Source organism: Anarhichas minor, unplaced genomic scaffold (assembly GCF_050575085.1).
Source record: "Anarhichas minor isolate MPS153535 unplaced genomic scaffold, ASM5057508v1 ptg000136l, whole genome shotgun sequence".
Taxonomy (NCBI): domain Eukaryota; kingdom Metazoa; phylum Chordata; class Actinopteri; order Perciformes; family Anarhichadidae; genus Anarhichas; species Anarhichas minor.
In genome coordinates this window covers 4,277,442-4,415,067 of record NW_027466582.1, presented here as the reverse complement: position 1 = coordinate 4,415,067, position 137,626 = coordinate 4,277,442, and the positions used below count along the sequence as shown (strand labels likewise).

At 42.3% G+C, this 137,626-nt stretch overlaps 3 protein-coding genes across 8 annotated transcripts; 1 reads left to right on the top strand and 2 right to left on the bottom strand.

Moving 5' to 3' along the window:
* Positions 1-5,157: 5,157 nt before the first annotated feature.
* LOC142942332 (atypical kinase COQ8A, mitochondrial-like) lies at positions 5,158-22,342 on the bottom strand. 2 transcript variants are annotated; one of them, XM_076084609.1, is made up of 17 exons: positions 21,948-22,342; positions 17,756-17,855; positions 16,705-16,787; positions 16,350-16,600; positions 16,093-16,255; positions 15,944-16,010; positions 12,579-12,653; positions 11,622-11,750; positions 10,201-10,286; positions 9,590-9,730; positions 9,051-9,132; positions 8,827-8,920; positions 8,099-8,240; positions 7,705-7,812; positions 7,551-7,616; positions 7,132-7,218; positions 5,158-6,964 (listed from the first exon to the last, which is right to left on the bottom strand). In XM_076084609.1, the coding sequence occupies exons 2-17, from the start codon at positions 17,847-17,849 to the stop codon at positions 6,668-6,670; spliced, it is 1,965 nt and encodes a 654-aa protein (XP_075940724.1). In that variant the 5' UTR covers positions 17,850-17,855; positions 21,948-22,342; the 3' UTR covers positions 5,158-6,667. The 2 variants fall into 2 exon arrangements, with proteins under 2 accessions (XP_075940724.1, XP_075940725.1); XM_076084610.1 differs by having other exon boundaries at positions 12,588-12,653.
* A 2,877-nt stretch (positions 22,343-25,219) lies between these two features.
* LOC142942000 (inositol-trisphosphate 3-kinase B-like) lies at positions 25,220-51,057 on the bottom strand. Of its 3 annotated transcripts, none has more exons than XM_076084143.1 (12): positions 50,563-51,057; positions 46,206-46,380; positions 45,649-45,814; positions 44,490-44,774; positions 42,611-43,537; positions 32,739-32,838; positions 32,282-32,319; positions 31,911-32,086; positions 31,191-31,395; positions 29,015-29,116; positions 28,476-28,547; positions 25,220-27,989 (listed from the first exon to the last, which is right to left on the bottom strand). In XM_076084143.1, exons 2-12 carry the CDS (start codon positions 46,250-46,252, stop codon positions 27,780-27,782), a joined length of 2,328 nt encoding a protein of 775 aa, XP_075940258.1. In that variant the 5' UTR covers positions 46,253-46,380; positions 50,563-51,057; the 3' UTR covers positions 25,220-27,779. The 3 variants fall into 3 exon arrangements, with proteins under 3 accessions (XP_075940258.1, XP_075940259.1, XP_075940260.1); XM_076084144.1 differs by having other exon boundaries at positions 46,206-46,377; XM_076084145.1 differs by having other exon boundaries at positions 45,649-45,811; positions 50,563-51,056.
* Positions 51,058-66,073: 15,016 nt separating this feature from the next.
* epb41l2 (erythrocyte membrane protein band 4.1 like 2) lies at positions 66,074-107,962 on the top strand. Of its 3 annotated transcripts, XM_076083900.1 has the most exons (23): positions 66,074-66,208; positions 78,374-78,597; positions 78,698-78,883; positions 80,019-80,276; positions 83,454-83,558; positions 83,712-83,754; positions 85,657-85,732; positions 86,814-86,910; positions 87,037-87,161; positions 87,377-87,464; positions 88,848-89,000; positions 89,161-89,258; positions 89,762-89,934; positions 90,921-90,997; positions 95,576-95,635; positions 97,633-97,800; positions 99,417-99,485; positions 99,839-100,453; positions 101,804-101,932; positions 102,242-102,340; positions 102,618-102,698; positions 103,998-104,112; positions 104,460-107,962. In XM_076083900.1, the coding sequence occupies exons 2-22, from the start codon at positions 78,388-78,390 to the stop codon at positions 104,100-104,102; spliced, it is 3,015 nt and encodes a 1,004-aa protein (XP_075940015.1). In that variant the 5' UTR covers positions 66,074-66,208; positions 78,374-78,387; the 3' UTR covers positions 104,103-104,112; positions 104,460-107,962. The 3 variants fall into 3 exon arrangements, with proteins under 3 accessions (XP_075940015.1, XP_075940017.1, XP_075940018.1); XM_076083902.1 differs by lacking the exon at positions 99,417-99,485; XM_076083903.1 differs by lacking the exon at positions 99,839-100,453.
* Positions 107,963-137,626: the final 29,664 nt, after the last annotated feature.

Here is a 137,626-nt window from a genome sequence, read left to right as displayed (position 1 = left end):
CTAATTCACAATGTGCCACTCTGTGCACATGTTGGAAAACAGACATTATGTTTTGCCCCAACCATCCAGGCCATTTAGAAAGCTTTAAACAGTGAACTAAAACTGTGAAACGCCTCAAAAAGTCAGGTTGTTGCATGTTCGGGTGTCAGAATCGTTATATCAAAAGCGGACTCATGTTCAACAGAATTTCGACAGGATCACAACCGTTTCAGCAGGTGTTTCAGCTTAACGAGTGACCGTGTTAACTGGTGACTCTTAGCCGAATGCCTCCATGTTTGCTCATTCCATGAATGGTTGGCGTAGATTATAGAAACAGATGAGTTAGTGTTTAGAATTGATTTTACGAGGACGCCGACATATTTTGTTTTCAACAGCCGTCGTCACCAGTTAACAAGAAACACTGGCAGTGTCTATGGCCGCAAGCTATTAAACGTGTTGACTACCAACGGACTGATAAAAAAAAATCTTTCTTGTTTTTAGTGCCCATTTTAAAACTCACTAAGCTCCAACCTCTGAGAGTCTGTCATGGTATTTGACGTTCTGTACTTGGCCACAGATAATGTAGATGGAAGAATGTAACTAGTGACTTGTGTGCTCGTAATTTCTCGCTGGTGTAACATAAATACTGGGACACTTGCTAATGTATTCTACCTGCTCACTAACTTTAAAATCGTTAAGGGTGCATAAGGATCATGAATCCATATGTTGAAAATTCACATTAAGAGATTTGATTAATTATAAAACCAGGAAAAATAGGTTGTTCAATCACTGTTCTGTGTGTAAATGATGTATATATTAATTGTATTATTATAATTATATTAATGTGTGGGTGTCTGTGTGCGTGAGTGATAGTGTGCTATATTGGAGATGGAGATTGGAGAATAAATGGTATGGCCTCAGTTTAACCATGTAGGAAGGTGCGTAGGTCACATAAGTAAAGATGGACAATTCCTTCATGTACAAGACTCAATCAAAAAGTTGTAATATTTAACAAAACCTGCCTTGGAACTATTGATCCAAACAAAGCCTTTCCCATGATGCCACATCGTCTTTCTCATGCACTGTTTCGCTGGCTCGCTTCCCTGAAAGCTTATCCAAGAGTTTCAAAAGTCAAAGAGCCTCAAACAAAAATAATTAAACCAGCTTAGCCTCAGCCGCAACAATAATGGAAAGTGGATCGAAATCACTGCGAGTGTGTTTACAGGAAGCTCAGTTACTGCTGAATATACTGAATGGACTCCAACTGGATGAACTGACAAAAATACTAACAGTCCACCTTAAAAAAACAGAAATGCAGATTATTACGTCTCTTGTAATATTGGACAGATTCAGCAAATGTCATAAAGCATTTCTGGGAGAAAGTGGAGATACATTTAGTCTATGATGACTTCCCATTTCGGTTGTGCCTCTACAGACACCAAACGTCATGTGCTTATTTTTTTTGATATTATTCCTGTTGGTTTTAATTATCTTCATTATCTTCGCCAAATGCCTTTTTAAGAGTACTTCTGTAGTTTTTCTGTGTATATGTTGTACAGTGTTTGTATGTGACACAGATGATGATGACAATGTCTGTGATGGTGATGATAGTCTAGGCCTTACACATGACCAATGTTTTCCCAGAGGTGTTTCTGTAGCAGTGATGCTGGAGTTTATTTGCTTTGCGTGGGTTTGGGTGCAATTTAAAGATCTGAAATAATTGTTATTTGGACACTTGATTATAACGATGGTGGTGTTGTGTTATAGTAGACGAACATACTGCCATGTACAGTTATCTGCATGCATATCTTTGTTGTCAAGTCTTTGTTGTCAAGTAACACACACACACACACACAGTAACTATTTTAAGATTGTAGCTTAATTCTGTGACTTTGCTAAATTGGCTGACTCATGAATAAACATATCTTTCTGAATATGGCTAATGCATTTGATACAGACCATGAAGACAACTGTTGATACTGTATGATTGACATTTATTATGTTTCATTTTGCTCCAATTTGCTCTAAATTCACTTTTTTCAACAGCAGCATAAAACTTCACAAAAGGAACAAACTTCGACATGTAAAAACAATATAAACTCCACAGATGCTGCAGCCACAAACGGCAGGTTTTTTTCCCCACACCGCCGGGTTAAACTTTACTGCTCGTTCATTCTCAATGAATAATACAACCTGTCCACTCGGTCCCTGTATCCCACTACAACCACTCCTCTCGGTCCCTCTATCCCACTACAACCAGTCCACTTGGTCCCTCTATCCCACTACAACCACTCCTCTCGGCCCCTCTATCCCACTACTACCAGTCCACTCGGTCCCTCTATCCCACTACAGCCACTCCTCTCGGTCCCTCTATCCCACTACAACCACTCCTCTCGGTCCCTCTATCCCACTACTACCAGTCCACTCGGTCCCTCTATCCCACTACAACCAGTCCACTCGGTCCGTGTCCCACTACAACTAGTCCACTCGGTCCCTCTATCCCACTACAACCAGTCCTCTCGGTCCCTCTATCCCACTACAACCACTCCTCTCGGTCCCTCTATCCCACTACTACCAGTCCACTCGGTCCCTCTATCCCACTACAACCAGTCCACTCGGTCCGTGTCCCACTACAACCAGTCCACTCGGTCCCTCTATCCCACTACAACCAGTCCTCTCGGTCCCTCTATCCCACTACAACCACTCCTCTCGGTCCCTCTATCCCACTACAACCAGTCCGCTCGGTCCCTCTTTCCCACTACAACCACTCCTCTCAGTCCCTCTATCCCACTACAACCAGTCCTCTCGGTCCCTCTATCCCACTACAACCAGTCCACTCGGTCCGTGTCCCACTACAACCAGCCCACTCGGTCCCTCTATCCCACTACAACCAGTCCTCTCGGTCCCTCTATCCCACTACAACCACTCCTCTCGGTCCCTCTATCCCACTACAACCAGTCCGCTCGGTCCCTCTTTCCCACTACAACCACTCCTCTCAGTCCCTCTATCCCACTACAACCAGTCCTCTCGGTCCCTCTATCCCACTACAACCAGTCCACTCGGTCCGTGTCCCACTACAACCAGTCCACTCGGTCCCTCTGTCCCAGTACACTCGGCCTCACGTAAAAATGATTCCGTGAACACAGAAATCACCGCAGGATGCTCCTCCAGGGCATGTTAGCATTTTAGCATGTTAGCTAGGAGTAGCCTGCTCCTACTGTTCAGGTCACGAACATGGCGGGTGTGTCACTTAGCTCCTTTAGTGGAATTTTAAAACCATTAATTAAGAAAGATGCACAAAAAAAATTAACAATGCCGAGGTACAATAGATCTCATTATAACCACAACCTCTATGTGGTCCTTAATTTGATTGCACTTGAAGTGGCTCCGGCCCCGTGAACGCAAACATTAATAACATATAATTGATTCAGTATTTATCTTTGTTACACAGCAGGTCGTAGTAATCTCTAGTTACTAGTTATTAGTTGGTTAATTCCACAGTTCAGCTGAGTGCCGCCCTTGTTCGGCTGTCTTACAGTTGGGAAGGGAGTTGATCAGAATTAGCTCTGAAGCGCATTTCTTGGTTACTCCACATCAAAACTGTATAAAATCAGTTTCCATGGCAATTGTGGAAATAGTCTCAATAACCATCTGCCTAGGGATGCTGGTGATGAGGATTAAAAACACGCAAATCACACAGAAGAAAACTGCTAAAGTTAGAGTTGTGAGAGTGTTTGCCTTTAAAGATTGTGCCCAGACTTGCTGAGTGGCCTCCTCTCACCAAATAAGGATTTCTCTCTGCTTGCTCTTTGTGACCAGACAACTAGGTGCACAACATTCCCCCCCTCACACTCCTCTCTTATAGTGTAAACACACCCAGTGGTGAGTCGTTTCCATCTCAGCTCAGCAAGCTGCAACGTCAAAACACATTCAGGTCATCGAGATGTAACGCAGCGACAACACTGCTTTTGAAAAGCGTTTCCACCCAAACTGCAGTCGACATCCCCGCCTCGTTACAACCCGTTCTAATCACAATATATTTACAACACAGTGGCTTTTAAACTATCTCGGGTCCTGACCTCGTGGTTCAGATTCTCTGGCTGCAGAGACCTGCACTGGAGTCAAATGTGGCCTCTAGAAAACAGTTTTAGAACTATGTATTCTGGGAAAACAGTAGATGGTATTTGACTGGAGCTAATGAAATTGCATGAATCTCTTGGCAAGCTCATGCTTCCATAAGAATATGAAATCCTTGCAGAGAAAAATATACTTAATTAACGCTGTAGATTATCAGGTTGGCGACCACAAAATGAGAGCATTCTGTGATTAGCATATTCTGCCTCAAGTATGTAGTTCTATCATCCTCTCATGAGGCTCCGATTATTTAGACGCAGTGCTATCAATATTATATAGTAGTCTACGAGCATCTAATGACCGCTGCTGCTTTGTGCAATCATTTCCCACTCCCACCTCTGCTTACAGGATATTGTTTAATAAAGCAGAGATTACACTCTTACACCCAGCTTCATATAATTGTCTGGCTGGCCTCAGGCTGGTTATGTTTTGCTCTTTTATTGGGCTGATGTCAGTATTTCAGGAACTGAAGGAGCTTTTATTCGGTTAGTCGCTACGTGGAAACGCATCAGCGCCGCGTGCTTGACACTGAGGTGAACTACAACAGACTGGGGCACTGAAAGACAACAGTTCAGAGTCTTTGGGAAAAAGTGTGAACATGCAAGAAGTATCGTAGCTGAGGGTGATTCAGAGAGGGAAAGGGTTTGGCGGGACATGCACTCACTCTCGTGTGATACTGGCATGATTAATGTGCCTGGATATTTACGTGCATGTGTATATTTTGTGAATATTTATGTGTGTGTGTGTGTGTGTTCTCATTTCCCAGGCTCTCTGCCAGTTCCCCCGTTGCTGGCCCAGACATTGCTAAATAAGGAAGACAATCTCTCTCTACTGTATTTTCTCTGTTTTTATCTCTTGACACATTACAACCTCTTAACCTCCAGTAGAGGATACATGAACACAATCTGGGCTGTATTTACACTGAGATCTGTTTTATCAACTCAACTGACGCACTATTTAATGTTTCTTTGAAGGGCGGCAGTTCTTTTAAATAGTTTGAAAGTATTAATATCATACAGACAAAAGAGCACACAGAGCCACATGACAAGTAGATCAAACATTTATTATTTTCATTCAATGTCTTTATCACAACTTTTAGTTTGATTAGAACATTTTAAACCGTCTTCTCTTGATATGGAATATAAAGACTACAGGCACCTTGTCTTATCCCCCCCCCCCCCTCCCATTTTTTCATCTTCACACAAGAGACTGTGATAACTGTGTTCACACTGCAGAGTAGAGAGAAGTTTCACAGCCGCACATCAGCCAGGTGACGGAGGATTTCACACCCGATGTGTGGAGAGATTACCGACTTGTGGAAGCCAGGTGAGCCCACGAGCTGAGCTCGTGGGATGTCACGATGAGCTTCTTCCATCTCGACAGTTCATTAACATTCATGAATAAGCACAGGTTGATGTGCTCGTCTTTCTTACAGTGAGCAACATGGATTCTTATGGTTTCACCTCCATATTTTTAGAGATAAATGCTTTGGAACTAAACAAAAGAAAACGGAATCTGAAATAAAACTCTGAGCCTTTATGCCAACACGTTGGTAATCAACTGGAATTCACAAGTTAAATCTGCCCCATATGGACAAAACATCAGATGTGACATAAAGAATAAAAATCTACAGCAGATTCTCTATATCGATTTTTTATCCGCAGACACAAACTTAGTAAAATCACTCTTTAACCCGAGGTTCATGGTCACTTGAAACAGACTGATAGTTTGAATCAACTTGCTGCCCACAGAATGTCTCCCTAAAAACCTAAAAGTCATAAAACAGAAATCTGAATGGATACACTGATAGTTTTTCACATTTCATACAAATGAATAAATCAACCTAAACTGAGAAACATCTTGACAAATAATTTTGCTCTCATCAAAACTGTCCCATTTATTGAGCTGTCTACATTTAGACTAAGCAACATGATTGGTATCCAATCTAATCAAACTTCCCACTTATGTTGGTCCTGGCCAATGCTGTGCCTCACACTGACCATATGACTGCGGCTTTACATTTAGAGTTCAGTCCTCTTCCTTAATACAATCAATATTTCATGTTTTCACCCATGAATTTCCTAGAAAACTGGACAGACGTCAAAAAAGTTCAACTAAACACAGCAAAGCAAAAACGCATAAATCATCAGAGAAGAGATCAAATTCCAACCTGTTTACATTCATTTTACACCTCGACTACTAAACGCAAGGCTGTTCGTCGCTCTCCTTCCATCCACCTCAAGCAGTCTCTGTGCTCCCAGGGCCATATATATAGAGTTTGGTCTTAAAGCTCCCCAGACGTCGTGTTCCCTTCTCAAACAAAGAAATGATGGCTGTAATTACGGATAAGTGCCTGTCAAAAGCTCATGGTAGTGGGTTGCCCAAAGTGGGAAGGATAAGCTGCTGCTGGCTGACCAGTTCAGTGCGGGTAACATGGCCTCTGCTCTGCAGTTGTGCGTCATCACACCACGACCTTGCCGCTGACTTGCCCCTTTTCCGTTGGCCCCAGGATCTGTCCGTCAAATCGCCAGATCGCCTGACACTCGGGATGGGCTCAGGCTGAGTGAGAGGGAGGCGTGCGGCCCTCCCAGTACTTCTGATACGCCGTGTGGAACATGTCCTTGCACTGCAGCTGTGCGTCCAGCCGGGCGCAGATGAGGAACGAGCCGCCCATCTTGCGGTGGAGCGAGTACGTCTCCTCGGGAGGCGGGGTGAGCCGGTGTTTGAGCATCACAGGGATGAGGTTGTGGATCCTCTCCGTGGTGGACTGGGAGCCAAATTCGAAGTTGCCTGTGGAGGCAAAGGCCTCGCCGAGGATCATCACTGCGTCCACGTGGGCGCTCATCATCGCCTGGATACAGGGAGGAAAAAAAACACACCACAGATTTAGTCTCAGCCAATGACCATCCTGCACAGTTAATGGGGCACTTTTACAAACAAAAAAAGGAATATTTGCTGCATGAACAAATTTGCACTTTATACTTTACATGTCGAGTACACAGATCAAGAGATATTTACCTTGGTCTCGTATCCGGTCAGGAACTTCATATCGATGGATTTCTTCAGAACTCCCTCTCTGTCGCCCTCAGAGGCTGAACGGATTATCTACAAACAGGATTAAGTCTGTTACCACCATCACTTCTTTCTCTGCATCTCTGAGACAATGTTTTAACAGCTCACGCATGGCAACAAAATCTGTATAATTGAGGTATTATCAGTACCGACTTGGCACTGGACGTTAAACCACAGTAGCCTACAAATGTCAGCTTTGTTTCCACTTGACGTTTCAAAAAAAATCAAAACCTAAACAAAAGCAGTAGGGGTGCGACAAGTGTGTAAACAGCGGGTGAGTTAAAGTAACTGAAGCTTTGAGTTGATCAAGAAATATGATCCTGTGTATAAATTACTGTTAGAAATAAAATAAATGACTGACTTACCTCGATGTATTCATCTGTGAAACTCTGATCGAATCCTCTCGTGGCTCCAAAGTCCAACAGCGCCACCTAGAGGGACAATCCAATGATCAACTTTCATTGCTCCTAAATCTCTACTGCCAAGTAACAGCTGCTTTCAGCCTGCAGACAGACTCACCCTGTGCGTCTGCGGATCGTAGAAGAAGTTGGACCAGTTTGGGTCAGTCTGCATGAACCTGAACTCAAACAGCTCTCTGAGGCACAGGAGCAAGATGTTGTGACAGATCTGAGACGGGGAAAAAAAACATGTGGAAGAAGTTCACTGCACTGAGGTCAACTATGAAAGAGGCTGAATGTAATGGGGTTTGGACAGCGGGGACTTGTGGGAAGGAAAGGAGAAGGGGAGAAAGCATGGTAAAAGGACAGAGACCCATTCAATCTATGCATTTATTGATCAGAAAGAAACTAGTCCCGTCTCCCACAAACACACACATCCACCCCTCTGAACACTTTAGCTAAATGCGTTAAAATGCAGTCAGCTGAGCATCTATCGGCTGGTTTGTCGGCTGTACCTCGTTCTTCAGGTCCTGTGCGAGGCCCGCGGCCTGGTCGAGGGGAAACCCGGGGACAAGCTCTGTGGTCAGGACATGGCTTCCGGACAGCTCCTCTATCACCTCTGGTACATAGAAGAACGGATGGTCCTTCAACAGCTCCCTGAGTCAGAACGAGGATTAGATACAAAGACATAAATCCAGGTTAAGTCGGCCTGTAGTCCATATATATTATATATATATATATAGCTGGCTGGCAGTTTCAGTGGTTCTGATAACCTTGAACCAGAGAGGTGTGTATGTGTAACATGAGTCTTTTTACTGCTGTGCGCTCCATGAGAGAGAGACGGCACATTGCAGTCATTGCTAGAGTCTAAACAAGCCAGGGTTCTAACAGAGATACAGTTGACCATGCGTTTAAGGGGTTTGTAATACATTTATTCCTGGCACAACAACAAAAACAAGCTACAAACTGGCCTTCATCAATTTTTAATAAGCTTGAATTTGGATATTACATTTTTCTAATCCTTATACTAGTATTTTAATTAGCACAACCAGTATCACATTGTAATCGCATCTCCCTACACATTTTACATTTTAATTCTAGGTATTTTTCTCTGATTATTAACATAATAAAGTGTAAGTAATCAACTTTCCACCGGTTACAACTGAATGATTATAAACATGTATGTTATGGTTTTGTGGGGGCTTTGTCAATTACACTGAAACACATCCGACATAAGACTCACTTGAATTTCGTTGCACACTGGGCCTCTCGGATATAGTCGCACTCCAGCGCGAGCTCTTTTCTCATCACGTCTATCAGGTGCTCCGGAAACAGACCTACAGAGAGACACAGACAACACACACAGTGGGATACAGTGCACACGATTACAGATGGAGAAACGAAGAGTGAAGTTGTGCATGACTGAGAAGGGGAGCATGCTCGTGTTCGCATGACGGAGAGCTTCACCTTCAGGCAGGGCATTGCTAATTCTCAGCACCGTCATCAAGTTGTTGACGTCACTGTTGATACTCTGAGCCACACCGGGGTACTGGGAACAAAGAGAAAATGTAACTTGATCATTAAATGAGGGAACGCCATCTTTTATGTGGTCTTTATATTCAAAATCCCACTTTGAAATACTGTTAATGCATCTTTATAGTATAATGTAACTACAGTTTTCACAGCGATTGAAATTATTCTCTATCATGAGATTAAAATAATTATTTGTAATTTTACTGTTGAATCCTTCATGAATTCTAAAAGCATTTATTTGAAACGTTGAAGACGGCAATTAGACGGATAATCTGTAAATACTGTAAATGCATAAAATAACAATCTGAGATGTTTCCAGTTTTGACTCTTTCTCACTGACTCAGGTCTGATCTGAAAACAAAGTCTGTAAACAGACCGGAGATCAGATTCTGTGTGAGATAAACTCTCCAGTTCCACTTTTAACAACATGAGAATGTTCTGTGTTCACACACACACACATGTTCACAGTGTACCTGTATTTTCATGGCCACCTCCCTGCCGTCCTTCATCTTCGCCAGGTGAACTTGGCCGATGGACGCTGCTGCAAACGGACGCTCCTCGAACGATTCCAGCTTGTTTCTCCAGTTAGGACCCAAGTCGCTGTTCAGCGCGTTCTGCAGACGGACACAATATTTAGAATTTGTCACTAATAATTTCATCCCTGGTGGGGTTAAAGGTGAGTTCACAGCGGGCTTGATGATATTTATAATAATAACAATGTTATACTATAAGAAGCAACTTTCACATAGAGATTCTGCAATACTGCTGTGAAGAAGATCCGCAATTTCTTTATTTTTAAATCTCCCATCAGTTAGGCAATAAATAAACACGTCATTTAAACATCACACCGGTTCCGCTGTGCCGGCTGTCAACACACAGACGTTGTAGCTTTCATACCAAACAGCGAGGCTGAATAACAACAGTCCCGCCTTCAAGAGGCTGTGGGAAAGGTGCTCAAGGTAGAATTTATATTGCTATACTTATTACATCATCAGTTACAATGTGTTACAGCCGATTCCAATCCATCCAATTATAATTACCAGTTAATACAAAATAAAAAGAACAAGAAGAAGAAGACACTTACTGTCATTTGCTTGATTGGCATGAAGTCAGCACTCTGTCTTACGCGCTCAAAGATCTTGGCGAGTTGAGGGTTGATGAATGCATCATCTGAAATACACAAACACAACTGAGTTCATCTGAACTGGACCGACATGCAGGTCCCGAGGCGAAGGCCGGCTGAACTGACAACAAATTGATGTTTCCCTAAAGCCTGCAACGCTGCCGTCAACTACGGCTACACTACGGCAGCATTTGTACTCCAGGTGTGGTTCGTTGCTTTCAGATGCCCGGAAAGCTGCCATACAAGACATAACCGTGAATATGGGTTCATAGCTTTAATAAAACAATACCGACGGTCTGTGCATTTTCCCACCTACGACTTCATTGTTCAACTGACTTGTGTTAAACCGGACTCGACAGCGTAAGCTGAAGAGTCGTACTGAGCCAAGGGGAACCACTGAGATCCCAGGTTTACTTTCAATCAAGAAAACTTAATCACAATAAAGGAAAAGAAAACACTGCTTGGTAACTAGAACAAATAATTTGGCTGACATTGCTGATGATATGAGTAATCAGTATTACAAACTTTATTATTGGTTTTAAAATAGCTTCTGACCTCTCAAGGTGAACGGTATTTTGGATCGGTGGTAAAGGGTACAATGGCTGGAAGCACAATCATCTGCATTCCTGCTCTGGCCGATAAATACCAGTCAGTGTCAGCGTTTTTCCTCCAGATATACTGACTCCAGTCATGTTTTACTGGTCAAAGTTGACTGTAAAGACTTTGAAGTCTTTTTTCATCCTCTCTGTAGGAGAAGACTTTGACCTTTCTGTCCATTTTCCAATCAATCATTTTAGTTTGAAGACTGAACTTGTAACCGCCTTAGAGATGGAGTAAAGCTATGGCAAATAACCACACACAATAACCACACAATAACAGCAAATAACCACACACAAGGTCAACCCACTGTGCTGAAAACTGTTTAGCAAACACTGGGCAGCCAGCGTCCTTTTCTCTCCTCCTACTGTTTTTGTTGCTTTTTCATTTTTCTACACTGAACCGTGTGTGTGAAGTATACGCTAACATGTTCTGACCTCCACTGGCAAAAGACAAAAGGTCGCCAGCCAAAATCAGGCAGTGAGGAAAACCGCGATAAACAAATTTAATGATGTGTCGTTTAGTCCCGTTACCTGATCCGGCCGCGTGTTTACCGACGCTGGCTTTCTGCCCTTGAACTTTGGCTTACATGTGCGAATAACAAACCAGCTTCAAATTACATTACAACTTATTCTCAGCCGCTGCTACCTGCATGTTTGTTGTCTGTGTGCAGCAACGGGTCAATGTCACAACTCTGACAGAGCGTATAGAAAAACCGTCAGCTCCCCCGAAACTCCACGACATCTGTGCGTCAAAGCCGCCAGTCGTAAATAACTCTCGCTCACCTTGAATGCTGAGCATCTGTCCCAGCTTTAACGCCGCTCCTCTGACTTTACACAGGGTTCTGACGATGCGTTCGGCGTTGGCCTCGGACAGGAAGGGGCTGGAGTCCAGGACGCCTTTCTTATTGTCACCTGCAGTGGCACAGAACAGAGAGGGCGTTGGTTCTATGCCTCCTTTTACACCAGTGTGTCAAGACTAAAGTCAAAGTGTGGAGCCACATTTTTATACAATTACTGTAACTATGTAACACTTTTAGTTTGTGCTCAGGTGAAGTCATTTAGATTGATCAATATCAATAGTTTAAAGGTTTATATACAATATGCGCATGTGTTTGTAGATGTGTCTGAGTATGTGTGTCAGTAGGTCACCGGTTAGTAAGTTTTAGTGCGTCTGAAGCTCCCTTGAGAGGCTTTTGCAGAGATTTACCACACACACACACACACACACACACACACACACACACACACACACACACACACACTTACAGGAGTTCATAGCCTCCCTGCTAGGATTAACTCTCACACACACACACACACACATAGATAAACAAACAGGCGCACAAATGCCACATATTTACTCTCGTACGCTGTTTCAGTTTAGCTCTGTTTTGACATTAGCAGGTTCACTGTGCGGAGCAGGAGTGTTTGTTTAGGTGGGAGGTTGCTGTGAGAGGCGGCTGAATTGCTAATTGTGCTCTGCTGTTATGTAAAACGTGTGTAGCATGTAGCAGCATGCGTAAAAGATGGGTATTGAAAAAATGATGCAAGCTTTTACGGGAACGCAGATGTAAAATCGCACAATAAACAGAAATACCTGTCCTTACAGGCACAGAACTCTCAGACGTGTACTCTATTAGATCATTTAAATCCTGCACAGATAACTTAGCTGTTTGGTACAGAGGCTCCCTATTGATGCTGTGTGAGCAAGTGTGGGTGTGTTAGTGGGTTTGTTAGTGTTACCTGCTGTACCATTTTGTCTCATGGTCTTCTTGGCAACTTCTGCCAGTGCTCCAATCCCCAAACCTACAGCTAGACCTGGTGGAGACACAGACAGACAGACAGACAGACAACAACACAATGTCATAATGTAACAGATAAATGTAAAACTTAGTCACCAGTGTTGACTCTGAGGAATGTTATTCTCATCATAATAAAATGTGAAACAGAACATATGAGACAAACAATATGTCGGCAGATAAGCCCTAAATTAACTCGGCAGAGTGCAATGACAGAACTGTAACAGCTGCACTTCTGCCAACCCAACAGAGCACATGGAAATCTAAATATATGAACAATTAAACTCTTAAAATACTTAATCCTCTGAAGAAGTTACAGGGTTATTTTAGCAGATGATGGAAAGGAAAAGCAAGCGAGTCATGGTTGGACTGTTTGTGAGCCAGTTCCTCCAAAGCCTGGTCTCTACCTTACATAACTCAGCATTACATAATCGTTTAGTCAGCGTTCTCTGAGGCGACAAATCAGCGATCCGAAGAACGGTGGATGGACGAATCAGGACAGAGCCTGCTTCAGTGCCTTGTTTACAAGTGGACCGAGCATTTCTTCTCCAGTCAAACGTGTGAAATCTCTTCTATTGTTGCGGACAAGTCGGACCAGAGAGAATTAGATTGTGCATCACAATTTCTGACAAATCTACCTCGTGTAACCTGACAGTGTCATCTTACTCTCTGTGTGTGTTTACAGACGGACTGCTGTGCACTACTTACAAGCTTAAAAGGAAAATAATAACCTTTATTTACATCGCAGTTTTCTAAAAACGATGTTTATAGAGTGCTTTACATACATGCTCTCTACGTTTAAACAGTTAAAATTCCAGCTGCAGAATTTTAAACAAGCTGCAGATGATTTCTGTTCCCTCATTTGACATTCGGAACCAGAAGAAAACATAAAAATATATATTCCCGTTTCAAAAACCTCAGCAAAACCTTTCAAACATGGCGTTATACAACAGATGGAGACGTCTAAGCAGGTGTTACGTATAATTCTATGTCCTGCTGTGAATGTTTGTGCTTGTGTGCGTGTGTGTATTCTATGTGTGTATTCTATGTCTTTAAGTTCTAGGTGCAGCTCCCTGATGAGTGATTGAGGGCACCTGGATGAAGGTGTGGGTTTTACTTATATAAGCCCCTCCTTGCTCCGCCCTCGCTCTCTCTCTCATCTGCCTGGCACCAGACCCTGGTCTTCAGTTAGATTGGCACATTACAGTGTATTTGTGTCCTGTAACAAACTGGCAGCTGTGGTTTTTGAATCTAACTTGATGTGGTGTCCGTCCTTATGTTGCGACTTCCAAGCCGGTCGTAACATAATGGGGGGCTCGTCCGAAGCTCAGTCAGCCTTAGGTAATTTTTTTGTTGTTGTAATAATCGCTGTTGCCAAGAAACATGCAAACAGGCTTATGATTCTATAACTCACTGTGCTGCTTGTCCTCACGCCTAAACTGCCTAAAACCTGCATTCACTATCTCCACTCGCTCGTAAGCTGTGAGTCAAACAACTTGTATAACTTGGTCAACAAATACTGCAGGAGAGTGAAGGACAGACAGAGGCCAAAATCCCCCCCACGACACCTTCTAAATGTTACCACTGTCAACATGCCGAATCAACTCGACTCGTCTCACTGTAGATCGTGTAAGTCACGTAGGTTTGGAATGAGCCGCGGCTAAATTCTGCCGCCTGTTATTTGTGCTGGCAGTCCGGTCCGACTCACCGAGAGACTCCGTTCTGGGTTGACATGGTTTGTTTACCCTCGCCCCTTTGCTTTTAGCTCCTCTGTACAACAATCTGAGCCACCTGTTAACCTTTCCATCACCTGCCTGAAGTGAAGCAACGAGCTGCTGATTTACAAGCTCTGATCCGTCACGCCAAACTATGTCCGCGGCTGCTTGTGAGATTTTCAACGTGCTTGTGTGAATGAGTGTTTTAGCCTTTGAACAAGCTTATCACTGAAATCACATCCTGTCTAGATATGACTTTGAGACAAGGAGACCCAGATCTCTGTACTCGCCTTCATCTGCAAGCATTTCAATATTAGATTCAATATTTTTCAGCAGTGGTAGACACATAAATAAGACCATAAATAATAATAAAACGCATGCCCTGAACAGTAAGTACAACCTTTCAGCTTGTCAGCAATGTTTACAACTGCTTCAATTCTTAATTACTATTTGGAATTTGTTTATTTTAAAGTATTTAAATCTCTGGTTTTTAGATATGCTTTTATTTTGAGTTGGCAGTCATGTTTGTGTTTTGTTGTGTCACAGCTAATAGGCTTAGAGAACAGGCAACATGGTCAAACAGAAGCATAACTAACACACAACAATATGCAGCGCAAACTCACACAGATTTTACTGCAGCTGCTGCTGCACTCTCTTTCTGTTGACTATCAAGGCGTTTATTTCGGCAATAACAATGTCCATTAATGAGGGCTCCATATGCTTGACCTAATTACTAAAGTGTTTGTTCAACTGAGTCCAGTTTCATGTTAACTTTCTGTGGGAGGCATGAATTTACTCAGCAAATTATGTTTACAGTATTATAGGTATTATGTGTCAGAGCTGGTAGTTGGTGCTAGAGGGGAGGTCATCAGGTCATTAAAATCCAAAGGTGCATGTATGCTTTGAGGTGCTGTAGTGACATTCCTGCATGTTATGTTTTGTCTCATTTCCTGTGAGCTCCATGTTGTTGCCATTTAAATATGCCTGTACATTCAGTGGTGTTGTCTTGACATTATTGACTGTACAGACTTTGAGAAGTTCGTGTGCTGCTGACACAACACCGACTGCCCTGATCCCAGCTCGTTGAGGAGGTGTCAGGTTACAGCTAGACTAGATTACAAGGATACGTTTCCAGAACTTCACCAACAAATTCATGTCACGTTACGAGCACAAACTATCTCTTTTATTGTAGCTAACTAACCAGAGAGAAGCCACATCATTTAACAAATATTCAGTGTGTAAAATACGGGAGGACCGCCTGAAAGCGTCAATAGCAACATTTCGGGGGTCTCTAAAATCATAAGATATTTTTTTGTCACTTGCAAAAAAAAAAGTCACGAAAATCTCTTTTTAAATCTTGGACGGGACCCCCCAATTGCCACCGAGTATTTCGCACCCTGCAAATATTAATTTAGCGATTAGTCCCATTAGTCTTCTCTATATACTAATATCATGATTTTACTGACTGCACAGACTCAACTGTATGTATCCACGGATGCAGACGTGCAGACGTGCACCTAGACACACAGTCAGACCAGCCAATGAATCAGCCATTATTCAGACAGAGTAACAAAGAGTGGTGTAACTTCCAAACCTCCAAAGTTGGCCAGTCTGCTGAGCCGAGTCACTGGCACTTTCCTCTCTCTGGCTCTCTCGCTCAACTGAAGAAGAAAGACCAGTAAAGACACGTTTCCATTCACATCAATGTGTGTTTGTGATTAAGAATATAGGAACAAGACTTACCATCTGTTTGTGTGATTTGATCTCAACCTTCTTGCCCTGTCGTGCTTTCTCAATGTCTTCGGCGGTGAGTCCTCCCACTGTGGTCGGGTCCTGATGGTAGCTCCTGAGCTGACTGACGTGATGTCCCCACAAATGCCTGTTCAGACTGTGGTTGTAGAAGTGTCTGCCACACCCAAAGCAAAAAGTGATTTACATTTATTCTCCAAACAGCAGCACAAACGTGTAAACCCCTTGAGTGCAACTGAGACTATTCCTACCTGGCATCTTGGTGGTAAGATCTGGTGTGTCCACTGAACTGTTTGCTGGAATCTTTATATCCCTCAAACAGCGACTGTTTGCCGCCAACGCGGCTCGCTCCTGCTGCTGCAAAATCATCACCACTTCCTGTTTGATCCACTGCGAAGTCCACATCTTCCTCCTTGAACTCTGAAGCTGCGAACGCACCGTCGTCCTCGGGGAAGTCATATTCGGACTCTGATAAGGACGTCTGCTGCTGGCCAGTCAGCGCCTGGACAGACACATAAACATGAAGACTCTTACAAAAAGAAAACGTACTCGGAGTCGTCTTTTGCTAAACTTTGCAGCCGATTTGCACAGTAGTAATGCACACACCTGCATTGTCATCATGGCGGCAGAGAGGCTTTGCTCAGCAGCCGATTGGACACTTTGGACTGCAGCGCCAACTCCTGTGAGCCCTGGGTTACAGTTAACAAAAAAATACTATTATTAGTTCTTCGGTACACTACAAACTAACCATACAGCAGAATTGGATTTGGATTTGGATTACATACATATTACATACATATAGGAGGGTATTGTATTGGAGTTAGCAAGCTAGCTAACCTAAATGTTTTAATGCAGTTACCACTCCTTTTCAAAAACTAAACACTTTTTTATTTAAACTTTATGTGTAAAGCTAATCACAAGCTAGCCTGTCATTATGTGAGCTAATGAGCAAGTCAGTTAAATATCTTAATGCAGTACACTGAGAATTGTTTTGTGCATGTCAGAGTGAAATTTAGGAACTAAACATGCGGGAAACCTATAAAAAAAATTAAAAAAAAGTCAAGTAAATCATATGCACAGTAGGCGTGAGAATTATAATTGTTTTTGTCCTATTTGAATTGTGCCATGAATTAAGATGTTTGTCAATTTCAAAAGATAATTTCCCGGCTGATAAAAAAAGCTTCTGGATGAAAAACACCAGGTAAGATAACTTTACATGTGTGCGTGGAACATTGCTAAGTTACCTAGCTAGCCAGGAAGCCACGGTGACGTCCATGCTGGTGTCGTACATTGCGAGACGTACATGAAAGGTGCAGGGCGGTTTCACGCTAAATCAAATGGTCCCGTTATAAACTGCGACTTTCTTGTGTTGCCAAATTATCATTTAAATTGACAAATATCATATGTAACTCAAGGCACAATTAAAACGGGATCAAATAATATTTGTCTCTTGCCAACTACGATTCATATTCTTCCAAAATAAGGTCCCATGAGGGACACGGGACGAGATGGGACTTTGCCTCTCTATGGAGGCATATAAAAGTTAGTTATTGATAACAAAGAATAATATTAGCGTGGCACCAGTGTGAGTTCAGTGACATAATGATCCTTCCCTCTTTTATGGGTTCCTTACAAACAACAGGTGTGTTGAACTCACCTGCTCCACTGCGCAGGGTGCTGCTCTGAGTCTCCACGACCGCCTGGCTCAACTTAGCCAAGCCTCGCATCAGTAGCATCATATCGCCAGCCATGATGGACTACAGACAGAGACAAAAAACAAATATCACCGTTAGTTAAGCCACATCTCTTTTCATAGTAGGCCTGGTAGCGTGGAGAAGTACATAGCGTTCTCCCAGAATGAAGACAACAATCAGGTCAGATATCTAAATGTGTGACACCTTGTCAGCAAAGATGAGAGGAGCACAGACAAAGACATTCAGATGGACAAGAAGGCATAAAACCTGTCGTCAACACACGTTCTGCTGCCAAACATTAACACGCACATTCACAAGCACACGCAGCTGTCACATCTTGAGGTGACCGGGACTGTGACACTTTGTCTATAAATACTCACGACCTCCAATCCCTGTGTGAGCGCCACACACACACACACACACAAGAAAGGAAAGGAGTATGCCGTGCACGCATGTGTGCTGTGCAGATATGTGCATGAGGGTCCAGGCCTGGATGTGTTACTGGAAACTAGGAGGGAGGAGTTGGAGGGTTGCTGGGTGCTGCCTGTACCAGCTATTTTCTATGCATGAGTGAATGTGGGTGCACGCTTTTGTTCATGTACAAGGTTTGCCGTCGCACTTTACTTGTTTTCTGTTGAAAGGTTTATCTCAAAGTATTCAATTTCTTTCCAAATCATCAATCTGGATTATCTTTTGTTAAATTGCTTTGTCAAGATCAAACAGTCGGCACACCACACAAAGCTGAAACTGTGATAATGAACTCGTGAACATATCTTAAGGTCCATTTGGGACAAAAAGTTCAGTTCCCCTCTCTTTCCTCTCCGTCTCTTATCGAAGCAGAGCTGCATTCCTCTCTTGCAATCTGCGGTACTTCCCCGAGTGTGTTTGTGACAGTCTTACAGGTGCCGTTTTTGTGGGTGTGACGACATGCTTCAACACGGCTCAGCTGGGATTCGGGCCAATGGAAAAAGCCGTTGCTGAAAGCTTCAAAAGTAGTACGTGAGTGTGTCTGTGTGCGCCGCTACACACAGACACACACAGACACACTGAGTCAGAAAGTGGGTCATCCATCCTGCTTCTGGGCCGCACTGCGTTTTCAGACGCCAGACTGAAGACGAGGGGTTGAAGAAAACACTGATTTGAATCTTATTCTTATTATTGTCTGATAGTGTTTTTTTTTGTTATTATCATTAATTAACCACATGACAGATAATTAACAGAAACACATCTCAGACTTCCTTCCTCTGCAGGTTTGAATTGAGACTTTAGCTGGTTCTCTGGAACAAGATGGAGGATCAAAAGCAACCCCAACTTGAGAAAGTATGAGCCTCAAATTAAAAAGAAACACAAAACAACACTCTAATAGAAGTCATTTAAGAGAGAGTTAAAGCTGATAGATTTTTTTTGATGAACTGCTGTCTGTAGTTATTTTTGGGGACTTTTACGTTCATGTTGGCAACTCCGAGGACAGCAGCACAAAAGAACTGTGTTGTATTCTGGGACTGACTCAGCATGTGACGGAGCTCGAGCACAATAAGGGCTGAACTCTGGAAAAGAAAACGACTCCAAAGGACTTAACATTTAAGGCTTTCTCAGGCCTCCTCTGTTTAATGTCTACGTGCTCTCACCGGCGCAGTTCATGCAAAACAACATATCTTACAGATGACACACAGATTCATACAACGACATCATCGGGTGACTATGGTCCCACACAAGCACTAGCTCAACGATCCTGCATGATCTTCTCGTCGGCTGGGAGTTAAGGTAGGAAGTTTGTACTGAGGCAAAGGAGCCTATTAAAACTAGGATTGGTAATCTTGAGAATCTAGCAAGAAAGTCGCCAAGTCGGCAACACTGACAGCCCGTCCCCTTCAGGCCTCTCTTCAAAGCCACTCCCCGAAAATGATCATTATGAACGTAAACATATAATTATGAATGTAAACAACCAACATGGCTATTGTTAGCACTCTTACTGGCTTATTACAGTCCTGCAACAGACACCAGATTTTTCTCTCTTTTTTTTTTTTTTTTGTTGAGCATGAATCACTGATTGCTTCAGGATGTAATGAGAATTTTAACAAAAATATCGAAAATGTTTTTGAAGGAGATTACCTATAACCCAAAGCAGCAACACGGAGCTGCAGAATGCAAATGCTCACGGCAAAAATATTAAATATTGTGGCGCAGGCACGGCTACAACATACTTAAAGCGTAAGACATACTCGTGCGTTTCTGCAGGATTCAGAGCTGTGAACACTGTCGAATAAATTCAACTTGCAAAATCTGATACTATGAAGAAGAAGTTACTGTTTATTGCTAAATGAAAATCGATTGAGCAACTTCCCATTTGTCAATGTGGGTGTGTTGCCTCAGTATGTGTTTACAGGCTGCTTTCTTCCTCTGCATTAGTGTAGAAAAAGTCAACTAAAAGAGAGAGGATGCTTATAGGTTTTATAACCTGAATAGAAATGTAACTAGAGGCAGTTCTGATGCTCAGTGGGCGAGAGGTCACTACAAGGTGTTTGTGAGGCCCAGCCTGTGATTATACATGGTATTGTGTGACTAAAACACACACACACACACACACACACACACACAGCTAAGCCTCAGTTGTTGCCTGGGCTCCTCTGCCCTCCACAAGCTGTTGACTCACTGCTGTGAAAATAGCCAGGCACCGCAGCAGCATGAGTCTATATCTGAGCGCTGTACATCTAACGGCTAACAGACAGCCTCCAGTCCCTGCCCCTCGCCGCTGGTCCTGAGCCAAACATGAGGGAAACCACGTTTCCTGCAAGGCCACAATACAGAGGAGAGCCTAGAGCGATTGATGAAACTATTTTGCTTATCGATAAATCAGTTTGAGTTATTTCTTTATTTAGTTAAGTAAATTACTTATTCATTGTTGACAGTTACTGTACCGGTATTGGCCACAACACAGCGGTAATTATCAGGTAATTGCCTGATCAACACTGGATTTGGATACTGTCAATATTTCAGATTTAAAAACAAAATCCAATGACAAGTCGACTAACACTCACACATTTTGTCGATTCATTCATTATTTGATTTAATCGACAGATCACTAACACAGAGTTTCTCCACAGAGAATCACACAATAGCACCACTTTAAATCTCCTGTTTCAGCATGAAAAACAACTTATCGACGAAAGAAATCTGAGTCGACGAAGACCAAAACAACCGATTGGTCAACTTATCGACTAAGAGGGAGCAGCCCTGCGTAATATAAACACACCTTTTTGATAAGGATCCCATCACTTTGGTTATGAAAGCATTGCGACCAAGTGTAGCCTGTTCTGAGCCGTGACAAAAATAAACTTGTCGGTGCTGTTTAATGGAAAAAACTATCTCGAGGAAATTACCTCAGACAGTTTGTGCCTTTGGCATTGCTATGCTGCAACCTCTTGGCTGTCATACACAACCTCTACTAATGCATCTGTGCTGTCAGTGTCTAGTGTCATAAGTGTTATAACACACTCCTTCAAATGTGAAGCTATTCAAATACACTATACACACATGCAGTGTAAATGTATTAGGTTTAAATATTGTATGTAAGAGGTAGCTCACATTAATACAATATATTGTGTCAGAGTCACCCTACATGTGCCGATACATACACACTATGTAAAAGTACACTACTAGTACAGGTTTCATTAGTACTTGAAACAAATCAAAGTGCAAATATACTTCACGAATGGTATTAAAACGGATATATATATTCCGGACGTAAACCTCTTAACTCCCCGTGCAGATACAGGTAGATCAATAAATCCTTCAGGCCAACGAACGTGGCCCAAAATCTGTGATTATAAACTTCCTCGCGGGCGTGTAGCCACGAGACTCACTGCCACAACAAAACGCGTGCCACGCTGTCAACTGCCCGTTATTAAAGCTGGTTAAGCACGTTTAATAAATCATTTAAAAGTAACGTTGCTTGAATGAGTCACGTCGGTAAAGTTTGCAGAAGTGACAGAGCAGCAACAGACGACGCGGACACCTCGGCACGCGGAGGCGGATTTGATGAAGGAAGCTGTGAACGTGGACGTGAACGTGAACAGGACTAACCGGAAAAAAATAGTATTTTAAAGAGCATATTTAATATTTAGTACGTGCTTATTGTTGATAGCAGATACTCACCAGTACTTGTCGCCTCTGCTTGTTTCTCCAACTCTGTCAGCGGTGTGCGCGAGTCCAACTAAACGAACAACTGTCTAATTAGCATAAAGGCATACAACAGCACGTTCACGCGGTGGGTCTCTTTTCCACGCAGGAGTTGCAGGTTGCCCTCTGAGTCCTCCTACTGTTGTTGTTGCTGCTGCTGCGTGTAATCCAGAATGTCTCCACCACGAGGTCAAACCTTATTTACCAACCAGAGCCGTGCATTTGAATGATACAGCTGTGATGTTTTTTTGCAGATGTGCATGCAATCCTCAGCCCTGTCTGTGTCACTTTCGTCCCTTCAGTCTGCCCTCAAATCTAACCTCAAAGCCAGTACAGTTACAGTTTTATCTCCCCTCGTAGACCTGCTAAACTTTATCTATGCACGGCTCTGGTCATGCTCTGCTCCTATTGGTCCTCGTCGTGTGTTGACAGGAGGTGTGGACTGAAACGCGGCTTCTCATTGGTTCATCACGCGAGAAAAACAAGAAGCAAGTTTGTGCTGCGTCCCAAAGCCCGACTCTGTATTATTGAGTGCAAATTCAGGTTTTTACAAGGTTTTACATGAGCAGACACATTTACACCACACGTGCCAACCATAAAAACATAATTGTACCTCGGCTTTGAAATGGGCCTCTGCTGCCATCTACGGTATGCGGACATAACCCCAACTCTGCCCTGTTTGATTGTTATTGCTGATCAATTATCAGGACAAATCATGAAAAAAATGTATGATTTCACAATTACCTTGAAATATCAACCAGTACCGTACTTTAAAATGAGGCTGTTATAAAAATAACTGTAGTAAAATGAACACGTAAAGACACAACTGCAATAGATATTTATAATTTCACTTCAAAAGCCATTTCCTCAGAAAAGAATTGAACATTTTGGTAACACTTTCTATGCATGATTATAATGCATTATAATCTCTTATGGTTATAACAACTTATACATATTCATAATGCTTTATAATATATAATAACACATTATAAATCATTTTATAATGACCTATGAGCTCCATAGCATAATAGGTCATAATTACTGGTCAGTCTTTTTTGCAAGGATCATAGTGTATTATAATTCCCATAGTAATACATTTTATACTATTTATAATACATTATACTGTGATTATGAGTTACTCTAAGTGGTCATTGTTTGCGTTAAGTTAAGTGAAAAAAATATAAAATCTATGCAAGAACAAAACACAAAATTATTCGTTACTATACTTAAAGCAAACAATGACCACTTAGAGTAACTTATAATTACAATATAATGCATCATAACAGTGATTATAATGTATTGTAAATAAGATTATAATGTAATGCAACTATGAGAATATAATACACTATGATCCTTGCAAAAAAGTCTGTGAGAGACCAGCAATTCTATGACACTTGACCTTATAAGTAATTATAAAGTGCTTCATAATGGGTTATAATTATTGTTATAAAGCATTATTCATATTTATCAGTGCTCATAACTATAATTACACAATGCTATGAGCAGACTATAGCGCATTATAAGTATGTTTATAATGCTCTATAGACATGGACATCATAATGAGTGTGACCAAAATGTCTTCTAAAATCTTAATGCAAATTTGGGTTCTGACTTTATCTTTTAGAGGCGATCATCCATCTGCAGTGACACTGCAGTGGCAGCAGAGTGCGCCACAGATCCACGCAGCGCATGTTGTATATTTTGTTATGTAAGGGAGGTTAGAATCCTTTCCCGGACTAAATGAGCTCAATGGTCCTCTTAAGTGAATACATCTCTGTCAAAGTGCCTGGAGAGTGGACATTGTCAAATATGGGGTCTATAATAACAGGTTATTTCACATAAGGGATCTCAACTACAGGCAATGAAGAGTGAACCCTCACTGTAAGGCTCAAGGATACTAAAAACTTTTATCATGTGGGGATTTTCCAAAGTATTGTGTGTAGGACGTTTTAGTCATAACATCTATGAGAAATGATCACTTCAAACAAAAGTGCACAAACGGAACAATGAGCAGGAACAATGTAAACATCTTATGAAAGAGCCGCATGTTCAAAAATACTAAATGGTTCACCTTCCACCTCACATCTCTGCAGTGTCTCCCTCATTCACCTCTCAGCTCCTAAATCATGTCGTCTCTTTCCCTCCAGCTCCGGATGCTGCTGCTGTTGTGGACAGGTGTGATTTGAATGGCAAATGACCCCCATGCAAACACACTAATCGATGTGGCCATGAAGCAGCAGCAGCGTGGGTCACTGTGGGCTTCCTCAGGTCAGGACCAGAGGTTGTGCCCTCGTGGAGGAAATACTCTGAACCGTGTCGCGTGAACCATTTTCCTACAAGCTCAGACCTCTATGATCCCAGAAATTCAGGGAAGTCACACATGGAAGCAGTATTGTTTTTTTCACAAAAATACACACTTTTTTAAAGGAGAAATCCAAATAAATACATAAGCCGGCAAAAACCAAAACAATATATGAACTACTAGCAAACAACCCGATAAGTGCACATCGGGGAGCATAAGCAATAGCGAAGACGGTAGATATTAAAGGAATAGTTTAACATTTTGGGAAAGGTGATACCACGGTCATATCTACCCGTTAACAATCATCCTACAGCAGCTGGTTAGCTTAGCTTAGCATAAAGCCATGAAACAGCTAGCCCCTATGCAAAGGTAACACAATCTGCCAACCCCTGACCCTAAAGCTCACTAATTAACACGTTATATCTTGAATGTTTTAATCAAGAAACGTTGTTTTCCTGTTGCCAGTCTTTATGCTAAGCTAAGCTAACCAGCTGCTGGCGAACGCTTCATATTTAGAGTACAGGCATGAGAGTAGTATCAATCATCTCGTCTGACTCTCTGCAAAAAAAAGCTAATAAGCATACATATTTCCCAAAATATGACGCAATGCCTTTCATAACAGAATGAAACTATTGAGATCTGTATAATTCATATAAATATATTTGCCAGGTCACTGTGGAGGAAACATGGCTGAAAACCTTGCTGACCAATTTAAATAATCTAAATTCAAAGTGTGGCTGGTTAAACAGCGGTAAAAACACCTAAAAGATCATTTTTTTTCACTGTGAAACACACTAAACTGTAAAATCTCTAACAATGGAAATGTAATCAAGGGCAGATTATATTACATCACATTATACCTTGAATGTTTAATCAATCACTCTTAATGCTAAGCTAAGCTAACCAGTTGCTGGCGAATGCTTCATATTTAGCGTACAGGCATGGGAGAGGTTTCAATCATCTTGTTTAATGCACAAAAGCTGATAAGCATACATATTTCCCAAAATGTTGAACTACTTTAAGAAGGCACTGCATGGAATTATAATCTCTTTCTGCGTCTACTGTCACTGCACACATCAAATGAAAACCATTGCTTTTTAAATATATGGTAGAGTGGATTCTACATACTATTTAGTTTTTATTGTTCATCAAGAACCTGTTACATTATGTGTTCCTCCTTTAACTTCCCAATCACTTTCTTAATGAACGTTTGTATTCCCCATTTAAATAAATGGGTATCATTATCTGAACAGCCGTCAATCTTTTCTATAGACATCCAACGTTGTGTTTGACTTTCACTCATAGTGTAACACATGCTTGAAGACGAAGCCCACAGCCCACAATTCAAAATGTCACAGTATCCCAATAACAAAAACAACAAACATAATATAATGTTATAAATAAAAACAGGATGAAATACAAATTAAGCCCAAACTTTAAGAGGATAATAAACATGCACCCAAGACTACGCACTGAAACAGTTAAGACTAGGATAAAAGTCCGCCGTAACATTTAAAATAAGAACATATTTTCAGTTGTCTGACTTGGCTTTGTAATGTCAAGGCACTGTATAGCTTAAATAAGGTTGTTCATGGCTGTAAGTGTTCCACAGGATTTGAGTACGCTAAAATAATGTTACAAAAAAACTACATCAAAACATAATAAATCTCATTGTACATTGTGAACAATCCCAACAAAGGTGTGAGAAGGGTGGGAAGTGTTTGTCCAGGCAAGTACCATGGACTGGCATTGGCTGTAAATATGTTAAATAGAAACAATGCCCTCCGTAACATAGTGAAACTACTCTGACCTGAATCATTTAGCCTCACATAACTGCCAGGTTATTGTGGAGGAAACCTGGCTGCCACTGAAAACCTCACTGACCAAATTAGAGTATCTGAATTCTAAGTATGGCTATGGTTAGAGGTTAAAACAGCTAGACTAGTTTTGTTTCCCACTGTGAAGCACACTCAACCGTACAATCTCTAACAGTGAAAATAGAATCAAGTGCAGATTAATTTTAAAAGAAAGGGGCAATGTGCTGAAATTATGATCAAAAACACAAAAATATCCAATACAATTGAGATCAGATATACTTAGGAAGATATGCAATCTAACTGAGACTTAATGGAGATAGACTATATCTAAGTTGCAAATGAGTATAACTGTTAAACAAGATATTTAAAGTCAAATATGGACGTTTTAACGTGCATGTTTTAAAGCCACTACTTGTACAATTCTTATGTGATCACAGCGTCTTCGGGCTCTGAACAGACAGAGCACGTTTTAGCAGCCTGGGAGCGGTGTGTTTTCAATGAAAGTGAAGCGTTCTGCACGCTGCCTCGCTTTTTTCAGCTCTATGTGACTCTCTATTTTAAAAGAGCGCCCCGAAGGCCTCGAGTTGAAAAATATTCAACTCAGAGCGGAGAAGCGGGACGTCAGTGACATTTTTGTCTCACTGTGGTGACTTTTGCTGGATACCCGGTCCTTGAGATTTTGGGCAAGATGTTGTAAATTTTTTTAACTTAATAACTATTAATTAGCATACAGTTCATGGTTTGTGTTAGGCTAACGTTACCACGTTTTCTACCTGCAAAGCGTCCTCTGTCTGATCAGGCCCTTACAGTGTTTGTTTTTTTTATCACCAAGGAGTGCAAAAGATAAAAATGTTAAAATTCCACACATAGTGGCTTTAAATGATAATTCTGGGGATATTTTCTTTATCGTTTTAATTTTAATGTCAACAAATCCCACAAAAAGACCAAAACCAGCAATAACTTCATCCTGCAACCATCGTGTGTGTATCTAAAGCCTGATTTAGCTGACTCCTGTGAGTCATAACGCTCCATCTTTGAGCCACACTGTTAGGTGTTCATTCATTACAATCTACATGGGCACTGTTGGGTTTGATATATTATTTTAGATGATCCCAAACGTTCACGAGCACAACCAAACGTGTGTTAATCCGCTTCTGAAAATAGTCCTGAAACAAACACACTATTTCCTCCCGTTTGAGTAATGTTTGCTCAAAACTACAGTGCCCAGCTGTTTTAGAAAATATTATGAATATATATATTCATAATTCATCTTTAAATAATTCACGTCTTCAGCAGAAACGAATGGGCTGGATAAATATTGAGACAAACAAACACACTGTTTTTGGTCTTTTCATAGAATTTGTTTCATAACAAAAATATGAAATATCACCAGCCTTAGACTTCAATTTGGATGAAGCAATTTTGCTGTTTTTCCTTTAGTAAAAAGGTAGTAAATGAGCGGGAAAGAGAAAGAACCTGAAATCCACAGAATATTAATAGCCAGGTTGCATCCATGAATGGATTTGGCCGCGCATTGTTATGGGATGATGTGGTTTCCAACATGAGGACAAACGTCTGTGAAGGAATCCTTGAGGAAGTGTTCCCGAGAGAAAGGAAGAATGAATGGAAGTGGTTGTTGTGTGTCCAAATGTTCACTTGGGATTTTTTTTCTTTTTTAACCCTCCGACTTCAAGTCTCAGAGTTCCCCATGGTTAAAATGATGTCCAGCAAACTATCAAGTCCAGACAGGTAACCGTCTTCTCTGTTGCCCTCGACCCATGATGCTCGGTGGTTTAGTTCGTCCCCGTCAGAAAGAGGCGTGGTTTTCCCAAAGTCAATCATCCAGACTTTGGCCCTCCCCTTACTGTCGTGAACGAATAACAAAGAGCTGCCAATCACCTGCAGAGACACAGCAAGACAATGGGGTGACTAAGAAAACAGGAAACTGTTTTTTCTTTCTTCTTTTTTTACTCAACATTACTCTTGTGTTTGCTTCCCTCAAAAACATGATCTCACTTCCTGTTTTGTTACAACGCCTTGCATTTATGTCCGCTCGTATGTTAGTTTGTATGTGAGTGGAACTGAACGTGTGCGTGTGTTGTCCAATTTCAATGACGAGACCTGTTACGCTGTGCGTGCACTGGTGTGTTTGCTCGAGTGAGTTAGTGTCACTAAATGACACTTAACTACCTAATCAATAAATTATTATTTGAATGTAAGGTGACACAAAGTACATGTTAACTAGGACTGGGACTAATTCACCAATTCAAAGGTTTAGAACAGAAAATATGTCTCAAGCCAGTCTACCGGACATGGAAATTCACACATCCTGAACTGAGCCCAGAACTACAACATCAACCATTTGCAGTAAAGCAGAAATATTACCTCGTGGGTTTTGAAGAATGGGGAGATCTCCAGAGTGTCTCTGATTTCCCTCAGCCTGCTTAGATAACAGTTCTGAGGAGAGAAAAGAAACACAAGCTTTTCTTTTTTGTTCACCCAGTTTGGCCCACTCCTGATGCAGCCGGTCTCTAGTCTGAACTAGAACTGGGCTGTACCATCTATTCTCATGTTTTACGATAACATATGGGTGTTGGATTCAGTTAAAAAAGTATGCTGTCAAATACTAATAGTGTGCATGTGTGTGTGTGTGTGAAGAGGCACAGGGAGTTCCCAAGGACTTCCCTTTTCTTCTGACCCAGGAAGCTTAAGGTGACTTTGTATATGTGTGAATCTGTCTGTTCATATACTGTGTGTGTGTGTGTGTGTGTGTGTGTGTTTCCCATGGGATTGTTAAAACAGCATTCAGCATTCGTCATGTATTTTTCTGTACCTTTCAGTGGGCAAGGCTATTGGCGCACACGCACACACACACACACACACACTCACGCACACACACACACACACACACACTACAAACTTACCAGTACGTCCTTATTTCCTTTGACAAAGTCATGGAAGGCTACAGTAACTTGGTCTCTTGTCTTTGTCTTCTTAAAATCTCTGTTCACTGTCCCGTCCTCCTTCTAGAGAGCAGAGGAGAGGAGAGGAGAGGAGAGGAGAGGAGAGGAGAGGGGAGACCATAAGCAAAGAGTTCAACGTTAGGTTTATTTGTACTGGTCGTCAATGTCGTAGTCAAGACCACCTAAACCGAGACTTTCAGGGGTTGAGACCAAGACCAGACCAGTGATATCCCCACAGATCTCGAGCACCACAACACAGCTGGTAGTATAAGACAAATTATAATTTTAGGGATAATTAGCATGCAAATAAATGTTTGTGTCTAGTATATCCACTCTCTGTCGTCATAAACTACAACTTCCAGGCTTCTTGTAGAGATGGGAGGGACAGCAGCGAAGCAGAGGACGTGAAGGGAGGAAGGAGGCGGAGCAGAGGAGAGGACGGACAAGAAAAGCAGAACAAACAATGAGGGGAGGAAAGGAAGGAAAGATATCTTTAGAGATTTAGCCGTGAATTAAAGGTCTGAGCAGAGCCATATAAAGAAACACTTTGTTTAATCTCATGAAGTTGTCAAGTCGGAAATTTCAATATGGCAACTAACAATTATCAATTATTGGTGATTATTCTATGGTTCCATTTTCAGAAAATAGTAAAGAATGGGAATTGAATTCACACATTGAGTTTACTCTCCACATCTTACTTACTTATGACCTACGACTTATTTCCAAGAAACGCATGAGCTCATCTCAGGTAAACACGATGTTTAAAGTGATGCTTTTGTGTGATTCTTTGTGGTTTTACAGATATGTCGATTAAATCCGTTAATCAATTAGTCGACAAATGAGTGTTAGTCGAATAAGAATTTCTGTGGTTGAAGACAGCCATGAGCAGTAGGAGGACTGGAGTATTAAAATCAGTAGTGTATGTACAGTAGTAGCAAAAGTACATTTATGTATAAAGAGAACTGGATACAGTGTTGGAGGCGAGGCCCCTTTCAATTCCTATTAAAGTGGTGCATGAAGCCCAAAAAGTTTGACTTCCGTGTATAAAATTAAGACGAAAACTACCCGGATCTTACAGCAATCTTTTGCGTAACTTGACCCATAAAGCAGGCGTACAAGCGTTTCCTTTAACTCCGCCTCCCAGTCGTCGGTCCAGCTCATTCACATGAACCGAGGGCGGAAAATAATGCTGGATACTATTAGTGTATTTTACAACTTTTAGGAGCTAATGATTTAAATAAGGGCTATTCAAGTGTTTGTACAGGGAAGTTGATTTACCTAAAAAAAGAAAAGAATACCCACAAATTTACCGACGCCTCTTTACCAATGTAAGTCTTTGGGGGAAAGTATTTTCGGGCCCCATGGCATCTTCTTGGGGGCTTGTAACAGTTAATTAAGTAGATTACAGAATACCAGCAGCGGTAACCAACCAGTCGGGCGGTTCAGAGTAGAAAAAATGAGTGTTTCTTACTCTGCTGGCTGCCAGGCAACAAGATACTATTTGGAGACACAACTATTTTTCCCTTTAAGTTTCATGTCATGTCACAGAAACACACACACACACACACAAACACACACACACACACACCTAATTACACTTCTCATATACATACGAGCTTATACAATCTATACATACACACAGTTACACAGATGCATATTTACAAAAAGAGGTTGAACTGCACATGAACCGCAGATCCACACTTTTTATTTCTTCACACACACACACACACACACACACACACACACATCTCTGTTTCTGGGGATAACCCTCAGTGTCATGGCAACAGACCACCGGGAGGCCACGAATGTCCTTATATAGCCACAACCCTCAAATAAAGACAGCAGAGATTTGTGTGTGTGTGTGTGTTTGAGTGTGTGAGTGTGTTTGTGTACAATGTCAGTGCCAGATGCCAAGGCATAGAGAGCTGCCACGGACAGGCCTCATGTGTGACAAAGGATCTCATGCACAAACGTATACTTCAGAGGAAGTTTCTGTTCAAAACAGGAAGTTAGATCATGACCTTGAAGGACACTCCCCCCCCCCCCACACACACACACACACACAGACAGAAGACTGGAAGAAAGGAGGGAAGGAAGGCCACACACACACAAACACCTTTCTCTGTGTGAGTCTTACCTTGACTCCCTCTATCCTGAATCCCAGGGTGGCTGTTGAGCTGATGGTCTCTCTCCACTGCATGTATCTGGGTTTGGTCACCACTTTCTTGAGGATTTCCTCTGGCGTAGGCGCCGCAGGATCCACCTCCACCATTTTCTGATACATGTCAGGCCTCGGGGAGGGTTTCTTACGAGCCTTGGTCAGCTCTTCCTCAAGGTAGGTCCTGAAGAAGAAGAAGAAGGAAAAAAAAGAAGGAGTGTGAAGCTGTGAAGAAGACGGAGAAGAAGAAGGTGTGGGTGACAGACATGAGCACAGAGAGGTAGGAGGACGAGGTGGAGATGAGGAGGAGGAGGGAGGGTGAAAGCGAAGGTGTGAAGAAGATGTCTCTTCAGCTGTTAAGTGCTAAGAACTGGGAACACAGCGACATGGACGACAAGAAGTCTGGTGAGACGATCATACGGGTTTTAAAAAAACCAAACGGAAGAGAAAACAAAGTCGAGTGGTAAAATAATCACACAAACTGTCAGATATTAAACATCCATCAGTTTAAAGAACGGCTCCAGTGTGACTTGAAGGACATGCTGCGGGTTTACTGTGCAGTGACTGAGTGATTATCATTTTATTTTTTATTTTTGTCAGTAGAATAGCAGCCTTATAAAGAGAAATGATCGGCAAAACTATAAAAATAACCAGCAACCTGCAATGTAAAGAATGATGTCATGTCACGTGTCTTCTCACCTCACTCCCATCTTGCAGTCCATCACACACGGGAAGTCAAACTCAGCCAGCAGATCCTCCATCTGGTTGTATTTCTGGCCGTCCTTCTCTACGTCTCCATGATAACCAGGGACGTACGGGCACAGGACGTCCCTCATGAGGAGGGACAGACAGCGCTGCTCACATTCACAGTGTTTCTAAAGGAAATACACAACGAGTTATTGACACTTTATTAGGGATGCGTGGATGTAACTCAAGTATAAACCTTTTTAATGCAGCAACAACTTGGTCAAAACGTAAACAGGAATTAAAATTCATCACATCAAAGTGCATCACATCGACTTCCTCTTCAACGACAGACAAGGTGTGATTGGTGTGAAAGAGCGTCTTACTTTTAATATGCGTCCGTTGGCTCCGGCCTTGAAGCTCCCTGTAAAAAGACACACATTAACTGTGAAGCGGCTGCAGAACGCGTTAGGATACAGTTACTGGGAGTAGCTTGGCTCAGGTTAGTCGGGGTTAAAGTGAGGTGAGAAGCTGGTTTAAAACAACAATTGTGATTTGTCACAACTGGGTAAGCGAGGAAGAGCTGCAGGCTTTTAATCTTATGTGGCTTGAGCCTCCAACCGCCACGACACCTAGCATCGCCTGATGTTTCCCCACCCTGCTTACCATCCGAACACACATACACTTCCCCTTAAGGCCCTGACCTCAAAGAAAGAGCACCAACAAAGACAGACTAATACGTTGACTCACATCTTCTTTAAAAATAAAACGCACATGTGTGTATGTCCTCATGTTGAGTATGTTATTGTTATGAATGATGTCATCTGTAATGTGTCCACACACCTGCATGCCCAGCCAGTTGTATCCAGGGATATTTCTTCTTGAAGGACATGACAAACGGCGACCAGTGGACCATGTTCTTAATCTTCTTCCAAGACTTGTGCTACAAACACAAACACAACATCGGTGATCATCCTTCAGAATAAGGTTTCGCCAACAATGTGCTTTTCTTACGCTCCACCAGAAGTGTTACCGTTTTATTTCATTTATGATATTTACGATCATTGGCCTACAGTTCACCGTCACCAATGTGTTTAAACTGAACTGACACATGATGATGGTATGATGCAGAGTGTACCAGCTCCATGCAAACATGAAAGATGAATTTAGGGAAGTGTACTAAATGCTCACTCCCTCAGATGGCAGTGTGCAGTCTGTTTATAATCACCCAGAGATCAAGTTCTCCTCTGAAACTTTTGGCTGATCTTGCGCTTTTTTTTACTGTTTGGTTAAATAGCCTTGAGAACAAAACACAAGTCTTTAAAACATGCACACACACACAAACACACACTGTGGGGCATCCCTGACACTCCCCTCTCCCACACACTCTTTTTTTCCCCCTGCTGTTAAAGGACATTTTAACTAAACTCCGCAGGATTAAGCCGGGGTTTCCCCTGGTAACACAAACACACACACTTTCTCCAAGGGCTCTCCCTGTCCTTGGCAGAGGCATTGAACCGTGGGAATCCTGCCACACACACACACACACACGCACACACGCACACACACACACACACACACACACACACACACACACACACACACACACACACACACACAAACAAACAAACTCATTGACAAACTGGGACACATGCTGTCTCTGACACACAAACACACACTGCTAGTTGTTTTCAACATCAACAGTTTTCATCTCAGTGACGACGGACCGATTCAGGTTTAGTGCAGTTCTGTCTTTGTGAAGAAAAGACATTTTAATATCTGACTGTTAAACTCTCTAAATTGTAAGTTACCTGTAATGTTTACTGAGACAAAGTGAAATATTGAGAAGAGCAAAAGCACAAGACAAAAGTAACTTTTTATTTTCATGTCTGCAGCATTACATCAGATGTAAAAAAAACACATTAGATGGACATGGACATCATTTGGCACTATGATGGATGTGTACATCCACTTTTAAAGGATCACATCTGCTTAGTGATCATCTTGTGTAGTATAACATATATACTGAAATTCCATATCAAGGTGTGAATGTTAATGGTGTCGGCTCGCACGCAGAAGATTTCCTCTGGTCTGAAAACATCAGGAGACATAATATTATGTCTACAAATAACCAGAGAAGAAGAGAGATGAGAGGAGGAGAGGACGGATAAGATAAGAGAGAGGAGGACCATAGAAGGAGATATATAACCCATGTCACAGAATCTGGACCTGATGAAAATTCATCTGCTGATAGCATGACTATCTATGGTTAGACACACACACACACACACACACACACCTTCGGAAACACACTCTCTCTCTCACTCTTTCTCCCTGAGGAGGTGAAGAGTCACATGAAGGGTTTTTTCTCTGCACCACTGAAGAGAGAGAGAGAGAGAGAGAGAGAGAGAGAGATAACTCTGCAAAAAGTAAAACACAAACACACATGAGAGCAGATCACATGGTGGAAACTAACTGAAGGGCAGGTCAGCTGCAATGAGTCTCAGAGAGAGAGCTTGAAACGGTGATATTATCAGGATCACTGGCATTTGTGCAACAACGGAAAGTTTGGTAGCAAAGTCCAATAGTTCTAGAAGTCTACCGAATTGATTTCTTGTCATTTGCTGAAGCTCATACAAAAACAGAAGGATGCCGTTGCAGTTTCAGAAAATAGTGGAAGAGTCAACGTGGTTTAAAGTAGGATGACGAAGGCAAAAGGAAACGCGAAGGAGAATCTGGTACAGAGCATCTAACAGGGCTGCTCCCTCTCAGTCGATTCGTCAACCGATTGATCAGCTTAGTCGTAGTCGACTACGATTTCTTTTGTCGATCAATAGTTTTTTAGGCCTTTTTCATGATGCATGATATATTTCCAAGAAATTAAGATTTTAAGCGGTGCTATTATGTGACACTTTGTGGAGAAACTGTTGATTAAAAGAATTTCTTTGCAGGAGGACAGAACAACAATCTCCACGTGTCAATGTGTAGTTATGACTAGAAACATTTGCAGTGAGTTCACTGAGATGAAGGTGAAATGAAACTCTTGCCATCTTTCTGATCCACGGTACATCAGAAGGCTCTGGCTTCTTCTTATCGATAAATACAAAACAGATGAAGCCTTTTAGGCCTCCAGAAAGGTAAGAAAAAGTCAAGCTGAATGTTGACCCCCTACTCCTCTTTTCTACCATCTTTGGCCAGTTAGCAGAGAGCGCAAGAGTATCAGACTACAGCTTGGTAAGTAGCCAGGGTCTGCACTTTTTCTGTCAACTCAGACTGTCATCCATCTCCCACGTTGCCCACTTACAGCTGCTGTGTGTGTGTGTGTGTGTGTGTGTGTGTGTGTGTGTGAGAGAGAGAGAGAGAGAGAGAGAGAGAGAGCTGTGGAGGGCAAGAGACAGAGAGAGAAAAGAAAAGGTCTGGTCTATCTCATGTGTGAGTAATAACAGAAGTTGTCAACCTGTGAAGATTTAGGAACTAGAGACATTAAAATGCAATCAGGTGGAGCAGGAGGAGAGGAGAGGTTTGGTTTGTGTGTAATGAAATAAAAAGGACTACGACTATTACCAGACATATTATTGCTCAATAAAATCTCAACTCCAAAAGTTGAGCTGTCAAACATCCCTAAACAAGGACTAAATCCAGGGATAAGAAGCCTCGTGTGATAGTCAACGCACAGCTGGAATAAAAGAAACACTGGCTGTACGGGCGACAGTACCTGAAGGTGGCTGGTGCGGAGGTGGATGACGGTAATGATAATGATGGCTCCCACTGACACAACACTCCACACTGAATACAGCCACGCAGGCCCCATCATGGCCGATGGGCTTTCTGTCAGACGGATAATCTGTTCAACTGTCCTGCAGCGCAACCAAACCCTCCTGCTTTTAAAAAACCAAGCACCTCAGGCTCGCATGCTCCTCTTTCTATGCCCCACGAGATTTACACATGTGTGTGTGTGTGTGTGTGTGTGTGTGTGTGTGTGTGTGTGTGTGTGTGTGTGTGTGTGTAGAGATAAACAATTGTGCATCATTTGATTGGCAAATCAGAGGACAAACATAATCTGGACATGCAAATCTCCACACAGGGCAGAGCATTGGAAAGACACAGACGGAGCTAAGTGTGTGTGAGTGGGTGTGTGAGTGTGAATGCACACCGAGTACTGGGAAAATGGAGAGGCTGCGAGGAAAATATAGCAATAACTTTCATACACGTTTTTCTGCTTATGTACTTTCGTGCTCGCGCGTACGAGAACCTCTACGCGTTTGTCTCGAATGTGCAGAAACAGAAAGGTTGTGACAGAAGTTACAACACGAGCAGCAACAAACAAAAAGGAAACGTCCTAAACAGCTTCATGGTGAGTTTATGAAGCGACACATCTGGCTTTTTATCAATTCAGAAATGAGCCACGCACATAAATACATCTGGATTCTCAGCTTGTGAAAGAATAATTTCACAGCTGGCTGGATGACTATCGAGTGTGTGAAAATAAAAACCTTGAGCGTGAGCGTGTCTAAACGTGTGACATGTAGATAACAAGGGACTCGTGGAAAGTTTTGAAATGTGCTCAAATTGTGCTAACAGAGGGGATTTGTGTCGGAAACATTTGTGATCGTCGGAACATTTTAGGAATGTGTAAAACGTATTTCAGACGTGAGGTTCGGGTGCTCAAAAGATTGAAGACAAAAAAGATACACTTTTATAAATATCTGAGTACAGATGCAAAGCAGGAAACCGTGTGTGACAAGAATCCAGACTTGTCGCCCTGTCTTTACAGCTGAACCCAGCCGGCCAATGAGAGCACTACATATCCCATTCAAAATCAAGTGTTACCAGTTAAAGTCAATATGTCCAGTTGTGTCAGGGGGAAATAATTCCTACAGGTAACTCCACTTTTCTGCCATTTTGAGCTTTTTTACCTGATTGAATTTAAGGGAATATATTACTATTTTCTTTAAATAATCTTCAGCTTCACAGAGTGTTTAACAGTCAGACACGTCTTACTATTCAGTCAGTCACCTTGGTTTCTTTGTAAAGTAGCTCATTTTTATTTCATTTCTTACAATGGACTTAAACTGATAGAAAGATTAGAATTTTTTTTCAATGAGCAAACATGCATGAACCCAAAACTGGGATACAATTCAAAAAAATCCTCTCTCTCTCTCTCTCTCTCTGCATAGAAAAAAGTCAGCCTCTCATCTTTTTTTCTGGCTCGTTGCTCTCCGACGTCCTCTCTGTCTCTCCTATCTCTAATCCCAGACCAGCTGGATGACAAGGGGAGAGCAGGAAAAACAGTGAAGTTTCCATTGAGATAGAGAGAGAGAGAGAGAGAGAGAGAGAGAGAGAGAGAGGAAACGGTAAGAAAAGGAACTTCTTGCAGACAGGAAGTGGGGGGGGGTTGCCGCTTGCCTCAGCGACAGTATTTTCCACATCCGCCGCTGACTACAAACAAAAGAGAGAAAAGAAAGAAAGAAGGCCTTGCCCTCTGTAAACAACAGAAAGAGCACGGAGGGAAAAAAGAAGCACTGAGGCAAAGAGTTTATATCGGCCAGAAATGTGCATCGTGTTCTTCAACGTCTGCTTAACGCAACATGCATTTGCACAAGACAAGTGGTCTGTTAAACTGTGCAATTACCACGTACATTATTGAAACGCCATAGTAAAGACATTTACAGATGTTTCTTTTGTTTTTTTCACTAAGAGAACTGCTGTGACGTAGGGCAAACAGATATTACACATTACACATAGGGAGGAATGAAACGAGCAGGAGAGTGGTGAGAATGGTAGAAAAAAAACAACAACTTGGGGCAAAGGGTAACTCTGGGTTACACATGTGTAATGTGTGTAGCAGCAGGGGAAACACTGATGCACGCTTCTGTTTTCAACGGAGAAGTGCTGCGGAAACAACAAGCCTGATATCTCTCACCACAAGGTCCCCTTGCAGATACAAATAATGCAACTGTCTTGAGTTTGCAACGTTTAGACTGAGAAGCACACACACACACACACATGCAGACAAAATTAAACTGCAAGGAGTGTGATGCAGGCTAAACCACGTGTGTGTGTGTGTGTTTGATGCTTGGAGAGTGCACGATAAATCTCTTAGCAACCACGGCTGGCGAGTGGAAAAATAGCTTTGCAAAAAAAAAAAGTGACGGCTACATAAAGGCGAGAAACGGACACCTAAAAGAAAGAAAAGGTGGTTAGATGTTTGTGATGTGGCTGTTCAGTTACGCCGTCGCTACTTACTGTAGTGCGATAAGGATGACTGGTTTCCAAATTGAGGTCACTCAATGGAACATTAAAGAGCACTTCTGACTTCAGATCAAGCCGCAGCTCTGAAACACTCTAAATGAAACACTCTGGGAGGTTTCTTCTCTTGCTCACTAACAAGCAGAATAAAAGAGTGGTCACGTTCATATGCAGCGAATCTGATGTATAAAAATGAACCAGAAGGTCTCGAAAAAAATATTCTGTTAATATCGCCGTTACATTTAGAAATGCAACCTCCAGTGTGTGAACTACACATCCCTTGTCTCTGCACAAACACTTGCATTCATGCATAAAGCAGGGTTTCCCCAGTAACAACATGTGAAACCACACTTCACGTCTGCCCTGGATCCCATGCTACTAATAGACACTCCTTCACCCAAAATGTCAGCTTCAGTCGCTGCAGGCCGACCTGACTCCTCATTAACCGGGGCGGTTAACATGCACACGCACTCACTCTCACCAGCAAACTCACACAGAAACACCAAACGAAGAATTTCCCCCCCTCTCACAATAAACCAAGCAGGCACTCTGTAACACACACACACACACACACACACACACACACACACACACACACACACAAACAAGAGTTGGACACACACCCATAAACTTACAGACTCTCTGTCTCACACACACACACACACACATACATACATACAGCTGTGAGAGGGAAACTCAGTTTGACGTCACAGCTTTGCTAGGCAACCGGCCGCTGTGGTAGCGAAGATTTTCCACTGCAGTGCAAACACGGTGTGTGTCTAAGTATGTGTGTGTGTGTGTGTGTGTGTGTGAGAGCTGATTTTTTTTTTTTTTGTGCTCGAGGTCTAGTTCAGGACACAAAAAATTAGTTTTCTTCCCCAAAACAAACACTCTTCTGTTGTGCTGGTTGGAGGTGAGCTCACACTCACAGTTGGATAAACAAGTGCAGGTGAAGATTCATGTTTGGGTCAGTGCGACATTAGTGACAGTGTGGCTGTAGAGAACATCCGTGACTGCGCGACTATGTGGTGTCTGCAGAGGGTGTGTCAGCTGACGTGCGTGTGTGTGTGTTTCACAGCATGGGTGCAGTCCGCATTCCAAAAGACGCATCTGTTTATATAATGGATGCACATTATGAAGAACAACACGCGTATCGGAATGCGTCACGAGCTCTACTGACAGTACAGAGTATCACCACACCTTCTGTTTGTGTTCACGGTGAGGCCTTCTCGAGTCCGGCCCCACTTCCGCTAGCTGAAGTTCCTTTCATCAATCTCTCTCTGAAGACCTGAAACATGACGGTGGGGTTTTCTGTACAATGTGCAGCTTTAAGAGCAGCTCCCCACCAAGTTTTCACAGCAAGTATGATAAAAAAATTTTATTAAATTGCAGTTGAAAAGGGTAAAAAAATGCTGCAAATTATCTTTTTTTCCCCTTTAGAATATAAAATGTCATAAAAGATGTGAAGAACAGCCAATAAGGATTACCCAGAGCCTTTTTTTTTGTTTAACAGTCCATCAACAAAGACATTCATCTCATTGTGATATAAATTACATAATAGCAGTTAATCTTCATAATTGGGAGACAAGAGCCTGCAAATGTTTGGCCTTTTGTGTTTGATAAATAAGTCAAACAATTCAACCCATTACCAAAGCTAGCATTAATCTTCTGTAAGTGTTAGCAAGTATTCATGTACATTATCTTTAGTCATAATGCTATTAGGCAAGTTGTGTTTAAGACCTCGTCATTTTGTAGTCAAATCCTGTAAAAAAAAACAGTCTTTGGATATCTTCTTAGCAAAGTCAATTTTCGAGCGTTTTGCTTTTTCATGTATGTCCATGAGGTCTCGTGTGTAGCTGTTTAGTTTGAAACTGCTGTGATGGGCGTGGAGCTGATGCAGAAAGGTAGAAGTGCACACGAAAGCAAACAACTAGGTCTCACCTCAGCAAAGAAATAACTCTGCTGCTGGCAGATTCTTCTCTTCTCATTCCTCACAACTCAACTGGAATTTTGAAAACAACAAAAGAAAAAAAGCAACAGATGCCAATCTTTTGCAGGTGCCCTCTTTGCTGCCAATTTACTAGGAAAATACACCGCCAGTACATTTGTGCCTTCTAACCTTGGAGAGATGCCCAGCAGTCAAAAGATGAGCCAAACGGTGTCTATATATGGCTCTGCTCAGCTTCCAGCCTCGACTTGTTAAGCGTGTGTACACTCAGAAATGAGTTGATATGATCCAAAAGCTGATGACCACAGCAGAGCAGATGTGTTTGTACAGGAAATTAAAATGTCACGCTTACTAACACAAAGGAGCACTAATGAATTAAAGCTAAGGTGGAGGGACTCTGAGACATGCATTCTGCAGAAAGCCCTGGTCTTACTCTTATGTTTCTCTCCATGCATGGTGTGTGTGTGTGTAGTGTCACCAGAGCTACACTTATGTGTGTATCTCAGTATGAAGACTGTCCTTTAAGTGTTTCATGTTATATGCAATAAATAGCAATGAGAAGAAGACTTGTCTTTCTTCTGTCTCTCTCGCTCTGCCAGTCTTCCTCTCTCAGTATCGCTCCTCTTCTCTCCGTCTCCTCTTCTCTTTCCTACACACCTCCCACACAAGCTCTATGTGTTTCTGCATGTTTGCCTCCTGCATACATACACCAGGTTTCCTTCAAATCTATATGGACAAAGAGCACGAATAAACCGCATGTTTGACATCTTTGTGGGGGGGGTCCAGACTTTTGCTATAGCAACACTAAGCCCCGCCCCCTCAGTCAGATTTGACTTCCAGCAGGAGCTTCTGTCCCTTCTCTCCGCTTGGATCAAGCGAAAAAGGAGTGACCACAAATATGCAAAGAGCAATACAAACACGATTCAAATTCCCTCAGCCAAATTAATTTAAACAAATCGTTTGGGATCCATGTCACCTGGGAGAGCTGGGTCATTCGTTTAGGGAGGGGTCATTTGATTAAATATGCAATACATAACCTGGAAATCTTGAAAATCCTTCCAAGAATATTACATTTCTTTCTGCTGCTGCCTCTCATAATGAGCGCAGATGTGGAAAATTAGGTCTGAATGATTAGAAATATGTCTGGAAATATGCAGATGCTGTATTGATCGCAGCGTGATGAGTATTCAGTCACATGGGGGACACCTCTTTCGTTTTAGAGCTCATGGATGATTCATGATGGTTCAACTGGTAGGAAGTAAACATGATGAGCACATCCCTCCTTAAGCCACAGTTTGAAGTCCCTAAATAAAGCGACACGTTTGGGACATTGTTTCAGAAACGCTGGTAAAAAATCAGTTATATAATCCTTCGTTAGATCGTGTTTCAAAGCAGAAGTGAAATGGCCCCGTGAACTCATCCTGGCTACAAACAAAAACACATCCACCCACCCACCTACACACACTCATACTCAAGCACACACACACACACACACACACACACACACACACACACACACACACACACACACACACACACACACACACACACAGGACTCAGCCTCCTCTTTGAACGTCCTCCAAATGCAGGCAAAGCCTAAGTGTGTGTGACTGGCAAATTCTCTTGCTTTCCCTTTTTTCAATCACCCCTGCTCTCTCTCTCTCTCTCTCACACACTCACACACACACACACACCCTCATGGTACCCTCACACTAATAACACCCCTGCACACACACACACACACACACACACACAGGTTGGGGCACAGAGCTAGCTTTGTTACTGTGAATGTCAACCATTACTCAGGCAGAGAGCTCTGGCCAATTTGACACAGGAGCACCCAGCAACATGCACGGGCACTTTCGAACACACAACACACACACACACACACACACACACACACACACACGGACACATTTTGAGGCACAATTGTTAACGGAGACCCACAGACCGATTCTTAACCATGATCTGGCAAGATTAGTTGCAAAATCGCCAGTTCACGAGTCTTTGTCAACATTTGATTATTTCAAATTCTAAACATGTTGATGTTTATCAAGTACCATGTCCACCATCTTAGTTTAGCGTGTTAGCACTGTACCAAATTAAATCTACTTTAATTAAATCTATAGAGATATTTCAGGGGATAGATAAACCATTTGACCTGTTGGTGGCGCTAGAAGAAAAGTCTGGAGATTACCAAAGTCAGAGGGATTCATCCTCTGAGGACCATGAATGTCTGCACAGAATTTCATGTCAATCCATCAGATAATTGTTGAGATATTTCAGTCTGGACCAGAATGGTGAACCGACCGACATTGCCATTGTCTAACAACATTTTGGAATATTCCTGTAAAGATATCCCTTGACAAATCTATTTGTCTGATTTTTCCTTTGTGAATGATATTTGGCAATCCAGGCGAATACAGTTTCCAAAGGTCATCGCCATTCACAACTACAAAAGGTCTCCACTGAACACACACACACACACTAGCTGACGCTCTCACTTGGCTCTACTTACTGCTTTCTGTTGAGACGTGAGGGCTGCAGGGTTGAGAAGCTGCTCCCCTTTCTCGGTATCACTGGAAATATCCTCCTCCGACTCTTCCCAGGACGAGGAGAAACCGGCCGAGGAGGCGGAGGAGGACGACAGCTTCCTGAGGGAGTGGGTGGAGAAGTTTGGCCCCGGGACGGGGCTAGAACCGGGGATAGGGCTGCAGCCGAATCCCTGGTCTGAGCCAGGGCCTTCAGAAGTTTGAGGCTGGCTTTCCAAACCGTGGTCAGTTATGATGACTGCGGGGATGGAGGGAGGGATGCAAGGAGAGTGGTTTGAGGTGTGATCAGCGTCCGGTAAACAAGGGGGGTTCTCCATGCCTTGTGTCAGAGGAAAAGCATTGATTTCTGGGCTAACCTCCGACATGTTTGCCTCTGTCTGGAGCGGCATCTCAAGACACAACCGGCCCTCTCTCTCATCTCTCACTTCACTCTCTGTCCGTTCTCTTTCGTCTCCCAACATCTGTTTGTTTTCCACCTCCCCTCCCTCTTTTTTCTCTCTGTCTGTTGTTGCATCTGGGTTTAATGTCTCAAGGAAACCCTGAACGACAGACGGTCCGTCTAAACTGGGAGTTTGCATTGTCGTTTCTGAATGGCAGCCATTTTGACCGATCAGTGTCTTGTTTTCTGCGTTTGTTTTTGTAGCACTGTTGTCCTTTTCGTCTTGTTTCCTTCCTCCTCCTCTCCTTTCTCCCTCTATAGTTTCTTCCTCCCTTTCTCTTCCATTTTGGACAACGCAGAGAACTTTACTCTCTAGCGGGTGGGCCATTGGGCATTCAGGGGTTTGGCTGGTCGATCGTCTTGGAGAGCGAGGGCTGCGCTGGAGCTCAGTGTTTAGCACTTGGGCACGACTTCCAGAAATGTGGGCCTCAAAAATGCCCACTTTTCCCCGGACCTGGAAGACACAGAAGACAAATAAAGGTTTAAATGCAACTACAGTTTGGTTTCCTTGGTTTAACTATAAGCAGGTTTACTTTGATGCATTCTTTTCATATTTGGCTCATTTTACAGGTACACTGGTATCAACAACGTGACAAAATAAAACAAAATATCATCACAATCTCCTACCAATGTTGTGAAAATGGAAAAGAAAAAAGCTAACTCAAGAGTTTCTCAATATTTGGCATTAAACAGACTGAAGTGTAAAACCAAAAAAAGTGTGTGAGTAAAAATGTGGGTTGGCTTTCATCTAAATACAAAGAAGAAGAAAAAGAGGACAAATGAGGAACTAAATGTATGTTGTTGTAATGCTCTACACTGTATATTGATCATCAACTTTAAATTCCAAGTAGTCTGAACCTGATAATCACATTTTGGTCTATCTTTAGTTGAATCAATGCATATTCATTTACATTAGGAGATACAAACTAGTCACACGGACTCACAAACTTGATTACTGGAGAGATTATAATCTGAGTTCAGGGAGGATGGATGATGACGGTAGGAGATGCTAATTTGAGATGAAGCTGAGAAACATTATTTAAAATGACAATATCGAATTAAAAGCCCTTTCTCGGAATGACAAAGACTGGAAGTCCGAGTTTCCAGCTTCCCGTATCGTAACAGCATGAAAGAAAAACCGACTGCTGTGTGAGCATCAGTTCAAACATCGTGTGGTGTTTCCCTCTTCTGCTTTCAAAGATTGAGTAACTGCAGCGTTTTAGGATCAACGAAGCAGAGTGAGATTATAGTGCTTACTGGCATTGTTCTGACTTGCCCAACAAATTTATAATTAGGCCGTAAATTCTTCAGAGTTTGGATACACGGTGGCTCTAGCATTCCTAGATAAAGACAGAGACAGAAATGACACAGAGGGAGACAAAGAAGAGCTGCGCATGTAAAATCACCTCAACGTTCTGCAGCTCTCGGTGTATCTGCAGCAGCTGTGCCTGGCGTCTCCTTTCCTCCCTCCTCTCTCCTTCAGCCGTCTCCCCTCCCCTCTCCTCCTGCCCCTCTCCTTCCCCTCTCTCCTCACCGCCGGGCGAGCTCAGCCGTCGGACCCGCTGGCCCACATTGACTCCTAGGAGCTCCGGGCTACGCGGGGAGGGGGAGCGGGCGTGGGGGCCGGGGCCGGGGGAGAGCGAGGATGAAGGGGGGAAGACAACGGTGCGATCCAGGGTCCGAGGGCTCGTCTAGGAGCGGACACACAAGACGGGATTATCAAGTGATGGTAATTTACCGGTGGAAATGCCATGCGGACTATCTTCTCATTTTTATCCTTTAATTATGATTATTATTTATTTGTTTTATAAAAACATGTGCACCATCAGCCCAACATGTCTTACAGTTTATGTGTCTGTTTCCTGTCTGTTTTAACTTGAAGTTGGAAATCAAGTTGTAACGACAGACAGCACTTTAATGCTTCTGATATGTGCATTCATGCTCTTTGATTAATAACTGATTATAAACATTTTTTATGTTATTAGACTGCATGTTATGATGAATACTAGTAGAGACAGGGCTGTACAAAAGAACCTTTGTGGGCTCCCAGATGACATGTGCACGAGTTGTAGGGATCGCTGTCACACACAACAGCCTTTGACTCAGGGAAAATACCAACGCCGATGCGCTTATACACATGGCATTAAACACAGATCAATTATGAGATTGCATATTTCACAATCAGCAGATGGATGTACTTGTTGTTCTTTTGTAGTCATGCTTAAATCACATGTCCACTATCATAAAATCCTGCAGTTGGTTCAAACCACAAACAAACCGAACCTCTAACCTAATCACGAGTTCAACTGCATCGTTTGTAAGAGAATATATGTGATATTTCTTCTTTCAAAAGTGATAAAGTCTTTCTTTAAAGGCCACTATCCTCATGTAACCATCAGTTTATATTAATTATTATTATATGTTTGTTGCCATTTCATTCGCACTAAATTGGATCTTTTTGTAAATGCACTACAAAGAACTCTCTCACTGCAGATTTTATTTTAGATGTTGAACTTGTAGAAAACAATCTAAATAAACATGATCAGTGTTTTCAGATTTCGTTACCTTCGGGCTGGTTGGGCTGTAGAGACCTCCACCCGGCGCTCCCCCACCCAGTAACGGACAGTAGGTGCTCCGATCTGGAACCGGCAGCACAGCTCGACCGACTGGACTGGTTCTAGATCGAGAGGTGGTACTAGAGGAGCTTGGCAGGGTGTGAAACTGATTACTGCTGCGGAGAGGAGAGGGTTGGTTGGTTTCTGTGTGTTCAGGCTATAGCTATCATAAGTTTTGCATTTTGTGGCCTCTTTACAGACAAAACACACCCAGAAATATAGTTCAGTAGCTGGTTATATATATATATATATATATATATGTCAAACACTTACATAATGCTAGTATGACATAACAAAGCAACACGTTTTAGCACGAGGACTGGAAGGTAACTATGGGTAATCTGATTAAGTTGTTCTGCGATGTATAAAAGATGAAAAGCAATCTTAACCGTCCGGTCAAACAGGTTCCCAGCTGCAACACAACAATACCAACCAGACAAGTTTTTGAGCTCTAAAAGCAATAAAAGACAAGAATGTGACAGACACCGTAGAAACAAAAACACGGACCTGTTCATGACTCCAAGGCCGTTCAGGTTCAGGGCAGACGCTGCCATCCCCGCGGCCAGGCCAGGGGCTTGGAGTGCTGGGTACACATCGGACAATGTCCCCTGAAGCTGCAGGTCAGAGGTCTGGAGGACAGCGCTCAGCGTTTCGTCTGCATTTAGTCGGCAGCTCCACACTGCTGGAGAAAGAAAACAAGTGGAGAAAGTTCATTTTACTGAGTCTAACCTTTTAGATTATTAATAATCAAAGGGTTAGTATGGGAAACATCTAAATAAAAGCCCCGTTTCAAATAGGACAGACACTGGAAATTCAATTTTCCATCCCTAACCACGTCATCATGGACAAAGAAGATTATTCATGTCCTGCTGTTGTTAACTCAAGACAAAATATATCATTGTTCCAGCTGGGATTCAAACTAAACGACAGAAAGAAAGTGAAAGGAATGGACTTGTTCCACTCACTGGGAATAATTTGCCTTTTCTTCTGTTAATGTTTCATAGAGGCTGAGATTTTTAGAAGGCTAATTTGAATCAAACAGCAGTTTTATTACAATCCACCTCTCCATCTAGTAAATCTACACTAGAATGTCTTCGAGAGTTTCACACATTTAACTGTAGGAACCTTTTCATAGCTGAGCCCAACTCCTCTTTGCTCTCAAAGGAGCAGCGACGCGATGGCCAAAGTTCAGCCTGACGAAAAACTGCGACGATATTTCGCTCAACTCGATCGTTTGTTTGAAATTCGCTTCTTTAAAGTGGCATTCTTTCAGGGAGAAAATGAGGGCGGCGCGCGGAAAAAGGAAAGAAAAGATGGAGATATGGTGACGCATGCAGAAAGGGGGGATAAGAAAGGGCAGGAGGTAGAGAGAGAGAGAGAGAGAGAGAGAGAGAGAGAGAGAGAGAGAGAGAGAGAGAGAGAGAGAGAGAGAGAGAGAGGCAAACAGATCAAAAAGTGGCAGCAGATTTAAACACAGAAGGAGAAGGAGAGCCTGCAAGTGGGAAAAACATGGAGGAAAGGCAACAGTTCAGCTGTAGGAATCTCCTTGACCATGAGCTATGCAAATAAGCTTCACTGGAGTCGACTTTGCAGAAATGCCCAATTTCACAACGGATTCAAATTTGCCGAATGTGTTTCGACTTATTAGCATTTTCAAGCTTAAAAAATGCCAAATGCAGCGATGTCCACAACTCCAGCGCCTCGTATTTGATTGAGACAGACGAGTGATGACCCAGAGCCGGCTGACTTACAGTCTGCTTTGTATAACATGTGAGATAAGCATGAGCGGTCATTGCTGGTGTCTGGACTACAGGCAAATCTTTTTTTTCCCTTTATGTATTTCAAATGCCAAGTGATCGTTTTACACAGAAATTGATGAGAAATTAGAGTAAATATTAAGTCATTTTTCCTTTCAGGAACAAAGTTCTCTCTCATCTTAAACGGGATGTGTGTGTTTGCAGAGAACAGAAACACTTTTGACATTTTTCGTACCATGTGATCACTTCTGTCTTCCAGGACATCTGGAAGAGGAAAGCTGTTCTTGGGCTCATTCAAGCATACAGGTATTGTTGACATCGTGTGCTGAGCTGCCAAAAACTGCCCTGGGGGTGTGCTTTTGATTCCAGATAAGTAAAGACAGGTCATGAACTAGAGGGTAAACAAGGGATTTCTTTGTTGGGGAGTGACGCAGTTAGAGAGAGGCAGGAAACAATCTTGATGGCTTCTCTCTTGAGTAGTTTACTACACTTACATCCCCTAGTGAGAACAACACGAGTCAGGCCTCAGAGTAGATCAAATGAGAGAGAGAGAGGGGGAGAGGGGGAGGTGGGAGGACACAGTGCAGGACAAGGACCAAGAGAGAAAGACAGAGGAGCGAGGAGGGAAGGAGGTGTTCACGGCTATTTTGGTTCCGTTGTCTATTCTGACTCTTTCATGCAGAAGTAGCGGATTTACTTTCAGTGAAACGGCCGTAATGAAGCAGCAGCACTGGGCACCGGGAACACATATCACAGTGCATGTTGAACATGGTTAGCTGCATCCCAAACACTTTTTCTTTTTCTTTTTCTCAGCTCAGGCTCGACTTCTCTGAATTCTGTGCTCGGGGATCGTCAAAGTTTTGGATATGAAAGTATGAAAGGGTACAAAACTGGAAAAAATTAAACTCTGAGCTGATTCGACTCTCAGATGCCGTCGGTCTCACATTTAAAGTTGCTTCACAAGAGAGAAGGCCTCAACAGAAGGACTACATGTAACAGAGGACATCACATCCTAACCTGCTTAAAACAAATGCAGTACATTTGTCAGGATGAAAACATTCAGCAGAAAAGGGCCTTTATAAAACACATGTTGTCTCCTGGATCCCTCTCTGACGCCCACTTGTCTCCGCCTCTCTCACACATAATATGTCCAAAAAGATACATGTGTCAGCAGAAAATATGCTCGGGTATTCATGAGCACCGTGTTGACACGACAAACTATTTCAGATGGCATATTAGTACCAATTAACAACAGCCATGAAGCGGGGTAGTGAAGCAAATCACGGCTCTGGAGATGACTTATGGCTTATTTGCCATAATGATATTATAGAAATACAGCATTTAGCACTCTAAAAGGTAACAGACACCGGTGTTGATGAGTGTGTTTTAAGCGCACGTATACCTTCTGAACGCTGTCGGTGTTTCAGCGCGGCCTAATGTCAGATTGAGTGGGACTGCTTGAGTATTCAAACTGTCCACTCGCCTACACAAGTGGGCACTAAACCTACGCACAGACGTCTGAGCGCAACGCAGCAGAGAAAAGGTTTTAAAGATGCTGAGGCTGACAGATCCTTGAAATTCAAACGCAGATGGCAGTATGACAATATAACAATGCGTCAGATATTTTAATACAGTTTTCTATCACAGTATAGGTAATTTGATATCTCAGTAACAACATGTATCACAATATAGCATGGTTTCTGGTAATTGTATAATTAAATAGTCTATATGAAATAACCACGTTTTTTTTGTATACTTCTGTGATAAATGTAAGTATTTTCCTATTTTAATAAGAACTTTAGTGCAAAACAAAAATAAATTTCAGTTAGTATGTGCTTGTTATTGTCAACAATGTAATTGTGTATCACCATATCTCAACATAGGACATTTCATCGCAGTAAAGATGATAAATGATCATATTGAATTACCACCCGGCCTTATACTTTGCCATACTGTTTATGCTATTGAAATCCAGTTTATATCTCTCAGGACTAATCTGTGGTAATGTTGGCTTTCTACATGACTTTTTGCATCATTATAATGTAACTTTATTTGTCAGGTATTTAACTCCCTAAACTAGCCCCCCAAAAGATGCTGTCCTGTCTGCTATTTAATCCACTATTTCTTCAATGGAGTTTTCCGGAAACTATCTCACAATCAATATTGCGATCTTAAATTACTCCACCACAACAGCCCCACGATGGGATACTCAAAGCAAAGAACCACACTTGATGCTTTATGGTTCCCAGAAGGGAAAGCGGCCTCAAGAGAGCCTTGAGGGGCACATAAACAAAATTAGATATAACTAGAGCATCAACAAATAGTTGATTTATCGATTAGTCGATTGACCGAAAATGAATTGGCAACTATTTTGATAATAAAATATTTTTCGTTTAAGTACTTTTTTTAAGCAAAACATTGACAGATCCATCTTTTCCAATGTGAAGATTTTTTTTAAACGAGATGACATTTCACTACTATCTGTGATTTTATTGACCATTAATTGATCAATAGAGAAAATACACAGTAGACTAAACGATGATGAAATAACCTCTAACCAAATGCTAATGATCTAATGCTAATGTAAAGCAAGTGGGCTCCTGTAGCTGGTCCCATTGCGGATCTGGTTGCAAACTGGTAAAATAATCAATTAAGCCCCAGGTGTGACAAAGTGTGCTGTCTCCTCCAGCTGTGTTTTTATGAGCGAACAGTGATGTACAAAACATGCAGGTATAGCTGGAGAGCACATGTGTACAAAATCTGGAAAAAGCTGAGTTTCAGTTGTTTGGATGTCAATGTTTGAGATAACATTTGTAACATACAGTTGTTAGAAGTTAAACATGAATGGATTGCATCTGCATCTGTAATCACAAAACATCTATTAAGAAGTAAGTCTCAAGAAGCCTACATACCTCTGTGTGTACTTAATGTACATTTTCAATTGAGAATAAGAATAACATGTTTTAAAAACTACTTAATTAGTTTGATTGTCTCCCCTACTGAACGGGTAGGCCTGTAATCCTGACCACTCTCCATCTACAGCAGAGGTGGTGTTATTAAAGTGTAATAAACAATAACCTCCTCAGATGGAGGTCCTGGTACCTTACCTCCGCGCTGGGCCGTCCTCTCCGAGGCTTTTCTCCGGGACACTTGTATTGGTCTGGAGTGATATTACAGACAGACACCAAAAGCTGTAAACCGAGGATGGCTCTTCTCAGTCTGTGTGTCTGGCTCCCACAAAGACACGGCTCCTCGTGCACCAAAAAAACAAAACGTATGATCTGCTCCTCTTGGGTTGCGTGCGTGTGTGTGTGTGTGTGTGTGTGTGTTTCTTTTTCCATAAACGAACTTCTTCGACGCTACCGCGGGACCGCTTTTTTCTTCACCTTTTCACCAAAAAAAAACCATCCTCCTCCACAGAGGAAGAAGATAGAAGAAGAGAATGTTTTCTCTCTGGTTATTTCAGGAAAAACTTCAAAGCCTTTCGTGCCGAGCAGTGGAGTCCTCTCTCAGTTTGCACACATAGTTTCTTGGGAGGTCTGTTGTCAGTCATGTGTGCTGCTCGACACCACTGTGCGCGTAGTAAAGCGCTGTTTGTCTGTGAGTTTGAAGCCGGAAGCGAAAAGACAGCCCCTCTCTCTCTCTCTCTCTCTCTCTCTCTCTCTCTCTCTCTCTCTCTCTCTCTCTCTCTCTCTCTCTCTCTCTCTCTCTCTCTCTCTCTCTCTCTCTCTCTCTCTCTCTCTCTCTCTCTCTCTCTCTCTCTCTCTCTCTCTCTCTCTCTCTCTCTCTCTCTCTCTCTCTCTCTCTCTCTGTAAATGGAAAACCGTGCGCGCTTGGTTTGTTGTCGCCAGTTTCAACACGCACGTGCAGTGCGGGGAAGCCCTCAGATAATGCTATGCGTGCACAAGCGCGTGAGGTACTTGGTAAGGGTTTCTGCAGACTTAACCGTGCTACTTCCCAGGTGCACATTAATGCATCGCTAATTAATTATAATCCAGTGATGTGGCATTCTGAAATAGGTCGCGCTGCATAACGAGCAGCCTACTTTCACTTTTGGTATTTTAGGTAGCCTATATTTTATGATGACTACTAATGCAATGATAATAACATGGTGATACACCAAATACTTCATTACAAGTAGGCTATTATAGGTAGAATTAACTTTAGCATGTAATGTAAGTATCAAAACGTGCTCATTATGCAGATTGTGTTTAATTACTATATATAGGCCTAGGTGTATAAGGTTATTGGATTAGTACAGATTTATTAACATGTAACACTATTTTGATGTTGTTTGTTGTTGTTTTTTGATGTCCTTAGTAGTTTAAGGGTGCAGTGTGTAGGATGTGGGGTTATCTAGTGGTGAGGTTGCAGATTGCAACCAACTGAAACTTCTCCCATGTGCCAAGCATGTAGGAGAACTACGGTGGCCGACGTGAAAACACGCATAGGCAGTGTTTGGTTTGTCCATTCCGGGCTACTGTAGAAACATGACGGCCAGCTCCGTGAGGAGGACCCGCTCTGCTACACACTGTTCCTTTAATCTACAATATTGTATCATATTTCATAAACTGATTTGTATTTAACGTGTAAAATTGTAATCTGAAAAGCAACTAATAATTACACAAGTCAAATACCCTCCGAAATGAAAAGTAGCACATACATTTATACTCAGATAAAGTACAAGTACACTGGTTGAGTAAATGTACTTTCCACAAATGCAATAATGCTACAACAAAAGACAACACATGGTCCGTATATTACCACTTTATAGCCTATATACATGATACAGCACACACTAAAAGCTACTAGACTATACAGCTACATAATCAAGGCTGGGTCACTGAGTGGCAAGCTGTTTGTGGTAAAGTGATTAATAGAAACGTAAGTGGAAAGGCCGCACACCCACACAGGTTTTCAATACTCCAGCTAATCTAGTCAGGTTCAAATTTCCTCACTTTTTGCCCGAGGGCAAAATCATTACAGACAATCAATTGAAGAAAATATACAACAGGGTGACATAAAGTTTAACAACTTGAATGTAATAGTAAAGTAGGAGAAGGCCGATTTTGAAGGAGCTTGTTACGGTTTCATGTTTAGTCTGCTGTATTCCCTCTTTTAATTGTTAATCCAATAGAAACCCAAAAATGCAATCAATATAGAAAACAGTCACTAGAAGCACAGATCAGCTTTTTGTATTACAAATCATCTAATTTACAATATTTACCTAAAACATACTGAAGCAGGCATTCATTGAATTTATGTTGTGTGTTTGTGGCCACGTGTCCATGATTTAATATCTGTACTCAGTGTGGAGATAGGTTGAGAAGGCCAACATGAAAGGACTTTGGCCTCATTTGAGTCCTGGCGCACCGATGGACAAGTCAGGAGGGCGAGGTTATGGCTTTGCCCAGGCTGGTTTTATCAGGGGTGGAGTAATGTTGATCACAGGTGTGGATGTAGTCCTCTGATTCAAGGAACACTTAAAGGAAACACACTCCCCTTCAATATCGTGTAGCGTCTGTAGATATGGGCGATAGTGACTGGTAGAGTGTTTCACCATTTTTCTTTTAAAGGATGTCAAGAAAACGTCCTTCTAAGTGTCGAGAGATCACACTTATCCATGGATACAGGAGGATGAGGTTCTCTCCACTGTTTCTATTTGAGACCGGAAACACTGTGTCTGAGACATGTGGGGGTCTGGAGGGATCGGATGTAAAAGTAAAAGTAAACTGGAAATATCCTCCAGCTGAAATAAACAGCATTGCTCAATATTCTTAATCTTTCTTCAATAACGAAACTGAAATCAAACTGAAAGTGATGGAAACTTTCAGAGAAATTTCATTTTTAATTGTAACTAATTTAATCAAAATAATTGTTTTAGAAAACGTGATTCAAAGATGTCAGTTTAAATGGGTCATGAAGTTTGAATAAATATGGGATGGGTTATGTATTATATACTGGTCAGTGGTTACATGAAGTGACCATCAGACACTGCGTGCTCGAGTTAGACGGTATTTCCTGTGGTACCAGCGGCGTAGCCAGGTCATGTTGCCAGGTCTTAAGCCTCAAATGTGTTGAGTGTAGCTTCGATAGAAGCATAAATGTCAGGCTGTAAAGGTCAATGTGTGTGAATGCGCTTCAGGTTTTGTAACATAACAGACTGTCAAAGTTAATGCAGGTGTCAAAACTGACAGCTGTTTGTGCAGGTAGCTCTGCCAATCACTGAGTGACTCAAAGCAGGAAGAGTCGAGGACAAATGACAGAATGTATAGTTCCATTTTGTACAGGGCAGTTGTGGATGACTTTGTAGAGTGGGCCGGTAGAAATCACCTGCGTCTGAACGTGACCAAGATCAGAGAGATGGTGGTCGACTTCAGGAGGAAGACGACGGCTCCACAACCGGTGAAAGTTCTGGGAGAGGATGTGGACATGGTGGAGGAGTACAAGTACCTGGGTGTCTCCATCGACAGCAGACTGAACTGGAAGACCAACATCAACGCTGTGTACAAGAAGGGGATGAGTTGACTCTTTTTCTTGAGGAAACTTCGATCCTTCAACGTGTACAGCAAGATGTTGGAGATGTTCTACCAGTCTGTTGTGGTCAGTGCACTGTACTTCTCCGTAGTCTGCTGGGGGAGCAGCATTGGAGCCGGAGACACCAACAGACTTAACAAACTGGTTAAGAAGGCCGGCTCCATCATTGGCTGCAAACAAGACTATCTGGAAGAGGTAGTGGAGAGGAGGACACTGAAGAAACTATTATCCATATTGGATAACCCGGACCAACCTCTTCACCACCTCCTGCAGGGACAGCGGAGCACTTTCTCCAACAGACTGATTCAGCTCCGCTGTCACAAGGACCGATACAGGAGAACATTCCTTCCCTCTGCCATTAGACTCTATAATAAATCAACTCTGGCCAAATCAAACACAAGACTATAACACTGCTACACTGTTGTTGCTGCGGTTGGTGATCTTGTGCACTACTGTTTTGTTATTTTTTCCGACTTAGTTAATTTAATACGATTCTATTTAGTGTATATACTGTGCATTTTTCTTTACTTTTTTTTCGTTTAATTTAATAGGTCCTGCTCTGTTATTTTATTATATTGTATATATTGTGCATTTTCCATACTTAATATTTTTTATTTTATTGTGTAACCTTGTTTGCTGCTGCCACAGACAAATTTCCCCTTTGGGATGGATAAAGTATATTTATATTCTATTCTATTCTTATAACCACATGATGGCGCCACAGCTATTATTCGTTTGAAACAAAAATAGCTTTGGCGCCATCATGTGGCGCCAAAGCTATACACTGTAAAATGACTTGACACCACGTCCACTGAAACGTCAAGCTTTTTAGAATTTGTAATCACTCAAATGTTTAGGTTCTCTATTATGCATACATATTGTGGGAGTAGTTGGCTGCTGTGTGAAGTACACAGATACAGAAAGTTTGCCCCTTTAAGATTTTTTTCCTAATTGTACAAGACAAGAGCAAATACAATATGAAAGTGGCACATCAGCAAGTGACAGTCAAGGTTGGAAAGCTGTTTATTGTTTAAGTGTCAAAAAAAATATTTTACATCTATATTAAAAAGGAAAAATGTTTAAAAAAGTATAAAAGTGTGTGTGCATGTTTGCAGATTGTTAGACAGCTGTAGATGTGGGCTCTGCTTCTGCTGTAGGTCTGGGCTCTGCTTCTGCTGTAGGTTTGGGCTCTGCTTCTGCTGTAGGTCTGGGCTCTGCTTCTGCTGTAGGTCTGGGCTCTGCTTCTGCTGTAGTCTGGGCTCTGCTTCTGCTGTAGGTCTGGGCTCTGCTGCACTAGGGTCTATTACGCCAGCCGACATCTCTTCATCTGTGATGTCTGAGAAGCACAAGTAAACAGAGCGTCAAATATGTTTACTGCGTGTAGGCTTAGTATCAAGTGTATATAAGAGAAGTTTGTAATTATGGAATGGAATGAGTATAGTGAACAGCAGGTACGATAATAGTTACCATCTGGAAAGCAGGCCTGCGCTGTGTTCGGCTCATCCAGTTTAGATTCCAGTTTTTTGTTTTCCTGGTTTGCCTTTTCCAGCTGTTTGCGCAGGTATCGCACTTGTCTTTCAAGTTTATACTTCTCTTTGTCCTGGTTGACCATGTGCGTTGTGACATTACTACATGTCTGTAGGCATGTAGCGTACAGTTTAGTTCTGGCGACTGAAACATCTCCACAGCTATACTGTAAGGAAATAGAGCAAACACAGCAGAATGTAAGTACATTACAACAATGTGATAGAAGGTATCTTTAATAATTATGTTGTATAAGTAAGAGCAGTTGAACTTACGGTAAGTAGTTGACAGGCCTGTATGAGTGATTTGGTTTTCGGGTCATCTGTTGTCTGGAATTTTGATGGGGATGAAAATGCCATCACTGTGAAACACACAAGAAAAGGTTTATTCAATATGAGAATGTACATGTAAAAGCACACTTTTTTGTATGCTAATAATAAAAAGGAGTTTTGTTTGTTGTTTGACACAAAGGTGTGTTTATGGTAAAGCTTCTAGTTGAATTTAAAAGTAACCGCTCTGAGAAGCCTGTTGACATTGTGATATACATGGGTATTTATACTGCCATCTACTGGTAGAAAGGGTAAACACTTTCAGTCTTTGTGTCCGCCAGTTAGTGACCCCTGAACTACAATTATGAGCAGGAGAATAATTTCGTGAGTCAGAGAAGTTATTTGACATTTAGCCAAGAATGGACAGACTATTACAGGTGAATTATTCCCACGGACAGTGTAACACCAATATGTCTCATGTTAAGAGGCCACTGGAAGACAAAGCATAACTGTTTTTATCAAACGTACACACTCAAATCCGAAATGAAGTCACAGAAAGTAAGCTAATTAAGAGCCCAATGAGATCAGAATCCTATGATGTTAACAGAGAGGAATAGAGCTGAGTACTTTATTTGTGCACTTATTTCAAAAAGCTTTATGTTATATCAGTTATTCTGTAATGCAGCCTTTATTTGAGTGAAATGAGAGTTCACTCAAATAAAAAAACATGAAATTATTTATTATCCATCCAGTTAAATGTCAAAACGGAGAATAATAATTGATGTATACAGTCTTTATTTTAACTGTAAGTGATGCGAATTCTCCTGCTGTAAGTTGGTATTCATATAGTTATCAAGAGAAGAAACTTACCAAGTAGAGTTGATTTCGTGGAAGACGGTGGAGATGTTGGTCGAACGGCTTTGGGGGGTTGTCTCTGCTCTGCTGGCGATGTGAGAAGTATTTTATAGCTGAAGTACAGTGCGCATGCAGCAAAGGTAACCACGCCCCTTTTACGTCACGTATCAGCAGGTAACTAGTATCAGTAGTTAGAAAGTAGTTGGTTTGTGGGTAGATTAGAAACCCATTGGTAAAGCTATTGATCAGTGTAAAGGACTCTTAAGAGGTTCTGTGAATGTTTCCTACTAACCTTTTAATTAGAAGTTACTTAAGTTACTCACTTCCTGCTAGCCTTTATTTTGTAAGTCCCGTTTTACGTTTTGGGTCCTTTATTTTGAAATCTTTTTTGGCGAAACCAGAAGCCGATCCAAATCTCGTCAGAGTATGTTAGCTTGACTTCGCCACAAGAAAAGTATGAAATTCACGGTACAGACTAAAAGGAAAAGTATTATAAATATATTACTCCGCAATAAGAGTTTAATAATTAACGGTTAAGCACCTAGCTGGAACGGGAACAAGGTATTGTGTGTTCATTGTGTTTGATGTGTTGGTGTTTCAACTGGATGCTAATGTTAGCTTAACAGATATAGCTAAATGACTAGGCTGTGGTTTTGAGCTGGCATTGGCATCTGGTTGAAGCATTAATATATGCTCCCATGTATATTTAAATGTTATTTTCTGAATGTTTAAACTCATAAGAGCTAATTTATTTTTGTATCTGTTCCGTAGCTCTTACGGTGTTTTCTGGAGAAAGGAGAAAAGTAAATTTGTGTTCAAAATAAAAGTCAACGGTTGAACATGAATAAAGGCCTCTGAAACATCAGTACGCTTCACCATTGTCCGGCTGGGGTCCGCTACAATCAGTGAAGGAGGACAATGTGTTGCTGAAGCTATGCGTAATTGCAATCATGGTACATTCAGGCCTGGACAATACGAATTCAAATGAAGCTGTTGCTATGCAAACGTCAGTAATAGTCTTGGAATCTAGACCGTTGGTTTGGGACCACAGATACCGGACCGTAGATCATTTGGTACCGGCTGCACAGAAAGAATAAATATATTATTTCCGTTGTATTGATTATCAGAGTCTGAAAGAAGTTTTATTTTGAAAAATGACCGGATTCTCTCGCAATTTCATCCTTCTGTGCCTCTTGACATGTCAAGACGCTTGTCTCGGTCACGTGATACGTTACCTCAAAAGTTAAGCCCACAAACTAGCAAAAATGAGTAAAACACTTTTGGAGAGCTTCTTTGCAAAGAGGACAGACCACTAATGAGACAGAAGAAGAGCTACAACTTCCAACTAAAAGAAAGCTTCATCTAACAGACAATATCAGGAGTCCGATTAAATATCAGGAGTAATTCTGACGCTCCAAGTCCGCTCTGCAGAATATGTGGTGACAGAGGAAGATCAGCTGCTGGAGATTGTAAATGACGGTGGACTTAAAAGTATGTTTGAGACAACAACTCTGCTGGTGTTTGGGATTAAAATCAAGGCTGAATATCCTGAGATCGCCACTAAAGCACTGAAAACTCTGCTTCCATTTCACACATCCTCTCTGTGAAGCGGGATGTTCTGCAGTGACATCAATCAAAACTAAATGACGGAGTAGACTGGACATAAGGAACAGATTTCGGGTGTCATTGTCTCGCATTACCCCCAGATGGACCGTCTCGTTTCAGAGAAACAAGCTCAGGGCTCCACTGATTCAGCGTTATTGTGAGTTGTATTTATTTATGCATTTTATATTTGTTTTCATTTCGATCGTATCATTTTATGTCTGTTTGTTTGTTTTTACATGAATGTATGCCTGAGAGGTAACTATATGTAAGAGTACATGGTTTGCATGTTGTAATACATATTGATATGTTCTTTATCACTTAGTGTTGTGTGTATTTGCTATATTTTTTGAGAAGATAACTGAGACTTGTGTGTGTTTGGAGGCAGTGATGGCTTTCAATGTAATTTATAAGTCTTCTGTAAGGCATAGATAAACTGGATATAATCACGAATAAACGAGGTTAGTAATAAAGAAGCAAACATTTCTAACTGTTTTTATGAATTGCATGGTAATGCGTTGGAATGTATGAGAAATGCTTTAGAAAGGATGAAATATGTATTTAGTCATACTTAACTAATGCTTCATAGCGTGTAGTTATTATAAATTCGTAATAATGTAGTTTGAGCCTCGACTTTGGAGCAGCCCCCCATTACCATTATATAGGAATTCTATTCATATTGTGACTTGTTGTTATGTGACGAATGTTTAATCTAAAATGATATCTAGTGTGATGGAGAATAATAAAGCTTTGACAAGGCCAACATGAAAGGACTTTGGCCTCATTTGAGTCCTGGTGCACCGATGGACAAGTCAGGAGGGCGAGGTTATGGCTTTGCCCAGGCTGGTTTTATCAGGGGTGGAGTAATGTTGATCACAGGTGTGGATGTAGTCCTCTGATTCAAGGAACACTTAAAGGAAACACACTCCCCTTCAATATCGTGTAGCGTCTGTAGATATGGGCGATAGTGACTGGTAGAGTGTTTCACCATTTTTCTTTTAAAGGATGTCAAGAAAACGTCCTTCTAAGTGTCGAGAGATCACACTTATCCATGGATACAGGAGGATGAGGTTCTCTCCACTGTTTCTATTTGAGACCGGAAACACTGTGTCTGAGACATGTGGGGGTCTGGAGGGATCGGATGTAAAAGTAAAAGTAAACTGGAAATATCCTCCAGCTGAAATAAACAGCATTGCTCAATATTCTTAATCTTTCTTCATCATCAAAGTGAAGATTGATAATTATATCTGTAAGTTTAGACATTTGTGTTGCATGTGTTTGCAGAATAAAAGCAAAGCAATAACGAAACTGAAATCAAACTGAAAGTGATGGAAACTTTCAGAGAAATTTCATTTTTAATTGTAACTAATTTAATCAAGATAATTGTTTTAGAAAACGTGATTCAAAGATGTCAGTTTAAATGGGTCATGAAGTTTGAATAAATATGGGATGGGTTATGTATTATATACGGGTCAGTGGTTACATGAAGAGTCAAAGTCAAGTAATAATAATGAATCTCTGTGACATAATAGCGTCGTTTTAACCAGTTTAACAATAACAACATAAATGTTTTTCAGATTTAATTTCATTAATTTCTTTAAGTCAGTAACAGGGACATCTTGTGACATGAGCCGGGTGTCTCACAAGCATGATCAGCTGTTTATCTGGGGTGAGATGTGTTTCCTCTGAACTCTTTTGGTGTGAAATACACAAAATTGCTCACATTTTTTTATGGGGAAGGCTTGACTGTGTGACTTTGTGTAGAGTGTGAAAGAATGAAAAACCAAACCACATCCAGTGGTCTTCCGCTTGAGGAAAACGAGGCTCTTCTCACGGACAAATTAATTCAAGTCTTTGTTCTTAAATGAAGATAATCTGCTCTCTTCAGGACATCACTGTGTTTTCAAGAGGTTTTTCCTCCCTTTTTCTGTCATGGATTCAGATGAGACTCAAGATGTAAAGAGGAGCTGCTGACCTCTAGTGGTCTGTCAGTATTATAGATTATACAGGCTGTCAGTGAGGTCAACAGGGCCTTGAGATAAAGAAAGAAACTGTGACAAATCATTAAATTTTTTAAGTAAAAAATAATCAGCATTATACAATAAAACATACAGATGGCTACGGGCCTTAAATGTATCTAGTTTATTAACACCTGACTCATACATTATTTGATTTGTAGATCATTTAATGATCACATTTTGCTATTATAACGAGGTTGCTGTATACGATTATGTTATTTTAAATTTGTAATAACTACGTGCTCTTAGAACAACTGATACTGATACTCATTGTGTGATGGAGGGTCGAATGTAGGACCTAAATACACAACTACCCAGACCCTGTAAAGGTACTGGCACACTGCTACGTTCTTCATTTTAGGAAGTATACCTTTTAATAAACTCATTATTATAAACTTACTTGACGCTTTGGCAATATTGTTTTTGTTACATTTGTGCCAATAAAGCACATATTCAATTGGATAGAGCAGGTGTAACAAATATTTTATACAAACACTAATACTAACCCCATTTTATGAAAATCGTTGATGCATCAATAATCATATTCCAATAATATTAGATGTGTTGTTCCAAAATGGGCCATACGGCAAAATGAGCACTTGTATTTGTGATACTCTAAGTAAAGTTTGATGGAAAACTTTTGTGCATTTACATACTACTGTTATACTACTACATATTTATAGATGATATGAGTACTACCTCTTCTGTTGTGGTGCATTCAGGTCACACCTGGTCACAAAGTTACGAGATAGAGAGACGTGGTTGACTTCATTTTACAAGACGCTTAATTAATGTGTAATTATGTGGGTCAAACTTAATATGCTCGCAATTACAGGCTCCTAATGCATGTTGACACGGTACAACACAGGACAACACAGAGCTTCTATTGAGAGGCTGCTCGTGGTTTGTTGGTTTGAGGTGCTGGACAGCTGCCGTACTCAAACTTGTGATCGTGCAAAACAAACAAACTTTTGTGTATTTTTCTGCTTAAGCTTTTCTTAAATCAAGACACACCTATTACTGTTTGTGTGTGTGTCACACACACACACACACACACACACACACACACACACACACACACACACACACACACACACACACACACACTTTCTTTTGTCACATAGGAGGACATTGAACGGCCTTACATTAATTCTCTTAAGCGTCACCCTGAACCTGATTAATACAAGTACACACAAAAACACAGCTGAAACATTCAATTAAAGGCACACTCTTGTAGCACAGGTGTAGTGATGGTTGAAGAACAAGTTTCAGAGTAACATTGTATTACCCTGTCCCTGTTACTGCCAGGGATAAGGATGAGGTGCCATCCATGGGTCCATGGGTGCACCCTGCAAAAAGCTCCTTCTCTCTATTGCATGCCCACTCTTCTCTCAACATCCTTTATCTTTCTGACCAGGTCGCTTCACTTTAATAAGGTCTTTCTCTCTCTACCTTTGGCTGACACCTGATCCTGGAGTTTAGAGTTACGACAAACACAAAGACATACAAGAGGAAGAGAGAGAGAGAGAGAGAGAGAGAGAGAGAGAGAGAGAGAGAGAGAGAGGGGAAGGTCGTCATGGTTGACTTTACATAAAACAAACAGGTCTGAATTGAGAGAGAAGTATTTGTTCAGTGTCTTGTGTTATTTGCGCGACACACGAGAAGACAGAGCGAGTGAGGGAAGCGGAGTCATGCGAGGAAATGCTCAATCCAGTCAAGCAGCTTGTTCCAGCTGATTATAAAGTGATAGTCAGGTAAACTACAGTTTGATGTGCGTGTGTTGTATTCGTATGTTTTGAGCGCAGGGGTTGAAAGTGTGTGTGCATGTCTTCGGGCAGGGTGTGTAAATTTGCGTCTCTTTATATATAATACTGTAGGCATAATGGGTTCAGATGAGAGCACAGGCAATAGGTATCATGAAAACTGAGGAATGTGGTGAGAGTTTTATTGTGCTTCTGTTGAAAATGATTATCCCGATATGTGTTTATTTGTGCATCATTTGTGCAGAGTAAAAATAAGCTTTTGGAACTTTCCCAGTATTAATAGTAAAAGAAAATATATGTTTTTTCCTTTGATACACCGATTACAAAGTTAAACATAGACTTCACTCAAGTGAACAGGCTAGTGGGCAGTGAGGGTGTGGTGGCATTAGCGGAGTTAACTAATGTTATTTTAATGAAGTCAGCTAACTTCTTATGGAGCATGTGAAATGTACTGGTTGCATGTTCACTTCAATAATGAAGTTTGTAAATTTGTAGCATCCCCTGGCTGAATATCTCGTCAGCTGATGTTTCACAAAAGCTTTAAAGGGGACACATCGCACTCATTTTCAGGTTCACACTTGTATTTTGGGTTTCTACTAGATCATGTTTGCATACTTTAATGTTTAAAAAAAAAACATATTTATTCTTATACCGTCTGTCTGAATATACCTGTTTTTACCCTCTGTCTGAAACGCTCCGTTTTAGCGCCTGTCTCTTTAAGAGCCTCCTCCTGAAAAAGCCCGGTCTGCTCTGATTGGCTTGCGAGAAACAAATATGGCACCTTTGCAAAGGTAGTTCTCAGGCTGTGGGTGGAGATACTCAGATGGGGATGGTGTATCATAATGAGCTTGCAAGAGACATAGGAAGAGGAGCCAAATCTGAATGACTTGTTGAATCACATAACATTTTGTGATCGATGCAGACCACAAAATACGGACCAGGCTGTCTTACATTACAGTCTGTGGGTTAGTAGGCACTCCGGAGACCAAAATTCCTGCACACGAGCGCTATAAAATTGAGTTTTTCATGAAGATACATGCCATGCAAAGGACATTCTCAAGTTTGGTATCCAAACTAGAGAAACGTAACTTTATAATCTTCAATTATTCAACAAAAGTCTCTTTGATCTCGTGTCACAAAGCTCAGACTGATTATGAATTACTATTTATATTCCCTTTGTGAATGATTCAGCTCCCACGTTTCTAAAAACCAGAGTACAGGGTTGAAGGATTTGGCTGTTCTCAGGTCAAGGTAGAAGAATGACCGCGCAATATCTGCCCGTTCCATCTGTGCACAGACTTGGCTCGACAGTTGGTGCAGTGGGCAATGTTTTGCTGTCCAGATGGCTGTGTCGCGGTAATTCCCCTCAGAAGGGCTCGCCACTAATCCTCTGGAGAATCTGCGCTGGCTTGATCTCATGCCTGCATGAGAAAACCGCACAGCCGGCCCTGCTGCATAGCTCCCTGGCTGTAGGACGCTGCCTATCTGACAGCCAAGCCTGTTACGCCTATCGACACTGTTGGTCAATCTGTTTGGTTGACGGCGAGGGTTTTAAATCAGCTCCACTCTGAGAGACCCGGCGTTCAGCGTGAGGCAAAGAGGCAACTGTTGTGTGTGCTGAAGGGTTTCTGTTGGGGTGACACAGGAGGTGGAGAGACATAGCTGAGAAGAAAGAGAGAGAGAGAGAGTAGCAGAGATCTTAGATAAGGCTGATTAGGTCTCTCAGTGTGGGAACTATTTCTGCAATATGGGACTTTTGATCAGGTACACCTTTCTGACTTTCTTTACTTATTTTTCGTACAACGTAGAGATCTGGAACAGCATGCAGTAGCTCTGTGGTGGCCTTATATTTCTGGCTTTTGTGTCTTCATTGTGACCTTATCGGTGTTTTAAATGTTACAGCTTGTGACTGCGGTAAAATAAAGTACAAGACGACCAAGATGATGAAGTCAGTGCTCTACAATTAAATCTACGTGGTTGTGTGAAGTCACACTGATATAATCGGTCCGTTATCACTTATGTAGCAGATTTTACATTTTAATTTGAGTCTCCTTGGTTCTCTATAGAAACTGCTCTCACGTGTTTCACTGTTGATGAAGTGATGCAAGCCTCCAGGCAGCCGGTGTTGGTTTTATCATGAAACTGACTGATGAAGGTCAAGCTGTTCTGTTGTGCTTCCTCCTCAGAAGGTTGCAATTGAATTTAAGGACTTGTGAGGCCGAAAGGGTCGGTGGCTTCAGGGACAGATGGAGGAGACCTTAATTCAATCAGCCCTGTGTTATTTGTGTGATTAAATCCACCAGTGTGGGTGTGTTTCCTTTCACCCTCCTAACATGTGGATCTTGCGTCAATAACGTTAGACTGATACCTGGCTGTTTGTTGTCACGCCACAGAGGAGATGTGCTGCGTGTTTCTTTTCTTTCTTTTCTTCTCATGGCTGGTCTGGATGCTCAGACTCACAGGTAGACGGGAGTCAGATGCGTCACTTCATGCCTCATTCTCTTAAGAATGTAGGGATCATGTAACTGCAGCCAAACGGTTTGATCTCTGTAATGTAATTGGGGGGAAATTATATCAAAACCCGTCATTCGGTTTGCAACTGTAGCGGATGCCGCTCATAAAATAAACATTTAAATGTGTTCAGGGTTCAAATAAACGTCTGATATTCTGTTTTCCTCTGTGTGTTTGTGTGTGTGCGCTCGCTCCATTGGTCGGCTGTGCTTCTCTGCTGGATCCATGCTGCTCTACTAATGGTGAGTCCACTGAAACACACGCTACCTGCTGCACAATGTGATTCTTTCAGCTTACAATCAAATTTTATGTTGCCAGTTTTTGTCTCAAAAGATTTTAATGAGTAAGTATTATTAGTATTTCACTCACTCTCTCCTATAGTTATATATATTAGTCTATAGATGATGTTCCTATGCGGTTGTTTACTCCACCGCTTTTATAGATGTCAAATCTCCACGCTGCTTTACACTATAAGCCAATTACTTGAGCTAATCTGGGTGGGGGTGTTGGTATACAGTATGTAAGAGGCGTGTGTGTGTGTGTGTGTGTGTGTGCAGTGGCAGAAGCCATGCCGTATGTTATGCAATGACAAGTGTGTCCTTTGCGTGTGAGTAAGAATGAGTTCAGAAGAGAAAGAATAAGTGTGGAAGAAGTAATTATAGTCAGGTAATGTGCCCATCGTCAAGTGTGCATTTAAAGAGATCAGTGCTCCAAACTTAAAATGTCTCCGCACTGTGTGACTTACAGAACACCTAACGGTTTCCAAAGGTAGCTACATCAAGGGGTCACGGCTGACAAACCGACCATAAATATTCATGTCACTGCACTGCAGTGTTTCTCAAATGCTGGCTTGGCACCACGTTGGAATTAAACTGTTTGTGTTGTATATTAATCGGCAATGTGTCTCGCGTGAACGGTGTGAGAGGAATTGTAAGTTCTGAACTGGCTGAGAAAATATCGTTAGCAAAGTCAAAGCAGACAAAAACGAACAAACAAAGAAAAAAAACCAGATGAGCTTCATCAACCTCTATTAATACTAAATGCAAGTAAAATATGAATGAAAAAAATAAATATATATTTAAAAAGTAGCCTGCAAACAGGAGACCAAAGACACCTGGGAATTCTGTTAAAACATCATTTTGGATTTATTCTGGCAAGAAATCAATTAAAGGACACTGATTAAAAAAACTAAATGATAATAAAAAAAATGTAACCTGCTCTTCAGATCACCAATTTCCTGTTAAAATTCCAGACTAAACGTGACTAAACTAAATAAAACAGTAAACTACATCCTCACCACATTGCAGTGATGCCATACGTCCTCTAGGGGGAGCTACCTCGCCAACATAGCACTGCCACATCTGCCTCCAACGTCCCTCCGACGTGTATGGACAGCGCGGGCGACCAATCACATCTCAGGATATAATACAGTGTCCCCTCTGAGCCAATGAGCGAGCGCTAAAGGATGTTTTTAACTGTATGGGGGGCGGGTCTTAAGGATGATGGACACGTCTGCTTTTGAGCCCTGGCCAGATTTCCCGTGTGTGGACTGTAGTGGGAGATTTTTTTGGAGGTTGAGATAGTGGGACGTACGTTATTTTTTGGAGGAGAACGGAGTGAGAGGCCACGTTTCGAAAAGTTCCCCCAACACGCATCGTTGAAAATCACAAACAGGTAACGTTTAATTTTTTTTTACCATGTTTTAAATCACGTGGTTTATATATTAGCGACTGCTTCAATGCTTTTCGGGATATTTAGCGTTTTCTAATGTCTACTTTGTTGCGGTAACGTTACATATGTCGGTGCTCAACCTGCACGAACAACCACGGTGATTTTTTCGGAAATGGTCACGTTTCCCAATGAAATCCGTTATCTGGAGTCGCAGTCATACCTTGAATGCAGCGTTATTGTAGCGTTATTGTAGCGTTACCGCTCTTCATGGCGGTTATCATCACCTAAACTACTCTCACGTCTGTGTTTCGTGTGGTTTGCGTCACAGCTTCAATGGAGACGCTTAGCTCAAGTTAAACCAGCGTGAACATGTTTTAAAAGGTCGGTTTGTTCGAGTTGCTGGTGGTGGTTGCATTTCCTGGTGTAAGTTCTAATCACGTAATCGTTGCGTTTAAAGACTTCTTCAAACGTCCGTCATTTTCATTTTAAGCAGTTTTTTGGATCGTTGTTGATGTCGTGTGTGTGTGTGTGTGTGTGTGTGTGTGTCCCGTCCCCATGCAGCAACACTGGAACACGCTCGTTTTTTCACTGATATCAAAGGGTTTTGGTTTCATGCACAGGGTTCATTCTGGAAATTGGTTCACAAAGATGTCTGGGAAATGCAGTCCTGTTTGTTTGAGACGTGTGGTTACTGCATTGGGGTTGGTCCCAGTTGTGACTGTGGCAACCGAGATATTCAGAGAATGAAGGGTTAACCGTATTTGTGGAATAGCATTATCAAATAGCAATTAGTCTGAAATGTATCTTATTAATAATTGAAAGCCAAGAGTCAAAGACCATTTTGACCATGTAACTAGCAGATTACGTTAACCATACCATGCATGGCACATTTCTGCTGTCAATGATTGATTTAAATGGCTCTAAAATGTAGACTTTGTTTCAGTTTTGGTGGGCCTGCCTTCGACTGCACCACCGTTTCTGTTTAAACGTGTCTTACTTTCTCACTACTATTTGTCCACCGACAACATGTGTGTGTATTTCCCAGGCAGAGTCACACTTTGTTTAACAGACGGCAAAGGTTCAACTACTTCCCAGGCAGGCAGGCAGGCAGACAGACAGACAGACAGACAGACAGACACACTGGACTGAGCTGAGATTGTGCTGACATGTAAAAAAAAAAAAAAAGTCAGTGTCACTTGGCAAACGTATCTGTCACATCAACCTAATTCAATTTTGATGAATTAAATCGATGTCCGCATGGTGCCACAGTCGGACTCGAGGCCGTTTGCTACTCCTGTTATATATTTCTCTCCTTTTGAACAAACATACGCAACTCTATCAATAACTATCTGATAGGAGCCTTGTGCAGTTCGATGGTGGATGTGTGCTGCAGCACAGGCACACTGATATTAGGGCAATGCTGCTAACAATCACCCTTTAATCCGTCTCCACGTGTCTTCATCTACGTGTGTGTGTGTGTGTGTGTGTGTGTGTGTGTGTGTGCCACTCATCACTTTAATCAGCACAACTCGGCTCCGGTGCCTGCGGCCTTCTTGTCTCTTGTCCTCTGAGGGAAAGGAAGGTAGGTTAGAGAGAAATGGAGGACGTCCGGGTAGGCGCAATGTCATGGACTTTATTGGTGTATGTGGGACTCCAGAGATAGGAAATACATCTTTTCATGCTTTTATTGTATGTATCCATGAATAATGAGCACAACGCCATCACCAAGTCACATGTTTCCTAGAAAACACACAAGTATGCTGAGGACCCTACACCCTGTTTGACTTTGCATAACTCTTCATTCTAAAGCGATGGATGTAAACTGGACAGCAGGGGATGGTCCATACACATGATCTTTGTTTTCCACGTGAACCCATCTCTATGTTAGTTTAAAATACGATGACAAGACCGTAATCTTTCTGCTCGATGCCACCTAAAGCTCTCTGAGAGCAGAGTGGAAACCCCGTGGAACTGAGCAAGTTACGTAACAGTCATCATCATCATCATCATCATCCATCACGCCACACGGCCAGCCAGCTCCAGTACGTTCATGAGAGAACGAGTCTCCACTCACATCATCATTTAAATTACTTTTAAACAGACTTCCTAGGGTTTTTATCCATATATTCCTTTGTCGTTACAAATATGTTCCCACCGATAAATTTGAGAGTGGCGACAAATAATCATATGCAGTCCAACAACAGCAGAAACGAAGGACCCAAAACTGCCCATAGTGTTGATTTAACACACCTCTCTGTCTCTTAACAGCAGTTGAACGTCACATGCTTCACAACGGTATCACTTTCAGCAGCTATTGTGTGTGTGTGTGATTTTTGTATTGTGTTGCAGGTTATTTAGCAGAGCACAACATGTGGGTGAAAAACTCGCCTCAGTAAAGGTTAAAGCTTTCATGATAGAAAGACTCATGGAATACAGAATTTGCGTTGGAACATTTTCTGCTCCATATAGTGTGAGCGGGAAGAAGCGTTGGTTTGGTGAGCCACAAGGGAAATCCACAAGTCGTCCGTCAGCCCCCCCCCCCCCCCCCTCTCTCTTTGTGTGTGTGTGTGTGTACATACAGTTTATCTGTAATCATCAGTGCCATGTTCATTCTCAGACTCTCAGGATGCGCAGAACAGTGGCGGCTCTGTGCAACCCACTAATGAGAGGCCTTAATTGGTTGTTCTGTGGGAGAATCTGCTCATTAAATGTAGCTGGAACTGACTCCCTGTTCGCCAGAATGAGTGCACGATGTTCTCTCAATATCGCCGTTGTCGTACCATGCCAACCCATACGTTCCCAGCCATTTGAGGATCTGTGTGTTTTTATAAAATTATGTTTTTTGGATGTGTTTTTTGTGTTTCTTCCCAATTCCCGAGCGCTAGAGATTGATAAAATCTTGAACAACAAAGAAGTCCATGGAGCAGTAGTGATACTTTACAGCTGAAGACAGGTGTATTGATAATCAAGAATGATCTCCTGTAGGTGTCTACACTAAAAGACTAGTTTGTCACTGTCTTTAGGAGATAGTAAAACTGACTCGGGCTTCTGTTATTTTCATATTCTATAACTTCTCAGCAGTTTTTTTATGTGTTTTCACTGATGCGTTAGTTAAAGGAAAACACAACGAATGCTTGTGTGCAGTACTGCATTTGTACTTTTCTCTCTCACCTTGTGAAGGGTTGGAGAGATGCGACAAAAAATAAATAAATAGAGGTGGAGTGACAAAATGAGAAAAGAATACTGATGGACGCAGTGAGGACGTGAGTAAGAGTCGGACGCGAGAGGAGAAAGAGAGACTGAGTGAGGGCGACAGAGAGAGAGAGAGAGATATTGCTTAACCATTCGGAAAGGCTATGGGAACATCCGTGAGTGAGTGTGTGTGTGTGTGTTTCCATGCTGACCCTGTCGGTTCAACAGGAGCACAACACGTCACATCACGTCAGGCACACACAGATCGCCTAACTGTGTGTGTTTTTTAGAAAAGCCGATATTTTAGAAAACTTAATTGTCCCGTAAACTGTCCCGCTTGTTTCTTCCTGAATATGTCCGAGGGTTACACTGTTCATCCTGTCTTTTTTTGCCTTCTAGTATATCAAAGTGTTTTTATACCAAATCAAAGCCTTCATCTCCCCCACGATAGCATCGGGTCAGTCCCGAGCATTGCTAAAGGTGTACATATTGTACGGTGCAGCAGTCGGCCGTGACCGGCGGCTATTAGCCTCCAGCTCTCAAGAGCTGCTCGGCCAGCGGGCGCCACAGGACTCGCATTCACGCAGAGAAGATCAGAGGGGCACGGATGAATGGAAACTGTAATGCAATGTTCAGTTTATTACAGCCACGGAGACAGTGAGGGAAGGAGTGAGAGGGTGAGGTGTGGAGAGTGAAGGGGGGAGGGGATAAAGATGTAGAGGACGTGTGTGATGGAGGGGACAGAAAGGGAGTGGGAGGTTCCTCTGGGTAAGAGGGGTCAGCTAAATGCCCCAAAATGTAAATGTCAAGTACTGTTGACTTTAACTTGTGCATCAGCGTTAACTTAATTGCATTGAACAAAAAAAAAATCCTGTTTGTGGAGATTAGCATAGTCATATATTTTTTTTTGTTCAACAAGAGGCTTTTAGAGCAGATTTAGAAAAACACTTGTGTTGAAAGGCAACATTTGACATCAGCGGGGGATAAAGAGAGGGCAGACTGCAAGTGTCCAGCTCTGAAAGAGGTGATAGAATAAAAAAAGAGAGAGAGAGAGAGAGAGAGAGAGAGAGTGGGCCCGTGGATTTGGCAGGGGGCCAAGCGTAGTTAAAAACAGATTAATCAGCATCGGAGGGTCACATTCTCCCAGAGAGGCTGAGCATGGCAGGACGGGGCGCAGCCTTCATCTTTTAAAAAAGCCACATCTTAGGGAGCAACAGAGGTTCACATCAGCAGAATAAAGGATAATATTGTCCTATAAATACTCATATCTGATCTCAGTGTGTGGCGATAAAGGTTGGTAAATACCGAGATGAGATGGTCAGTTTTTCATCAAAACCTACCGTGACTGAAGGATTCATTCAGCTGCTTTGTGTGTTGGCTATTCATGCCTTCGTTTCGGGTCGCAGTGAAAGTCAGCAACGTGGGGAGCAGCGAGGAGGTGGGACAGCAGGCCAGAGCGATGAAGAGGAAGGGAGAGGAGAGGAGGCAAGAGGGGTTGAGAGGGACCAGCGAAGTGAACCTCGTTAGTAGCCTTTGAGAAGCTCTGAAGTCTGTGAAACATCTTGGAAAGAGTGTAAAGAAGAAGCCAGTGAAATGTGTGTCAATAGTCAGTGTTTCCCACAGGTCTAAACTATGAGTACCTGTGAAGTTAGAGGAGATCGTTGAACTAACGAGGAGTGGGTGGGGTCTTGTTTCAAACGTTCAGAGAGGGCGAGAATCAAAAACACCATTCTACGGATGTTTTGCACTCTTGACACTTCCTGTTTTTATGTTGACAGTAATGAGAGAGACACAGATGCTATGTGCGGCTAAAATGAGAATTGACGATAAAGGGGGAGCTAAACCGGTTTGAAGTCCCCGTCCCCCCCCCTTTTTTTTGCCACACTTCCCGTTTCCTGGTTAGGGGTCAGAGGTCACTGGTCTGCGATTAGCTGATACGAAGGGCCGCCTAAAATAATCTGTCTGGTCACGTCATTGACCTATTGAGAAGAGCCGGGTCGCTGCAATATAGTTCACATAAGTGTGTGTGTGTGTGTGTGTGTGTGTCCGTGTCCGTGTCCGGACTGTAGAGCAGACGCGTCCTCGCGGTAATCGAGAAAACAGGGTGATATTCTGAAAATGAGGCCATCTTACTGCGTCCACAAGGGGAATGTCTTCTTTTAGATTCAGGGGTTATGGTTAATAGTTTAGTTAAGTGTGTGTGTGTGTGTGTGCGTGTGTGTGTGTGTGTGTGTCTGTGCCAGCGGAGGAAGATGTTATTCCCCTCGACTCTCCTCACCAGGCCGCTGTGATAATGAGCCTCCAATGCCCCATGAAGTCATTTGTTTTGCCAAGGCACCTGTTGTCGCCAGCCTCTATGGGATGTGGGTTGCCATAGCAACACCACACCCAATGCGAGAGAGAGAGAGCGAGAGACACACAACGTAGGGCAGTGCTCTATCACCACAAGTTAACTCGCTCTCTCTTTCTCTCTCCTCCCATCTAATGCCTGCTTTCCTCCTCTTTTCTTTCCCGTCTATTTCACTCCCTCTCTCACACTCACACACACACACACACACACACACACACACACACACACACACACACACACACACACACACACACACAGCAAACTGTATCTCATCTCATGTGCACTCGTGTGACCCACCCATACTTTAGCTCTTTGTCTCTCTCTCTCACTCACACACACACACACTCACACACATTCACACAGACAGGGGCACTTGCGCCTGACTGCTTTAATCGCTGAATAGGGGAGTTTAGCAGCTAACAATAGTAGTTATGAGCTAACCCATTCTTCTCACACACACATGCACACACACGGAAAGAGAGAGAGAGAGACTTGTAACACTAGAAGGGTTCATAAAATATAAATTATTTTTTATCTTAGTAAGTTGTTTTTTGCTCTTTTTTAACGCATTTTCACCGTCCTACATTTCCCACAATTCTTGTTTCTTACCAATAATGCAAAATTAGATTGGTTGACCATTTTCTCTGCTTTAAATAAAATGGTAATATGGTGTAACAGTAAGACATAGCATCTATATATATCAGCTCTTTAGGCTATAACTAATATTTATCACTTTACCAAACTGGTTCAGCCTCAGTCAGCATGTCCTTTAATTATATATATCTATATCTATATCTATATCTATATATATAATTAAAGGACATGCTGACTGAGGCTGAACCAGTTTGGTAAAGTGATAAATATTAGTTATAGCCTAAATAGCTGATTTGAGCATGCTGGTGTTGAAGAGTAAAACTCAAATGGTTTTGCTGCCGTATAGTTTTGCAGCTGACAACAGCAGTTATGAGCTGACGGTAATAGCACGGTAATAAAAGTAATGACATGGTATCGGTCATTTAAGCATCCCTCATGAGCTGACCAGACATTTAAGATGAGCTCAAACTGAGAGGCAGCAAAGAGGCGTGTGTCCCTTTAAAGCGTTGATATCAGGTGTAGCTGGGAGAGACAGGGAGAGGAAGATGAAGGGACGAATGGACAGACAGGCAAGCAGACAAACATACACAGGGATTATCCTTTGTGTAATCCTCAGTGTGAGGGTCAGTGTGCAGTGTAAAGGGACGAGGCATGTTCAAAATGTTCACACCAGCAGCGTGTGTGTGTGTGTGTGTGTGTGTGTGTGTGTGTGTGTGTGTGTGTGTGTGTGTGTGTGTGTGTGTGTGTGTGTGTGTGTGTGTGTGTGTGTGTGTGTGTGTGTGTGTGTGTGTGTGTGTGTGTGTGTGTGTGTGTGTGTGAACATGCGCATGTCATGTGATTGACAGCACGTTCCAGAGCCGGCGTGTTTTATAAGTGATTCTCTGATTATGAGTTTGTGCGTTTGGTATATCTGTGTGTGTGTGTCATTGCGTGACAGATGGACAGATCGTAGAAGAGAACAGCACAGATTAGGATTCTGCACTCTGTGTGTACGCGTGTCGGTTATTTCAAAACCAAACCGGGCTCAGTCACCGTTGGCTGTCGGTCCGCGGTGGCATAGTCAGAAAAGCTGTTGGCTCGTTGCGTCTGCGTTCGGGACGTCCCAGCGCGATCTGCTGGATTGGATTTTTTTATTAGTTTGTCCCACCTGAATGCCGGCCGATTTATTTATTTCCATCCTTAATTTATTGGAACTCATTGCGCTCAGTGTACACCAGCTGTCAGAAACAATCTTTGTGGCTCAATTAAAAACACTATACTGGTAATCAAGTGAACCGTGAAGCAACACAAACAAACAGCAATTAATGATATCCACATCGACAGCAAGCAATGCAGTTTTCAGGATAAAGTGATTATTTTGCATCTATTTCTGTAAAGTTTTACAGGAAGTACTTCCACTGTTGGTGAAAAACTGTGATTGAAGTTTGATAGAGTTTGCAGTGTTGGGGGTCTTTAATGTAGTGTGTGTGTGTGTGTGTATGACATGTGGTTGAAAGTAGAGCTAATTCACTTGTTCCACACTGTACATGACCAATGTACACACACACACACATCCCTTTGTAAAGATTTGTGATGTTATGGTATAAAAATACCTTTTACTACATTCTCACACACACACACACACACACAAGGCTGGTTGGCCTGTTTCCAGACATCTGAATCACCGCCAACACCTCACATTTTATCAAGCGGTGTCGAGGGTTGTGTTGAATGAATGGCTTCCTCATTTGGAAAAACATCTGGTCCGAATCTAAACAAGTAGGATGTTTGTCCTTGATTAAGGATCGAGTAAGATGGTTGGTTAATGGCTACTAGAATATCACTAATAGGTTGTAAGCCAAGGACCCTTTTCTAGTGGGTGTGCAGCATCAAGGGTGAGAGGAGGGAGGGAAGGACTTCCTGCAGGTCCAGCACGTAATATCTGCTGTAAATCGGATGTGGTCTGAAATGGGTTTAGGCACGCTATAATCTCTATTGTCACTTCCACGCTCGTCCACTAATCTGTATTTTTTGCTGTGGTAATCTCTTGTCTCCATGGGGATTTATTGTTGTATTCCATGCATGTCGTTGCCATGGAAAACGCCCCCCCCCCCCCCCCCCCCTATAGCAAGGTGTCTGTTGTTTTATTTATTAGACGGAGCGTTGTCTTCTCTGCTTCATCAGATAGTAACAGAACACCAATAAGGCCAGGAAGCTTACTCTGTCTTTTCTCTCCATTTCTTGACTTTTGCACTCACTCCCCCCCCCCCCCCACACACACACACACACACACACACACACACACACACACACACCCACGAAATTGCAATCCCTCGTGCACAGACCAGGTCAGGAAGTTGTCGTTGCTTTGCCGGCAACCCATAAAACCCAGACAGACGGCAATAAAGTTGTAAGCGAGAGAGCTTTTGTATCTGTGCAGTGCGCTGTTTGTGACAGTTTGAGGGGTTAAAACAGTCTCGTACGGGGACTCTGATCCGTAGAAGTGTATATAAAAGTCAGCACAGGGATTCTTTAGTTCAAATAAATGAGCGGAAAGGTCTGTGTTCAATTTGAATTTCTTCGGTAATGTTTTCTTTCCTTAAAAGAATGTAATTGCAGAATATCAAGACTGTGAGGTAATGGCTCGGTGTCGGGTTGTAGATCGTCCATGCTAGTGTCCATTAGTAATATGGCACAGTAGGTGTGGTCTCTCTCTCTCTCCTTTCTCCTTCATCCACCCATCTTTCACCTCTTCTCTTCCTCCAGCACTCTCCCTTTTGCCTCAGCTCTGCTCCTGTCTTTCACACACTCTTCTTCACCACCTCCTCCCTCCTCCTCCTCCCTCTGTTTTCCTGCCCTCGTTTCTCCGAGCGATAGTCCCGAGGGAGGCAGACGCAGAGCTCCGAGGGAGAGACGAGGGAGGATGGAAGAGAGAAAATGGCAATGACGGTTTGTAGGGCAGGCATTTGCTAAGAGGCGGGAAGTGAAGAAAAAAGGCAGATAGAGGTAAAGAAAGTGAGAACAGATACAAAGGAAACCGGAGGTGAGAAGAAGAGACCAAAGGAAAGGAGTTACAGTGAGAAAGAGAGCGACAGAAGCACCGATAGGTAAGGCCATTAAGTTGTGTCCATCAGTTCTTTTCATAGTAACCGATGTTAAAACTGGATTTAATGTGTTGTGTAGTAATCTTCGCTGTGACCGTCATGTGCAACAGCTGTTCGTCGAATAATTGCAGCAGGTGGAATTTGTGTCATAATCTGATTTGAGTTGAGCAGAGAATACCATCTTAAACTAAAATCAATGCTGATAAGCTGCTTTCAAGAGCCAAGTAGCCAGCAAATATGTAAGATTATAGTTGGTGATCAGATGAGGAAAGAAGTTGAGATAAGGGAAGGAAACGGATGGAGAGAAAGATAAGTTGTTGAAGCAGAAGAAAAGCAAACACAGAAACGCCTCCTCTGAAGCCACTGGTTGAACCAGCTGTGTGTTGTGTTTCTCTTGAATCTGCAGGCTTTTTTCTGGCCCATGTTTAGCACATTCATATGAAATACTGTCACACGAGAATACTGTTCTGTTACGACTGCTAGCCCCATAACACGGACCTACATTAGATGTCACGCTGGTGATGTTACTGCCATTCAGTGTGCGTATGTGTATGTATGAAGAGAGGCTGTAATCATGTCTCTGGCATTGTTTATAAGGACTGTGGGAAGAAGAGAGGCAGAGGACGGGTTTTAGGGAGACATAATGCGAGCGGACGAGTGGAGGAGGATTTAAAAGGGAGGCCCGGAAGAAAGGGATCAAGAGAGGAGAGAGATGAGTGCAGAGATTTAGTGAAAAAAAAAAAAAAGAGCCACCCCGGGTTAGAGAGTAGAGAGAAAGAGACGGAGAGGGTGAGTTAGAAAGTTGTGAGAGAGGTAGAACAAGGTTCCCGGTGTGTAGAGAGAGGGCCGGTTTAAAGCGGGCCTAAGAGGCCGTGACGAAACATCTCGCAAAAAAGCTGCACTCTGATGCCAACTCACACAGACACACACATAGATGCACTGCTAGCTAGTCCACCGAGTGTCTCAGAGGAGTGGGCACTGCACTAAGTAGGTGGTTACAGACCTGTTTTGATTCAGGGTCGGAAGAATGAAGGAGCAAACCAGGCATGAGCCGAATCCATCGCACAGAAAGATGCTCACGTTGATTAAAAATGGATTTGGATCCCTACACAGATGGCAGCCCGCTCACTTACAAACATTTCCCAAATTCTCTGTTTAACAGTGTCACCGTGCCTGCTTCACACACAGCTAAACTTTGGCCAGGTGGTTCGGCGTGGATTCAATTCACCAGAGTCATTAAGGTTTATCCTCTTTGAACCATGAATGTTGTACAGAAAAAGTCCTGCTGGTGGTACAAGATGGAAATTAAGAGGATCACCAAAGTCATTAGAAGTCCTCCTCTAGGGATGTTTATAAATAACTGGCAAATTTCGTGGTAATCTATCCAATAGAAAGATATTTCCATCCCTACAGCCACACCGGCAAGAGTAAACACATCCCTGACCTGAATACAAATTAACATCTTTGATTGGAACCAATGGGCTTGGGAGTGCTGTTTGTTGTGCACTGTCCCCGGGATTCCCTCCTGATAAAATGTAAGTCGGTTGTGTTTGTTCTCCTTATCTGCACAAACACACACAGCATTCTATTTCCTCTCTGACGTTCACCTACATGCACACCTCTCTCCATCCATCGCCCCTCCTCCTCCTCTCCTCTCCTCATTAGCCGATCATGCGTAAGGAGACCTGTTCTATTTTTACTCCCGCCCCCTCCCTACACACCACTGCTGCACGCTGTATGTGTGTGTGTGTGTGTGTTTCCTCTCTTATTGAAGGTGGCAGGGCAGAAAAGAGAGTCAGAGAATTGGTGAGATGGTCAGAAAGTAAAATGCAGATGATAATGAACAGTAGAGAAAAAGGAAGATTAAGAACCATTGAAAGGAACATTGATGACAATAACTTAACCCTCCGCCTGAAGCTGCTTATGTAGAAACCCACACACACCTGACCAAAGCAGACTGTGTATGGAGGTAGACGCCCTTATTGGACAGGTTTTGCATATCCTGACCTCAACTTCACCTCAAGACCTGATGTCATGGTCCTCCAGTGTTAGCAACAAATTAGTGTCATGCTGAATTACTATGTCTGTTCCCGTGATAGGGTGTGTGGACAGCGCTGCCAAAGATATTTAGGTTGAAGTGTGTGTGTGTGTGTGTGTGTGTGTGTGGTGTGTGTGGTGTGTGTGTGTGTGTGTGTGTGTGTGTGTGTGTTGACCACAGCTGCAGGGTAAAACCAATGACTCAGATAATAAGAATTGAGTAATTTCCCCTCTTTCTGTGTGTGTGTGTGAGAGTGACTCCATGTAACCAGCTGTTGGCCCAGATGAAACTCGTTGTGTGACATAATGACATGCTAAACTCTTGTGTTTTTGTTGTGTACTTTGTGTGAAAAAGACTTGGATGACGCCAACCCAAGAGCTAATGTTTCAATCAGCCATGAGCTCATGTGCGAACAGCTGCGAGCCAAATGGCCAGACTTGGATAACTTATATAACACTAAATATACATAATATTTGTGTTCATATTCCCGACATGGCTTGACTAAAGGACCTAATTACTTTGTATTTCCAGAGATGTTTTCTTTGTCTAACATTGGTCGTTCTCAAAGAACATAACATGGGACCATGTGGCTCATTTATTAAAGATACTCCAGACTGAAATTCAAGTTGCGTGCCATGAAAGATTTATATCTGTGCACAATTCAGTGGGGCAGTCCGATTTTTCTCCAGCTCTCGGTGGTACACCAGCAGCCCAAAGAAAATGCTATCATTATCAACGCATGAAAACGGAATATAATTTAAATTGTATGTTTTGGCGTATCCTTAAAGGATCCAGGAAATAAACCTCTAACATCTATGTGTCATATATACACATATGATAAGAATACTCGTTAATAATTTAGTCACCGTGTGATCAAATCAAATCTAACGCTCTCCTCCATCGCTCTGCAGGTTGACGTGTCATCATGACAACAGAAGCGGGCTCTGAGACCGAGGTGAAGGAGAAAGCCGAGGAGTCGGCCGCTCAGCCGGACCAATCGGAGAAGTCCACGGAAGAGACCCAGGAAGTAGCCAACGCTGAGGGAGAGGAGAAGGAGAAGGAGAAAGAGAAGGAGGGGAAAGGAATCGCTCGCTACCTGCCAACATGGCTTAAGAAGCAGAAGTCTCAGAGCCAGGTGAAATTCTTATTATACACTATCGTTTTATGTTGTAATCATAACTGTTAGGAATGAATATTTTGGTTGGGTTATTAATGTCTGTCCTTGACCCATGAAGACCTCCCCGACCAAGGAGGTGCCCCCCACAGAGGACGCCGTTAGCAAGGAGACACAGAAAGAGAACGAGTCTGCCCCGGAAGTGAACGGCCACGCAGAGGAAGTGGAAGAGAAGGAGGCGGTAAAGTCGGAGCCAGTGAAGGAAAAAGAAGCAGAATCTCACTCCACCGCCAGCGCAGACACTGAGGTATTGGTCAGACGTTAGCGTATCAGTACTCCTGCTGGAAGACAAAGTAGACATTACACAAATAAGCCTTTATATGAGTTATTTAATGACGGGGAGAGGGAGACAGGCTACAAAAGAGTGCAAAATAATGTGTGTAAGCATAAAAACTGAACTAAACGGGCACTTCATTCCCATATGATTACATTTTTAAATATACAGATAGTGACAAGTAGTGGCTTGACAAAAATTGAATGTCCTGCTGAACGCTAAACGGTGGTGATAACAGAAAAGTTACATTGGTATATTGTTGGGGTTATGACAGAGAGTGATGAGGAAAAACTACACCGAGTTATTTACAGAAATCAAATAGCCTGTAATCATGTAATTAATATTCAGCTCTTATGCCAAATCACATGGTTTCCTTGCGGCCCAGTAGCACATATTCTGAGAACTGGTACTAGCTTAGCTTAGCATAACGACTGAAAGCAGGGTGGAACAGCTAGCCTGGCTCTGTCCAAATGTAACAAAAACCAATTTGTTTGCCAAAATGTTTGTAATCACAGAGGTGGAACTATAATACTCAGCCAAGTATTATTGTGGACACACAGACTTCATTAGGTTAGTTATTTTAATTTTAACATTAAATAAGAAACCCAGGGATGAGATGTTGTCAGATAGCTTCTTTGACGATGCTCAAACAGTTTAAAGGTTCACAAAAATATTTACAGCAGCAGATGCCGACTGTTTGAAACTGCTGCTCAGCCGAGAGCGAGAGACACACACACACACACACACACACACACACAGAGACATTCTCCCTCACACACATGCACAAACTGTTCCATCCAGTGATCACATTAGGACACCCAGGCCCACCCAGTGACATCAGAATTTCAGTAATCAGGCCAAAAGAAACGCCTGCAGATTCTAAGAGCAAATTTCGGACTAGATGGGGAGTTACAAAAGGAGAGTGAGCGAGAGAACGTAGTCTTCCCTCTCGCTCAGTTTTGACAGTCGGATTTCAGGAGATTACCTTCATGCTACTGAAGAAGATTGTACATGATGGCCACAGTGGGGAACACTGTGTAGCTGTGGTTTGACATCATTTGTTCTCCTTTTTTATTCATTTTTTCCTTCTCGTCGCGAACTCCGTCAGCCTGCCAAGGAGGAGAAGGTGGAAGAGAGCGCTGAGAAAAGTCCAGAGGAGACGCCGGTGACAGCAGAGGGAGACGGAGCAGAGGAGCAGCAGAAGGAGCAGGAAGGGGAGGCGGGAGGTGAAAAGGAGGGAGGAGGAGAAGGAGGCCAGACTTCTATTTTCCAGTCTCCTCTTCGTCTGGTGAGGAAGACCAAGATGAAGATGATGGTGTGTCACGTGACCCTCCTGGACGGGACCGATTTCGACTGCGAGGTGGAGGTAAGATGTCGACGAGACTCTGAGGGTGTGGAGGAGACCGCTGGTTAAACAATGCATCGTGTGGAAATATCTTTTGCTTTATAAATTTCTCTGTATTTCCTTACCATCAGTTTGGATGAGAAAAAATGTGGTCTGTTCTGATCACATGGGATCAAACCAGTGTGTTGTGGCTGAATTGCAGAATGTGGAATAGTGTTGTGGTGCGAGATAAAATAGTCCCTTTAACTATCAGTTTTTTTCTATTTTTGATGTGTCTACTTAAGTGTGTGAGTGACTGATTAGACGCTGACACACAGCAGACATGTTCGTGGGAAAATCAGCAAGCCGCCGTCTTTTAGAAAGGGGGAGGTTTCATTTAGACAGACGCATTGTCCGTCTTATGTTCTCTTGCTGGTCATGTAGGCCACACGTGGGTGCCATTGTGTCAATGATGTAATTGCTAATAGGATCGTGTGTGTGTGTGTGTGTGTGAGCGTGGGGTATTTAACTTTCTGACTCAAAGTGCAGTTATGGCAGAAGCAACCGCTCACATTGTTTGGGGCGGGGTTAAGGGGATAAATGCAGAGCACGCTACAGGGGCTTGTCTGGTGACCAGGACACACACACACACACAGAAAAATGGCATTCCAGAATCACTCTAAATAATATTTAATAAGTGCACAGACAGACCAAAAGAGGAGTGGAAGGAATGACTTGCAGATGGAAGGGGGATTTACACACACAGACACACGCACACAGAAACCTGGGAGATTATGGGGGTCCCACCAGATTAGTTTTCGGCATCTGCTACTCCCTAATAGGCACGTGCCCTAGAGCCCTCTACACACACTCAAACATATTCATACAGGTCCTCACAACGTCACATGTTCTCCATGCTGCTGTGACAGACTCTGTTTATTACCATTAGTGATTAAAAGTCATTCTCTTGTAGCTCCCTACAACCCACAAGTGTTTACATTTGGTATTTACTTAACTAGAAATTTAGAGATAAGAATAAATAATTTGAACAGAAAGGTCTCTGCACAGTTCCTTTTTATCCGATGGTCCTTCAACATGTGTTTTTCTCATTAATACCACAGTTATGGTTTAAAGCACACTGCCTCACATTCAGTGGGACGCAGCCCAGAATAGCCGCTGTCCAGGTCCACTTGAGCTGTTTACAGTTACATGCCCGGATCCAGGGTTTCCCATTTAGTTTTGGGGGGTTTTCAACCGGCAACTTTACCACGGCGAAACCCTTCTCCCCTCATCTACAGTAAGCCAACGCCCAACAGCGCGCCTGTGAGTGTCTACGGTGGTTTGAACAGTAGCTGCTTTGTCTCGCAACAGAAAACGCTGATAGTGCGACTAACTGCTATTGTCCTGAAGTGCACGCGCACACACACACACACACACACACACACACGCGCATCCATATCCATCTATCCCTCCCTCCACACATGGCATAGTTAGGTCGCGAGAGGGAGAGATGCACAATGCATTCCAGAGATTACATTTTCTGTTTTGCCCAGCAGGCCTCCAACACACGCACACACACACACACACACACACACACACACACACACACACACACACACACACACCAGTTTCTACTCTTCACGTCTATCCTTCTATCACGTCCTATTTATTAAACGGATGCCATCAAATGTATCCCGGCGTAATAACTCGCTGCATATGTTATTCGCCGGTAAGCCTCGCGTGGAAACCTTAACGGCTAGTTTCAAAGGAGAGTCTTAGTGTCACGTGGTCCTAATGCTGTTTCTAAGAATTTCATTAGTATTGGTTTCAGCAGGATTTTAGTGTCACACGGTTTAAGTACCGCTTCATAGAATTTCATTCGGGTTTCAGGCATGAGTCAAGTAGTGTTTGCAAACATCGGGCAAAGTGGCGTTGGGGTTGGATGCATGGAGCAGCAGTGCATTTACTGCCTCGTGTTTACCAGTAAGTCATCTCTCGAGTCCTCATATGGTCATTATATGGTTTCACTCTTCCTTATGATTACGTTTATATGATTCAATTCATCTCAACTTTGTAATTAGAACATTTAAGTACTTGTTGATGTTTTACAGTGATTTCTGATGCCGGGGATGCAAGCTGTGGATGTAAACATCAAAATTCTAAATTGGTCCGTTTGCATTTTCTGTTCCATTGTTTGTTGACGCAGTAGCTGACAGGAAGTAAACTTGGACCGAAGCTGTTGCCCTAGAAAAGGCGTATAGTGCAGAGTGGATCAACAGTTAACTCTGCAATACGTAAATAGTCCTGATGTGGTGAACCATGCTCATGTGTGACAGTACTTCTTACGGCAGTGCCTTGCTTGGAGGCACGCCGGCCCAGACACAGACACCCTGAAAGGTCACATTCTCTGGGCGTTCAGAATGCAGCTGTACTGTGAGTGTGTGAATGTGGCGCATGTCTTTTGACCGAGTGTAGGAAAATACCGCAGATGTTTCCAGCTGTCCCAGGACGAGAAGAAAAATGCACTCTTTCATCCTCGTTCCTTCCACTTTCACCACGCTCCCTACCCTGTGTGTGTGTGTGTGTGTGTGTGTGTGTGTGTGTGTGTGTGTGTGTGTGTGTGTGTGTGTGTGTGTGTGTGTGTGTGTGTGTGTGTGTGTGTGTGTGTGTGTGTGTGTGTGTGTGTGTGTGTGTGTGTGTGTGTGTGTGTGTGTGTGTCTGCACAGCGTTAGACTGAAGCTGTGCTGGCTAACTGAAAAGAAATGAACGTTATTAAATTATTTCATTATTTCACATCTTTTCCACCCGCTCTCTGTCTGACCTTCTGTCTGTTTTAAAGGGCGCCGTTGTGTGTGTGTGCTTGCACGCTCGTGCACCGCATGAATGGATGTGTGCTAAATGTCATTGTCATAGTTGAGTGTGGAGGACTTTTATGGCTCAGGCCCCCATCGGGCCTATGAAGGAATGCGTTGCCAGGACACAGATGGAGGGACGGAGAGAATAATGGGACTGATGTAATGAAACAGAGATGCATTGATAGGGAGGATTGAACCGGAACTTTATTACCATGCCATACATATTGCTGCGATTTCTCAAGCTTAAAAATTACATTTCAACTGGAAAAAATGATTTAGTGGCCTTTAAATATTTGGTTTTCCCATCAAAATGTACAGTAATGCACAAACTCTAACCTTTGTTTGTCTCTCTCTCTCTCTGCAGAAACGTGCCAAGGGCCAGTTCCTGTTCTTTAAGGTGTGTGAGCACCTCAACCTAATGGAGAAAGACTACTTTGGACTCTCATACACGGACAGCCATGAACAGAAGGTATGCATTCACACATTCACAGGATGTACCGTAATAATAAGTCAGTAATGTACACATGTAGAAACGTCTGTATAGTGTCTTGTGACACTGTTTCATGCTAGAGCTTAACTTTCTTCCTGCTCTGTCTCACTACCTCTCGCTCGCTCTCTCCAGTGTTGGTTGGATCCCACTAAGGAAATCAAGAGACAGATACGCAGTAAGTTTTATTTTTTAAATCACGCTTTTGCTTCCTTTAATTTTCCATCCATCCCGGTCTCCCTCTGCCTGCCTTAAGAACTTGTTTCACACAATACAGGGGCCCCAACTTCTCAGCCAAAAAGGCAATGAATTAAATATGAATCCTGAATTAATAGAAGTGTTCAGGTATCTTTATATTAAAGGAAAAATAAACGGCATCACAACAAAGTCAGACAAACACACCAGAGACATTCGAAACCAAACGACAGCAGTCTTGCCAGAGCTGGCAGCGTGGAAGAAGTTACCAAAGTATGATCCCTCTGCTTCATTATTTAACAATCTCTTTATTAGCTGTTGTTGATTTATGAAAGCGGGGCGAGGCGAGGCATCTCATCCTTTGTTGATGGATGGCTATCAAGTGTGTGGAGCAGCCAGGCGTAGTTAAACCTTTGTTTCTTTGAATACACGTCTGTAACAATTAAAAAGGGATCCTCCGTGTGTGACGGCGTCCATGGTACGCATGTTTGACGTCGGTACAGAGTGCAGTGACGAACAGGATCTTTGTTAGAATTAAGATTAGGGCCGAGCGATATGGCCTAAATCTTCTATTGCAATTAAGGTCATTTTATATGTCACGATACAGCGTCTATGAAATATCCAGATGTTTTTTTATTCCCTTGTTTGAATTAACACATGGCTAATGAAGAGTACGGAGTATTTTCTTATTTAATTAACTTTACTGCAAAATAATTAGATTTTCTGGTGTTATTACTTTATTACTAATTTAGACAATTTATCGTGTGTCACGATATCTAGATATATGATTGTTTCACTATATGATTCCATTGAAAGACGATAAATTATATTGACTTATCGATTAGCCCTAATATAGATTAATCAGTTTGCTCTTTCTCCAGTTTGGTATTTTGATTGTTGAGTATTTAATGAGAAGTTGTGCTATTTGTGGTTGGACTGTTTTTTTAAATGTATTGTTTGTTGGTCTCCTACGTCATTATTTTCTGAGGATTTTTGAAGAATATGCCAATAACTCTAGCTGACTGTCATGAAAGAGTCTCTCATTCAGGAAAAGCTTCACTTATTTTCTTTTGCTGCTTCTTTCTCGCGTCTCCTTTTTACAGTATAAGTCCAAACGGGCTTTAACTCACAGCCAAAAAGCTCCCCAAGTTTCACTTTTAAGAGAAAAAACGCCGACCTGTGTGCAACCTTGGAGAGGGAAATGGTCTCGATGTGATGTCAGCTTTTACCGGATGGAAATATCCAGATGACGTGATCTCCATCTTATATTGTGTGCGTGTGTGCATGCATGTGTGTGTGCATGCGTGTGTTGTGGTGCCGAGCAATACAGAAAGGGCGGCGATGGAGAAGGTGGCAGGCAGGGCGCGGTGGCCTCCTGCAGGGATGAGAATAGGAAATTGGAGCCAAATGGAGATTGGTGGGAAATTCAAAAGGAAACCACATTATGACTACATGATGAAGATATTATGGTGATGTTGCGTGTCTTTGTTTTCTGATGCTGATGAAAAAAAGATTACCGTTTGGTATTTGATGAAGCCAGAGTGAGGTTACGCAATATCAGATCTTCTGCTGGTGTGTGTGTGTGTGTGTGTGTGTGTGTGTGTGTGTGTGTGCCTGCGATGTACCAGGCTTAGTACTGTCTAAAATCTGTTCTGCATTAGTTGCGCTCACTCACAGCCACTTCTCTCTTTGTCTGTCAAACACACACACACACACACACAGATGGGTAACATGGGTAGAGGGACGGATGGAATTGCAAAATAAATACAACCCTGATCATACAGCTTTTCCAGTTCTCATACATACATATTCCCCTGTATTTACTGTACATGTGTAATTGAATTGTGCTGTAAATCACTCTGAACAATAATCTCTCTTTCTCCAGATAACAACGGGCAGTTTGTGTTCAACGTCAAGTTCTATCCTCCTGATCCCTCACTGCTCACTGAAGACATTACCCGGTACACACACACACACACACACACACACACACACACACACACGTTAGAGGTTTACTTAAACCTACATTAATTGTTTTTTAATGGCCATTTCACTCTGATGTCTAAGGCCTACAAAACAAAACAAAAGTAAAAAACAAAACAAACACAGGTTGGCTTTGTGCACAGTGCTGATTCATTTAAACTTGTACGTATGCATGCACACACGCACACACGGGCAAGCATTTAAGTTGGAGTGTATGTCTAATGGGGCGAACAACTTCTCGGAGGGTTGTAGCTAAAGGCTAATCGAGGACACACTCACTAACACGTAGTAAAGTGCCAACTGACGTGCATTGTGGGTCTCCAGTAACTATTTATCCTTCAACACGACAGGTGTGTACTTTATTTGCCTGTTCCTCTTTTGTTAAGTTTCAATAGAAATACCCAGATTCCATATATAAATGGAAAGTAATGCCTTTCATTAAAAACGTTTTAAAATTATTTTTCATTGTGTAATATTAACATGGTGAAATGCGTTATTGTGCTGGGGCAGTGAAGAGAAGCCCTGTAACTGGATGACTGGGGCTTAAGCCTCCATGTCATCAAGTCCCACCAAAGTGACTTTCAATGACATGTTTTCAGCGGTCGGCCCTCTGAGGTGTCTGAATTAGTCATTTCACACAGACGCTCCATTCACAAAATGAATTCTTCAGCAAGGATTTACAGCAGGGGACACATTACACCGTCGTTAATCCACACAACCACTGGACGACACACGCACACACACACACACACACACACACACACACGTTATGCATCTGAGTTTGGTCGTGATGAGGAGAAGGTCATCCCAACAAGCCAGTGTACCAGCACACTAAGAAAACTGTTCAACAAACACAGCGCCAACAAAGACGTCTAATCTGCCCCAGCTGACCCTCGGGCCTCACCGGAGGAAATTCGTCTGCTTGGATCGCTTTATTATTATCACGAACAATGGAGCCGGTTTCAGTTCAAAGAAGAGCTTAGAACGGGTTTCGGTTGTTGGGAGTAGACTTGGTTTCAACTTAAACCCAACCTGTTTCCCCTTGTCTCTCTCTTGTAGGTACCTGTTGTGTCTGCAGCTCCGTGAAGACGTGGCTTCTGGACGACTGCCTTGCTCGTTTGTCACTCACGCTCTGCTGGGGTCGTACACGTTGCAGGTACGTGTCGGTGTGCACCGTATGTCTGCTGCTCACGCTCAAGTGTGCAGTTTACACACGTGGCTTTACCCGCTCACTCGTCTCCGTTTCATGCATCGGTATTTGTGGTCTCCTTTCGGCTTACAGGCAGAATTTGGTGACCATGAACCCGAGCAGCCTCGGCCTCTGGACAACGTCGGTCAGCTGACCTTTGCGCCCAATCAGAACAAAGAGATGGAGGAGAAGGTTCTCGAACTCCACAAGTCTCACAGGTCGGAGGGAACGGGGTCATTTAGTCAAAAGTAGTCGGGAACAACGAGTGTATATTTTCCTTGTCATTAAGGGCTTTAGACATGTTCACGTAAAGTAAAGGGACCATGACTGTGTCTTTTTTATATACCGTATATTTCAGACATTTTTGATTTGTGCCACTATACTGTTCCAATCTCAGGGTGTTTTTAGTAATTTGCCTTTTGTGGGTGTTTAGGGGAATGACACCAGCACAGGCTGACGTCCAGTTTCTAGAAAATGCCAAGAAACTGTCCATGTACGGGGTGGACTTGCACCATGCAAAGGTATGAATAAATCATCTTCCTCTTCCTCTTCCTCTTCCTCTCCTCCTTCTCCTCTCCTCTCCTCTCATTTGTTGTTAACATCGGGGGATTTGCACAATTTCTTTGATGTGGAAAGAGTGTCTGCATGTTTGTGTCAATGCATCTGTGTGTGTGTGTGTGTGTCTGTGTCAGCTGTACAAACACTCGGGGAGGCCGTTGCCATGGGAACAGCCAGTCTCTCTCACTGGGATAGCAGGTCATCATGAGTATTTTTGTGTGTCTTTGTGCAAGACAGCCAGTAAAAATGGGGGGAATATGTATGAGAGAGAGGGGGGGGGGGGGGGGGTCTGAAAATAGACGGAGAGGATATGTGAGATTGAGGATACAGAGAAGACAAAGACATGGCCGGCAGTCAGAGACGAGGTTAGAGTGAGATGGAGAGAAAGAGCAGAGTCCCCTTTAAGGGCATGCTCCACTTGTTTGCAACACAGAGGGAGAAGCAGAGCGAGCATTTCAAATGTTGCAAATCTTTTTTTATTTCTTTCTTTCTGGCATAACAAAGTTGTGGGAATTCAAGGGGCAGATCTATTTCTGTCCTGCGCCATTAATTCGTCGTGCAAGTTTCATGAACCCTTTCAAAGGAACCCTTTCAAATACTGTAAGACGTACTAAATTATCCCAATCACACCATTCTATGTTTACTAGAAATAACATTTGAACCCTTCTGGCAAAATATGAATATTACATTTGAACTTGTCGCAGTAGGAAAAGCACAGGTGTAAATAATTAAATTAGGGATTGCTTCATCGAGCAGCTTCAGTCTCGGGGTCCTGTCTTGTGTTTATCTTGGCATCAAACACTGAAGATTCCTTGTTTACTCACAGAAACCACAAAAAAAGCAAAGTCGTAGATTTTTCCACTACTGCATCCGCTCCGTCTGTGCGTCCAAGCCAAAGTGCGAAAATGTTTCTCGATCGGGAGCAAGAGAGATCGATGAGCCGCCGGTAGCATGTCGAGGTCATGTGACATGTTTGTCCCAGTCAAACTGTCCATTATCAACATAGTGCATCCTCCATTAGCCCTACAGACTACTCCTGTGTAAATTCACCAGCGTAATCAATACCTCCCTTACCATTTCCAGATGGCCTTGGACTTAAAAGCTTTGTCAGTGAGTTAGTCTGTCAGCTAACCATGTTAGAGTTGGACTGAAAGTGTGTGTGTGTGTGTGTGTGTGTGTGTGGTGATTGAGTTGTTGTTGACCTTAAGCTGACTACTTTAAAAATCAATTGATGTACAGTGTGATCGGATTAAGAAAAACGGGCAGCAAATACAGATATTTTCCAGAGATTAATGATTTAACGTCAATATATTTATTATTTTCTTTCACTCGTTTGACTATCGCAGGACTCTGAGGGCGTGGACATCATGCTAGGTGTGTGCGCCAACGGGCTCCTGGTTTACAAAGACAGGCTCCGGATAAACCGCTTTGCTTGGCCCAAAATCCTCAAGATTTCGTACAAGAGGAACAACTTCTACATTAAGATCAGACCAGGAGAGGTATGTGCCCATGAGATTTACTCAGCCCTACGCAAGAGAATGCAGCACATGAAGTTATTCTCTGTCACCACGACAGAGAATAACTTCATAACTCATAACGTACTGGACGTATATGGATAACATGTCCTTAATCTTTGCTGTTTATGTGTTTCTTTGACAGACGGAGCAGTTCGAGAGCACGGTGGGATTCAAACTCCAGAACCATCGGTCTGCCAAGAGGCTGTGGAAAGTCTGTGTGGAGAATCACAGTTTCTTTAGGTAGACATGCACACTATGAAGCAAACGAGTCCAGCGTTCGCACCTGGATTTCAGAGATTTCCAGTGTGGAGTTTAGGGGGATCTGATGCAGCTTGTTAAGTAACGTTCAATGTAGGAATGTGTGCTTTATCGTGCTCGACAAAAGGCTCAAAGAGTTCAGAGAGAGAGTGAGTGTGTCTTGTGGTTGTTTAACCAGTATGGGGCCCAGGGCAATACATACACACAAAAGATAAACCAGGTGCTCGTCATTGTTGCGTTTGTATTCGCCGCGAGAGTGTGTGTGTGTGTGTGTGTAAGAGAAGAGAGGAATAAGCTTCAATATCCTGTTGAGGGAAGAGCTGCCTGGAAACGTTTTGTCTCTCTTGCACAAGTGCATATAGATGTGACCGCTATTCTACTATATTGCCAAAGTAGAAAGGTTTTAAGATTCACGCTCCTCTCCCCCGTTTCAACATCTGTCTCCCTCCCTCCCCCTCCCTCTATCTCGGTCTCTTGTCACGTAGGTTAACGGTACCAGAACAACCCACCAAGGCCCGCTTCTTGACTCTGGGCTCCAAGTTCCGTTACAGCGGGCGAACCCAGGCCCAGACCCGCACGGCCAGCTCCCTCATAGACCGACCGGCACCCAACTTTGAACGCACCTCATCCAAACGTATCAGCCGCAGTCTGGATGGAGGTAACACACACACACACACACACACACACACACACACACTTTTCTCACAAAGACACACAGAAAGATGTGCGTTCCATCTTCACTTTAAACAATGTTTACTGAATGGAACGACGGACAAAATGAGGAATGGAAGGAATGAGGGGCAGATGGAAGCGGGGTCGTGGGTGGAGGGTTTACATGTGGTTGTGTGTGTGTGTGTGTGTGTGAGTGTGTTTTTCTGAGTGTGTTTGGATGTGAAACGCGAGTGACCGACCAGATACAGGAAATAGCTACAGCATGTGTTTCCTGTCACACGGTGAGAGACGGAGAAAGGGATGGAAAGAAAGCAGGAATGTCAGAATGTCATGTGTATTTAGGAAGAAAAAAGTCCTCCACAATAAAAGAAACTCGGCATGTAGATACAGAACATAGAGTCGCTCTCAGGTCATTGCAGGGAGAGAGATGGCTCAGCATAATAATTTAACTTGGGCTAACATCTTCTTATTTTCTGATTCTAAATATTGTTGTTAAATAATAGTTTAAAAAGCCACTATCACATCAAATGCATATCGTTTCGTGTAAAACAGCACACACCGTTTGTTTGTGGTTTTCTGGGTTACAGGCCCCACTTCATGCAGCTGTGCACTGCTGTTTCACATGCGTCAGGATATTCCACTAGCTTGCAATGCCCCCTGCTGGACATATTATTCCACTGCAAGCCAACAACCTTTATTAGAGAATAGTTGGGATTATTTTAAGTATGAGGTACTTGTCCATTGGCGGTGTATTACCTGCAGTAGATGACGGTCGACACACTTCCAGATTGTAAAGGCAGAGAGTACAGACACAGGAGCACGGCAATGCACTGCTGTGGACGGAGGCTGGAGACAGTAAATCCAGTATCAAACTGCAGGTGGAAGAATTACAGTTTCATTGTGTGTTGAATTACAGAGAAGTTGAAAGTTATTTTTTGTCAATTTATTTTGTCTGTGTTGCTCATTCCTTAGCACCAAGGATCAGCATAACTGAAGCTACATCTGAGAACGGCCGCGAGCCACATCTGGAGCTCCACTCTGACTCTAAGGTGTGTTTGAGTGTGTGAGTGTGTGAAGACATGCAATATGAAGAAAAAGAAACGTAATTCATATATAGACAGCAAGTCTTTTTGTTTCTTTGCTGTTGTCAATATATTGCTGAGAGGCCATATTGTCCCACAGGAGCTGTTTACGCGTTGGCGTATCAAAGAGACACATCATGCTCGTGGTTGACGGAATAATCAACATGTTTCTAGCCGTGACGTTTTTGGCTCGTCCTAGTGTGTACACAAGCATCACTTTTGGTTTGTAGCTTACATTTGTGTTGGAACAATGAAATGGTAACAGACGTGGAAGGAATAGCTGACTGCATTAGACCACTATGGGACCATGCATAGCCACGGGGGTTTTTGGGAGGTTTACAGGCCTTTACACACCAGGGGGCGAGACGAATAAATCACACAGAAATGTGAAACACTGGCCTGCGAGAGATTTGACACTTCAGACCCCGAGAGTGTCCTGTACCTTAGCAGGGATCTATGTCCACTGGTGGGACACTACTTAGTATATACAGTATATATATAAATGTGTGTATATATACTGTATATATAGTATATTACTGTATGTTGTGCCTGCCTCCTGTTTCTCCTCCCTCTCCCCACTTTCCCCTTTTCTCCTCTCTCCCCTCGCTCACACACCCGGCTCTGTGGAATTGACCTCCTGTCTTTAGCCTTTGGTCCAGCGGTGGCTCCCAGTCGACACCGTTTTCTGCACACATCTGTACTCTGCACTGTGCTCCACCCTGCTGTGCTCACTTTTAACCTGTGTTTGGTGTGTTGTTCACTGACTAATGTTGTGTCTCTTTCCCCTCTCTCTCTTTTCATTCACACACGTCCTTTTTTATTTTATTTCTTTTTTTTGCTTCTATCACTTCCCTCTTGCGTGCCGTCATCATTTCATGAAAAAAAAACATGAAATGATGTTTTTAATGCACATTGCATCGGTTGTTGTTTGACTTCTTTGACGTCTTCACTGCTTGCTGCCTCACTTTGTGGATATGTGTGCACGGGTCTCTCCCTTCCCTCCCATCCCTTTTCCCTCTTCCTCTCTCCCCCGTGTGTGTTTGTCTCTCCTGCAATCCACCTCCCATCAGTCAATCTTCATGTTCCCTCTCTCCTTCTCCTCCTCATCCTCCCTCTCCTCCCTCCCCCCTTCCCTCGACACCATCTCTGAGCTCGACCACGGCCTGTCGGACATTTCCGAAGACGGCGACCTCGTAGACACCGCCGCCGCCTCGCACACACTGTGGGCCCTTCCCTCACACACCATCTCTCTTTTCTCCGACCAGCAGTCGGCTGATCTCGAACACCTCGCACAAAACCCTCCGGCCTCCCCCCCAATCGCTAGCTCCCAAACATGCAGTGCAGAGGTTTTCGAAGTCGAGGAGGGCTGCCAGGCTGAAACCGGAGCATCAGCTGGATTACCAAATTGGTGGAGCTGGTTCTCTCTGAGGGGTGTGGTTAAATATGTTTCGTTCATCCTGTGTTTCCTCTCCGTTTGGGGGAAGAATGGAAGCAGGTGTCCGACCACTAAGCTGTTTTCAGGATTAACAAAGAAACTGAGGTTTTTTACTCAGAAGCTCACTTTCAAGTCCGCGGCTCCAATCAGGGCCCCCAAATATATCGTCACACCCAGATTACGTCAGCTTTTAAACAGTCTGGCATTGAGATTGACTCGTTTGGTGGCATTTATCACGAGCTACCTGCCTGCTAAACTTATGAGTTTGGTTCCTGCTGTTCTTTGGCAGCCGACACGACTACAGCTGCCCGCGATTTCTTCTCTTACCTGTCCTCCAATCGTCGCTTCCTTTTCCTCTCTCTCTTCTCTGCCCTCCTGTTTCTTTTCCGTCCCGTCTCGCCCCTCTCTCTCCTCCCTCCCGTGCTCCCACCTGACCCCGTCCATACACCGCTACCTCCTAAATCCCTCCCCTCTGTTCCTGCCCTGCCTCTTAGTCGTCTTCCTGTTGGCCGTGATGCTGACAGCGAGCCAGTCCTTGGTCTTGGCCCTGATATTAGCCACGCCCCTCGGCCTGACCCTGTGCTACCTAGAGAACGTGGTCTCCTGTCAACGAAAGGCAGTTCTGCCAACGTGTATCTGTAAGACGCCAGACGCTCAGTCGGAGGATCAGTTAAGCTCTCCGCTCACACCGGCACACACGCCTCCACGCGTCAGGCACCACGCTCACACCAGCGCTACCTGGACGCAAGAGATGTGCGATCCTGCCGCATAAATACACCGCACACACCTCTACCGCTCCCCTTTAATTTTTTTCCTCCTCTGTTTAAATTGTATGTCCGTACATTCAGCCCCGCCTCCACCTCCACCTCCCTTACCTGATATTTTCTGCTTTCCTTCGATCCCTGCACCCTGCCTACCCCACTGTATTGTTTATGATAAAGAACAAATATTAGAATAAGAAGGATTAAATAAACTATTAAGACTCAGAGTTTTGGATAAATAGAGAAAATATTATTACGCTTTTAATGTAGAGGAAAAAGAAAGGTATATTAAGAGATTTAAATACTGTACAGAGACTTTAAGGGCAGGATGAAAATACAAGTACATTTAGTGACCGGCAGAACATATTTTGAGAGTCGCTTACACACGTTTTAAATCTTTTATAATGAGCCATTATTAGTAGAAATAATCCGCAGATTAATGTCACTCTCACCAAACGAAGCGATGTAATGGTATAAATCGATAATATGTAAGATAAATGAGAAACTAATTTTATTTTTGCCTAAATTTTCAGTTGCTCTATTTTGCCTTTGTGGTGCAGAGAAAGATTAGTTGTTTATTAGATGTTATAACTGTACATGCAGATAGATGCAGTAAGCTCCCCAAACCTGTAGCACAGAAAGCTGGTTTGCATATTATTGCTCATGAATGTTAAGAGTAAACAGTGTTACACTTCCCCTGAGCGTCTCACTGTTTTAAGTAAAACTATGACATCATTTTTGTGGTGGGCTTTTGGCGTTGTCCGTGGTCGAATGAAGCTGCTGGTGCAGATCGAACAGACGTGATCAAAACACAAGACTCGTTGGAAAGAACACTGAAATATTCTGCTCATTGCCAGAATAACTTTTTATAATTAAAAGTCTACTGAGGTGATGGCTGGCCTCTGGTGGAAAACATCGTAGCACCAAGAGAGTAGTGAAATCATCGTCCTTGTAGCGTTTGTGTCCTTTAAGAACCTGCAACTACGGTAGTGGTGGCATTTTACTCGTTGTAGACATCGTGGATGGGACTTCTCTGTACATAAACAGTTGTTTCGGAGAAACATAACATACGTGTCGTGTAGTAGAAATACACTTCGACACAGAGGAGAGCGGCCCGTAGCAGCTGATGCCTCCCTTTATTGGCCATCTCAGACTTTATTGGCCATGTTACTGCTCCTGTGGTCACATGACCAGCAGCGCTCCCTGACACCGAGGTTGCTGGGGGAAAGAAACCAGCTTTTCCCATCATCCATTTCACACTTTTGTTTTTTGTCTTCGCGCCCCTACCCTCCTCATTTTTGTCATTACGACGTTGAAGGTTAAGGAGGTGGACTTGAGCCCTGGTGATGCGGAAGCCACGCCCACCCAGGTCTGTAGGGTCCGTCTTTACCCAGCATGCTTTGCAAATGATCTTGCCGAGAGCTAGAGTGAAGGTGTTTTTTTTTTTTTTTTTTTTTGATATTGAAGGGAAATAGGTTGTAATGGTGGAGCGGAGCACACATGCAGTGAACCTAACCTGTCCTCACTCTCTCCCTGATTTCGCCCCATCAGCAGTCACTGGGAGCCAGTGAGCTCGCCCTCTCTCAGGTTCACACACTATTATTACTGCTTTGATTGTTTTGATTTGGTCTGTCAATCATTCGCTCGGTACGGTTTGGTTTGTTGGTTTGGTTTGTTGGTTTGGTTTGTTGGTTTGGTTCACATCTCTTTTCGGGTGAAGTTGCCCCAACATGACGACACAGAATCAGTTTTTTTAAATTTCTCAGCTACCTAAAAATAATTCTGAATATTTACATCGACAACTGATGATATGAAGTTATACATTTGTCTATAATAATGCTGTTTGTTTTCAGATTGGTTCTGAGTGTAAAAACTGATCCTGAACGGGCACTTTCACCCAAAATCCTCACTTTTGCGGTTGCTCTGCTGTGGCTTCTGGTTCTCAGTTTCAGTTTGGTTTCTGGTTCATGTCTGTGTTTCATTCTCGTTTTTGGGGTTTTGCTGAAAGCACATTGGGGGTTTTGGGGTTTTTGTACATTTCTGTTGGTGTTGCTTTAGAGTTTTTTTATGTGTCAACATGGGTATAAGTACTAGCATCATAACATTCAATGAATGAAACCAAAATGTTGTTAACTTGTGCTTGTACCCATCTTCCAGCCTTCACAGTTTGAGACGTTTTGGCCGTGTCACCGCCTCAATTTTTTGTTTCTTTATTTCTTTGTTTACACTCTCAATTATTTAGTTGATTGTTCAAAATTTTACATTATTTTGTAGAGGTAAAACAAAGTACATAACTTTTTTTAAATTAATTTTCTCCATTTCATTTTCCACTGTGTGTCTGCCTTCCAGAGTCCAATGAGAGTGCATGGGGACAATATTTATGTGAGGCACAGTAATTTAATGTTGGAGGTTGGTACTGGCGTCGTCTGATGGCTGAATATGAGGACTACATGTTTCTGTGTACTCTTGACGCCATCAGAACTACAACTCCCTCTGAACTGTACTACACTGTACAAGACTGCTGCCCTCTCGCACTCTCAGGCTCTGTTGCATGCCTGTCTGTGGATGATTGAATATCGAATTTACGCTCAGCTGTTTCCTTTTTGTTTTAAATAGTATGAAAATGAATTGATATCAAATGGTTTCAGTGCCAATTGTCCTGTTTCACATCGCAGCCATTTTGAACACAGGCTTAAAAACATGACTCAGAATGTTGCCATAAATTCTATTTATAACAAATGTGTTATCATCAGTTCATTAAAGGGTTGTGTTACTTTGACAGGAGTCGCTCACAGCGACAAACCCACAGAGTTATTCTACACCTCCCATGAGCTCTACGAAGCGTTTTAGCATCTTTTAGCTCATTGTTTTGGTTTTAATGGCCCGATTAGAGGTTCTGCTACAGTTCCTAGATCAGCAGCAATCCTGCTTGATCGGATCAGATCAGGTACGTTAACTGGAGGTGATCCCGGAAGAATCCCCATCCCGAGTGCACCACAAGGGAACTAAGATGTTTTCAGTGTTGAATCTATGAAATGCAAAAATATGTATTTGATGTGTATCTTGCTACACAACAGTACAGTCGAGACTTTCTCTTCCAAGAATCTTCCCAAGCTCAGTGTTCACAATAGCTGCTTTATGAATAGGGTCAGCGGTGTGTCAACGTGACTGTGTTGCATGCTCTGTGCATGTTGAATGCTGTTTTTTGTGCGCTTTAAAAAAAGAAGGAAATCTTGTGACAGTCCTTGATTGATGAGAAAGTCTGAATATTGGCAGGCGGCTGCGTCTAACCTGACTAACCCTGCCTCACTAACTCCCACGAGGAGCTCGCCTCCTGTTTCCTGGTGATTGGCTGCCAGCGTTGAGTGATGCATTTGATAACTTACTAAAACAACAACTTTTTATGCGACGTGGGACTGATGGTGATGATCTGTAGTCTTTATAGTGTGTAGTATTATACGCTGAGGGATTGGAAGACAAAAAAGTATGTATTTTCTTAACAACGTATAGAAGAGTACGTTTCAAGAAGGAAAATCATTTTCATTTATGGTCCAATCAGTCGATATCTGAGGAAAATGTTGATCATCTCCTCCAATAATAGATCATTGTCTCCGATTGAATCCTGTATTCTAAAAAAAAAAAAAAAAAATAGATGCAGTGGAAATGGAGGGAAAGAAAATGGCAGAGGATAAGAAAGAATAAGGAGATAAAAAGAACAGGACAGTAGTGACTGATTAAATAATGAATCAGTCACATGGGAAAGCAGTGAAGGAGGGAGATAGACCACGATCAGCTCCATGTTGTGCAGTCTGCACTGCTGTTCCTGGCCTGATTTAAAGGAAAAAACTCCTCAACAAGATGGAGAGACCCTGTTTCACTGCAGCCTGCTTATAAATACTCACACACACACACACACACACACACACACGTGTGAACAAAACACGGGTGATGAATGCCAAATATAAGATTTCAGACGAGGCTCCAGTGAGGCATGGTGTCCATCTTGTCTTCCTCCTGATTGACACACTAATGTTCCTGTTTTGAACCCAATTTTCCCCTCCCCACATCCCTCCCTCCTTGTATCCTCCTTCCTCCCTCTCTCCTTCCCTTCCTCCCTTCTCCTTTCCTCATTCCTTCTCCCATTACATTTCTCTTCATCTGGCTATCTTTCCTTTCAACCCTCTCTTTACTCCGGCCTTTACTTGTCGTCCCTCTATTGTCATTCATTTCTTCTGTTTCTCTCTCTTTCCTCTCCCTCTCCCCTCATCTATCCCACGTTCCTACCCTTCCCACCTCTGCCCCACATCCCAAATCTTATCCCACCGCCCATCATCCCTCATTTATCCGCACTCATCTCATTTACTCTCCTCCCCCCTTCTTCCCTCCCCCCTCCACTCCCTCATCAGGACCACGATAAGACCCAAGAAGACGTTCTGAAACACCAAGCTAGCATTAGCCAGCTAAAACGCTCCTTTATGGAGGCGCCGCCTCCCTCTCCTCCGCAGCCCAACCAGTGGGAGAATCGCCTCACCTCCTCTCCCGCAACGATACGTATTCAACAGCAACAGCAAGTGGTACGTCTGTCTGTCTGTGTCAGAGGAGATGCGTGAGGCATTTCACTTCAGGTGAAATGTTCTCTGTTTGTTGCAACAATGTGGTTTTTATTAGAAGGAAGTACACATCTCATGCTTTTGCACCTGATTTCAAACTCTAAGTCGTCTCCTCTCTCGATCTTAAGTGGGCGTTTTCGTTTGATGCTTTCTCCATGGTGGGGGGTTTATAGCTCATCGTCACTTCATGGACTTTATGGGTTTTCTTTCTTCTTCTGTAGAAACTGTTGCACTGCTTCAATTCTTTATTTCTTTTCAGCTGGTCTTACTTCACATTTTATGTCATTTTTTTCCTGCTGTACAAGTTTTTTTCTGTTTCATATTCTGCTGTTTTCTGATCTCCTAAGCAAATGTGTTCCATTCTGTTCCGGTTTATACGATCATTACAAGACACAGAGACGTAAAGCTTGGCTGCTTTCTCTCTGTGTGCGTATTTGTTTTCGTGTCTCTTGCTGTGTTTGGGGATTTCTTTTCTATCTGTCGTCTCTCAAACGTTTTTTTCTCTCTGCGTTCTGTGTTTGTGTTTTGCTGTAGAGCCTTGAAGAGGAGATAGCTTCTGTGCTTCTCAGTAGACACTCTGGCTTTTGTTCAGCTCCATCCGCCTGCAGTGTCGCTGAGCCGACTCTAGATGGCGATATAACCACATCTACTGCTTCACATCTCACTGATGTCTGCAGCGCCGCTGCTCCACTCTCTGCCACTGAGGTGCTGCTACTGAACATTGTAGGAGTCGGGGTTTACTTTCAGTTCAGTCGCTGAAAGTACATTCAGACCTCCTGTAATGCCTCAGTGAATTAAAGATGCTTCCCACATGTGTTCACAAACTGCACTAAAGAGACGCGAGCTGTCCACAACGCCTGCTGTGGACGCTGGATGAATGGTAGTTATTTAGTATCGGGGACCATTCATCCTGAATAATGGGCATGGTAAATCTAAACTAAAGCGACTAACAGCTGGGAATGCCGTGGATGTTAGGACATCCTCTTGTTAGTTTTGTGCTGTTGATTGAATAACGTTTTTAATAAAACCTGTTCTTTACCAGCTCCTTTAGGGGGAAAAATAACTCTAAAAAGCAGCAGGTATTGAAGCAGCAGTTTGTTTCACTACATACGCTTTTAAAATGGCACACGGGACATTTCAAAGTCCAAACTAAATTCATTACGGCATGCCATGTTTTCTGTGGTCATCCACATAAAGAAACTGCTGCCTTCACTACCACGCTCCTTTTATCGTTTTATCTTTTAAGATAAGCTTCTGTGTTCACTGATGGGGATTTCCTCTTTAATCCATCTTCCATGGATCTTCTTATTCTTCTTTTCAAACTCTTTCATCCCGTCTCTTTGGCCGCCTGCTGCGATTAACTTGATGCTGTATGGAAATCAACTTGATTGTGCATGAAAGACTCCAGGGAGATAGAAGGATGGAGGATCCATACAACACATCCATCCCTGTCCTCTGTGCCGCCGTAACGAGCACCGCAGTGTCACCTCGGTGACGTTAAGTGCTAACAATGATGATGTCGTCGCTGCTTTGTGTGTGTGTGTGTGATTGATTGTCACAGTAACTTTTCTATCACGCAGGAGAGCGAGCCCCAAGCGGAAGCAGCTGCTGCCGATAGCGCGATCTCTGATACCAAAGAACCGGCGAAGGTGGATCTAACTTCCTTCTATTACTCCATGCAGCCTTCCATTCGTGGCGCTTCCACCGTTTCCTTCATGCCTCCATTTTCCTCTGGCAGCTTGAAATGCCAAAAGCTCCCACTGCAGCCGTCCATTCTGTGACTCCTCACTCTTACATCTTTGTGCCTCTTTGTCCACAGTTGAACGTCTTCATCTTCACTTTTCAGTTCAGATTTTTGTTGTGTATTATATTGATTTTCATTTATTTATGTTCAATGATCATTTTCTGTGTTTCTGTCCCCATGCGTTTGCTGTGTATGTGTGTGCACCTCATTGCGTGTGTCTGTGTACGTGTGTGTGTGTGTGTGTGTGTGTGTGTATAGACAACCGAAGTTGAAATCGAAGAAACCGTTGTCGTCCAAGAGGTTTCCGTAGCACCCAAACCCGGACTTGTCACGGTTACGACCAGCTCCCCTGCTGGCCCACCTGCAGAGCAGGAAACACTAGAGCAGGAAGTGACAGTTGAAGTGGAAGTAGTGGTAGCGGAGGAAGCAAAAGCAGCAAAGCAGGAGAGCATTTCCTCTGAGAGCGAGAGCGAAGAAGAAGCGGAGTACCATCCAAACGTCTCCATCTGCCATACACAAATACCAGAAGAGGAGGAAGAGCAGCAGCAGGAGGAAGAGGAGGATAAGACGGCGGAGCAGGACGTGTCGGCTCCAGACGCTCCTTCCCTTCCAGCTGAAGTCGGTCAACCTGTAGAGGCGACCAGTCGAGAGGAAGAGGAGTCCAGGAACGAGGACGCAGAGGAGGAGAAGAATGCCGAGGAGGAGAGTGAGACGAAGGAGAGCGCCGATGATCCAGAGATGACACCCGACGAAGCCCTGAACGGTCACACCCTGCCGGAGGAGAGCGTGACCGCAGAGGAAGAGCCCAAAATGAACGGAGAAGCCTTTCTGGCCGAAGCAGAACACCGGTCACAGGTTATTTGTTGCTCTGAGGTAAAGTCTTCACTGGGCCGACTGCGGAGCTTCCCACCGGGCTTTGATCCCTCCTACCAGCTGTAGAAACACCCACATTCATTTTGTTTCCTCCTTCCTGCTTTCCACAGTGCCGGTTTCCTTCCTGCTTGCGTGAATATTTAAGCCCCATGTACATCCTCACACTCACGTTTGTTCTATGGAAACCCCCTTTAAGCCTAAAATGAAAGAAGTCCAGTTAAAAACAGACTCATGAAATGAAATCATTACCAGTGTTTTGGTGTCAAGTTACCATCTCCTGCACAGTTTTTCCACCATACTCGTATATATATTTTAAGTTCTGTGTTATCCACTATCCTCATGCTTCATACCATTATCTCCATGCCTAGTTCTCTCCTGCTGCACATAGTGTGGTGTGTTGCTGTTACTGCCTCCTGCTCTGCCTCCTGTATTAGTGTTGTGAAGTAAATGGGGCCTAAGTGGAAGATGCATGATGCTCTGTGTGTGTGTGTGTGTGTGTGTGTGTGTGTGTGTGTGTGTGTGTGTGTGTGTGTGTGTGTGTGTGTGTGTGTGTGTGTGTGTGTGTGTGTGTGTGTGTGTGTGTGTGTGTGTGTGTGTGTGTGTGTGTGTGTGTGTGTGTGTGTGTGTGTGTGTGTGTGTGTGTGTGTGTGTGTGTGTGTGTGTGTGTGTGTGTTTACTGTGTTTACTGTGTTTACGTCATTACTGTGTCCACCACGTGTTTGGCAGTGATGCTTCCGGTTGACTTTTTTTTTTTTTTTTATTGGCCCCATCACGGTCGCCATGGTAACGGCATTGTGGAAATCATCATTGCCAAGCACTTGGGGAAAATGCCACCCAGCCATCTGCACGTCATCGCCGCATGTTCGTTTACATATCAATCGCCGCCTTTGTTTTGAGCGCCGCTTGTTTTGTGGGCTCGCGTGTCGTGCATGTTCGTGCATGTTCGTGCTGTGTCGTACTTTTGAGTCGCACGTTGACACCAAAGATGTTTTTCCGTAGCCGTGCTGCTGTTGTAGCTGTCCCTTGTGCATCGCTGGAAGTAGTCGTTGTCGTATTCTGCGTCTCGTGATGTGTACTTGCATGAGTTTGGAAGCTCTTTGAATTTTTTTTGCATGCATTTTGTTGCATTTACTCGCAAATATTGTGTTTTCCACATCTACTACTACTGCTATGTGTACCACTTTTGATGATAATTAAATTAAGCACACATTTTCATATTGACTTTGAAGTGAATTCCAAAGCTGGTTCGTAGAGACCAACGTGTTTCCTTAACTGTCTCAGGTCTGATGTATTAACCCTCTCTGTATTCATCCTCCCCCCTCCTCACTTCTCTCTCTCGTCCCTCCCCAGCCACCTGTGGTAAAGACAGAAATGGTGACTATATCAGACACGTTTGCGGCCCAGAAAACTGAGATAGCTACAAAGGAAGTGCCCATCGTACACACGGAAACCAAGACCATCACATACGAAGCCGCACAGGTGCACGCTTAAGAAACACGGGGAGCCTTTCTTCATCTTGTCCTTTTCCTGTGTCAGCATTCATATTGTATTTGTGTGAAACATTTAGATGTCATCATTATTTTAAGGCTTATTAATTTTGAAAGCATGTCCCAAAAAGAATCTTCTTTCCTAGAAACGATGCATGCCGGCGTTATATAATTCCTTCCTCCTCAGGGAAATCATTTATTAGTTTGGGAGAAGAGTTTATTTTGAACATCAAACATCCGACGGTGAAACTCTAATGCTGATGCACGGCTAATGATCTCCCGTCGTCTCCTCTGTTATCAGCTGGATGGTAATGGCGATGGCGAGCCTGGAGTGCTGATGACTGCTCAGACAATCACCTCTGAATCTCTGTGTACCACCACAACCACACACATTACCAAGGTACACACACACACACACACACACACACAATATCCCCTTCTTCTACCCTGATGCGTTATGACGTTGCATCACTTTCATCAGACACATTGAAATATATACACAGTGTTTGTACTCTTCTGTCATTTCACTTTGTTTTGACAGTTTCTCTCCTGTTTTGTGATATTTCCGTCTTATCTGCTCTGACATGTTATCACCACTACCCGGGCGGCTCTTAATAGTTCATAATGATCCCATCATAACGGGCGTCAAAGCATTGCTGTGGTACGTTTTGTTGCAGACGTTAAAGGGCGGCCTATCGGAGACGAGGATCGAGAAGCGCATCGTCATTACTGGTGACTGTGACATCGACCACGACCAGGTCAGTATCCCAGTCACACAGCGCATACCCACGCCGTGCTTGGTTTGATGGGTCGCTTTATTCTGACCAAATGTGGCTGGTGTGAGAGAGTATTAATTCAACCTTAACTCCAGGTGCATTAAGTCAACATTTTGCACCTTTTTTACATTTTCTTTTTCAGAATTATACAACTTTTTTTAGGGATATGCTGAAGCTCGACTGCCAGCCAAATCTTTCTGGTTTCTTAAGTGAATACCTTACACTCGTGTTGCCCACAGTCTGAATGCACAATGGGATTTATTAATCATGAAGACATGCCATTAGTCCCACTCAGATTCCACTCGTCCGTCTCTTCACTTATTCATCCATGCATCCAGAGTTTTGCCTCGTGCTGTCTCATTTTGCTGCTCGTCTTTGTCTTTGATTGTCAGATTTCTACATGTTGTCCCAGATGTGATGAGTGCTACATCACATCTGGGTTAGTGCGGTCCAAGTGCATTTGGTCAATGACACCGACATTTGTTCTGTTCACAAGCATATTGGATTTTAAAATATAACTATGAGCTTGAAGTGCAGATTTCAGCCTTAATTTGAGGATCTTCCCCCAACATTAACCAACATCAGTCTCTGTCCCCTTATTGTAGACGTAACTGGGCCAATGTGCAAGGCCAGTTTTGCAACCATCGACACTTATGCATAGAAATTGGGAGAGAACTTTTAAATTGGGTACGCTGTTCTCCCAATATGGTTGCGAACACTCAGAACAATATCAATGTCTCATTGTCCATATACATGCAGACTGGTCTGATTAAAAAAAAATATATATATTTTGTAAACCTGGCCAAGTTAGTTAGACATTTCAGATATTTGAAATATGGGCGACCCTCTGCTGATACTCTTATGGGTGGCTTTCACTCCAGAGGAAGTTGCATGCAGCGCCCTCAAAACATCTCAAATATTTGACAAAGAAAGAAATCTATTCTAGTTGTGGATCTTTATGCACGATCCCTCGTCCACTGGTTTGTTTAAGTTGCCTGTCTTGTTTGATTTGCTGGATTTACATTGATTTTTCCACTTGATGTGTCTGAAGGTATTTTACTTCAACCAGTCCCCCCCCCCCCCCATTATTAAACATTCAATTAACCCAAAGAAGTAAAATAGCACAAGTCACATCGATCGTAAATCCAGCATTCTTTGTCATTTTTCTTTATGCCTCTTATTTAATTTTTCATTTAACTCCACCATTTTCCCTCCCTCCACCTCCTCCACTGCCCACTGCGCTCGGTGCTGCCACTGTGTGGTTGCCCCTCGGTACTGCAGGCACTGGCCCAGGCCATTAAGGAGGCCAAAGAGCAACATCCTGACATGTCTGTTACCAGAGTGGTGGTTCATAAAGAAACCGAACTGGCTGAGGAGGAGGATTGACTGAACTCAGGTAATAATAATAATAGTAACCCTTTTATTATTATTATTATTCGTAATATTGGAGGTCTTTTATTAACAGCGGGGGTGCATACAGTGGTTTATTAACTGGCGAACTGAAAATCAATGAGCTGGAACAAAACAAACTCCCACACATGAAGCTGCTAAAACCATCAGCCGCCGTCACAATGTGAAAGGAGTTGAAGGAAGAGAAAGGAATGTTCCATGTAGGAAGGTAGGCAGTGGCTGATGGAGGTCTGTGTGTGGAGGACAAAAGGAAACATTTCAAGTAGGAACACTAATGTTGAGTGCCAATCATCACGCCACTCAGGCTGACTGCCTTCACCTCTATTTTCCCAGAGTTGAAGGGCCCATCAAGACAGTTCTCTCTGACGCTGAACGACCTCATCAACCTACGACAACCAACCTTGACTGACTGAAGAAGAGGAGGAGGAGGAAGAGGAAGAGGGGTAGACAAATGGGAGAGAAGTTGCCAATCTCTTCCCAGTCGGTCTTTCTTACATGTCTGTGGTGCGTCTAAACACCTTCACTCCAAAAACCAAGAAAAAACAAAAAAATATAATAACATCCCCTCTCTCTCCGAGGGAACAAAAAAGAACCACTTCGTTAGCTTAATATTTCTAGCGTGTTTCTATTTTTTTATTTCTTTTCTTCTTTTAACTGTTTTACAAGTTGAGATGTAGTGTGTCCGTCATGTTCAAAGTGTAAAGCTGCAGGAATGCACCGATGACCAATCCTGATGGGATATCAGACTTTGTCTCTATCACAGATTGTTGTATCATTGTACGGATTATTTCCCAGTAACGGTGACTTCAATAACTCATTCACTCAAAAGTCGAAGCAAATTTAACTTTTGTTCATCTATAAAAAGATGGCGATCTGAAACAGAGAAAGCTTTATAATAGTCATTATTTGGTCAGAATGTGATTGTACTCTTTTGTTCCGTATCAGCAAAGTGGTATTGGTACATTCCTAAAAAAAAAAAAAGTTAAATTACAGCTCCCTCCCTCCCTCACTTCACTATGTTGTAAATGGAGAGTAACATAATATAACACGGTGTTTTTAAACTTGTTAAAGTAACAATTAGGACTTCAGGAAACACAAAGACACAACCTGATTTTTTTTTTACTTTTTCAAAGTGTAACTTAATCAAGTAGAAGCTCAATGGGAGAACACTATCACACTTTATTACTAACAATTACAGGAGGCGGGGAGCTGTAAGTTAAAATATTGCAGTAAAAACCAATCAACCAGTTTTTTTGAATTTTTGTGATTCTGTCTTGTTTCTAGTTTTTTTTCTGTAAGTTTAGTTCTCATTCATCCACATTCCGTGTGCGTTGACCAGCGGCTTAATGAGTTCATTTTCAGTTCAGTTCACTTTTTACTCCACTCGAAGAAGAGAAGACATTTTACCATTTACAGTAGGGAATGCACATTGACATTTATTAAGCTCGAGAAGCCAAAAGATGCAGGCGGAATTAATCCCTTGTGTTGTATTTGTGAGTTTTACTGTATTTTAGAGTTAATTTTTACTAAATGGACTGAAAATGAACAGACTTTAGAGCTGGTGTGTACAACTGTCTGTACAGTGAAAATAAAGGTTATTAGATGGGAGCAGTAACGCAGCTTTTTCAGAAGCTAAACGCTCTCCCTGGGCCCGCCCACATTACGACACTAGCCATTCCCATTGGGCCCCAGGGGAGCGAGGGAGCAGTACACTGACTTGTGATTGGGAGAGAGGACCAGTAAGTTGAAGCATAACTGGGAGATAGAGGCTTAGATGCATGTTGCATGTTACGCTCTGACGAGGGCAAAATTCACTCGAGTTATTTTGCATCCTGAAACGAGTTAAAGCCGTTTTGATATTCTTCACACAATCTGCCATTCAAGCACAAGTACCAAAATGAGGACAACAGTGGGAACAACAGTTCTGTCCAAAATTCAGAATATTCCAAATTCCAGTTTGCTAACTCTGCATCGGAGCCCGTCTGTCGTCATAGTTCAGCACTTAATGTCACTCCCAGTTTCCTTACATACCAGACTAGATAATGGCAACGAACCCCTTCTAGATACAATGACACCTGGGAGTAAATTCAGCATGTCGTCACACATGTTTTTATCTTGAGCGAGTCTGGACAGGAGGCTACTGTGTTGATTTGGTTTGAGAGTGTGTAGATAACAGATTATCTCGGCTCATACAGTACGTCGACATGAGATTATCTTCGCCCTGACGCCGGCTGTGTTGTAACCGTTTTCACCGCAAACCAAATGTTCTTCAGCATTGAAGTGGTTTTATGTTTTTGGCCCGTTTTCAAAAATGATATTCGGTTGTATTTTTTACATTATTTGAACACACAAAAAGCATAACGCTCTGAATCTGCCGGTGCACTACGAACAGACACGGTCACAGCATCACAGTGAAACGCAGCTTAAAGGGAAGTGGATCCGAGGGGTTTGAAGTGCTCTCTCGAAACCCCCTAAAAGGAATCGCGTGATGTTTTATTCATTTTCGGCGTCCTTTTTACCCAAATGTTCCACAAAAATGGGACTTTGTGTAAATATCGGTGGCATTAAATGAGTTAGAACGAGGTGCTCGCAAAAAAACACATTTTCCTGAAATTGAAACTGCTTGTAAGCAAAGAAGTGCCCACAGATTGACACGAGAACATTCCACCTGCACCTGCCTAGATTTGCCTCGACCCTCCAGTCACACTGGACATGGAGGCATTCGTCTCTCTTGAATGAGGAAACACTAACGCACATTCTCCACATTTTGAAATAGCATGTACCTCGTATTTCAGCCCCAGTTTAAGGCTTTCTCTCTGGACTGGACCGGTAATGACAGTCCAGGCTTTCTATTGGGGAACACTGGTCTGACCTCTACTATGCAGTGAAATCACATTCCAGATGAGGGGGCAGCTTTAACGTCTAACCCTCTTGTAAAGAGACAAAGCAGCAGAAACACATTCAAAAACAAACCGCGCAACATGAGGCAGCTTTGGAAGCTTTTGCTGTTCCAAAAAAAAACAAAAAACTTTAAAAATAGCATCGGTTATATCACAACTATATTTGTAGACTTTCTGATAATTCGTTGTCTTTTCTCTGTGATCTAGTTGCGGTAAGGTGGGATGTATTGTGCGCCCGCTTGGATGTTTTATTTTTGGACTTTAAAGGAACACCACTTCAAATAAAAATGTTATCCACCATTTCATTTTTTTTGTTTTTGTACTGTTAGCTCCAGGTTTGACCTGTTTCGCGGGTCCGGGCTCTGTTTTAACCAATCTCAGGAGCTTTGAGAGCGGCAAGGGGTTGGCTTTCCAAAATGTAGAATTTCATATGAAAGTCATTTTTATTTAGACAAAAAAAAAAGACAGACAGATGATGATGATTCTACGCCAGCTGATTTATAAACTGTCAGGGATCTCAGCGTGGTAACATGTTTGGGGTCAGTGTTACGTGTAAAATAACACAATGAATTGCTATTAGATGGGATCTAATTAATAACACTTCTTTCCGTATGATGTTTTAAAAGGCGAATGATAATTGGACTACCTTCTTCTTTACAGTTACATCTCAGGCGTTGTGCCACGGATGAAGCAGTGTCAGTTGATACCAGCATCGTTTTGTATTTCAGTGAGTTAAAACTCCCAGAAAAAACAACTTTGTAAATAAACACGTTTTGGAAAACCAACCACAGCTGCCTCACCGTTTCCTCTTTAGCCAGCCGATGATCACCGGTAGGGTTTGTCTATCTAGCAGCTTGATTGTCTTGTGTCTCCCCACCCACAGCCACTCCTCCCCTGTGTAACACTGTTTAAATAAAGGATTGTTATACTCTGAAACCTGTTGATCAGATCATTTATTCATTCATTCATGGCTTCATTTATTGATATAAACTTAAATCCTGCTTGTTAATGTTCATAAAACTAGCCAGTGTCTCGTATCTTCAGCTCAGGTTGACTATAATAATGAAACGTAAGGGTGCAGTTATACAAAAATCATCCTTTAACAAGAGGGTAAAAATAAATACAGCTCGAGACAATACAGAAGGTCACAGACAGTTTTCTTGATAACGTTCAGATGTTTTAAAAACAACAGACATAATTCCATGTCTTTGACAAGCAATGATTTTCTTTCCAGCATTCATCTTTTGTAAAAGCACCTTCATCATGTCCCTCCCTGCTGGTGTTAACAGTCACATTTCTCTGTAGAGCTCCTCCAGGACTTCACTTCAGCAGGTTTTAGGTGTCCGGTCTGTTGATGAAGTATGTGTCTCCTGTCAGGTGTGAGTGTGCGACCCGACACTCCTTGTCCTCTGGTGTGTACTTCTGTATGTCTGCCTGTAGATGGCCCTTCTGTCTTGCGGACACCACGACGGATCGGCCTCTACTGTGGTGGACGAAAGGAAGAAACAAACTGTCTATGAACTGAGGAAGGGGAACCAGTTGGAGGACGAAATCCAACTGGAGGCTTTAAATTGACTGCTCATCTTATTAATGACATCATCCCCAAATACATATTGTAGTAATTGTTAATCACGAATTGGGGCTAATCTAAAGAAGGTCTATGTTAAAGTACTTTTCACTTTCATACATCCAGCAGTAGTGGGAGCAGATGATGAAAGTGGACTCATAATCTTGGATGTGTCCATGACTGAGTGTGTCAGTATTGTATGTCAAAGCACATTACAGAGGTGAGGTTCACCCATCAAAACACTTATCGGAGCACACACACACACACACACACACGAAAGAAAAGCAATTTTCTCCAATGTGTTCATGCTTTGAGGGCACTAAAATCTGCAGTAACTCCCCGTTAACACACATTTATGTACGAACACACACACACCAGGCCAGTATAACTAATCGTCTCAGTGATCAGTATCTTCACAGTCGAAGTTAGTTTCATCCTGAAAACATCACTTTGCCAAGTTTTTTGTTTTGGTTTTTTTGGAGCCTATTTTGGATGTTTTTCGTTATTTATAGAGCGTAGCTGGGTTTCGGGGCCCCGGGACATTTCTTCTACCTGCAGGAGCAACATGAGCTGTCAGGTGTTGTTCAAAAGACGATGTGAATATGAGACTTCTACAAGACATAGTTGGTTGTCTGCGTGTGGCTGCAGATACAATGGCACACTCCATGGTTTTTCTGTGGATGTTGACACGGCATGACAATATTTTCTTGACTTTGGCATGGTGTATAGCCACAGCAATTGGTGGCATGCAATATTAATCTCCCCTTTTGGAGTACATTTTTATGCATAAATCCTTACAATGTGGTGATGCGTGTATGTATTTATAGTATGGCCCTGGAGGGAGACGTGTCCCTTTGGTGTCCATTTAGCTGCACAGCACCATGAATGTAACATAGCAAGATGTCGTGGATCATGTGCTAGACATGTCAAGGTTAATGACATGCCCAGTGCCTACCCTGTCTGAGCTTCCAGCTGAGGTAGATTATCAGCTGCAGCAGCAGCAGACAGACGCACAGGAACAGCAGCAGGCCAAACAGCCAGAGAGGAAGAAAGCTGTCTGTCTCTCCGTCTGTCTGTCGAAGGAGCAGAGCCAGGTCGGCCCAGGGGCCACTCAGCACCTCCATGCTGCTCCTGCATGGGAGGAAGCAAGCGGAGGAGAAAGGAAGTCAGGATTATGTTTATGATGCGATGCCTGAGGCACGATCAGATAACACTTCATTTAGCGACGCAGAGGTCAAAAGACATCTAGGCACTTACAACACTCGTTTAAATAGCATATCAGTTACTTAATTTGAAGCAGGTCCTATCTACATGTTGAATTTAGTAGGGTGGGAATAAACCCCGTAAGGTACTTGAGCAAAATACACTTACAGATGCAAAGTATTTCTAAGAATAAACTGCAGTGAGATGTTAGTTTCATCCTAAATATAACAAAAGCAAATGCAATTGACTGTACTTTTAATCAACTGGAGAGTTCTGAGCAGTAACAAAGATTGTTAAATAAGAAATAGAGTAAGAGCGTAGCGCACATGTTCCTTTGAAAACCTTTGAACGATTTACCGTTCAAGCTGAGACGGGGGAAATAATGTAGCTGTAGTAGTTTCACATTATTGTACGATTAAGTGTAGAGAGATCGAGGTGTCGTCGTTATTATGTTGATCTGAACTAAAGAGAATAATTCATGTGGACTCCAGGGAGGAAATGTGAAGAACATAATCAGATTATTGGCTTTCAGTGGTGATGCCACATATTTTATGTCATTTAGACTGTGGTTTAAAACATTTTAACAACTTAATTTTCATTTTTGTTGAAGTCACCAAACATCAGAAAGCAGTTCATATTCACCATATTACCCAACCCTAATAAAAAAAACTAATTTGGAGAACAAAGCACTGTAGCGGTGGTGGTTGTAGTTTTTGTTAATGGTGAAGTCCTTTGTGTCATTTCCTTTGATGTTTGAAGGGATCAGAAATAGAAAAAAACAAACACATTCATACTGGTGCAGGGTCAGAGTGTCCTAAAACAAGGCAGGTACGCCATCTTGATCTATTAAAGGCACAGCAGCTGTTAGATGGTGTAGTTCTAAACATCTACTCACAGTTTTCAGGTTGTTGGTGGAAACGTCTTGCAGATGGCTGCCAAATATCACCAGTGAGCTAATGCATAGTTATCCCGACAGTTTCCCCTGCTGATGTGAAGTTGTCTTCAGTAGCCAAGAATTGAGTAGAGGGGTCAAAGGTGACGTTTTTGCGATGGGAGTCAGCAAAATCTCAGTCAGTGTCAGTGTGTCACATCAGGTTTCCCTGCTGAAGGTATAGGGAGATAATCCAGAGAATAAGTCCACAGGGAGAAAAGATAGTTGGTTCAGTCCAGAGGTAAACATTGTGATTCTCTCGCCATCTCTTCTTTTATGTCTTTCTTTCTTTTCAATCCGTCTCTTTGAGTTTCTTTCCCTCCCGTCACTCTCTTTCGCTCTCGTTGGCAGAAATACCACCTCTGTTGTTGTCGATGACGAGATGAACTTTGCTCTGTTCCAACAGTCAAACCTTGTGATTGCTAAGAAGATTAGCACTACTGGCCAGAAGGTCTGCATGTGTGTGTGTGTATGTGTGTGTGTGTGTGTGTGTGTGTGTGTGTGTGTGAGAGATACAGAGATATGTGTGTGTGAGTGCAGTGCTGGGGCCTTACTGCAGGTTTGTGGAAAAAACTAATACTTTTTTGTCTTGTACGTGCATTGGGGCCTCAAGTAATGTTTCATTGAGCATTAGACCTTTGTGCTCACTGTGTCATAAAACACACACACACACACACACACACACACACACACACATACACACACACACACACATTGTTTCCTTTCTAATTTCTCCTATCTTCCTCCATCTCTTCTTCTGTCTATTCTCTCTCCTTCTCTGTCTTCCTTTGTCTTTATTTTCACCAGCAGACACTAATACCTTTCTGATCTGATCATCATTTGATCACCCATTGATGCAGCATTGATTCATTTAAGACCTTTAAGAACTGATGGCATCAACCTTGACTGCATTGTTACAACACAATGGCGAATGTAAGTGCAATAGTTCCTCTCCTGTTAGCTCTGTTTTGGTCTCCACCAGCTTCTGAGAGAAAAATATGCCTCCTTAGCTGAATGCTCCAAAATGTTCACCAGCTGCTTGAAAACTTTGCATGTCTGATAAATATAAAAATTATTGATTGGAGCAACTTTAATCTAAGTACATTTCGTCAACATTTTGTGTCAAATCCAGCTGTATTTTATTTATTTTTAATATTTTACATCGCTAATAAAAGTTTTCTTTCAATGCACATTTGTCTTTTACTTCATTTTTTGTTTTGCTTACACTCATTTTCAATTTTACCTTTGATAATTGCAGACTTTGTAGTTTCATCATTTCCTGTCAGCGTTGCTTTATATCATGGAGATCCAACTAGATGTACACCACTAATGACTATAAAACTACTGATAGAACAAGATCTTTTTTTGATGTGGGTGTAGTTATAAATAAACAGTTAAGGATATCGGAGGAGACAGATTTAGGTTACTTTATTTCAACTTTACCCAGCTGTCAAACTAACCGTCTCAATGTTAAGATGTTTCTAAACGTCTCCAGATACTGACGCACTACTGCTCACACCAGATATCTCATCTGCAGTTTTAACTGACAACATTGTAAGACAAAAAATATAGTTTTTTCATTCACTGGCCAGAGATTTCAGGCTACTTTGCGACTAGTGGAAAGAAAACATCCAAAATACAGTTTATTTTACGACATTTTGTCTATTAAATTCAGTTTTGTCTTCTAAATTCAGCAACAAATAGCATTAGATAATGCCTCATTTGCTTATTTTAACATGGAAGTTCAGTAAACTGACTTTTAAGTAATCAACTGGATAAGTGTCATGGTGATATCTGTTAAAATGTTAACCCTATACACCTGGGGGTGTCTCTCCTTAGCAACATAACAAGCTGGCAGTAAACCAGAAGCAGGTTGTGTTTACTCTAAGAGTCCTCTGGAACGTCTGTGTTATATTTGCAGCGAACACGTCTTTGTTCCCACTTGGAAAAGCAGAAAGTCTCCCTGCTCTCGGTGTAGCTCGACACTCGCTCACTCAGATCTCAGCATCGGTACTCTTGTCATGTGGAGACTCATCACACCGGTAATCTTTTCTCAGGGGAGAAGAAGCCGGCTTTAGGTGATAACATCACAAGCTTCATTTAGCTGTGGTTGGTGAGAAGCGCTGGCAAAGTGATTAACGCTGTCATCAGCGTCAATAGAATTGATCAGCTTTGTTGTTTCCCCTGATTGATCAGGACATAATGGATTCATTCTTGGAGGAGAAGTGTGTGTGTGTGTGTTTCAGTCTTTTTTTTTGTGTCTATGTCCTTGTTTTCTAATTGACTGGTGCACGATGGAGCTGTTTCTGGAGAACATCTCTCTGTGTGTGTTTCTGCTCTATGTTCAAAGAAATAATTAGCCAGGGATCAATATTCTTGTAGGTGTGTGTGTGTGTGTGTGTGTGTGTGTGTGTGTGTGTGTGTGTTTGCTCTCTTATTGATCCATTTGTGGAGGCTTGTGAGAGAAAGCTGGTGGTGGTGATGTTGTGTATTGTTTGATAAGATTTTTAATGTCATTTCATTTCATTTGTATTCCAAAATATCATGTTTAATTAAATCAATAGACTGGTAAAGTAAAATAGATACAAATGAATAACAAGCACACAATAGAGGCAAATGTTCATTATTTATTAAACATGGCTGGTGAAATATTTGCGTGTCTCTTGCTGGAAGAGGAAGTGAAACTCTAGTTTAAAATCTCTTGGAAAATCTCCTCACTCAGCAGTGACTCTGGGTGAATGTCTCCAGATCAGATTAGACCGCTCCCCTGATGCCCGGGAGGAATTTTGAATCATTTAGCAAGCTTGTCTGGGACAAAAAAGAGAAAACAATGTGTCTTGTTTTGGGGTTCTGTGCAGCACCACTGTTTTTATCAGGCTAACAAGCCCATTTGTTTGCTTTCTCTCTCGTTATCTCTCATTTCCTCATACTGTCGCTGCCAAAGCACTCATGGATGATGAGCCTCAATTCCACTGCATGGTTCAGATCGTCTCGACTTGACCCCAGCTCACTTTCGGTACCATCTACTTTTCTCTATTTAGTTTCACAGACAGGGCCCCCTCAGTGTGACATCATCTTCAACGCGACACTCGCTGAACCCTTTGAATTGAATAACTCCACCTTCTAGTATCGGCTCAGCTCGCTTGGACCCTCGACCGAGGTGGTACCCAAAAAACGCACCAGACACTATCCACAACTCAAGCTCGTGGAAAACCAAAAGAGCGAGCTGAGTACAGAAGTGCCGTGCCATGCAGTGGAAATGTGGCATTAGGAAGATTTGAGGAAAATGGACCATGCTTATCATTTACTGATAAACTTTTGCAGAACAAAATGACTGAATAGAAGCAGATAGGAAGCTGCTGCATCAGGGTTGTGTCAGTGAAGTTGTGGGATAGTGATGGAGATCATACTTTGATGTCAACCTCCTGGGTTTCTCTTACATTCTGCCTCATCCCTCTGTGTGTGTGTGTGTGTGTGTGTGTGTGTGTGTGTGTGTGTGTGTGTGTGTGTGTGTGTCTGCTGGCATGGTTACCAGGCAGCATCCACTTTGATAAGTGTTGTTGTGTTTGTTTGTGTGTGTGTTTGTGTGTGTGTTTGTGTGGTCTGATGTGTGGGTGGGTGCTTGTCTGTGTGCGTCCTCGGTGCTGTGGGAACGGATGCTGTGTTTCATTGATTGTACGGTGAGATGAAACGACCTCTCTGTCTCTTTCTCATGATACCAAAGCTGTCTAATTGATAGGAAACAAGTAAAGAGAAATCTCCTTTGTGGTTATCACAGCTGTAGATTGTTGCACATGCATATCTGTCATAAGATGGGACAATTCATAAGCCTTTCTGACTTGGGTTGTGTTCGATGTTTGTTTGATTGATTTGTGTTTGTGATATGCCGCTTCCAAAACCACTAATGCACAAAATTGCTCCAAACACAATCTGTTTAATAATGATTTCTAGAATGCTGTTTAATCATCTCTCACAGGACTTGCACTGTAAACCCTGTTTGCTCTTGTCTTCAAAGTGTATTCTGTATTACATTAGAGACAGTGCAGAGTTCTCTGTACTCGATGAAAAGCCTATTTGTACTCAAATTGTTGACAAAATGTTATACACACTTTTATTTAGGGGGCAGATAACAGTGTTGCAAGTCGGAAGATAGTTTTTGGGGCTCAGCACATGTACACGATATACATGTGCATGTGTTTTCTCCACACAGATTATGTAGAAATGTTATTTGCTCCTTTTGCAGACTCTTCCCGCCCGTAATTGACTTGCAGAGTGCAACAATACGCTGCAGGGAGCTTTAAAGTGCAAATGAGTCCCATGTTTAGTAGTTTAAGTAATGTAGTTCATGCCCCTGGCTGTTGTTCCAATAAATAGTGTAGTTATTTAGATTTCCTTTTACCAATCAAGTATTTATTTGTCATGAGACATTAGTAAAGACCGAAGTGAGGTGTCTGTCTGTCTTATCTAATCTAACTATTTAACTGTTGAGCTGAAACAAGTAGTTGATCAATCGATTAATCTGAAACTATTTTGATTTAATTTATTGATCATTTCCATCTTTTTAAGAGAAAATGCAAAACTATAGCTGCTTTTCTCTATATACTGTATGTGTGTATACGTATATATATATATATGTATATATATATATATATATATGTGTGTGTATACGTATATATATATATATATATGTGTGTGTGTGTGTGTGTTTGTGTGTGTATATGTATGTGTGTGTGTGTGTTTGTGTGTGTATATGTACCCTTATCTAAACAAGCAGTAAAAAAAACACAGGGAAAAGTGTCTAAATACACTCTTATTATATTTCACCTCAACAGACCTCTCTTCTCTCCATGTATCTATTCTTTGATTCAAGCAATTAATTTACACCCAGCCATCCATTTTCTAAACTCACTTTTCCTAATTAATTTTCATCTCCAAACTTAATATCATCTGTTTTCTCGAGAGGAGCCTCTCCTGGGTTTTGACTGGACCTGGTTTATGTCCTCCTCCTCCTGCTGCAAAGTTTAGTAGATTTCCCTCCTGAGTTGTGTGTATGAATCATGTGTATTTGAATTAACGCTCGAGCAGCTAAAGATAAACATCGTTGGTTTTATTGGTGTTGCAGGTTGCAATCAGTGATCTGTCCAGTTACATAATACTGTAAGAGTGACATTTTGTGATGTAAACATAATTACAGATGTTAGAGATGGAGTGATCTACTGCAGAGAGAGAGAGAGGGGTTCTCAGGAAATTATGATGGAACATGCGGCGGAACAAAATGTTCCGATGTTATTCTTAATCAGCATTTATAAGTGAATTTGCTCGACCAAGCTGGAGGCAGGCTGTCACGACACTGTGTGTTAGTATACATGCCGGGGGATGGACCTGGAGCAGATGATGATGATAAAAACTGATCAGAAGTGGAAATTTCATCATCGACCACTGAGCCCAACATCGTGATTTAAAACCGTTCTTAAAAAGTTACAATTCTGATTCATCAACGGTGCAAAGCTACTTGCATGTTACTTGTTACTATAGTTTGATCTTGAATTTATCATTTTGTTGATGTGAGTTGTTTGTGTTTGTGTATGAATGTATGTATGCAGCGTTCAAGAAGCCAGTTCCAACTTTCTCTCTCTCACTCTCTCTCTCTCTCTCCCTCTCTCTCTCTCTTTCTCCCTTGTTTTCCTTCCAGTTGTCATAGCAGCCTCTTGGCCTTTTTAGCATAAGTTACATCGGGGGTCGCCGATGATGCTCATTGCCATCGTTACCGGGGCTTTTGTTAATGAGATTTGCTGCTTCCAGTGTCTACTCCTTCTGGCAGTGAGAGTAACCACAAAAGCACTGTTTAAAAGGGCTTTACTTGGATAAATTGATCACATATTATGAATCTAAATGGTTAATTTCTCGACTGAAAAACGATTGAAACTTTTTATAAAGCTTGAAAAGTGTTTCTTTGGCAAGTAAAGGACGACAAGCTTGCGACGCCAAGCAAAGTAATCGCACTAGTTCAGGCAGAGAGTATACGGTGAATTGTTCCATGTTGTCAACTTTCTTACTTTACCAGAAACCTTTAGAAAAGAAAAACGAACGGCTCACACTGAATGTTGTCTCCATGAGCTATCTCGGTGTTACCAGCAGTGATTACATGTTTGAGGAAGTGAACATGAGCTCCAGTCTAACCAAAGAGCCTCAAATTGCTTCAGCATCATACCGTACAGAGACTGATAGTGAAGATATTACAGCCAGAAAATGTCATGAGCCTTGTTTTTCTTGCTGTCAAGCCATCAAACTGCATGAAAGAAAGTAGATTTCATTTCAACACCTGGAGATGATATATTCTATATATATATATATTAGACATATCTGTTGATCTCTAGGGTAATTACTAGCTCACTGAGAAAAATAAGACGTTTATCGTTGTGTTGTTTCGCCAATGTTGTTGCAACTCTTCCTGGTTGCTTAAAGGCCACGTAGGTTCCTAAATTAAGTAATCTAGAGAGAGTCGTTCATCTTTTCATCTCCTGGTATTTACTGTAGCTTTGCTCTTTTTTTTTTTATTCCGGCTTTGATCAAAAGTATCTCTCATCCCAAACTTGTTACATTTCCAAGTAGGTGCTGCAAACAGATGAAAGTTTAGGGTAGTATTCAGTGATCAGAATTAATAAATCTATAAGTACAAGTTGTTGTTTTTTTGGTACCTGTTGCTGTCATGGTCTGTAGTACAGCATCTCTTTGTCTCACTTTTCACACTATACTTGTCTGGGCTGTTGCTGCCTATTTTCTGTAGAGCATAAATAAGGAAAGAGCAGAGGCGAGATGGCGAATTTCAGAAAAATGGAAAACAACATTGAGGCGAGTGAGAGTCAGACAAAGACGAGCTGTGAGTGAGAGGAAGTGTAAAATCAGTCAGTTCTTCTGAGATGTTCTTGGAGGTTTTCCTCCCAACGAGCACTCGCACATTCAGTACAGTACATACAGCTCATTACCGCTCTGCTGCTCTTTCTCTCTCTGACAGGCATCCACATCCTGGTGCTGGAATTGTAAAGCTGAATCATGGAGGACAGGGACAAAAGACAGTGAGATAATGACAAATTAAATGAAATGGTAATGATTAATTGGCTTGCAGTCAGTGAGATATGAGATCGACAGGTCTGAGGGTGAGGGGAAAGAGGAATGTGACATAAAGGGAGGAAGAAAATCAGGAAATCGACATTAATGCGTTCATAATTGGTAACGGTAAAGAAGGATGCGAAAGTGTGTTTAGGGAGAGTAGAGCTGCTGAGAGACTAGTAGCGAGACAAATAAATGAGAAAGGATGGTGGGTGGAAGTGTGAGACAGAGGGAGAGGAAAAAGTGATGAAAGTGAAGAAAGCGAGAACGGCAAACAGGCAGAGAAATATTTGGCTTTGTATCTCGTGTTAATTGAATGTATCACATTGTCAGTCAGGGAGATTGAGAGGAACTGACAGGGACAGAGGTGGGGGGGGGGGGGTGCAGCAGAAACTGTTAAAATTATAATTAACCATTAATTAAGATGTTGTTCAAAGAGAGATGGATTGACAGGGACGAGTCGGCTGAGGAATATCGAGGAAAGAGATGACGGGGAAACATAAGCAGTAGAGGGACCTGGTGGGCAGATGTGAGAGAGAGAGAGAGAGAGAGAGAGAGAGAGAGAGATGTGGTGAAAGAGACCTGAGGAAAGGAATGAGACACGGGGGAGGAGAGGTGAGGAGAGAGAGAGAGAGAGAGCAGCTGGAAGTCAGGAATATGGACCGGAGGGGAAGAGAAAAAGGGAGATAGTGCACCTGTACATCTCCTGTATAATTTAATTTCACCGAAGCCAGTTTATATTGAATTAAACCTAAGAGAGACGGAAGACAAGGTGAGGACAGAGCATAATGAAGCAGATGGAGAGGCCGACACACAGAGGGGAGGGGGGGGGGGGCTTTGCGGTAGCTAATTCTGTTGCCATGCCAACAATTTAGCATCAGGGCTGTTGCATAAGAGTGGCCAGTAGCATCCTTTATTATGTTTACACACACAAACAGCAAGGGTCCTCATCAGCCAGTGTGTGTTTGTGTGTGTGTGTGTGTGTGTGTGTGTGTGTGTGTGTGTGTGTGTGTGTGTGTGTGTGTGTATTGAAACACAGTGTACACACACACACACACACACACTCTTCCAGCAGAGATGAAGTTAACATTTCATAACACAGGTTTCATCCTCTAATCTCCAGTTCCTGGTCACAGATCTACTGCTGTAATCCCGTGATTAATTACAGTCGTGGTGGAGATACACAGCATTAATATTCCAGCTGGAAATACGAAACATTTGAGGTTCACAGTATCGCCCTCGGCAGAGAAGAGGGTGAGCCGGTGTCTTAAATGGATGAAAAACAATGAGCTGATATGAGAAACAGAAATTTGATTTAAAATGACTTTGTCTGAAAGCCTGTTGATGAGCTGATGCAGGGCAGTAAGCATGAATATCTGCAGAGTATTTACCCGCTGTCTGACGTTTCTTTATGTTAACAGGTGCTTTATTCATAACGCCCCAGAAAAGTCTCACAGTCTACATATAATTATTGGCTAAATAGGCCATTGTCAATGGATTTTAATATGTACTAGTTGGAAAAAAAGGAGGCGGATCACTTGCTCCGTAGAGGAAAAGATCTATCTGATGATTAGGAGTGGGTTGGATAAGATTAGTTATCAGTAGATGTAATTTGTATGCCGCTGCGTCAGCAATATGTTGTCGGGTTGTCCCTCCCTCCGTCCGTCCTATTCTCGTCAACATATCTCAGGAACGCCTGGAGAGAAATTTCTTCAAATTTGGCACAAACGTCCACTTAGACTCAAGGATGAACTGACTAGATTTTGGTGGTCACAGATCATGTTCACTGTGACACATTTTTGATGATAACTGATGATGATAATTAATTTACTGTTGCTATTCATGACAGTGGGATAAAATGATGAAGCGATGACATTTTGGAGGGACATACGTGATGTAAACTTTAACTTGACTGGTTGGCGGAGGCGTACAAATGCGAGGCCGTAACTCCAGTTAATGATGTTACTGATTATGAGTCAATTTTTCAATTCACAGGAGAAAGGATTTACAGATAAAAAACCAGATGGGACTTTGTATTGGTGGGTAATCCAGTGGATTAAATACCTAACCTCATCACATTGATGCAACAAATCTAATGTTGTAAAAAAGAAACATTAAAATGGTAGAAACTGTATAGCCACTCTCTGGCAGTCCAAATCTACTGTTGACTGATTGTTCTGTATATTTCATTAAACCGATGATTAAATTGATGTTTTTGCATATATACTGTATATATGCTCTCAAACCCATCCTGTCTTTTGCTAAATTGATAAAGGAGGCCTTCTTGTTTAATGCTATAATCTTATATGACTGGGACAAATTCAAGTAAATGCTGAAAAGTTTACTCAGGTTATTTAAATTGTATTGTCACAAGTGCCTGAAATATGCGCTTACATGTTAACTCCTGCTTGACTAAATAAAACCTAATAAACACTAACAGTCTGAAGCCACATAATATACATATATTACCATATTTTTCCAAATACTTTTTTTCCTTCCATAAAAACGATTAAAAATAAACTTTAAAGACATTTTACTCCAAAAAGAAATGACTAAATGTAATTTCAGTTGGACTTTAATATGCATGTTTGAATTCTAACTATTGGAAATTCACTGATCTTACTTCTCATCTCAAAAGTAAATACAGTTTAGGGTCAGAAAATGAGTTTTGACTGATGAAAGACGAGCCAGATCTGACAAGATGCCCGCTGTCGGAGAATAAACGTTGTTTTCCTATCCCTATCTAAGAAGTGTAAAGTTGTCAGGTCAGTTTTTTAATCCATCCGTCAAGATATTGACAGCCTCACAGGGTCACTGATGTGGCTTCTCACTTTAAGTATTGCATTATTTTACAAAGTGTCTCCATGAGTGGAGTAGTTGCAGCAGAACCGAGTGGATGAATGAGCGTGCATGTCCGTTCGGGACACTGCACACACAACACTTACTCACCCTCGGGAGCTGAACCAACAGTCCAGCAGAACGACCACAGTCTTGTACTGCTGCCCAGAGAGGAGCAGATGATGAGCTCCAACAAGGATCGCATTAATTCAAAATATGTTTTCTGACACGAGCACTTTGCGGAGGCACCTTTAGAAAGCTAAGATCTCTTTAAGGAGGAGAGGGGGTGAACGCAGGGAAGAGATATGAAGGATGAAAGCTTTTACACACAAGTTTAATGTAATATTCATAAACATTAGTTTGTCTCAGAGAGAAGGAGAGCAGTGACGTGAAAGGGTAGCTTGTAATTGAAGTCTCCTATTAGTTACTTTGACATTTGAGTCACACATTCACACACAGGCAAGCAGGGACTGGAGAGACTAAGGGAGAAGAGAGAGGGAGGCAGAGATACACAAACAAAGAGAGGACGTGTGAGTGTGTGTGAGATTAAAAGGATGGACTCAAAGGTTATCTAATCCCCCGGTGATGCTCTTCTACCGAGTGGGGTCAGACAAAAGAGGGGAGTGGGGAGTGTTCAGAGAGAGGGGGAGAAATGGGAGAAGCTGAGGAGGTTACAGTGAAAGAGAGTAGAGATAACGAGAATGAGGAAGATGGAAAATGGGAAATGGGTTTGACTCTCGCCTGTCTCAGTCTCACTCTTCCATTTACCTCTCCCTCTTTTCTTACGCACATTCTGAGTCCTCTCCCTTTTCGTCCTTTCATCTCCCTCGTCGACATTACACTTTGATTTTTAAACTGTCAAGCCTATTGCATGAGTTGTTATGGAAGCTCGAATGTCAAGTTACAGCTACAATAGACAACAATACCATTATGTATACTGCCACGCAAGCGTCTCTTTGAGGCTGTATTTATGTGCAGAAGTGCTTTGTGCTAAATGCGAAGATCGGCATGCTAACATGCTAATTCTCCCAAGAAAACAACTCCATAGTCTGTTTCATCTCAAATAATCTGCACCCATCCAACATTATGGAAAACATAATTCACACATCCAAATGCTTAATAACAAAACACAAACAGTTGCAAGTGAAGGTTCCACTCGGAGAAAACTGAGGCCAGATGCACAAATCTTTATCGATCAAAAGTAAAGCCTGCATTTTCACAAAAGTAGTAAATCACATATTTAACATGTTGTACATTAAGTATCATGAAACTGTGCACATGCACAAGCCATAAATAGATGTTAGTGCCCGTTTAACCTTATTTGGATTAAACTAGATGTTGTTGATTTGATGCCGATGACGATTCCTAACACCACTAAAGCAGTTTGTTATTTCGCAATGACACTGTAAAGGTTAAGCCTCCAAATATAATGTCTGCCAACCTCACACAGCGATGCATTATTCTAACAGATAATAATCATCTTTCCTCTTGACTGTTCCAGTTCATCTTTTGCCTCTCTCCTCCCTTTGGTATCTTTAAATCATCACAGACCAGGCATCATGAGGATATTTAATATGAAATGATTCACTTTCAAGACAGAATTAACATTTTCTAGTCGCATTATGCTGTACTTAACACTTTTTATTAGCTATGATAGCAGCTCAGCCCGAGGGATGGCAATATCGATCAGTACTTGTACTACTTTCCTCTGTGTCTAAAAGGCCATCAATGCCCCCCACTGGCTCACAAAGCATCTTTTTCTGATTAGGGAGAAAATCCTCCACAACCAGATCTCTTTTGTTGTTTCTAGAAACCTACAAATCTGTTCTAGACAGTAGATAGTTTATTTTAGAATAGACTCATTCACTATCTGAAGTAACTTCACTAGTTTTCTTGTTAGTGTGTTATTCCCTTTGTGGTTGTGTTGTGGCAAAATCACCACCATTATGTCGCGGCTGAAAAGAAGAGAAGAGACGTAGTTATTGGAGTTGCAAACCAGCGGGACTGTTTAATGCACACAATGGCAATTCATAACAAAGTGTTAGTTCTTACAGCTTACTCTTATAGTCTATAGTCAGCCCCTTATGTCATTTTCCACCAATCAAATCCGTCAATTGAACCACAAACACAGCACATTCTGGTCTCCTCATTATGTCATGCTCTCATGTCCTCGTCTGGGTCAAGATAACATTCTGGCAGGACAAATGATACATGTACGGGAAATGTTTGGAATCAATTGGAATGATATGTTCCAATTTGTCTGGCGCGCCTTCATCACTTTCTAGGAGTGTTGTTATGAAACCAAGTGTGCTAAGTTCAACATAACAAGTTATATGAGGATTTTCTTCAACAGGTGCCGTCATTTAAACTAAATCATTAGTTTGTGTGTCTTGTGAGAGACAGAGAGAGAGAGACAGACAGACAGACACATTGTTAATGTTATACAGTAAGCAACACCTGTGCTTTTCCTACTATCACAAGTCGAAATATGTGCTGTTAAAAACAGCCTCCTGCCACAACAGGAATCCAGGCATCGTTAACATCATTAGTAACACCTGTGTGAAGCTGCCTTAAAATGAGGTTGAGCATCCCAGTGTGCTTAGTTTATAAAATATGATTTCACTAGTTTGATTTAAAAAATGTAAACATAACCTTGTGCTGTGCTACTGCTGCAACATCTACAACAGTGCAGATACAACCATGTTACTGTTACAGATAGAGAATTACTACCTGTGTGTTATTTGTCTGCTGTTGTCTTCATTTGTTTTGCACCAACACTCCCATCCAGAAGGAAATATAACCGTATTTTTTATTGCCTTCTGCCTTTATTGCTCAAACTTGCTCCTGTTTCATCATGATGGTTAAGGATATCAGTGTCCTGCAGACACCTTGTTCTCTATCTATGATGAGCTTTCACTAGTCTCTCATTAGATTTTATTGAGGAGTATTGTTCTGCTAATTGCTGCCTCATTCACAATTCAAGGTTAGGCAGAGATGTGTTAATCTTTTATAAGATTCTATTTTGTATTATTTCTAATATTCTTTATGAGACATTAAATAATTACAATAAAAGGAAAGAAACATTCTCTAAAAATATATATACAACTAATATATAATAATTACAGCAAATTTTAATATTTCAATTTATGTGTTGTTACGTGCACACGCACGCACACCCTAACAGTGACCCGTCACTTATACGACGCCGACCGTAGTCGTCCTCTTGTAGATGGCGGTGATGCCTTGGCCCACGGGCGAGAAGAACCGGGAGATGGAGAAACTGCGGCATCTTGGTTCTGACCCACGACTGTTTTACATTTGACATAAAACAAACTTAATATGATGCATTGTCAAAACATAAATGTAACTACCCAACTGAATATAAGATAATATTTATAATTTTGCATGCAAAGAATGCTTCACAAATGTAAAGATGTTCTGCTTTTCCCTTAAATATGTTATATTGATTCATGTATTGTGTGAAATACAGGAATTCTTCTTGATGTATTAGATTACAGTAAAACAAGTGAAGATAAGTGCTTCATCTCAATCTCAGAACACACTGAAGGTGTTTGGTTTTTGGGACAGTTTCATAAAGTCTATGAAGACATTATACGAGAATGGTACCTTGTATTTATTTACTTATATATTTATAAGATTGTGAGCTGCTCAATCAAACCAAGTAGAAAGTGTTTCACCAAAATGGAGAAGCATCTCCAGAGGTGTTCACTCTGCATCTTCACAATCCCTTATATAGACTTTGTTAAGTCTGGAAACCAACTCAACTTTAATTTGGAGGAATCAAACTCACTATATCACTCACTTTCACCGTCAAAGACTCGTCAGAAGGTGGACTTATCAGACGACAGATTTTAAAAGAATGCAACTTTAGAACTGAACTGACACATCGTTTTAAATCCTGTGGCAGAATCTCATGTTCCTTTAAACTACCCAGCTATCTTTATCTTTTCAACCAGTTTTTGCCGCTGCCTTATTTTGACATCCTGGATATTTCCTCTAAATGCATATTATAGACCCTTGTGTCTGCTTCTCCATGAAATCGCCTTTTCATTTTTCTGAAAATGAGGTGATATTTATTCAGGGGGTGCAGTTAGTGACAGTGTTAGCTCCATAGACGCTGTGACAGCTTGACAGGGTAGCAGCAGGGAGCAAGGCTTAGCGAAGGGTCAGTTAGTGTAACATCAGAATTGGGGTTTCAAAAGGTCAGTGTGTTTGAAATGAACTAGTTCGTACAAGTTTCGTCTGACCATATTTAAAGGCAAAAGTGTTTAAAAATATAAAAATACCTGCTCCAAACTGCCACAGTCAGTGGGGTGTCGGATGATAATTCACGTACACATATGATCCACTGTTAATGTAGAAATATTGATTTAAATATTTTGTTTAGATCATCTTAGATGTGTAGCAATTACAACAATTGCATGGCTCCACTTCCTGATTTGATACATGGAGATTATCTTGTGTTTTCAGTGATCATCATGTTTGCAACAAGAGAGAAATCCAAAAGGAAGGTAGCTTTCAGTAGTGTTTTATAATACCTGTAAAAATGCTGTCATGCTTTAGTTTTTGCTCCACATCAACCGCCAGTTGTTATCATGATTACATCCCATTGTAAACCCTTTAGATGAACTGAATTTTCTCCTGTAGATAATCTTGTAACTGTGGCAGCTAATGCAGCTAAATGCCTAAGTTTAAACACTCTCTCTCTCTGTGTATATGAGAAGAATGTTTCAGAAAGCTGCAGTAATTGCTGCTTTCAACCTAAGGACAACTCTATGAACATTTAGAGGCACTTATGCTTATCTGTAATGTGTGTGTGTGTGTGTGTGTGTGTGTGTAGCAGTGGGTGAAGAGTCATTGCCCAAGTGAACCAATTATGGCAGACAGCTGGAGACATGATGAGACTGATGTGTTTCTCTCTCTGTCTTTCCCATTGTCGATGCTAATTGAGACAATTTCAACCCAGTCCTGTCCTCTAACTCTCCCCGCCTTTTTCTGTCAGCGCAAAGACAAACTGGGCCTCAGCTCTACATCCCTTCTAAATCGAATCAAATATTCATTGTTTATATTTCCACGCGGAACAGAGTCATTATCGTCACACTCTAATCGGGTTATATTGAACTTCCCTCTGATCTTTGTAAGAAAAGAACAATTTTGTGTATTTGGGACAGAGCTCGCTTGCCTCTGACATTCTAATTCTGGTGAAGAAGAGGGCGACACACCCTAAAATATTTAAAGCTTATCCTTATTTTTCTTTTTACTCAAACAGCATAGCAAAAAGGCAACGCTTTCCAATTCCGTCCGATCCAAACACAGCATCCACATGTTTAGAATCCTGATCTTTGTCACGACAATAAGATCATTATTTATGAAGATTATAACAGAATTTTGTGGATAAGTGAGAAAAAAGACAGATCCAGAGGAGATAGGACAATAAGCTGGCATCACATGACCCATGTTTACTTTCATCAAGTAATTATATGACAGTAATTATATGACAGTCTCAGTCTTGTACCTGAGTCATTGTGTCTTGCTTGCTATATCTTGTTTAGAAAGTGCCAAATTTGAAATTAAGAGCATATCCATTGCCTCCACATGGAGACGGCAGAGGCGATGCCTTGCAGCTAACGGTGCTAACAGTGCCAACTACAGCAACATGGCAGACAGAGTTAACAGTGTTTACCGGAGGGGACATTACAATTCTGAGACGAGGCGGTGTGCTAGTTAGTGGGGGAAGCTCAGCCTGCTGTCGAGCCAGCTGCTAAAAGAGTCAAATTCAACAACTTAATGATTCATTTACACTCTCCTCACAGAGCAGGAAAGCACATCGCTATCACCAGATATATTTCGATCAGAGAGCGTTAACATTGTTTTATTTCATGAGGTAGATTAATCCCAAACGGTCCACTATGTCTCAGATATGGCCTTACAAGATCCGGGCTGATTTAAAACAGTAGATGATGTTTTGAGCCGTTTTCAATCATGAAATGCAGATATTTGAAAGAATTGGTAAGAGATGTCAATATTAACACCAGCATTGATGCTTAAAAACATGTGTAAGTATGCAGCTACTCCTTAATGCTCTGAATGTTGAATAGAGAACATTTAAAACACAGACCCAGTGGGTCTGAGGAGCAGCGCAGCCTCTAGGATTCCCCCTTGAGGGTTTCAGACGAGTCCTGTTTAAATATATATGGTGGCCCCCTCTCAGATCTGGAGCACATCATTTGATCTGAATACCTAGTGTCACAATCAGATGTTGTGTGATCTCTTCCCATTGAAATCCAGGCCACGAGAACTACGGATGTTTTCTTGCATGTGGAAAGGAAACTAATTCACTGGCAATTTGCTGAGCATAGTTTGTCATTGTTGTTTCTCATCATGAAATAAGATGCTTTGCAAACGCTTTCAAGTATACATGAAACTAATCATCATATCCTCTTTGTTCAGATTTTGGTGGCACACGTTTCAAAGATCACGTCCATGTTTCTCTCCTTAAGTGGTCTGTTGACATCTAACTACTAGAGGACACTGCTGAAGTTCCTGTCATGTTCCTTCACATCTGCAATAAACTTAAGTTACACTTTGGCATCCAAATGATGCTGTCAGTCCTATTGTGTGTCAGTAAAACCTCATTTTACACCAATACACCGTCTCCAGCAGCTTGTTCTGTTTACACGATTCATGGTGGAATCATAGATTTATGCTATTTATGCCAATTTCTCAACCCACTACCAGCATGTTAGAACAGAAAAACAGAGTTGTGATGACCGCGTCTTTGTTGTTGTCTCATTATCTTCTTCTTAGCTTATCTGGCTTGGTCTTCTGCTGTTGTCCATCTGCTTCTACGTGTGAAGAGTTGTTTGTTTCGATGCTCTGCTCCACGTCACGGTTTCTAGAGAGAGATGTTGTTCGCAGATTTGTTCCCCACCTGTTGGGTGACAAACATCCTACCATTCTCCTCTAATCTCCCTCATTATGAAAGTGTTTTTTGCCCTCATGGTGGCATAACTGGATGTTTACTGGCTCTTTGCACGGTTCTTGACCCAGAGCAGGGTGTACCCACTAATATGCCGTAGCCACCTAATGTACTGCATGTGTGGTATATACACAAGCAGAGGTCGAGATGCCGCACTTTAGAAAACCTGTGTGTGCGTTTGTGTCTCTTATTGTCAATCTATAATACAACTCTATAACGAGATGGATGACTGAGGAGCCCAATTAAGCTGGTCAAAGCCAGAATGGATGAAGGACACAACGGCAGAATAGCTTGAGAGGAAAAGAGAGAAACGTCTGGTGAGACAGAGAGAGACGAGAAGACAGACAGACCGCAAGGGAGCCACAGATGGGAAGATGATAGTGAGACAGAGGGAATAACAATTAAAGAGAGAAAGAAGAAGAGAGGCGCAGAAGGAGGAGGGGGGCTAGTGCCCTGAGGTCGCTCCTTTCAGCAGCACTAATTTAATTGGCTCGTTAAGAGGGATGTGGGATGCTTCCTCTTGATTGGTTGAGTAGGCAGATGATGAAACCTGCAGAGACAGGAAATACAGGAGGGGGCGTTTAAACTTTTAACATACACACACACACAGACACGCATATGCACACTCTTGTTGTCCATAATAGAGATACATTTGCTCCACATTTGCACACACGCAAGTCCATATTCACACGCATGAATGTGTTTATGTGTGTGTGAGGTATTATAGTTAGTACACACATCGATTTGACACAATGAAGACACACAAGCGGGCACAACATTAGACAGACGCTGAGTACATACACTGACGTTTTATTTTTAACTCTCTTTTACACACACAGAGAGAGAGAGAGAGAGAGATTAGCTCATTCATGCATGCGCTGTAGTTTATTAATGAGGACAGAGACCAAACGTCTTCCTGCAGCGACTATAACATCAAGTATGGGTGTATGTTTGTGTGTGTGTGCTGCATGCCACAGCGTAAAGTACTTGTACAGTGTGTGTGCTGAAGAAATGCAGACATTGAGGTGTGTGTGTGTGTGTGTGTGTGTGTGTGTGTGTGTGGTGAAAAAGCTTTTAGTTTGCTGACTCTTAAGAGTCAGATAAGTCCCACCCAGAGACCACAAACCCGCACACAAAGCAAAACACACACACATAGCTAGTTGTGTGACCTCTCTGTCGATCTAGCCACGCTCACACGATCTCTACTCATGGATGAATCCGTCTACGAACATCCAGAAGGTCTTAATTTCCCACGAGTCTCTCCTCGTCTGTGTCTCTCTGCTCCTCCTGTCCTTTCATTGCTTGAACATCGTATCCAATCAAACGAATAGCTATTGTCCTTCTTCGTCATTTGATATTTGTACTGGTGTATGCTTGATTCAAATTGAAATTTGTACACAAACTTCTGGGAGACGTCATAGCAGAAATTATATTTGTAGAGGTCACTTCATTGTACCTAAACATTTGTCTAGCAAAAAAATCCCATTAAAAAGATACTATATGCTTCCTTATGTGTGTCGGATGATGTGTTTGACGCGTTATTCTAGAACGAGAAAGATTGATGGAAGAAGAGCTTTGTTGTGTTCATGTTAATCTGTCCTCATGTATCATTCATACCCGGTATTAACATATGCAATATGTACCTGTGCATGTTAAATGGTCCGATGTCGCCATGTAATCATGGGCCTTAGCATTAACATTTACAATTAACATTTATTATAAATAAGCTTTTTTTGTTATCTTGATTATGCTAATTAGGTAGGCAGACTGTGTGTCCCAGGTCAAGTGGAAAACATTCTGCTGGATGTGCTTGTTTTTATTTGGGAAGGAAAGAGATATGTGTGGATTTTTGTCAGAATGGTAGGAGGAGGTGGATTTTAGTGACCATTCAACTCGTTGGCCAGGAATGGTTTGACATTTTGGACCAAAAAAAAAAGTCCAGCACTTTACACAAATCCCTCTAGAATAGGGAGTTGTTGTTTTTACAAGCTTTAACGTGTTATTTATTGAGCTTTAGAGGTGTTTGTTGGTGGATATGGTTACTGTTGGGCAGAGCAAGCCTAGCTGTTTACACGGTAAACTAAGTTAGTTAGTTATTTCCCAAAAAAAATAAAACTTCTTCCTTTTATGAGGCCAAATGGGTAATCCCGAAGGTCATACCCCTCTCTATTCAGATGTTTGTAGTCTATATCTCTATATCTGTTTAAGGCAAAATGCCAAAACAATTATATTAAAGGAGCACTCCACTGATTTTATACATAAAGTTCAGTTTACTTGTCACTAGGAATTTATTCAGCCTGTCAAAGCAGTCATAAAATCTGTCCTGTGAAGCTGAAAAACAACCATAATTCATGAGGGTTATCTCAGATCAGATTTTGAGACTACAAATCTGTAACAGAAAGAGTGTGTTACAAACTGGAGGGTGTTTGAAAGACATGAGCATTTACCAGGCAAGAAAGGTCAAAGGAAAGACGCTCTTGAGACGCATTATAGTTTAACCAGTACTAGAGACTAAAAGGACATCATTCTCAGCCTTTGCAAATCGGCTGCATGTTATAGATATGGCCAACAGACAGGACTGTACGGGATCCCTTTAACACGCTCACAGATGACTTGTGCGAACATCTGGGAGCGCACGGACACGTGCACAAGGCCCCTTGTACAATGATTCGGGGCTTATTACTCAGGTATCACTGTCACTGAACTGACAAAGCACACAGAGGCGAACGCAAGCACAGCCGTTTTAACAGCTTTTGACCTATTAACCAGGGATGTTGCTGATGTGCATACGTGTTGTAAGGCCGCTTCCTGAACACGTTTCACGATCAGCAGATGAATTTATATGTTTAGCCTCTGAAATCATGCTAATCGGCACCAGAGTCCAGTTGGGAGCGAGATCCACCTTTTCACAGGGTTTTGTTTTAGTTTTTTTGGTTCCACAACAGGGTTTTTTCTTTTGACCACTTTCACACTTGGCCAAATGATTCGGACTAACCGAGCAAACAGACCTGAGTTTGTTTTATTTTTCTGTGTGAAAGCAACCGACATTATACTCTATATAAAACCCCTTCAACGCTCCTTCTTTATTTTCCAGATAAGATATCCACATACAAATCTGTTAAGAGCAGGTGTAAATGGGATCTGTAATTTGATTGACGATATAATTTTCCAAAACGGAGACAAAAGATAGCACAAAGGTGAACATTGAATAACTTAGACAGTACTGCTCTTGACAGTTTTATCTTCTCATCATTTCTACCATTGTGAACTCATAAAGCAGCTCTCTCCACCTGCGTGTCTGAGTAGCACTGACTGAAGAACGTGTAAAATATTAACACAGACGGCGTCTTTGCTCACAGTTCATGTTGGAGCTCTCTGCTCGTTTCTACTATCACGTCCTGACAAAGGAGAGCAAGTACTGAGACAAAGGAGGATAGTGGAGGGAGAGAAGGAGGGGATCAGATATGCAGCAGAGTGAGAAGAGAGAAACCAGAACAATCATTTAAAAAGAAATATGGGGGAATACATCAACAGGGGGAAGACAAGGGGACAGACAGTACAGACAGACAGGACATAATAGAGAGGAAGAGAGGAGACGGGATAATGAAGGCGATGGCAGAGCGTGGGGAAAGCAAGAAGAGACCACAAGAGAGAAAAGAAACGGATGGGTGGAGAAACAGAAAGGCAGAGACTGTATTTAGAAAGTAATATGGAGCAGATGCAAAGCCCACCGGTGACTCACCTGGTGCTGGCACTGCATGTGTGTCTAATGAGCATCGCTGCGGAGGCCTTGGGCTTTCTACTGAGCACCGTTAAAGCATTTTTAGACATCCTTATATCATAGTCAAATTAGTTTGATACCACTGCTGTAAAAGAAAATACTATCAATCAGTTGGCAGTCTCCACCTCACTCCAGCGGTATGATCTCACATATTTAAGACCTGATGCAAAGACAATATCATGATTTTATTTTGTTTCACTGGTTCCAGCCTCTGACATCTCTAAAAGTTTTGGCTTTGTTGCACATTGTGATGAGTGGCCTTTTTCCTCCTTTTTAACATGAAGCAATCCACGATAGTCATCTAGGTCTTAGATAAGAAGTGCATCCTTCTCAATTTTCTGTCATTTTCGGGATTCAAAATGTATTCAAAAACTAACAAACATTGGAAATTGCAGTAAAATAATCAGATTATGATCTATACACAAAGCAATATTAATTAATTGATAAATAAAAGAGTACTCCAGCAATTTAGTGGTGCACTTCTGTTAAGTTTGGTGACTTACAAAAGACAGGTTCCAATTGATGTAGGCAGAGAAGTTCATACAACAGGTTCATGTCAATCTACACCCCTAAACACACAATAGAGGAGTCGTCTGTGCTGGTCCATTAAGGAGATGTGATTAGATGTCTTTTTAAGATTTTACACATTAAAGTCTGATAACCGGTCTTGGGGGGACCTGAAATATTGTTTACAACGTGGTCCCAAAAAACGGTTTTGGTCTCTATAATTAATATCCCCGTTCATGACAACTGCATGGGGGGTGAATTTATATATAACTCACCCATATTTAAATTATATTGAGGCTTAAAGATGTGCATAATTAAGGGCGTGGTCACGTTGAGTGACAGGTGGGTGCGGTCTCAGGTCGCTTGCCACTAGTGCTCTACTGCCTCACCTGGGCCCGCCTCGGCTCCACAGACGCTACCAGTCTTTGCCCATTTCTGGATGAGCCACCCACTTAAAGCTTCAAAATGGCTCTTCAGAAACCTACGGGTGATGTCCATATTTCATACAGTGTATTGATAAATCCCATAACGTAAGTGGCACGCACTGTAAAACAAAGCGATGTGAGGAGTTTAGACACTAAAGCCTTGAAGAGGAAGATGAAAAGGTCAAAGCCAGCTTTAGAACTTGAGAGCGGTGAAATACAACAGGCTTATTTTAAAATGCTAGTATCACTGAGTACATGCTGCTCTTGCTTTCCCCATCACGGCACCACACTGCCAGTGGAAGGAGTCTCCAGGCTTACAGCCTGTACCATCTTTACATTACTACAGCCTGCACTGTCTCCTTCTTTACTACTGTGGCTTTTTCAGCACAGTTCCTCTCGAGACTGATGGCTTATAGCAAAGCAGCAGTCAAGGGGCCTCCTCATATAGAACACAATACACAATATTCATACTCATCGTTTTTGCTCCCCACCAGCGGACACGGGACAAATCCAGGTCAAGTGCATCAGATAAATTGTGCTGACCTTACCTGATCTGTCCATTATCTATGTGGGAGCAGCAGCCAATTGGATTAACTCTAGGATTACAGCTCAATTTTTTTTTTCTTCCCTAAGTGCCCGGCTGTTACAGCACGGGTTATATATTGTTTTTAAAATCTCAGTGTATGCGTGTGAGTGAGTTTACTCTTCAGGCAGGGGTCCAGAGCACATCTCGGGCTGCTATAGCAACAAGGCTGGCACCCCGACTGCTGCATCATGGCAAGTGCACGAACACACGGATAGATGCACGGACACACACTATCGCCACGAGGCTCCTTCAGTGACACACACTGCAGGGGGACTCACTTTTCCGCTAAATTACTCTGGATTCAGTGCAAGGTGGATGAGGACAGACTTGGAGAGGGGTCAACATGACGTAGAGACAACGTGGCAGTGAGGCGATGTTAAACACAATGATGGAGTCTGAAGTAGTCTGAAAGTGATTTGAACATTCTGGAAAGTAAAAGGAAATCCGGGGTGAGAAAATAAACATTTACTGTTCCTTTCCTTATCAGATAATATGAATAATGGAGCGCTCATCACTCTAGAAACCATTACCGACTGGGTGACTCACTTCCGTTACTAATTCAGCACTGCTCGCCCCAAACCACGATGCGTTGCTATTATCCGTGGCAGCTGTGCTAATGCAGTTCGCTCTCCTCTGCTTAATCTGCAAACCATTCAATTTACCCTCCAGATGTGCCATAGTAATTAGTCTGTTTATTAGCAGATTCATCAGTTAACTGCCCACATATCTGCTGTTATTACTGGCAAAAACACAAGGGCAGAACGTCCCTTGTTGTCGTCCCTGTTTTTCCACAATCTACAAACGCTCAAGCATGAAAGAAACCCTGTTATTATCAAGAGAGAAGAACGAAGTGGACGAATGAATGAAAAATCAATCCTCTCTCTGCTTTCTGTGAACAGGGCGAGCTCACCTGTGCCTCGGGTCTTCAAAGTCATTCTTTTCTAGTGATGTGGATATAAATATGTAATGATGGTCGTTTTCATCTGTGTGCCCATGTGTTTGCATCCTGGTCCGCACATGTGCAAGCCACAGTGGTGTGTTTATTACAGCCTTGGAATATTTTCTTTTCCGTTTCCTTTTGAACCAGAGTCCAGATTGGCTGGTTCTTTGTGAGGCAGCAGACTGAGTTTCTGTAGCTGGCACCCTGTTCTTTGTCTGTGCAGCCGTGGTAGCTTTCACTGTTCAGTGTACTATCCGGTTCTTATTCGGTTGATTCCAGACTGCTGCTCTGTGAATTGTGAAAAGCCTCACGCTCTGCACATGTTTTCTTGGAGAAAGCGACTCAAAAGCAGGTGTCTAGAACAGCAAATGTCAGAGCTTTCATGACATATGGTTGAATAAGTCATCCTTTGCAAGTGAAAGGATGAGGCTGTTGTTTGTCTATATTTTTCATATTGCCACAAACCTTATAAAGACACCAAAATCTACAATTTGTTACTCTATCCCCTGCATACTTTCCATACCCCGTCTTTGGCATTCAGCTACAAGCTCATTCGTCCCTAACGGAAGACATAAAACTTCACACAAATATACAGTTTCATTTTTAGCCAAGCTAGCAGAATACCTCGAGGGATGGCAATGCCAGGTTTGTTGACAGATATTTGGTACAGATATCCACGGAGGCCAGAGGATGGATCTCACTGACTCTGGAGATTCTCTAACATTTACTCTAATGCCATCAACATGTCAACGTTTTCACTGATGCGGTTATTTGGTCCGTTGGTCCACCGCTTAACTAAATTATCTGCTTGATTGACGCACAATTTTTTACAGGCGTTCAAGGTCCCCAGACGATGGATCCTCGCCACTTTGATGATCCCCCGACTTTTCCTCTAGTGGCACGATGAGGTTGACATTTGTGGTTTTGCGTGACATCTTTGGACAACTATTGAATGGATTTCCAAGCAATTTGGTACAGATATCCATGTTCCCCTCAGGATGAATTGTAATAACTTGCGTAATAACTGGGGACTCTGCTTCAGTACATCAATAGAAAATTGAACGGTTGTTGCCTCATGCACATCATGTGATTTTGCAGAATATTACAGGACTGTGAGTCTCTCCAAAACGGACTCACAGTCCCTCAGCTATAGCTGAAATGTGTGACACAGCCGAGGAGGTGAGAAGGCGCGAGCTGTCTCTCCGTAACACATCGGCTCGCGATTAAACAAGTACCCAGATGATGTAGAGCGATGGAGCTCGTTCGTGTGGCCTGCTCTGTTGTGTTCCTTTAGAAAGAGGAAACCGAGATGTGGATGCACCACCTGTTGAAACACCAAGGATGACGGAGAAGAGGCACTTGCATTTCAGATTCTCTGGATTTATTTCCGTGCACACAGTACTGTATATCATTGGGAACATTTGATTCAATTGCTTCCATAACTCAGCCATCTGTCTTGACGGGAGATGCATTAGCAACCAAAATGTAATTACAGGAAGTCCTGTAGTGCTTTTGTGCCATGACTATCGTGTGACTATGCAACATTCAGGGAAAAAGACTTGTTCTTGATCAAAACTGTGAGGTCTGTAGGGTCTTTGATTCCATGTGACTGTATTAAAGACTCAAAGTCAATAATTTAGCCCGATGTTTCCTGGCAATACTCCAACATTAAAATTACAACACTGAGTGATTTGCTGAAAGGAAAAAAATATTGGCTCAAAAAGACTTTCGCCTCTCATTTCATATTCACATTAAAATCTCAACAAAGAGGGCGAAGCAAAGCCTCAGCCGGACGAGGTAATTTTAGTTTACTCGCTTAGCATTAACTGAAAGCGACATCATCCATCTCTGCTGCCTAAATATGTATCTTGCCTTCAGAAAGGGTTAGGGTTACCATCTGTGCCCTCAGATACACAGAGGACGAGACGGCGTCAGCAGCCTCCTGCTTTTTGAACTGCGTTGGCTGTGTGTATGTTTGAGTGTTTATGCTTTTGTGTGTCTATATTTGCATTCGAGGAAGAATATGTATTTATGCTGTCATGTAACATCTTTGGTCCTTGCGTGCGTGAGAGTGTGTGTGTGTGTGTGTGTGTGTTGTTCACACACAGCTGTGGAGAATACGATAATTGACGATGATTCATCCGGACCTTTTATTATTGTTTTGCATGCAGGGGACGAAGAGAGGAGGAAGAAAGGGAGAGAAAGAGGAATTAATCATGTGTTTGGAATGTGTTAGGATGTGTGCATATACCCAGGAGATGCCGTTACCTCCCGTTGACCCCTGAGAAGAGCTCCTATGTGTGAATCCTTGAGTAGGTCTCAGCGTTGGTTAAACACACTCGGGACAAAACACCTTACAGTGAAAATACAATTTATTTGGACACTGACGCATAATCTGCTGGGAACCAGTTGATGAAGCTCTCTGGTAAGAATCCTGCACTCCTAAAAAAAAAAAAGGCTCTGTTTTATGTTTTTATGTTTTTAAGGTGTTGATGTTTTATCGTTCGTGTGTGTTTCATTAAAGGCAGCTCAGAGGACGTTTTAACTACATCGATAAATGTGGTAAAATTACACTTTAGCAAAACGGAGGCATCCTATCAGCTCATAGTAAATACCGAAGATAGCGATGTCTCCACATGTTCAGACACACCTTGTCAACATGTTAATAACAAAATGTGTTTATTAGAATGCTGCTCAGTAGCTGCATTCCTTAAGTCAAACCGGCAATCGTCATCACATGGTGAATATTGTCCCAAAAAATGAAATAAATAAAAAGCTGAGATACGTAGACAAACGGGAACTATAGCAGAAAACAGCATGTATCATATTTTAAAGTCCTTTTTTATAATCTGTAATTGTTTTTTTTGTAATTTAAAGGAGGAAAAAGATCTTTGGGGAAATATCAGAAATGATCCTTTTCGTCTCAGCTGGCTGGAGGGGCGTGTTGGTGTCTGTGCTTGACTGACAGTAGCTGGCAGAGCCCCGGGCTGTATTCAAAACCGTCTCCTACATACTAATGATAAATGCAGTATTCAGTACATACTGCATAAACAAGTTCTGAAAGCACTGGGGTAAAAAAAATCGACTGTAATTACAAAACATTGCTCGACAAAATTTGCTCAAACTGCTTTTTCGGTCCCAGCAACAAAACAGTGGAAATATACATCTACAATATTGAAGAGTGCATTCCTATTAGTCAGTTTAAAACGAATGTTAAAAAGGGTCATGTTGTGTCTCTGCCCTGTCAGAGGCCGCTCTGTCCCTTTGCCCGTCTCTGAGCGTGACTGGCCGGCTGCCGAGGTAACTGCAGGTTCTCGTTAATTTTTTAATGGACGTGTGTGTTGTGATATTTAAACAAACCATCCGTCATGAGGGAAATAAAAGCCTCTTGTATATGAGACCGGTCTCTTGAGAGAGCTCCGGCCAGCTCACAGCGGTGGTTGTTGCGCCAGTTTGTGGAGCTTCTCAACTCCGAAAACATTGGAGCAGATATTACATTTTTGTAAAACTGCCAATATTCTAGATCTACACGGTTGATTTCTCGCCCCCAAAAATGCTCAGAAGTGAGTTTAGGGATGACATACCATATGTAAATTGTTAGAAACTTAAAGCTTACTGGATTCCCACAGATATACAAGATAAATGTGTAGATGGTGACTAACTGCTGGCTCGAGTGCAATGGCGGTACATCACTCTGTTACATTTTTCAATA

Excerpts from the sequence above, each read along its gene's own strand:
- epb41l2 (XM_076083900.1), top strand. The coding sequence starts at position 78,388 with ATGACAACAGAAGCGGGCTCTGAGACCGAGGTGAAGGAGAAAGCCGAG. Across the intron at positions 78,884-80,018 it reads CCGCCAGCGCAGACACTGAG|CCTGCCAAGGAGGAGAAGGT; the intron begins GTATTGGTCAGA and ends GAACTCCGTCAG. Across the intron at positions 99,486-99,838 it reads ATACCAAAGAACCGGCGAAG|ACAACCGAAGTTGAAATCGA; the intron begins GTGGATCTAACT and ends GTGTGTGTATAG.
- LOC142942332 (XM_076084609.1), bottom strand. The coding sequence starts at position 17,849 with ATGGCTGGCGATATGATGCTACTGATGCGAGGCTTGGCTAAGTTGAGC. Across the intron at positions 16,788-17,755 it reads CACCCTGCGCAGTGGAGCAG|GGCTCACAGGAGTTGGCGCT; the intron begins GTGAGTTCAACA and ends ACTGTAACCCAG. Across the intron at positions 8,241-8,826 it reads CAGTGTGCAACGAAATTCAA|GGAGCTGTTGAAGGACCATC; the intron begins GTGAGTCTTATG and ends GTTCTGACTCAG.
- LOC142942000 (XM_076084143.1), bottom strand. The coding sequence starts at position 46,252 with ATGGCAGCGTCTGCCCTGAACCTGAACGGCCTTGGAGTCATGAACAG. Across the intron at positions 44,775-45,648 it reads ACAGCCCAACCAGCCCGAAG|ACGAGCCCTCGGACCCTGGA; the intron begins GTAACGAAATCT and ends GTCCGCTCCTAG. Across the intron at positions 32,087-32,281 it reads CCAACGGACGCATATTAAAA|AAACACTGTGAATGTGAGCA; the intron begins GTAAGACGCTCT and ends TATTTCCTTTAG.